This window comes from Oryzias latipes, chromosome 7 (genome assembly GCF_002234675.1).
Source record: "Oryzias latipes chromosome 7, ASM223467v1".
Lineage (NCBI taxonomy): Eukaryota > Metazoa > Chordata > Actinopteri > Beloniformes > Adrianichthyidae > Oryzias > Oryzias latipes.
The window spans coordinates 30832006-30953901 of record NC_019865.2 but is presented as its reverse complement, the minus strand read 5'-3'; the positions used below and the strand labels follow the sequence as shown (position 1 = coordinate 30953901).

The following is a 121896-nucleotide window of genomic DNA, read 5'->3' as shown; positions in this document are numbered from 1 at the left end:
CCATTCACCGGCGCACACAATCCATGATCAAAAAGAGTCCTCCTCTGGTCCAAAGTAAATCATACCAGCCAAACGAATACTCCATCGCCGGCACGAGATCAGAGGTCAGCTTCATCCTCCACATGAGAACACGAACCTGAACACTTTCCCAAGGATAAGGTGTTCAACCCAGATAGTAGAAATGTAGTCCCTGACATATTTATCGCGTCTCTGGAAACTCCTAGATTTTGCACAAAGAAGTCCTAGTTGCTGCTGCAACTACAAAGCACAAGTGAAGGTCACTGGAAAATAAGTCCTGATGAGTTCAAAATGAGTTCACTTCACACTAAAGATAAAGCTATAACATAATGAAGAATAAGATATTAAAACATACATTTTCTACATTTCCCTCTCTTGATCACACAAAGTGTGATCACCTAAAAGACTTAACACTACAACACTCAAAAACAACAAAACATTACAAACCTAACCTAACCTGACAGCTGTGGTCTAAAGCCCGCACAATCTGGAACACAAAATATTTCAAAGGAGTTAGGCGTCCATGCATGAACGTGCGAGCGAAACCTGTCTGGAGCATCAGTTAAACATTCAGTGTATAGTCTGACAGGAAAAGTCTCGCGACGGTTCCGTGCTCCTGCGACAACCACCCCTAAGGATGCCCATGCTCACAAGATCGACCTAACCCCTTGGCACAATGTCATTAATAAAAGTTACACAGTACAAAAACTAAAGTAGTAAATAAGGTAAATAAAACAAATTCAAAGTCTAATTCAGTGTAATTCAAATTCAAATAGTAAAAAAGCATAACCGTAAAAAAGTTAACAGTTCCTGTAAAGCAAAAGAACACCTGGAATTAAGGGGGAGGAATGCGAGACATGTTAAGGCAGAACAAAATCACACAAACTGAGTTGACAGCTGGGGTGGGGGAAAAGGATCACTGACAGGCAACATGGCATATTGCCCCTGCTCACGATCCTTGTCGCCCACCGCTTTCTCTATGAGGCGTGTCAGAAGTGACCTAATGCAGGGAATGCAGCAACAACCACACAGAGTGAGAATAGCTGTAAAGACGGCAACTGCAACAAGAATAGAGGAGATCAAATTTTTCCAGGGACCAAACACTTTCATCCAGTCATCCCACATGGATGTGTCAACACCTGAATGGTCCTTCATTTTCTTATTTAATGTGCGCATACCGTCAATAGCCACTGTCAACTTACCACCAGCTTGCGTATTATTGGGAATAAAAGTACAACACTGATCACCAAAAATACCACAAACACCAGATTTCTCCGCCAATAACATATCTAATGCAATTCTGTTTTGGAATGCCATGAGGGAGGTGGCCTTCAATTGTTCATGCACAGCTTCAAAACCTGCAACAGTGTAATTGCCTAACTTCTGAACATTGTAATGGATGTAGTTAATTCTGTCAACGTTTTTATTAGGGGTAATCCATAAGAGAATACTCTCAAACCCAGAAGCCACCTGATTCACTAATTTATACTCATCTGGAACGCCTCTAGGGACACCAAGAGAGTCAATGTATGTCGGATCATTCTGGCCCATCCAGCCCGTGTCACGCTTGGACCATCTCCAGGTAGGCTGGTGGGTCAGCGGGGGTGCGACACCTGTCAAAGCTGTGGGTTGAATAAAAACGGGTAAGATCAAAGTGACCAATGCACACCGTCCGGCGGCATTCAGGGGTAATCTGTCAAATATTTGATTTGTGCCACACCATATCCAAATATCCGCTCGTGAGAGTGGCTGGAAATGAGTCAGAACTTGTGTGTCATTACACCAATTGTCAGTAACATTACCTATAAATCGACTACCATTTCCATTACGTAACACGAAACATGAGAAATTTTGAGGGGCCACACGTCGGTCAAAAACAGGCTTACTTTTATCACTGGGGGCCAGAGGATAAAAGCGATCCAGTTTCCGACAGTCCGGGCTAAAAGGAATTGTGCTAGTCATTAAGTCAGCGACACATTCTGCTGGAACTGCTGCGGGAACCACACGTAACAAAGGACGGGGTCCCATACACACAACACAGTCTCCCTTTATTACATTTGCTGCTTGTTCGACCATCAGCAACCAGTTGTTGGCTTCCCCGCTGATACCTGTCACAATCTGGAACCAATTATCTGTGGAAGGAGTTCCTTCTATGATTTTTACCTGTTTGACTGGACTGAAGCCTAATCCTGTCCGTAAGAGAGTGGTGGTGGTAGCATTAAAGTCTGGACAAAACATAATCTGCCAACACGGATCTTTTCCATTTGCCCATGCACAAATGAGCAATCGTGAGCAAAAAGTGATGTAACCCTGTGTAGAAACAGGGAAAGGCTGACCAGTGGTGTTAACACGGAAAGTGAAAAACGAATCTGAAACAGTAAAATTAGAAATTATTCTGGACCACTCACGAGCTCGGGGTGTCCACCCATAGGAACCTTTCTTCCAAGATGATTCTGCTGTGGATCTAAATATTGATCCCCATCCTCCATCCCCCAACAATCCCCGAATGTACCAGTGATAGCCTCGCCACTTACTTGCTGTTCCCCAGTGGTTATGTCTGAAACTGTCCCTTGGTGCTATAATTAACACATCTAGTGTCTGATTGGGATTGTAGCAAAAATACGGGAACCCTAAAGGGGGCGGAAGAGGGCCACACATGAGTTGTTCAGCTTCCCTGGTATACGTCCAGGCATCATAAAATGTACTTCGCCTTGTTCTGTTACGTCCTGTAGCAGTCTGCCTATGGGATTGAGTCAGGTTATATTTAGTACGATTAGCTCGAATCTCAGGTAAATCAAGGAAGAAGATCCATAAAAGAAATAGGAAAAATATAACAAAACTGATAACTCCCCATGTCCATTTCCCTCTCTTGGCCTGAGGAAGGCCCAGGCCAGTAGTAGAAGGAAACATCGCAAAGGCAGACAGGGGCAAAACACAAAATACAAAACTAGACAAAATTATAGAAAAAATAAGTTGAATCCCAAAATCGAAATTGAATGTAAAAATCCTAATCTAAAGCAAAAATAGAAATTGAAGTAAAAACATAAATCGAAGTAAAAATATAAAATGAAGTAAAAATATAAAATGAAGTAAACACAAAAAACAACAAACAGTCCTGTGCACCGTCAAGGTCAATCAGACGTCCTGTCCACTGTCCTGTGAATAGCAAGGTCGCAACATCGAGTAATGATACCACTTATTGTCTCTGCCTTGCAGCTGCACAGCAGACGTCGTTCGAGCCGTGACACGATAAGGACCCGTCCACCTGGGTTCTGACCACTTCCTTTTGAACGCTTTCAGGTACACGTGAGTCCAGTCAGCCAGGTTATCACCTGGTGGTTCAGCTGGAGGCTCGTCCTTATCCTTAACCTGCGCAGAAAAAGTGGAGGCAAAAGCATGCAACAACTTCCAATAGGTAACCAAGGACCTATTGGGTGAGTGGGCGTCGTCTAAGGGTCTAATAGTCGACGAAGGACCTGGCATTAATCTACCGGTCAAAAGTTCGAACGGAGAGAAACCTGTTCTGCGATTTATGGATTGTCTGACGGCTAACAAAGCTAGAGGAAGAGCAGTAACCCAATCTATATTAGTTGAGGTGCATATTTTTGCCAATTTTTCTTTGAGCGTGCGATTCATGCGTTCCACAGAGCCCTGTGAAGAAGGATGCTAAACACAACCAAACTTATGTTGCAATCCAAGAGAGGCTTCAACTTGCTGGAGGTGCTTACCGTTAAAATGAGTCCCATTATCAGATCTGATTTTAGCAGGAAAACCATGTGTGGGTATGTAGTGATTTACCAGTGCTTTGATCACTGAGATGGAGTCCTCTCTTTTGCAAGGATAAGCTTCAGGCCACCCTGAAAAAGAATCAACAACAACAAGCAAATATCGCTTACCTTGCACGGGGTTGATCATGTCAGTGTAGTCAATCACAACCTCGGCTCCTGGCCAGGGGGCAGAGTCAAAACTCCCTGGCATAGGTTTGAGGGTGGGCCTAACATTATAGGACTGACACACTGTACAGTTGTGCACATAATCATGACAGACATCACGCAACCTGGGGTGCCACCACATGAGCAGCTTTGTCATCATGATAGATGGTCCCAGATGCGCTGGACCATGGCTTTCCTTGAGGATGCGTTGAAGAAGAGGTCCGTCTGGTACCACAGGCTGACCATATGGACCCACCCACAAGCCATCTGATGATCTCACGGCACCCTTTTGAAGCCAGTATGATTTCTGCTCTGGCGAGGTTGTGGATTGCAGGGTCACCAGGTCATCATGTGTGGGGCTGTCCAACAGCTCAGGTGGTGTGTAAACACTCACCATTTGATGTGTGGGGGTGTACCCTGCTGCTGCCTTAGCAGCCGCGTCAGCAGCGTTATTTCCTCGTGTTGTCAGGGTGTTACCTTTACTGTGACCTGGAACTTTGACCACAGCCACTCTGGAAGGCAGTTGCAGTGCAAGCTCCAGGCGCTGCATCAGGTCCTTATGAGCGATAGGCTCCCCTCTAGCTGTAAGAAAACAGTTCCTCTTCCATGCAGCAAGATCTAACAATGCAGCCGACACTGCATAAGCAGAGTCAGAGTAGACTGTTACCTGTTCTCCAGGTGCAGCTTCAAGGGCCAAGCACAGAGCCAAGACCTCTGCTGCTTGGGCCGATGGTTTAACTGTCAAAATTTGTGATGTTAGGGTGATGAACTCACCTTTAGAGCACTCCACCACAGCAGCCGCTGCCTGCAGAGTTCCAGATGTTGAGCGAAAACAGCAACCATCTGTAAAGAGAATTCTTCCTTCTGGAAGAGGCTTCATTTCCAGATCTGGCCTGGTTCGCAGTTCTTTCGCCACAGCTACAGAGCAAGAATGAGGATCCATAGAAATTCCCTCTGACATATTAATGCCAGTGTGTTGGTACTAGATGTTCGGAGCTGTCAGAGTTTTCAGCAGCCTCGTCTGTCTTAAAGACGATAGCGTGAAAGATGATGACGCAACATATGATGTGACTGAGTGCTCCGTCAAAATTATCAACGGATGTGACATCACGATGTGTGCTGTTTTGAGAATCACTTTCGCCAAACCTGCAGCATAACGAGTACATAGTGGCGAACGGGCTTCAACGGCATCCAGGGAGATGCTACAATACATTAGCACATCCCGTCTGCCCTGATTTTTCTGGAAAAGAACAGCATTAACAACTGTGGGCGTCATTGTAGCATCGAGAAAAAATGGCTGAGTATAATCTGGGGCTGCGAGAGCAGCAGCGCATGCCATGTCTTGCACTAATGTTACAAAAATCTCATCAGTCACTGGGGTCCAGTCCAGCACAGCCGCGAGGTTAGTTGCACCCTTTTCTTTAATCATTGACCTCAAGGGGGCAGTGCGCTCCACAAAACAAGGAAGAAAATGTCTGCTGTAACCACAAAGACCCAAAAATGCCAACATTTCTCTTACTGTCTCTGGACGTTTATGCTGCAAAATAGACATTCTATGTTCTGTGGACATCGATGATCCTGTGCTGGAAACAGTTCTGCCTAAAAATGTGACTTCCCTTCTGCAACATTGCAGTTTCTTCTGAGAGACTTTGAAACCCAAATCATACAGCTTCAGGAGAAGATCTTTTGTTGCCTGAAGACAGGTTTCCGCAGTTGGAGCTGCGAGCAGAAGATCATCAACATACATCAACAAAACACATCCCTCTGGAAGCACAGTATCCTGCAAAAGAGACTTCAAACATTGATTGAAAATGCCAGGAGAATTTTTAAATCCTTGTGGCAAGCGTGTGTACTGCAAGCGGACACCTTTATACTGAAATGCGAAGAGGTGTCTGCTGTTCTCATGTAATGGAATGCAAAAGAAGGCGTTTGCTAAATCAATAGCAGTGAACCACACACATTGTGGGGTTAAAGTTGAAAGCATGCGATGTGGATCAGGCACAGGAAGGACTGGAGTGATGGTTACATCATTAACAGCCCTTAAATCATGTGCCATTCGATAAGTTTTACCATCTGCTTTTAAAACCGGTCTCAAAGGAGTACACCACGAAGAATGCGAATGCTCAATGACACCTGAGTTCCACAACCCAGTCAGAGTTTCCTCCATCCCTGCATCTGCTTCCTGCACCCATCGGTACTGCGGTCTGAACACCTGTGCTCCTGCAGTTACTTGAATCTCCACCGGAGGGACGGCAGAGCATGAACCAACATCAAATGGACCTGTGGACCATAAAGAGGCAGGCAGTGTTTTTAACATCACCTCTGCATCTTCATGGTCTGTCATCTCTCTTCCATGATGTCTGGCGATGCACACATGCTCCAGGACTGCGGAGTTCGTCGTTAAAGGCAAAGTTATCCTGTACATTTTTGTAGAGGGAGAAAATTGGACACCTGGAAGAGCACAGTTTTGCCAATCTGTGTTGTTAACTCCCCTTTTTGTCATAGGCCCGAGTTGCCGAGCCTCATGACCAGGGGATAATGCTAATGAAATGTGCGGTACCGCTGTGTTTGACATCCGATACCATTGCATTTGTGAATGTGTTAATGCACAATGAGCTGCTACACCCTCAGGGCCGATATATATATCAGTGGAGTTCAAATGCCACGTGTGGCCTTCTACCTGATGAAATGCTTCCTGATATAGTTGATCATCCTCTCTGTCATAATATAGTGTGCAGTGCAGGTCATCCAGAGGCGGAAAATAGGGCTTCAAAGACAGAATCCATGGCTTCCATACCTGGAATTCGTGGAATACACCTGGCGTGTCAGAAGACTCGGGATCGAGCAGGGCCCAGTAGATGTCTGCCGTGGGGGTTGGCTGTGGTTGAGGCTGCAACAACCACTGTCCGTCATACTCTGTGGCATGGCACCCAGCCAGAACATGTCCATTTGGGAAGGCGATCTGTATCCCATCTGCAGAACATAGGATGCTGGCTCCTGTTTTGACAAGAATGTCCCGTCCCAACAGATTCACAGGCGTTTGTGGTGAATGCACAAATGAATGTTCCACCGTCTGACCAGCCAGTTGAAATGTCAGTGGAATAGTTCTTTGCAGGTTTTGGGGTTTCCCAGAGAAGCCAACAAGGTTCATATTTTCATTTGTCAGAGCAGATGGAGGCAACTGACAATTTATAGAGGAACAGGTGGCACCAGTGTCTATCAGTCCCATCATGGGAGTACCTCTGAGCTTGAAAGGGACCATGGCTCCTGCATCACCAAATGGTTCCTGGCCTCCTGGGCACCCCTAGTGGTATTGTCCAACTTGCCACCCCTGTGGTTCTTTCCACGGTGGAGGAGGGGCTTGGAGCGGTCGTGGGTGCTGTCCAGGTCGCCCTCGGCCCCTAGACTGTGCATGTTGCTGTTGGGTACCTCGTTGTGAGCAGTTCTGTACCCAATGATCTGGAGCGCTACAGATGAAGCATCCATCTCCAGCTGCTGCTGGGGGGGGTCTCCTGGGTGGTCCACGTCCTCCAAAATATGCAGCCCTTCTCCTGCCCCGGCCTCTGAATGCCTGAGCCTGCCACATCATTGCTGCTGGCTCTGAGGGGATTAAACTCATCATGTTATCCTCCTTTTTAACACCTTTTTTATCCTGAGTGGATTCTTTTCTGGCCTGTGCAAGTTGAAGTTTCAGTAATTGTGTCCTCAGTTGCTCAACCTCTCCCTCTGCTTTGCCCTTTTTCTCCAAGTATAATTTGCAATGATAATCCAAATGTCTTTTAAATCTAGGTTCATCACCAGACATCAAGTCTGGGTCTGCTTTTAATAAATCCTGCAGATCCTGCGGCAATCCTGCCAGGATCGCTGTTCTAAACATGACCGTTTCAGAAGGTGACAGGCTGGGATCTCTGCCTGTGCTGTCTGTCCATTTCTGGACACACTCAGAATAATGTGTGTTGGCTTCCTTACCAGTGTAGGGGAAGCTGGATGGTGCTGCAATCTGTGGATCTGGAAAAAGTTCTCTGATTGCAAAAAACTGGAACTTGAACGTCCACTAAAAGAGTGGAGTCCGGGTGGTCCTGCACACCTGCACGCTGTTCAATAGACTGGATCTCAGTGACTGTGGCCGTTACACCTAGTATCTGTCTTAAATCACCCATACAGGGAACATGGCCTTGCATAACTGTGCATAATTGCTGGAGGAAATTGCGACTTCCATTTGACACACGTGGTAAACGTTCAGCCAGTGTTGAAACATCCTTAAGTGGGAGTGGCTGATAAATAGGCACACCAGCTCCTGTTGCTATCATAGGAAACATATGTTTTGCGTCCCTGTGCTGTTTAGTTCCACTTCTTAAAGTCATACTGTGTTTCACTCGTCTTACCTTATCCAAATCCTGATTTGAGGTGAGGAGACGTGGTTGGTGTGGAGGTGATTCGTCGTCATCGTTCTCCTCCTTTTCCTCCTCATATTTGTCAACATCCTGTTCTGGAAAAATTAATCTGTGATATTTTTTGAACTCACCTGGTAATGTATACTGACCTGCCAAACTCTCCACAGCCTTCTCCTTACGTGTAGTCATGTCCTCATAGCAGCGGACGAATTGTTTGCCTTTGGGGTCAGTGACCCTTGAGGCAGCTCCTCTAAGTGCAGCTGGAGAGCCGTGAAGGGAAGGATAAACATCTGTGCTTTCATCTGCACTTACCCGGGGAGCAGAGGGGGGTTCTGCTTGTAGATTTATGAGGTCTTGGAATGGGTCTGCTCTTTCTTCACCCATCCTGGTTCGTCTTTCCCGCAACATGGAAACTATGTGGTGCTTTTCTTGGGGGGTCAATTCCTCCTCCAGGTCGCAAGCGATTTCTCCACATATTTTCAACATTGGATACATTTCCTGTGAATTGTAAGGGGGGGGGAAAGGTACAGGGGAGGAATCTGTCCCTACTGGAAGGGAGGGGTAAAGTCCTGGAAGAGGGAGCTTGGGGGAAGACGGTGTCACACTACGTTTATGGCTTTCTTGTTCTGTTTTTATTGTGGCCATCGCTGTTGCAGCCAGGGTCAGTTGATGCAATGTGCGCCTAGTCTCGTCAGCTTCCTTTTGCTTCTGCTTAGCTTCTCTTTTTTCTTTCCGTGATTGTTTTTGCACCTTCTCATCCAAGTCCTGAACCTGTTTTACTATAACATCCTCTTTCTGCCTTAATTGTTGACTAAATGCCATCCAACTTCGAGTCCGTTTCAAATCCATCTGAGCCCATACCTTACGCAATTTCTCTTTCTCCTTATCCTTCTGTTTCTTCTCTATTCCAGCCAACACCTGTCTTTCCAAAATCTCATACATTTCCATCCATTCATTAGCAGTTAAGTCTTTGTCGTCATAGTCAAGTCGTTTGTTTTTGTCTTTGTCATTGAAGTTGTCTGGATAAAATGCACCATTTTCCTTAATTCCTATATCAAATTCACCATTCATGATTATTTTGAATCCTTCTTTGGTTTCTCTCCGTTTATAAAAAATAATTTGTAGAGGCCGAAGCCTCCTTGGTGTTTCCGAAAATCCTAGACGCGCAAAATTAGTTCCTATAATAACTCTGTTTTTTGTAAGGGATTTTTTAACAGGTTGTACAGACGCAAACCTTAGTCAATTTACTGCTCTCCAAATATCACAAGCTCCCAATTTGCCAACGTTCAATGTGTGTACAGGCCGAACAGACGAAAAACCTGCATAATTTATAAATGTCCAATTTTTCAAAATTTTACTGCCGCCCAAAGTGTATAATTTGCCACCGGTCAATCCGCTGTTCTAGGGAGGGTGAACCCAAAACGTATTTATTCGGGTGCGCTATGCTGCCCACACACCCCACTTCCCCTTGATTTGAGTTATTCAATACGCAGAAATTCATAAAAGGCTTCTGCTTACCGTACTCTATGAGGCCTCAAGGGAAGTCAAGCCCGTGGGGGAGTGCGTCACCCGCTTTCGGCCGAAAGTCTCAGTATTCTTGTAATAAGCCACTATGTTGTGGTCCAACCGGTCTGGTCTGCGTTCATATCCACCCCCGACTTCACGTATCGAGGTCACCAAAATTGAAGGAAAGAAATCGTCCGTTTCTCAGTTCTTTCCATCCATGCGTGTTCGATAGTCGAGAGTGGTAAAACAAACAAGGATTCAACCGGTTCAAAAACACACTGAGTTTATTTCCCTGACAATAGTTCTAAAGCACAGATTAAAACATTAATGCAGATATCTGGATTCTAAAGTAAAGATCTACTGACGCACAAGTTACATGCGAATTATTCGTAGATTTACCCAAGAACAATGAAAAAGTTTGAAAACAGTCTTTTTAAGATGTGTTTGAATCTCCGCCTTCCGGAAAGATCATGGCCGCTGGTCCTCCGCCCCGGAACACTCTGATTCGTCAGCCGGTATCCCTCGTGCTTCCACCGGCCAATAGCTGAAGGTTGCAAAGTCCAGATCCGCTCCGCCTTTCCAGGGGTAGGGGCCATTCACCGGCGCACACAATCCATGATCAAAAGGAGTCCTCCTCTGGTCCAAAGTAAATCATACCAGCCAAACGAATACTCCATCGCCGGGTCCAGAGAAAGCCACCATGGAACAGTACTTCAGGAAGCCCTTTCTCTAGGACACATTCGCCCCTCATCTTCTCCTGCCAGTGCTGGGTTCTTTTTTGTGGAAAAAAAGACAAATTTCTCAGACCCTGCATTGATTATCGAGAACTTAACCAGATCACTGTTAAAGATAAATAGTCACTACCACTCATCAGTTCTGTTTTTGACTCCATTCAGGAAGCTCGCATTTTTTCAAAACTAGACCAGTGGAACGCCTACCACCTCGTGCATATGAAGGAAGGAGATGAGTGGAAAACCGCCTTTAACACCCCAGTGGGTCACTATGAATATCTAGTGATGCCTTTTGGCTAAACCAACGCCCCCGCGATTTTCCAACGTCTCGTTAATGACGTTCTTAGAGATTTCATCAATCGGTTTGTCTTCGTCTATCTAGATGATATCTTGATCTACTCCAAAGACCCTGCTCTGCACCAAAATCACGTACGATTAGTTCTCCAGAGACTATCGGAAAACCAACTGTTTGTTAAGGCGGAGAAATGCCAGTTACACACTTCCAGCATGCCTTTCCTTGGTTACATTTTCGAGGCTGGAAGCATACGCCCAGATCCAGCCAAGATCAAAGCAGTTTCCCAATAGGAACCTCTCACATCTAAAAAAAACAGTTTCTTCAATTTTTACCGTCGCTTTCTTAGAAATTACAGTTCCATCGCTTCTCCCCTCACTTAACTCACTTCCAGGCTTTCCAGTGGAACCCCTCAGCCCAGACAGCCTTCGATACGCTTAAAAGGTTAATTATTTCTGCTCCCATTCTTATCCAGCCTGATGTCTCCAGACAATTCGTCGTCGAAGTCGACGCTTCTGACTCAGGAGTTGGGGCAGTCCTGTCAGCGAGAAGAGTCTTCTGGCAAACTCAAGCCACATGCTTTTTCCCCCCAAGAAACTGTCACCAGCTGAACGCAACTATGATGTGGGAAACCGAGAACTATTCGCCATTAAGCTGGCTCTAGAAGAGTGGCGTCATTGGCTAGAGGGAGCTGCTCAACCTTTCATAGTCTGGACAGATCACAAAAACCTTTCATACCTTCGCTCCGCTAAGAAACTCAATTCTCGTCAAGCCTGTTGGTGCCTGTTTTTTGACCGGTTCAGATTCTCCATCACTTACAGACCTAGCAGCTGCAACGTCAAGCCGGACGCTCTTTCCCGGAAATACTGTGCTTCAGAGGATCCCGACTCCACCAACAACATACTCCCAAAAGCCTGCATATTCGGCAATCTCACATGGGACATTGAATCCAGAGTCATCCAAGCACAAGGTGAGGAGCCTGATCATCCCACTCCTCCTAACGGCACTCTCAATGTCCCCTCATCTCTACGGTCTGACGTCATCACCTGGGCCCACGCATCCCGTATCGCCTGTCACGGAGGGGTCTCCGAATTCTCAACCTTTAACGTAGACGCTTCTTCTGGCCCTCCATTAACAAGGACGTTAGAGAGTATGTAGCCGCCTGCTTCACCTGTTCCCGTTCTAAGTCCTCTAACTCTCCTCCCTCAGGACTTCTCCATCCTCTGTCTATGCCTAGCAGGCCTTGTTCCCACATTGCTGTGGACTTTGTTACCGGCCTTCCCATTTCTCAGGGCAACTCCGTTATATTCACCTTCATCGACCGGTTTTCCAAGTTTGCTCACTTCATCCCTCTCCCTCAGCTACCTACCGCCACTGAGACCGCTGACCTACTAGTTAAACACGTCTTCCGTCATCATGGCATTCCTGCAGACATTGTGACCGACCACAATTTATATCTCAGGTTTGGAAATCCTTCTGTTCGGCCCTAGGAGCCACTGTCAGCCTCACGTCTGGGTCTCACCCCCAATCCAACGGACAAGCGGAAAGGGCCAATCAAGAGCTGGAAGCCTCCCTCCATTGCCTTGCCGCCCAAAACACCACTGACTAGTCCAAGTACTTGGTTTGGATTGAATACGCACACAATTCACATCCCTCCTCTGCCACAGGTGTCTCCCCCTTTGAAGCCTCCCTCGGGTACCCACCACCTCTGTTTCCTCCCCATGAACTACATTTGGCAGTGCCCTCTGTGCAAGACCATCTTCAGCGCTATCAGCGCATTTGTCATCAGACCCAAGCTGCTCTCCTCCGCACCAAGGAGAGCAACTGCTGCACTGCCAATCGCCACAGGGTGGTGGGACCCACATACCAGCCGGGTCAGAGGGTTTGGCTGTCCTCCAAAAACAACCCCATCTAGGCCACGTCCCACAAGCTGGATCCCCGTTTCATTGGGCCCTACACCATTGACAAAATCATCAAGCCCATCTGTGTCCCGTTTTCACCTCCCGGCTGCCCTCAAGGTATACCCATCATTTCATATCTCTCAAATCAAGCCTGTTTTTGACAGCAGTTTGTGCCCGCCTTTCGCTTCCCCTCCACACGCCCGACTCATCGATGGCGCTCCGGCGTACACTGTCAGCCGCATCTTGGACATCCGGCGCTGGGGTCATGGCCATCAGTTAATGGTCAATTGGGAGGGTTATGGTACTGAGGAACGCTCCTGGGTCTCCCGTTCCCTCATTCTGGACCCCACCCTCATATCTGACTTCTACCGTGCTCACCCGGATCGTCGTCCTGGGGCACCTGGAGGTGGTCTTTAAGGGGGGGGGGGGGGTACTGTCATGGTGCCTCTGTCAGTCCTCCTCCCCCGCCCTCTCTGCTCTGCTCCTGACTCCACCAGCTTTGACCAATTCAACTCATCAACCCTGCTGTTCAAAAGGAGACCCAGCTCCAGTATTCAACGCCAGTTCGTCACCCCTTATGGTGACTATGCCTGGTCTAGCCTGTTTATGTCGCTTGTTCTCACCTTGCCTCGAACCTAATATTATATTCCCTGTCTCAGGATTCACAACCAAGAAGGTCACCAGTGTGGAAGTCGCCTACAACTCACCTGTTGTCCTGGAAGACGCAGGATCCCATCAGCCGCGTTACTACCTCCAGCCATGTCACGAGCCTCTCTCCTGTCCGGATCACCAACATGCCAAAAGTTCTGTTCTCCTTGTTAAGATTAGATACTACTTACCAAACCGCTTACCTGTTTGATCATTCTGGGTTTCAGCAACTGGGTCTGTCTCGCCCACTATGACAGATATAACCCTTGTGCTATCTTAGATGACCCCCACCTTACATTTATGTGTTCTCCCTACCATGACAAAGGTGGATAAGGGTGGAAAGATTTCATGTAATCCATGGACACCAGTGAGGATCACCCCGATAATTGTGGCAGAAAAAGCAGGAAGTTGCAGCTGTTTTTTTTTTCTAAAAGATGAAATAAAAGTTAAGTTAGAAAGTTTAAAAACTGTTTGATGTGTCTTCGTTGTGGTTTCAAGACGTTTAACAAGGACGACTGAGACGCTGTCCCTTTAAGCAAATGCATCATGGGAGATGTAGTGTGAAAACTGCCGCAAAAGGGCAGATAGACTAGCGTCTCTGAGCTTCATTGTTTTGTTCACTTGTTCCACGGTCTGATACCGTATTCTGTGGAAAGCTACACCACTAAAGACGAGCTTTGGCTGGTATTTTTGTTAGAACTGAGCGACTTTTTGAGCTAAATTGGAACAAGGAAGTTAAAACTTTAACCACTTCTGATTGGTCAGACTGATAACATGTGATCAAGCCTGCAAGAATGATTGGCGGAGACAGTTAAAGGGGCGGGACTTTGCCGCAAATGGCTTTAGTTGCAGCTAAATCGCGGTACCATCATTCTTATCAAAATGTCTTTAATAGAATCAAATAGAACTCGTGAGCGTTTGTACAAATTAAAAAAAATTACTCATGAAAAAAATTCTATTTTCTCTCAATATTTCAACATTTATTGATTAAAATAAAACAATAGTTCAGATACAAATCTTAAAAAGTGTTACTTCCTGCTGGACGGAGTCGGAGCTCGGACGTTTTTTTTCTGCTGCAGACATTTTAAACACGTTGGTCTCTACACTGACATACATAAATACAAAACCTGTTAGATTTTAGCTGCTTTGCTGCTCCTTCTTACTCTGAGAGAAACGGGCCAGAATGGTTGAAAATGACAGAGACCCGTTAGAACAGAACCGACTCAAAGTCCAAAGTCCATGTCTGTCTCCAAGCACCATCAATATCAGACAGAGACACCTGATTGGTTAGAATCTGGACCAATCAGCAGCTGTTTGATGGCAGCTCTGTCACGCTAAACTGAAACTTATGTCAGCAAAATCAAAGATAGGAAAAAAACGAGATGTGACACAACGCATGCGAAAACGTGTTTTGCAAACGCAAAAATGTTTTTTGAAAAAGAAAAATTGAAAGCAAAAAAAAATTATTGAAAAGGAAATATTTACTTCTTTTTATTTGCAACTTAGAAAGTTTTGTGTGCAACGTAGTGGCAGAAATATCACTCCATAGGCTAAAGGTAACAGTGGGGACATTTCACGTCTAACTGGAAGACTGGGAAGAAACCCCTCACTTTGTGACTTCTATTTGCGACTGTCTGCTGTGACTGCTTGGAGTCTAAGAGAACAGGAGAAAGATGCACACACTAAATTGGACATAGTGCATGCTCATATAATGCATTACAACTTCCTTGAAGGACCAAAGCGCTTTACAGTCGAAGTCCCATTCAGCCATTCACACACTGATGATGGCTCTGCTGACGCCAACCTATAACCGCCAAGAGCAACGTAGGGTTCAGTGTCTTGCCCAAGGACACTTAACACATGGGCAGACAAGGAGGAAGCTGAACCTGCAATCCTCCAATTTAGAGGTACACCTCTGCACCACAGCACAGGAACACCTATTATAGGAAGAACAAGGTAGATTAGGAACTGTGACAATGAATAAAGGAGGAAGCAGACAGAAGGGCACACATTTTTGGAACATCTGATTTAGGAAAGAAAAACTGAATTGAGGAATTCCGCAATGAACGCCACAAAGAGCACAAAATCACTAAAGCATTTGTAATAGGACCATGGAATCATGAAGCACAGAATCCTTCTAGGCAAGCAGGAAAAGTAGATGGTATTATTAGTTACAGTCCATACTTGGGACAGATCTTATTTTGAAGGCAGGGGTTGCAATATTTTATTGGTGATCAAAATCTTTAGTATTCTCTGGAGTTTTTGTTCAGCCTGGACATGTTTCCTGAGTCAGATCAAGAACACAATACAGTCATAAAACAAATATATGCAGACGACACTCAGCTTTATGTAGCTGTGTCACCAAACCTCCTCCATTCACCAGCCCTCTGCAGCTCAGAGCAGCTGAACTCCAGAATGCAGACGGATGTCCTTCAGTTTAACAATAACAAACACAAGACTGTGGTTATGCAGACAGAAAGGAAAGAGTGAAGGTCACGGACAAATGGATTTTAAGAGGAATAAAGAGCAACTAGAAGTTTCATTGAACCCATAGCATGTACCATCTCAATCAAATAATGAGATCTTGTGTCCAGACAAGACTTTGTTTACAAAAATCTTGCAGATTTGTTACTCATAGTTTGATGAATAAAATCAGTAAGAAAGATGGCAGTTCAAGTCTCTATCAGATCAAAATGACGAAGTGGGACACTGTTTCCATCAGTACAAATATTTAATGTATAACTCATTCCAATAACAACAACAGCAAATGTAACAGTCTGGACCATTATGTGAGTGTATAAAGTTCAGTACAATGACTAGCTAAAAACATTTCTGCAAACAAAAATACAAAAAACTGCAGTATAAAAATAACACCATATGACAACAGTAAATGTGTCCATCTCCAGACAGATAGAAGTGTTTCCCTCCACATTCTGTCCACACAGATGCATTATCTCTCCTCTGTTATTCATCATTTCAAATTCAGCTAATTTGCGAGTCCAGCTAGAATCAGATCCCACAAAAGTCAAAGGAGGGTCTTCACTGCTTCACATTCACGTGAGCTCCCCGTCAGCTCTGTGGCAGTGGCTCAAGCATGTCAGGGGACATGTGTAACACTTTCCATGTCAGGGGTGGTCATCCAGGCCCTCCACAGCTTGGCGTTGGTTTTCTTTCCCAGACGCTGTGACTCAGTCACAGAATCAAACGGTAGAAGATCCAACAAGCAAACACAATCCAATGACTGGCCCAGTTCAGCTCGGACCACCTTTGGATGGTGTGAATGGCTGCATACCCCTTCAACAGCAAAAACACATTTTGGCTTAGATCTAAAGGGTTACTTTAAGTAGACCTGATAAAATGGTAGACTATTCTTTGAAAAAGGGTGAGATGAGTGTCCCATAACAGCTGAGACAGGCTCTAAAAAGAAGCCAAAGTTGTCTTCATACTGACATGTCTAAGTTCTTTGTGTGCCACGTTGCAGCCTGCCCCTTGACTTGAACAATTTGACAGTTGCTTTGGTCTTCTGTGGCAACTGGTTGACAACTGAGTGAAAGCCGTTTTAAGCCACAGAATAACACTGTATAGAGGAAACCTCCATCTTTAAGAAAACTTAGATTATAAATTAACTAAAGAAATATACAAGACACTTCAGGTAAAACTGTAGTGATTTGCAATTAAATTGCTCATAGAATGTAATGGAATTACAGTTCAGATAAAAATAAAGGTTGGAGCAAAGCAAAATTAAGGTTCATTTCATGGTTATTTAGCAAATGAGCCTTGAATTTTTAAACAGCTCTTTCGTGGGAAAGAGAACCTCACCAGTGAATGGACCTCTCGTGAGCTGCGTTTTTGTCATAAATAAGTCGTAAGAAGGGTCTGAAATTGAACAAAAGTGTACGGTGACAGCTAGAGTTTACCTCTTCCACTTCCTGTTCATCAGTGCCAGGATCAAACATGGAACCCAAGTAGGTGAGATGGAAGATGGTTAGAAAGCTGAAGACCAGGTTCAACAACATCACCCAATAATTCTGTATGAAAGGAGAGAAGACAAATGCCTTCAAAAAAGACATAAGATAGTCAAGTAACTACAAAGTCTGCTTACAATCTCACAGTTCAGGCTCTAACAGGCTTAATCGTGTCAGATTTTCATCTGAGAATCCTGGTTTCATTATGAGGTTTTAAAAACCCAATGTAATCAAAATCCTGTCTTTGGTGTTTTTAAGATGTCCTGATTGCATTATTAAGCTTAAAAAAATGCTTGTGGTTGTTATGTAGAAACTACAAAGTCTCCCTGATCTGCTGCATTCTGCTGCATCCCCTGATGATCAGTGACTCATGATCGTCTGAGCTGGAATCCTGATTGAACTGTACGGCTGGATGGCACTGATATTGCTGAGCGTTTTTGTTGCACTGCTAGAGTTAGGTTGGGGGGCGGAGAGCTTATAACTTTCAGCAACGGAGAGGTGAAGGGGGGGCAGGGTTGCTCCGCACCAATGGTTCCGCCCACAAGTCAGACATGAATTTCGAGTAAACTCCTGCTGCTCTGCAGAAACTGTCGTAGAAAACGACTCCAATGTTTGGATTTGGGTTAAAACTGCATTATCATAATCAAAAGACCACTGAAAAAAACGCTTTGACAATAGATCAAAAGATGATCTGTCTTAACGCTCATGGTCCAGATTTCCTTGTTCCTTGTTTTGTCTATGCTTATATAAACGTATGTGGTATCAATTCCAGATGCAGGTGCGAATGTTTGCAGTTTCAAATAAACAGAACTTTTCTTGAGTGGTTGATTGCGTTGTTCAGCTGGGCACCTTCTTGTGTTGGTGGCTGCAGTCGGAGGGACAGGGTCTGGACAGGATGCATGCATTGAAGATGTACGCAAGCCTCTTCCTCAGGACTGAGAAAAAAACAAATATATACAAGTTTAATCTCATGAATACAGGAAAAATCTGGAAATGTAGGGAAAGGTTTAACTTTCACCCTTGGGTGGTGATTACCGTGCTCCACATAGGTGATGAATCCCAGTGAGAGCAGGACAGCTCCAAGGTGGAAGCTCAGGCCCTGAAGAAGAACAAAGGGGGTACACTCAGTGCTTGGATGTCTGCACCATATTCACCCTTCTACTGTTAGGAAAGTTATTTTTAACAGCAGGCACATGAGCTACATGTGCAAAGATGTGCATTCACAGGGGACCTTCAGCATCCTGACACGTGACGTTTTACCACATAGTAAGAAGAAGCTGGGAATCCATGTTCGACTCCATTTTGGAACTATCTGCATTCTTGTGTTCAGAGAAGAAAGAATTGATTACTGTCAGCTAGACCCTGGTGTGCTTTAACATGAGAAACCAGGCCCATTGCAACTGGGAAGGCGAGGAGGCTTCATCATGGTCTGGGCTGCTCTGTTGCATCTGAAACAAGGTGTTCAATATAATCTCATAACAATCGGGGCATTTTGGAGCCACATGCTGCTTGGTGTCAGAAAGCTTGATCTTCAAACAGTATAATGATCCAAAACTCAAAAAAAGACCCAATGAAGGATCAAAGCAAAGGACAGGATTATTCAGATGGAGCTGAAACGTGGAGAAGAAACCCTTCAAACCTGAGACAGGTGATGGAGGCTGTTCATGAGAGGTGGAGCAGAATCCCTGCTGACACCTACAGAAGTCTATCTGACAGGCACAGAAACCCACTGATTGCTTTGATGGACTCAAAAGGCCGTGCATCTGAGCTGTTCTCGGGGTTGATAACTGCAACTCACCCCCCTCCCTCCTCTGTGTGCTGCCCGGAGGAAGTGCCTGGCTCGCGGAGCTGCACCTGAAGGACAGATTCATGGAGGCCCCCCCCCTTCCCTTGATCCCTGAGCCTCGTGTTTGTGTTTTGTCTGCATATGTGCTACTTATGTTAAACGGTGTAGTTTTTTCTTGCATCTACACATTGTACGCAGTGTAGAGATACGACTTTTTTTGTCACCAATTCCCCCCCTGCCCCCATCGTGGACAATCTGCATGCTAAGAAAGGGAGGGGGGGGGGGGGGGTCAACTCTGAACTGTACACGTGTTTCTGTTGTCTGTCTGATCTTGTTCGGGTTGTACTGGAACTTAATTCCTATGCCAGTGTAAAAACTGTGCACATGACGAATAAAATGAATCTGAATCTGAATCAAAACACTAACTCAAATGTAGCATCATTTGTGTTCAGGCCTGTTTCAGTGATTTCTCCTTTGAAATAAGCAAAAAAATCAAAAGAAATGTCTGAATCTCCAAAGGTGATTACTGTAACATCTGTAAAGCTGTGTTTTCTCCAGACCCTTTAAGGTCCCCTGTGAGTAAATTATGACGCTCCTCACTGAACCATGTAAGCACAAACTGCAGGAAATCAAGTTCTTTGGCACGCGTTTTACTTTTAGTTAAGCCATGTGTTCCTGAAGGGGAAGGCTTTTATCCTGACACCAAATGTGCAGCGTGCAGGGAGGGTCACTGTAAATGATTTTAGCTCTAGACACCGCAGAGCATTGTGGTTAAAAATGTTCCTCACATGCAACAGAGCGCTGGCTGTGTAGGTCACCAGGATGGCAGGAAAAGTTCCCAGCTTCATGGCATTCTTGAAGACATCTGAGGAGCGAGGAGACAGCAAGAGTTACCACTAACATTCAGGTAGCGTTCAAACTAAAACCTTTACTGTTCTCACGTCTCATGTTAGAGACCATGGTGTTTGTGCCCTAAGCTCTGATGTTAAATACCTACAAAAACACAGTTCTCTTTGATGTTTTCTTTTTTAAGTCCTTGACAGGGATTCTGCATCTAAACCATCTGTTGAATTGATGAATATAGAAGGTGTAAGAGCTGAGCTTTGACATGTACAGTTGTTCTACTGCGAATTGTCATTTATCTGGCAAACTGACAAATTACTCGAAAATTTTCAATTTGATTAGAATATAAACTAACAGTTTCAAGCTAGTTTTTCAAACTAAGAGTTTGAAACCCCCATTTTATTCAAATCAAAGCATAGATAAAAATGTTTGACACCGGAGATGTCGCCGGCATTCCCTAAATAACACACGCTGGCTGTTGGACTGTTCACACATGCATTGGGGATCAGCTTATTCTGGTGCGGAGAAAAGGGGCTCTCCTCTGATGCATGCAAAGTGTTGCATAACAGCGCAAAGCTGCTTTTCTCTCCATCAGAATCAGCCGATTTACGTTGACTGCGTTAACACTTCACTACGGTAAAAAGGTGCATATCAGTGCAAGGCTGCTTTTCTCTGTAAGATCTGTACTGTAGGCAGGAGTTTGTCACTGTTGTAGGCTTCTGTCTGTGGCTTGCCATTGTTGTTGCTTTTGAACTTGTAGGCATTGCCAGTTCCCTTCAAAACATGGAAACTGTCCATGCCGTTTGTGACTTTGACCCTCTGACAGTCACTTACAACTTTTCAGCCATCGGGACATTGGGATGTTCCAAGACGTCACGACCAACACCATTGACCGGGGTATTTCCACTTGCAGGGGCTTCACCACGCTCATGTCCCTGCAAAGAGCAGTCTGGTCAAACAGCCCAGGGCTTTAACAAACATGACCACCCATCGTCAACTCCACTGTGCTTTACCAGCAGATGTGCTCCTTCTCTTCAGTGAAGCAAGCTCCAGCCAACATGCTGGTGCCCTCACTGAGGTGACCCACGTAGTAGTTACTGAAGTGGAAGGACACTGCGTTCTCATAAGCACGCAGCCACCTGCAAACACACAAACAAGAGCTTCCTGATGCATTCACTCCCAACCTTGAAGATTGGAAAGTCACGTCAGAGATGTTTTTCATCCATCCTCAGCTAGACAAAATTGTTTTGGAAAAACAAAGAACATACTCGGGTAAAAATAACCCTGCAAAAGTGATGGTTTAACATTTTTTGTTTTGCTGAGACCAATAGTTCACCAAAGCAGAGAATAGCCAGAACATGTGGGTTAGATTCCTGGACTATTTTGACATCTGTCACAATTGGCACTCAGTTGAGGATAAATTCTTGACAGTCTTGCTTTAGACAGGTGAGCCCTCTGTAGAACTGTATTATATTTACCTTGGCACAAGAGGTACTGTGGTTAACTCTCTGTCAGGCCCTGTTCCACACATTATCATCCAAACTCCACCCAAGCTCTTCCTCCCAACTCTCTTATTTTCAGAAGAGCTGCGCTGTCATGAAGTGATATACAGTCTTTGATTTTGGAAATAAGTCTCTTTGGATTAAATGGCAACTCAAGCACCTCATCTAACACAGAGACTGGCGGTATGTTAAGAAAGTTAGGGTCATACATGAAAGTACCGAAAAGTGGGAATGAAGCAGATTAAATGTGGATGCAAGATCAGTGAAGCTTGCAAATATACCGTCTAGGTACATGTCCTTAAAGTTGACGATACCTTTCTTTCCCAAATTGTGAATCCAAAGTCTGTCTGACCAGGGAGAAAAGGGGGATTTAGGACTAGTGGTAAGCACCTGAGTGAGTCCATATGTCTGAAACATCATTTTTTAAGTATTTGTAACTACTGGATTGTGTGTAATACGGTGGGAAATGACACAGCGGAGACTAGATCCAATCAATGCTGCCAAAGTTGTTGTTTTACAGGATGAGCCTTGAAAACGACACCAGTGGGTGTCAGAAGCCTGGAGCCAATGCCTCATTTTTTGAATATTAGAGGCCCAGTAGTAGTGGCACAGGTTTGGACTGATGGTGTAACTTTTTATAGTTAAAGTGTTCTAGGGTTAAGGTAGTCCGTCTAGATTGTTAAGAATAAACTTATATTCTTCTCATTATAACAAAAAAAAGTGTTAGGTGAGGCGACTCCAAACACAAAGCACTACTCATTTTCCTTTTTGGTTTAAAATCAAAATAGTAGAACTGTCAATGTTTCACTGCACAGCGGGCGCCACCAGAGGTCCCACAGCGTCACACAGTTCATCAAAAGTTGAGCGTGTCATGTGGAATTGTTGGATCCACAGCTCCTCTGGAAAATCACCAACCACCATTTCCCAAAGTGGCTTTATCCGTAACCGCTCCCACGTTTAAAGGAGCTTGCCACCCCACAGCCTGAAGAAGACGCCAACGTCTCCTTTTATAGATGATGATGAGCGCTAGAGCCGTGGCAGAAACCTGAATGTATCTGCTGTCGATCAAAGAATGGTTCACAGCCGTCGCTTTGATTCATGTGTATGATTTAATGGAAACGGTGTAATTGCAAAATTGTGTTTTTTCAACATTTCTAGAATTTTGATAAAGTTGTGTGAATTTTTGTGATGAAAACGCAGCTGCAAACTTTTTCCACCAGCTGGTCCTCAGTCCTTCACACTGTTTTCCACTACCCTTGTAGTCACACTAACACACACACAGTCACACAGTGGTGACACACACTGTCGTGTTCGGTCCTTTAGCTCCACACATGATGACACATTTTTGTGAAAAGCTCAAATCATTTCTTTTATAAATTATTTAAAATGTAGACTTCTCCTGCCCCTACATTCTGCTAACTTTCACTTGAAACAGTCCAATTCAAATCATTTAGTTAGTTTGGTTAACTGACAGATGGGCTCAGCTGTTCACCGACATACAGAACTTACCTTTCTCAATTGCATCTTCGAAGCAAAACCAGAGAGAAAAGAAATGCAATATCATTAAGGCAGTGACTATTAAAACGGTTTAACAAAGACCGACTTACCTTTGCGTGAGTGAGTTTCCATATATTGGGACAAACAGGGGGAACAGGTAGGGGGCGATGCAGGTGCACACTAGCAGACAAATGTGACTCTTCAGGAGGCTGAGGGATGAGCTGAGCAGCCATGACCAGCTCTGAAAAAAGAAATCGCTGCATCATCTCACAGACCCAGAGAACCTCACACCACAGAGGCTGACCAACACTCACCAGCTCAACACCATCAACCGCTCTCTTGTAGGCGGAGAAACTGATCCATGGGCCGAAGACAGCAGTGCCCACAAACAGGAGATAGCCTAGAAACTGGGCTGGGGAGGGAAGGCTGCACACCGCTCCTCTGTCCAAATCAAAGGCCAATGAGATGGCCTTCATGGCCACCACCATCTGAGAACCTGATACACCCAAAAAACAGAGAGGGCAACATGAAGGTGCTTCAAACCTACAGTAGGTGATCATGGTGTTACTGACTGTGTTCACAAGGGTCCATCTCAAAACAGAACCAGGAACATTTCAACTAACAGGCTTTTCTTGCAGGACGTAGCTCTAGTCCAGTGGGACAGAATCAAGCCAGTTCCAGATGTGGAGAACACCTGGACATATTTTAAGCCCCTGTTTGGTGCCATCTTGGATAAACACGACACCCTTAAAAAGTCTGGGTAAAAGAATCTCTTCAGTCCTTGGTTTAGCTCAGCATTATCAGAGCTCAATCAGCACAAACACAATTAGTGGTGTAGGACTGAATCTAACCCTAACCCAGAAAAGACAGACAGAAATGCTCACAGCGTTAAACATGAACCGTCTGTACCAATGGTTCTGATCCTAAAAAGTGATGAAACTCCGCCAAAACACAGGAAAATGAAATTAACTTTCTCATCCCCCCCACTGCTGTTAAAGTGCTGTTGTCACAGACTGAGCTGAAATAGTGCACCTCTTCAACAAACACTTTGTCAAGGCTGGCTATGTCCACGGCAACACATCACCACCTTCTAGAAACACTCCATCATCTGTTAGTCATTCATCTACACCAGGACACCCTCCCTTTTCCCTCCACCCAATCCTGGAGTCTGAGGTCTTGGCAATACTGCATAGTCTGGACACTCAAAGATCTGCTGGCTTAAATGTAGTAGATCTATTCTCTCATGGGTTGTAGCCCCCTTTTCCTGCCTGTTCAACCTCTCCCTACAGACCAGAGTGATCTGGAAAAAAGCAGCCGCTACCCTGCTCTTCAAGAGAGGAGACCATCTGGACTGAATTGCTGCAGACTCATCCACAAATCCATATTCAGAGACCCATATCAATATAACACAATCAATAATCAATAAGCAGCATGTACATCACCAGCAAACTCATATCTGCTTTAAATACAGTTTTAAATGTCATAATCTGTGATGTGGGTAATAAAAATACTGTGTAGAGGTTTTTTTGTGGACTTTTTTTTGGAATTTGCACAACACATGCCAATGCATATTTGAATATATGTGTATATGTATATATATATGCATATGTGCAGTATATCTGCTTATTTATGTTGTTTTTCCATGTAAACTTATCAACATTTCCCTGCCTCCGTGCGGTTTTTGCACATCTGACGTGGTTATATCTGTACATATCACTCTGCACATAATTACGGACATTTTTTTAATTGCACATTTCACATTTTGCACATTTGCAGACTTCGTTGGTACACTCTGTACATATTGTACATACTGGCATTTTTTCTTTTCTACTTTAGTAGATTTGTTTTGATGGTGTTGCTTCAGTGTCATTGTCCAAGTGGACAGTGACAATAAAGGCATATCTATCTATCTTTAGCATGCTGAGTTTTCCCAGCAGTTATGAGTAAAGAAGCAGCACTGATGAGCAGGGAAATGTCTCCTTCATGAAGTCCAATTCATCTGAAGAAGGTAAAGTCTGTGATAAAATGAGCAGGATGAAAAAAAATCTTCATAGTCATTTTGCTCTAAGCCAGTGTTTCCCAACCCTGAGCATCAGACAGCGTGCATACAGTCGTCATGAAAAAAAGCATCTATTTTAGGTGGAACAGACTTTGGACTCTACAGTTGTTTGTTGTCCCTTCGTCCCCTCTCATGTCGAAACACCGCAAAAGTGGATTCAAATGATCTCTCACCTCTAATCCTGTGCCAAGTCACTGCATCGATTAAGTGCAGCTCTCTGAAATGAAAGGTTCAAAAGGAAATTACTTTCTGATCACAGGAAGCAAAAGAAATACAATTATTGGTGTGCGCATAAACAGACTGAGATGCCTCAGAAATAATGTGAATGAATGCAGAAACCAGCTGTGGTGCAGATTTTAGACCAGGGATAGACATATGCAAGTCTGGAGTCAAGTCTGTCCTGTTTTCTTCTGATGCCAAAATTAACAGAACAGTGAGGAAGAATCACAGAACAACAAGTGGGACATTGGCTTTAGAAATACTTTCACTTGCCCACACCTAGGTGTGTGAAATTTATTTCTCTGCATTTGACCCCTCCCCTGGGGGGGGCGGTGAGCTGCAGACACAGCCATTTGGTGGCTTAACCCCTCCAATCCAACCCCTTAATGCTGAGTGTCCAGCAGGGAGGCACTGGGTCCCATGTTTCGAGTCTTTGGGATGACTTGGCATGGATTTGAACTCACGACAATCCAGTCACAGGGCGGACACTCTACCACAAGGCCACTGAGCTGGTTACTGCCCCCTTACTCCACTGTACCTGGCTACAAAACACATCTTGATCATCTGATGATCATCACATCTGATTATGAAGTTAAATCCTTTTCACTTTTTAACAATCTTTTCAGGAACAAAGCTTATTGCTTTCATTGTCATAGTTTATGTTGTTACTTTGCATTCCCTTTTATCCTTGTCCCATTCCTAAACACACCATATTATTTTCCCAGTGTTTTTTATTGTAATGTAGTGGTGAAAGTCTCATTCATGAGCAAAGCTTTCAGTTAAGTACCCCATAGGAATTCTTCATTATTAGCTAGGCTAATATTTGAGAGAGAATGGGGTGGCATGTAGTTGTTATGTTTGAAAGTTTTCTTTTTCTTTGTGAATCTTGTCTGCTGAAAGTTATTTTTGGACCTGGCACATGGTGACTGTACAGCAGAATTACAGTGAATGTTCAGAGGACAGAAGAATGAACTGAAAGCTCTGCTTTGTTTGGGTTTTATTTACATGAGCCAGGAGTTTTACGGTGGAGATCTGTGGGCCGCAATTCTCATGGATGATTTGATGCGACTCACTTTTATTGAAAAAAAGACCTTGCAGAAGCTCCCTGCAGCCTAATGCTGTTTCCGCCTTACCCAAACAGAAGGTAGATGAGGATGACAGCAGAGAGAAAGAGTCCTCTGCTGCTGGTGTGCCTGCAGAGCAGCAGGATGACATAACAGAGCCCGCTGAGCGACAGCACCCACAGCATCTGGAGCTCGAAGAACAGGAACAGCCCCATCATCCCCGTCAGTGCAGACACTGCATGCTTCACAGTCAGCACAAGTCCTGCAAGCGGCAGACACAAAACAGCACCAGATCAGCCTTTCCAACTCCATTTCTGTCATCAACACAGCTTATCTGCACAACAAATTCACACTAGCCCCAGCTCTTTCTAACCTTGTTCAATAGGAGTCTGTTATTTTATCTTTACTCTGACAGACTGCAAAAACTACAGATGTAATGTCTCAGCTCAAACATTTGTCAGATAATGGACGACCAATACTGGACCAAAACATCTCTATTACCCCTTGTGCTATCCTAGGCACTTTAACATTGGGAGTTGGGTCATCTAGACCCACTAGACAGAGCTCTGAACCTTTTTTCTTCAATGATTTGTGATCTTCACTGGTGTCCATGGATTACATGAAATCTTTCCACCTTTATCCACCTTTGTCATGGTAGGGAGAACACGTCAATGGTCATTGTCTTGACCCCATAGGATAGCACAAGGGTTAAGACCAACAGTTCTTATCCAAAGAGGCTTTTCACTGAAATTTCAAGAATCTTAAAACACAAAGTCTGAAGTTGATGTTTCAGATTTTTACTTTTTAACAATTTAACAGCCAAAATCTTTTTAATATCACGGTAAAAAAAAGGAAACAGCCGGCTGGGCTGACTATATCAAAATTTACAATTTCAGAGCTGTCTAAAAGCAAAAACAAAGAATGTTTACTTCGTCTTCAGAAAATGCATCTATCATATATCATGCAAATGTCACTAGTTATGTCAAGGTCTAACCCTTTTTCTTAAACAATTATTTGAAAAATAGATGAATATTATTAATCAATCTGTGTTAAATCCTAAATGTAATTAACGGAGGTAATTTCTGCTTTCAATGATCAGAAACAGCCAATCAGCAGTCGGTATTTTGTGGATTTTCATGGAATGATGCAGCCTGTTAAAAATGGCATTTGCAGGTTTTAAAGCCACCTTTGTAATTATACATCATATCTTAAACTAAATGAAAGACAACTGTCTTCTCCTTTGAATGCTGCTTTTTCCCGTGATACTCCTCCAGACCTGGCAACCCAAAGGTTTCCCTTTATATATTTCAAAGCTTTTCCATTTGCTCCAGGGCCGTTCACAGCATACCAACTATAATTACCCATCATATCAGTTAACTGAAATGTGCTCCATTTATTTTTTGGCACTTAACTCATTCTACAATTTTCAGCTATTTTAATCATTCAACTATTCAAATGTTCAGCTTTTCCAATTATGACCAATAACTCAAGTTATTCCAAGATTTTTGCCTTCATTAATATACCTGGGGAATCCTTGGTGCAGAAGCCGCTGGTTCGATACCCGGCGCTCGCATTTTTCACAAAAATATATTTTTTGTTATTGTGCTGTTTTCACTTTATTTATGGTCAACTTTGATCATTTCTTTCTTTCTTTTTATTTATTTATTTTTTCCAATTATTACCCTTTAAGTTTCATTTTCATTCAGCAATATAGCATTAAGCACTGAATTTTTTCTGGGAAATGCAGCTCCTTCTGGTTTTAATACTTTTTTTTATCTACTCATGAGTTAAAAGGAACTTTGATCTGTTGAATTTTTTTTAAAACACATCAAATTATATGGAGAATTCTTATCTACAAACAAAGAAAGAAGGAATGCTCCTCAGCTTTTTAGATGTGCTACCTAAAAGCAGTTAAAATGACACAGATGTAGATTATTGATCCAAAGTGAGTTGCTGATGCTGACCCAGTCTGAAGCAGACTCTGCACAGGAGGCAGAGGAGCAGCAGCATCCAAAGCTGCTGAAGGCTTTGTTCAATGCTGCTGAGGCCGCAGGTCTGGGCCAGCTGCTGCCATACCTGCAGCCTGCTGGACAGGTCCATCCTGAAAGACAAAGACCAAACCATCACGAAGCTCTGCTGCAGACTGCAGACCTTCACCTGTCCTGTCTGTCAGCAGAGAGCACCTAAAAACCTCTGAGCTGCCCTATGAGCATCAACAACTTCTGCTAGTTCCACCACAGGCGCACGTGCAACCCGCTCTGACGTCAGCATCTCACGTGAACAGACAGCAGTTTGTTTGGTTTTTCATGAATGAAGTTGAGAGGAGAGAAGAAACGTGCAAACCTGAGCCGGAGGAGCAGAATCAACAGAGGAGCCGCTGCTTTCTTTTCCCTCGATCCTTTCTTCTTCTTCTCTGCTGGATCATCGACAGGCAACGCTGCCCCCACAGATGAAGACTAGTTATTGTTGTTCCACATTCCTCGGAGAACCTTAGAACCAGTCCACCTTTAAAAAAACAGAACTGACTGAGTCAATCGTACAGAGAAAGAAAAGCGGATTCTTTGCTCGAAATTCTAACCTAAAGCAAGACTTTAAACGGGGAAAACAACCTTTCCACGGTTCCTCGGATTTCTTTCCACTAACAGCAAAGTCACGTGACGCTTTAGTGCCGCCTTGTGTCCCAGCTGCAGTCCTACCCCCCCACACACAAGCATTTCTGTCCCAGGTAGACACCCACCCCCAATGAAAATTGTGTTTTAACATGTTTTTCTGGCATTTTTCTCATGATGGGGGACATGCATAAAGAAAAACAAGACCAAAACTGCGTTTCTGAGTTTTTCTTTATTCAAATTGTGTGAATCAGGTGAAAAAGAGCTGTTGGAAAAAGCTTGTAGTTGTTCCGTGAACTACAATCAGCAGGCCGCAGCTCTCTGCTCTGCTCAATTCTGATCATTCACCCGCAAATAGACAAATAGATCCTTTGTTTTCCTCGTCTGAGCTGGTATCTGGATCAGAACAGGACAGTACAGACTGAGAGCAGATAACCAGAGAGCTTTCAGCAATGGAGAGGGGAAGTATCGCCCACAAATCAGAGGTGAATTTCTAATAAACTCCTGCTACTCTGCACCAACTATGTCCTAGAAAAAAACTCTGATTTTTTGATTTGGGTTAAAACATCATAATCATAATTAAAAGACAACTGGGAACACTTTGACAATAGATCAAAAGATGATCGGACTTTAAGCTGACTTTAAACCAAATTACAAATGAAAAACAAAACCAGTTTAAACAGAAGAGTGACTTTAGAGGGATCAAAGATATAGCAGCTACAGTAATGGAATTTTATACACTGAGAAATAAATCAGTAACACAAACAATTGTGGCAATTAAGAGCTGAAACGTGGTGTTACCTGGTAAAGCATGAAGAGAACGTGAAAAAAAAGCTTGATAATCGCACAAAAAATAATTCAAAACCTCAAAAACAACCAAAAGAAGGAAACAAAACTCAATGAAAGACATGTCTGTTTTATGTCACAGCATCACAAAACTAAAATGTCATGCAGACAAAAGTTTTGTCAATAAATTGGTCAACTGTATTTGCTGTTGAAATCCAAATGAGTGTCATGTAAATTTTACCTTCCTGACCCAAGCAGCTCAGTGGAACCAGATAGGAAAACAATAATGATAATTTAAACTTTAGTCGATAGAGCAGAGATCAACCTATGTCACTAGTTCGCAACATAGGCTTTACCATTAAATCCAGGACTCCACTTAATTTAGTATCACCTTGAATGGAAAACACACAGAAGAATCATTTTAATATTCCGGAAATTAGAAAGAAGGCAGGCATGAAGGGGTCAAAGACACAAGCGGGTGAGAGGAGTTTCCTCCACAGCGTGGCTGTGGTTCTTTTAGGGTAAGTAGCTCGGCCATCCAGGAGCAGCCACTGCTCCTCCACATCCAGAGTTCAGGAGGGTCATTCATCTCTTTCAGATCCCTCCTGGAAAACTGCCTGGGAGGGTATTCCAGGGATGTCCAGCTGGAAGGACCATGCCTCTTGGCTAGTGTTGCCATCTCGTTTGGCATTCGCAGGTTCGGATGGTTCAGGAAGTCCAAAAACGAAATGTGCAGTTGGGAAATGAAAAGACACACAAGAGTCTGCATGAATTTTTGAACCTTCTTCAAAAGGGGAGACGTGCAGAAACACTACCTGTTAGGTTCTGTGGCTGTCCGCTCTCTCTGTCTCTCTGGCTTTTTCTATTATTCAGTAACGGGAAGATGAAAACATACAAAATACGTCATTAGACTGCTGTGTTTTTGTCTAGTCTGCATTCTAGGTGTCGTGGCTCCATAAACATTCCAATACAGAAAGAAAACAGAGTCAGAAAGTCAAAAACATGCACATGTTATCTGCTATGAGGACAGGAATCAAACATATTTCTGCAATACAATATTCATGCATATATAGAAACCATTAAATGCATAATAAAAAGAAGATAAGAAATAGAATGTAACCCCGGTACACCCCCACACTGTCCTGGGAGTCTCTACAAGCTGCCCTCAGGACCTCTTTGGATAAGCAGAAGATGGAATAGTGCAGTTATAGTTCAGGTTTAGGTCAGTGAAGAGCTTTTATAGTTTATTGGCTGTCAGTGATCTGAGGTGCATGTTGAGTCTTTGGCTAATTTGCTTGTTCATGAGTGGGTGGAAGTTGTTTCACAGTGTCACGATGAGTGTAGAGTTCTTTAGGATCAAATAAAGTTCTGCTGGAGTAAGACTGCGTACCTAATGTACAAAGGGCACAAAGATCGTCATTTATATTACGGCGGGATCCATCGACGGCTGATTGGATTGGAGGGAGTGCATTTGTGTCTCGAAGGAGCCAATCACCACCCGTCTTGTCATCTGGCTGAAGAACCAATGAGAGAAAGGCAGCAAACGCTCGTCCAATCAGCAGCCGATACTGCCAGCCTGGCCAAAAACCCCGCCTGCGCAGAAGACTTGCTTCTATTTTGGCGGTATTGCAAAAAACATGGCGGACAATTCGACAGGTAGTAGAAGTTAATACTCTAGTTTTTGTTGTTGTCGCGTGTCTCAGTGATGTCGTAGTGTATTCGAACGACTTCACCAAAGTCTGCTCTTCCATACTCAGGTTACCGGATGTGTTACTTGTGTTTTTGTAGTTATGACGGTGTTCTTCTGTCCAGCTCTTGTCCGTGCGCGAGCTCTTTATGGGTAACAGTGACGAAGAACATGTAATAAGAAGTGCGATCTAACATGTAGTTAAAGTTAATTTAGCAGCCACACAGAATTGACAGTTGATGGGTGCAGCGGTGGGCTGTGTGGTTCGAGATTCGTGATGGGCGCCACTGGTGGCTGCATGATGATCCATCCATCCATCCAGGCTTGATAAATAGTTTGTGCTGCTGCTAGATTTCCTTTTGCTTCCGCTGTTCTGTGACGATCCCAGCTCCACCGTTCTGCCTGGAAAACTGAACAAACACGGGGATTCTGGTTTAGGTTTGACTGTTCTGACGGTATCAAGTTGGAGGCTTCATCCTTAAATGCAGATCTGATCAGTCATTGAACAGGAAGACAAAGTGATGAGATGAAAATGAGAGCAGCTTGTGTCATTATTCTCTACTATTTCATGAAAATCACGAGTCATACATGTCTGCCTAATTAAACAACATGATCATGCTTACTGTATTTAGGTAAGCATGATGGTAAGCAGGCGAGTGCAGGCAGGTTGGAGCGGTTGGAGGAAAGTGTCAGGAGTGTTGTGTGACAGAAGAGTGCCAGCAAGACTCAAAGGAAAGGCGTACAAGACAGTGGTGAGACCAGCTTTGCTCTATGGGTTAGAGACGGTAGCAGTGAGACAGAGACAAGAGGCTGAGATGGAGGTAGCGGAGATGAAGATGTTGAGGTTCTCCTTAGGAGTGACCAGGTTAGACAGGATAAGGAACGAGTACATCAGAGGGACGGCTCACGTTGCCTGTGTTAGGGACAAAGTCAGAGAAGCCAGACTGAGATGGTTTGGACATGTTCAGAGGAGGGATAGTGGATATATTGGTAGAAGGATGTTGGAGATGGAGCTGCCTGGCAGGAGGGCAAGAGGACGGCCAAAGAGGAGATATCTGGATGTCTTAACAGAGGACATGAAGTTGGCTAATGTTAGGGTAGAAGACGTCCATGATAGAGTGAGGTGGAGGACGATGATTCGCTGTGGCGACCCCTGATGGGAAAAGCCGAAAGAGAAAGAAGAAGATCATGCTTACTGTATTTACTGTTGGAATAAAGGTAATTCAGTATTCAGGACTTGTTTTTAAAAGTAAGTCTTAATATTACACTAAAAGGGTTTCAGATGTGTTTCCAGAATACAGAAGCTGAATTAGTCATAAACATGTTCAGCAGACTGTTTGATTTCCTGCAGAGATAGTGTCATTACTGTAGGCCATCCAGACAACTGACAGCACTTCATAGCTGCTAAAGTCAAGGTGAAAGAGAAAAGGAGGAAGGACGACAGCTTAGTCACTAAAGGCTGAAGTTATCAGGGAATATTTCCACATAATGGAGTCTACTCTCATTAGAAACAGCAGGACTGAATGGAAACTGTAAGGTTTTATGTCTGTGAAGCTTCACAGACTTAGAGATGCCACAATTCTTGATCAAAAACTGAACCTGGTGTTACACCATTAAACTGAAGGGAGCAGGAAGTGACAGCTTGCAGCCCTACTGCCTGTTTACAGTAAAAATGTGAAACACGTGTGAAATTTAAGAAGGTTTTATTAGATTACACCAGGCTTAGTATAAGCCACCTGAAAGGCTTTTTCTTGATACTTACTTGCATGTTAGCAATTAAAAATTTTTGTTGTTGTTTTGTAATCTACAAATCAAACTGGAACAAAACCGGTATCTAAAAATCACATTTTGAACTGATTTGTGGGTAAAGTAAATCGTTGCATCCCTACTTGGGACATGTCATGTTATTGCATGAAAATCTAAGCACCTTCAGAAGTCCAGTCCTTCCTGAATACAGTATTCTGTGATCAACTGTAAGGCTATGGCAAGATTCACAAATGACTCTGGATTTACCAAGAATGGCCCAGTGCAAAACAGTTGAGCACAAAGCAGGCATGGTGGCTGTAGATTATGCATCTTTCAGCTCAAGTCTTTGATGACACACTTTTACACAGATCTTCTGACATGTGGTTCAGGAAAACAACGAGATTCCACGTGGATTTCTTTATTGTCTTCCTCTTGGTTTATTGGACCTGATGGCGAAAGTGGTACCTCTTCATTTTTTGAATGCCTGCGCTTCTTATCAACTTCAATCGCGCAGACAGAAGTTTGCATTTGTGTGTCCTCATCTGTCACAGACCCACAGTGATGCTCATCATCTTTGCAGTACTGCTGATGTTTTCAGAACTTGCCACAGACAGGAAATGTCACTCAGTTGTGGGATCTCTGTTTTGGAAATGTTTTCATATTTTGTTGCGGTTTTCTGTTTATTGAAAAATGTTTAATAGGTGCTGGAAGGTAGACAACACTATAGGAGTAAAATGTCAATAAAATGGCTGAGTTTTAAGCTTTTAGATCCTGTTTGATGATACTAAGGGAGATATATATGCAGCGGTAAAGTGATTTTAGTTTAAGAAAACAATATGGTCATTTTTAGCCATATTTAGTAATTATATCCATGGGTTATGAGATTTTTAAAAGGCAATCTCTAAAGGACCCAAACATGTAATGTAACTAGAAAATCCGATGACCCGTTTTCTTAAAAGGTTCATAGATAATATTACTGAACAAAATCTGTTCTTTTATTGTAAACAGTTGTAGAGACTTTATACTGGCGTGTTCTGTGCATCATGTCAGATAGTTAATATGCTGTTTGACATCACATGTTAAGGAACGCTGTCCAGCATTTTTACACTGCTTTTAGAAGAAGAAAGGTTTTTGTTTTTGTTCATTTCTGCGGTCAGAAATGGTTTGACCGCAGCTAACGAAGAGAACTTTCTTTTAGGAGTGGATTTTTTCATACTGAAAACATGTGGTTTGATGTGACTGTGTGTCAGGATGCAGCGTGCCTTGTAAGATGACGTATGGCGAGCTGGAAGCCTTGTGTCGCACTGAGACCCTGCACTGCAAAGAGCTCGGAGTGAGCAGAGCGAATGTCAACGAGTATGAGGTGGAGTTTCTCTGCAACTACAAGAAGACTAAGGTATGTCATTACCACTTTAAGGTTGAAGAATTTGTTTGGGTCATGAAATAACTGAAGAAAAATGGGTCTGTCTTCTGATCCCGCTGCTATAGTCTGGCGACCTGTTTAGGGTTTACCCATCGACTGTATACGAGAACTGGACCGAGCGGCTGTGACGTCACTCATAGGAGATGCCTTACCTCTGGCTCCAGGAAAATGAAACCAATTCAGTCCCCATTTTTCCGTGATACAGACCCGCCATGTTGGAGCCAGACAACAGTGATGGGTCGGATTCGGTCTGAGTCAACGTTTCTATGGCAACTACTGTCACCAATCCAGACCACACCCCTTCCACTGAAAGCGGCTCTGGGGAATCTGTCAATCAAAAAAAAGCCATATGCGTTTAATGTGGCATCTGATTGATCAGTTCATAACTTGCATAAAAATGTGGAAAAAAGGAATTATCAAAAAGACAAAAAAAAGGGTATAAGATTAGGAATGGTTTTTATGACCAATAGAATGATTGAGTAACGGCTGTTTATTTCTCTATATAAGTCTATGGGATTTTGGCTTTTGAAGGCAGCAGGTATTTCCTGTTTGGAACACTCAAAAGCTGAACACTCAAAAACAGTGACCTCTTTGGCTCACTCAGTCCAGTTCTCATATACAGCCAATCGGTTTATCCCACCTTCACTTAACTGTAGCTGGGATAGGCTCCAGCAGCCCTGTGGCTATGAAAGGGATTCAGTGGGACCAGAAGATGGGCCTATTCATGGATTGTAACATTACTGCTAACCCTTAACCTGCATATTCGAAAAATAATTACCACCCTGTTGTAGGCTCAGTGTAATTTCTGCAGAAAACTTTGGGTTAGGCTTTAAATTATATTCATCAGTGCTTACCCTAAGGGTACTTTTAACAAGAAACTACTGGTTACTTATCCTTTTGTACTTTTTTAAACATTCTTTCAACTACCGGAACTATTCAACCGTTTATTCCTGAGATGTAGAAGAGCATCTTTGCGATGTTACGGACCACACTGGGGAGAAGCCGCTTTTCTCCATGTCAATATCGGCAGATTCATGCTGATTGCGTCGATGGTCAAAGGGTTATGGTAGTTCAAGGTGTGTGTGTGTTATTTAGGCTCTGGCGGCAACACCTCTGTTGTTGAATGGTTAAAAACAGAAATGGAAAACATGACAATTTGCTCGATTGTAAAATAAACGGCTTTAAAATGTAGTTCAACAGGGAAAAACTATAGAATTTTACTCTTATATAATAAGCATCAGAATTTAGAAATGCTGTGAGTCAAAGCTGCTGTCTTTTAGGAGGAAGAGGAGTTCTACTTGGTGAAGTGGAAGGGCTTCCCTGAGTCTGACAACACCTGGGAACCCAAGAGGAACCTCAAATGCTCAAAGCTGATAAAGCAGTTCCACCTGGACCTGGACCTGGTGCTCAAGAGTCAAAAGAGGCGTGCCATACCCAAAAAGTTAGATAAAGAGGTCGCCTTGTTCCTCATTCAGAAAGCCAAACTCCGTCAGAGTCTCCAGCGCTGGCAGGACCATCTGAATGACACTCGCAACCACCCCGGTCGCATTTTTGTCACAAATGATGTGGACCTAGAGGGCCCTCCAAAGAACTTCACCTACATTAACAACTACAAAGTCGGCCCTGGCATTGTGTTGAATGAGATGGCTGTAGGTTGTGACTGTAAAAACTGCCTGGAAGATCCAGTGAACGGCTGTTGTCCAGGAGCCTCCCTGCACCGCATGGCCTACAACGATCGCGGCCAGGTCCGGATCAGGCCAGGAAAGCCCATTTATGAATGTAACTCCCGGTGCAGCTGCGGACCTGACTGTCCCAACAGAGTGGTCCAGAAGGGCATTCAGTTTGACCTGTGCATCTTTAAGACCGAGGACGGCCGGGGATGGGGCGTGCGCACGCTGCAGGGCATCAAGAAGAACACCTTTGTTATGGAGTATGTTGGAGAGGTGAGACATGTTTTTTACTCATTTTTGTTTCTGCCTTCAAAACAAAAAAAAAGGCTTAAAACCTTCAGAAACACGGTCCTATTGGATCTGGATTTGATCATTTACCAGTTAGTTTAATTCTGAATTCAAATAGTAATCGGTTTTACAATCAACCGTTTTTTATTGCAGTTTATGCTAAATGGTGTAGACTTATATTGCGCTTTTCTACCGTCCTCGAGGGCCCAAAGTTCTTTACAGTCACAGTCCCGTTCACCCAGTCACACACACATTCACACACGGATGGCGGCTCTGCTGCCGAGCACTGGCGCCAGCCTTCCACCAAAGGGAAGGTGGGGTTCAGTGTCTTGATCAAGGACACTTGGAGTCGAACCTGCAATCTTCTGATTGGGGTTGACCGCCCCACCACTGCACCACTGCACCACGGCAGCCGGTTGCATAATTCAGCAATTTTGATAAAAAATACTTTTAAAATATAAAAACAGCACTTTCAGCCCAGATTCTTTTGAATCAAGTGTTGAATTTAAATGTAATCAGCTTATATTTACATGAAGTTCACTCCTTACTTTAACCATCCTGAAAAGGAAAAACAAACTTTGATATCTGGGATATTTAATGTTGACCGGCGGTTAATTTGTACCTTTATTTTGAAAGTCTCTGGGCTTGTCTGTGTCCCCCTAGGCTCTGACAAAGATGACAAAGGCCGTTAAATGTTTTTTCTGCAGAATGAATGATTCAGCTTTCTGGAAGCTTTGAAAAAACTGGACTAACTTCTAACTTGATCTCATGTGCTCAGAAACTGCTCATAGACAAAAATGGAGGTAAAACCTGAAGTCAGCACAACCTAGAGGAAATAAGACTCAGCTGTAAAGATAAAAAATATGCAATTTCATCACATGGTTAGCCGCATTTACCTGTGAATGAAAATACTTTGAATAAAAAAGGAAAGATACACTAGCACGACAGCTGTTTCACATTTCCTCTGTTGCTGTGAGCCTGTACAGAACTGAGAAGGAGCTTGGATGCAACAAATAGACTTTATTAATGACATTTTATTTACACTTTTGCAAAGACCCACTTCAATGAAAACCCTGTTGTTAGCATGTTCTTGTAGCATTTTTCTGATGAGGGAGGACATATAGAAAAAAAGTTCAGAACAAAACTGCATTTCTGATTATTTCTTTATTCAAATCGTGATGGATGAGGAGCAGAGGAAAAAACGCCGTTAGAAAAAGCTCTCAGTTCCAACCTAGAAGCTACAATGGATGAGCCAAAGTCTCCCAGCTCCAGTCCATTCTGATCATCCACTGTCAGACAAATAGATCCATGAACGTCTTTGTATTCCTCGTCTGAACTGGTAGCTTATGAAAACCGAACATTGGATAGAAACATTAAAAAATAATACCATAAATCCTTGAAAAACAAAGACGAGCAAACCGCTGCACAGTAAACTATCAATAGCAGAAAGTATCGTATACTGTGCAGTCAAGTCTGCGCAGTCGTCAAGTCTGCGCAGTCGTCAAGTCTGCGTCGTGAAGGGAGCAACTCCCTCTCAGGATGTAGAACATGACAGGGGGGCTGGAGGGTCCTGTGGGCTTCTTTTCTGCTGTTTGCTGTTAGCACAAAGTGACAACTGTTCTGATCAGCTGCGCAATGATTTGTGGGTAGATTTATGTATACAGTAATCTGAAAACATAGCTTCAGTTTTCGTTTTCCTAAAACCAAAATACTGGAAACAACTTTGCTCTGGAATGTTCATTATGGAGAAACTTCAACTGTGAGAGTCAGAATAAACGATTTGTGAATGGATTTGATTTCGAGTGTTCTATTTGCCCCCTACAGATAATTACAACAGATGAAGCAGAGAAGAGGGGCCATTTATACGACCGCCAGGGCTCCACCTACCTGTTTGACCTCGACTATGTAGAAGATGTGTACACAGTGGATGCTGCTCACCAAGGAAATATCTCCCACTTTGTCAACCACAGTGTGAGTGTCTGCAGTCACCTGATCCCCACAGGTTATCAAGACACAACCTTCAGAGTAGCTAAAGTAGTAATCGGTAGTAATCGATTGTGGGGCAGAAAATGAAGGTGGATCTAGAAGCAACTGAAAAGTTTTACCTAGTGTTTATCAAGTATATACATTCTTCTTTACTTGTTGGATGTTGGACTGTCAGTAGGAACAGCGATCAGCTCTGATTTGATAAATGTTGTCTTTTCAGTGTAACCCTAACCTGCAGGTCTTCAATGTGTTCATTGACAACATTGATGAGAGGCTCCCCAGAATCGCTCTGTTCTCAACGCGATCTATCCGGGCAGGGGAGGAGCTTACCTTCGACTACAAGATGCAAAGTGAGTTCATGATGACTGCTCTGCACTGTTAATGCTCCTTTATTATGCCTTATGCTATGTTCGAATTCCCTCCCTAACCCCTTTAAATATAGTGCACTATAAAGTGCGTTTGCCATTTTTTAGTGCTACATTAATCTATAATTCCCAGATCCAGTGCCCTAGAAATTTCCCAGAAGTCTCTGCAAAAAACCAGTGTGCATCAATGCTCACTAGATCGGCGAATATAGACCACAATGCATTGCGTTGGAAAGATTTTTGCCTCAAAAATGTATTTAAATGTATTTTTTTAACAAACCATCAAAGTTTTTATCTTCAGAAGACAGTGGATTCATAAATAATTGTCGATGACGTCATATATGCCGTTTAGAGAAAAAAAAAAGTAAAGTAGTTAGTTATAGGGGTTAGGGCGGGAATTCAGACACAAGCTTAGTCAGCCTCAAAACATCAATCTTTAAAGAGTGTAACCCACTTTACCCAGAGTTCACTGCAATGGGCTTCGGCAAAGCCTGCAAGCCTTATGGATGGATGGATGAACAGATGGATGGATGGATGGATGATGGAAGGATAGGTGGAGGACCAGATTGATGGATGGACGGATGGATGGATGAACAGATGGATGGATGGATGGAGGACCAGATTGATGGATGGACGGATGGACGGATGAACAGATGGATGGATGATGGAAGGATGGATGGATGAACAGATGGATGGACGGATGGATGGATGAACAGATTGATGGATGAACAGATGGACGGATGGATGAACAGATGGATGGACGGATGGATGGATGAACAGATGGATGGACGGATGAACAGATGGATGGACGGATGGACGGATGAACAGATGGATGGACGGATGGATGGATGGATGGAGGACCAGATTGATGGATGGACGGATGGATGGATGAACAGATGGACGGATGGATGAACAGATGGATGGACGGATGGACGGATGAACAGATGGATGGATGATGGATGGATGGAGGACCAGATTGATGGATGGATGATGGATGGTTGAACAGATGGATGGATGGATGGATGGATGGATGGATGAACAGATGGACGGATGGATGAACAGATGGATGGACGGATGGATGGATGAACAGATGGATGGATGATGGAAGGATGGATGGAGGACCAGATTGATGGATGGACGGATGGATGGATGAACAGATGGACGGATGGATGAACAGATGGATGGACGGATGAACAGATGGATGGATGATGGATGGATGGATGGAGGACCAGATGGATGGATGGATGGATGGATGGATGAACAGATGGATGGATGGATGAAAAGATGGATGGATGAACAGATTGATGAAGCTAACCTCGTCCAGACTAGGATTTTATCATGTCAAACTATACAAACCACATGAACTTGCCGAGAAGTATGTTTTCCTTTTTGCATTTATTGAGGATGGTCATCTGCAGTTTTTTAAATTGACCACGCTCCGCCTTTTATCCAAGAGACTTTCTTAACGAAACCTTTAAGAGAACTGGTATTCCTCCTGAGGGGGGGAGTTTTTCCCAAAAATATTTTCTGCTGTTTCCTTTTGGTCCAAAAACTACAGTTCTCTATCATTCAGTCCATGCAGCACACAGGGATATGATCAGCAGGGACTGACATGTCTAACACAACATGTGTTTCAGTGTTCTCTCACTCTACAGCAGGGGTGTCAAACTCCATCGCCCAGGGGGCCAAAATCTAAAACATGAACAAGATAAACCTTTGTAAAAAAGTGTGTAGTTTTTGTTTTGAAGTACATATCGATACTTTTTAATCATAAAAAACCTCGCTGTGCTCCATGCAGAGTTTAATAGAAGGCTGAGAGACTCCACGGGACAGCGGTAGGGCGGTCGACCCATGATCATAAGATTGCAGGTTCGATTCCCGCTTTGTACGCTCATGAGTCAAAGTGTCCATGGGCAAGACACTGAACCCCACCTTGCCTGTGGTGAAAGATTGGTGCCAGTGTTGGGCAGTGGAGCCCCCACCAGTGTGTGAATGTGTGTAAATGGGGGAATGGGACTGTGACTGTAAAGCACTTTGGGCCTTGAAGAAGGTAGAAAAGCGCTATATTAGTAGACGTCATTTACCATCCTTCTTCTGCACCTTTTAGTCATTTGTGTGTATGCACTTTTACAACAAAGCTCTCAAGTCCATCAAGAAATGACAGCCATTGGCTGTGAAACTAAAGAGATGCAGATGCTGTGTTTGACTGGGGCTGTCCTTTTCTGATACTTCCAGTTGATCCAGTGGACACAGAGAGCACCAAAATGGACTCCAGTTTCAGCCTGGCTGGGCTCCCCGGCTCGCCAAAGAAGAGGGTCCGGGTTGAGTGTCGGTGTGGCTCCGAACTCTGTCGGAAGTACCTCTTCTGACTGCAGGAATTCTGTGTTGATATGCTGGAAACTGTACAGATTCCTTTCATGAATTTTTATATGCGACCGTGAGAAAGTGTCAAGATTTTAAACATGTTTTTTTATAAGCAAGAAGAAAAAGAATCAGCATTTTCCATGACTCAGAGGTGCTGAGTCAGAGCCTCACTTCACTCATTCTGACATTTACACTGTGTGACGACACCCAGAGAACCTGCCAGATGGAACATTCGCCGGAATCAAACCTCAACTTCTCTATGAATTCTTGCTGTTGATCGAGGTCATGTCAGTTTTTCTCTCTCCATCATTGTGTGAATGTCACGCCTGATGTCCCGGGGTGTGTCCTCATGGGTCCTGAAGGCCAAATATTTCAACTTTGAATCCTAACTCTTTGTCAGCCGATTACCAAAGCAGCTGTCTGTGGTCCGCATGAGGCCTCTGGAGTCTGGATGATCAAGTGGCAAAACGATTCTTTCTAACTGCTGTTCTGCAGCCTCCTGGCTGTTCTTTAGTCCATGTTTCTGTTTCAACTGGGGGATTTGGGGATTTGATGGTAAAGTCACATTTGAATAAAACCTGAGTCTGAAAGCAACAGAAGCCAGACTGAAAGGAGCCTGTTCTTCTGATGCCTTGACAAACAAAGCAGTCTTCCTGTCAGGAATTTAGATTCAAACAGCACTTCAAACTGGAGAACGCCCTGTCTAGATCCCTATGGAGACCCAATCCATCTAATGCAGGGTGTCTCAGTTTCACTTTCTTTTTCTTCAGCTTTTCCCTGCTGTCTGTCTCCTGTCATTGAGTTGACCGTTGTGCTCTTATAAGGACAGACGGACGCAAACCTGTGAAAACAGTGTGGACGGGAGCTACCTTTTCACTTAGATTCATTTGGCTTCAGGTTAGTTCCCTTTAGAAGATCTGATATTTTTGGAACAAGAACAACTAAATTACAAGCTGTTTATAGTTTTGAAGTGTTTTATTTTGTAATGTTGATGGTTGAAAACAAACTAAACAGGGCTGTTGACTTCTCTGAGTATTACCTCATGAACTCGTCTTGCTTTTAGAATGTTAGTTTAAGTGTCGTAGTCGATGAGGTTCTACAGTGCACTGGCGAGAATGTGTTCAAAAGGCCGAAGTGGTCATTTGGATTTTGTCGTTATTGCGGTTCATTCCTCAAAAAACAGTTCTTCATGTGTGTAAATGATGAAAGTGAACCAAACCAAAAGTTTTTGTGTTCATTGCTTTAGTTTGCTCCGTTTGGATACTCAATAATGAGCTATTCTGTTATTTGTTGTTTACTGCCTCCCCTTTTATCTGTACTGAGTTCTGTGAGCGTAGTCCGCTCCACCATGTTAGACTTTTGGCACTCTTTCTGCCAATGGAACATAGACGCCATAAAACCCGTTGCTGTTTTTGTAGTTTCTATATACTCATGCACACACACTCACACACACACACACACACACACACACACACACACACACACACCCACACCTACGGGCACATCAAGGGGCAGTTTAGATTCTATGAAGCATGTTTCTGGACTGGAGTTCCTGGAGAACACCCCCACATGCACGAGGAGAACATGAACACTCCACAGGGAGAAAAAAACCCAGCTAGGGATTGAACCAGCACCTTTTCTATGTGAGGTGGCAGTGCTGACCGCTACACCTCTGCACCATTTGCTTCATAAAAACTGAAGGAGGCCACACAGAAGCAGAAAAGCAGCTTCTGCACCGTCCTGTTCCTGCAGTGAGAAGACAACCAGCTGACGCCTGTGCTGTTCAATCACAAGGAAAACGTCTACATGGATAGCATTTATCTGCTTCATTAAAGGGAAAATAATCCTTTTTTTCCTACAGAGTTCATATAGATGTCTGAAATGTTTAGTTGAACATCAGAGTTAGTAAGTGCCCAGAACAGAAACTCATAATTTTTAAGTATGTCCTTTTTTTTAAGGTTTGAAGAAATAAACAATAAATTCCTCATTACTCTCTCAGTCTGGTACATCCATAGTAAAGACTTTTGTGTTCTTCCAATGTGTGTAGGAGCAGAAGCTCTTTGAGGGTTTTGGAAACAACAGAGGAATAAAACACAAGAGACACAAGGAATTATGGGAAAGAGTAGAGGAAGCTAGACTGACGTCAAAAGGTGAAAATCTTTTGAGCAAAAGTTCGGTTTCGTGCAGAGACGGAGAGCCGCAGATGAAATATTTGCTTTGAGGGTGTTTCTGGAGAAGAACAGAGAAGGTCAGAAGGATCTGCATCAGGTCTTTGTAGATGTAGAGAAAGTCCAGGACAGGATCCAGAGAGAGGAGCTGTTTGGATGAGGAAGTGTGGAGCAGCAGAGAAGAACGTTGGAGTTTTTCAGGAACATCCCCAGAGGTGGACGTTTGTTCTGGAAAGGAGAAGAATGAAGGTCAGCTGCAGCAAGACAGAGTATCTGTGTGTAAATGAGAGGAACTGCAGAGGAACGGTGACGTCACAGGGAGCAGAGGTGGAGAAGGTGGAGGACTTTGAGGTTTTAGAGTCAGCAGTTCAGATCAACAATGTGTGGTAAAGAGGTGTCTGCAAGCAGGTTGGAATGAGTTGAGGAAGGTTTCAGGTTTTGATGTGTCACTAAAGAGCGTCATCCAGAATGAAAGGAAAGGTGAAGAAGACTGTGGTGAGAGCAGCCATGTTGTTGGTTTAGAAACTCTGATACAGAGACACGAGGAGCTGGAGGCAGCAGAGATGAAGATGCTGAGGGACGGATCAGGAATGAATCCATCAGAGGAACAGATCATGTAGATGTTCTGGATATAAATGCAGGAAGCAGATGGAGATGTTTGAGATGAGGGACAGTGATGAAGATGATAAAAGGATGCTGAGGCTCTCTTTGGGACCGGGATGGAAGCAACATTAGGAAGATTCACAAGATCCAAAAAAAGGAGAGAAGCAGCTAAACATCCAGTGAGGACTAAAAGGCTGCATGGACTGAGAGAACATTGAAGTGGGAACAGAGATGGGGGGGCATGCACACTGTGCCTCACTTACCAAGGGTCTGAGGAAGTCATTTGTTGGTCTTTCTGCTGGCCACGCCCACCACAAGCAGCTGATAGAGACATGTCAGGATGACATGAAACCTAAGGAAGACCATCGGCTGAAGCATGTCATGGTAAACTACATCTGCATTCTCACCTGAGATTACATCCTCTGGATTGACCGTCAAGGCACACGGCCTGGACCGCTGGAACCGGCTTGGTTGTTGTCCTTGTAGGTGGTGGGGCCACAAGAAGACAATCCCATGCAGTTTTTTCAGGCTTAGCTGGCGCGGTCACATGGAAAGAGGCTTGTGTAATCATACGGTTTTTAGGGTAGAAGGCGCTAAACAAGACAGTATACGCCATTTACCAAACCTCTCAATAAAGCCGGATTCTGCATGGAGTCTGGCTGCAGAGCAACACTTCATGCTCTCAGTTGCTTTGCTAACACAACAATCCATCTTTGAGAAATAATTGTTTCCTGCATGACTTTCTTTATACCCTTTACAGGGGTTGACATAGCCCAGAAATTTGCACTGGCCCACAGGGCCAGAAGTTTTTGAAACTTACTGGCCCCGCCTGAAAGTTACTGGCCCGACACCGCGCATAGCGGGACCCTCCGCTCCGCAGGTGCTTGCAACTTTAGGGGGGGTCTGTGGGCATGCCCCCCCGGAAAATTTTAATATGGTGCAATTTAGTGCATTCTGGTGACATCACTTATTTCTACACTTTTCAATGACTGAAAATAGACCATATCAAACTTAAATCTGCTCTAGTCTGTTTCAGATGTTTTGAAGAGAGCACTGCAGTGTAGTAGGTAACACTAGTTCAGAAGTTTTCATGGTGCTTCTAACGGCAAATATCGCAATAAATCATAAACCTTAAATGTGTTAAAACAATCTAATGGCAGCTTGAACCATTTAACGAATCAAATAAATCCCTTAATGCATTTGACCAATCGGATGGACGCCTTCACATTGTTGACCAATCAGATGGAGCCCTGTTATGTTAGATGTTTGTAACCTATGTCAACGTGGGTCATTTGGAGTATAATTTTTAAACTGGGAATGGTTATTTGGTTATTTTGCTGTTTGTTTATATACCGCAAATTATATCGTTATCGCAATTTTAATCTCTGATATCGCATATCACGAGTTTTCCTCATATTGTGCAGGTCTAACTGAGATCATTCAGCTAACTAGAAATACTTACTGCTTACAGTGTTGTAAAGAAAAACAAAATTAAGTAGTTTAACATTCTACTGCATTTGAGTCTGAGATTCAGGTATTTGGAGTTGCCTTTGATTCTTTGACATTCAGCTTAAAGCTTAGTGGATACAGTTTCATCTTCAATGCATTCATTAAATATCTTGCTGTCCATACTACTAATTATACCCAGTACTCCATCCAACATATTCCTATCTATTCCTGCCATGTCTTCCACATCTCTGACATGCTTCAGTCTCTCTTCAGTGACGGTGTCGGATTTATAATCAAATGTAATAATAACCCACTGGCTTGTGCCTTCGTTGTTGCTGTTTAACATTGTTTTGTATTGAATTGTTACATTCAATAAAGTTTGAAAAAAAAAAAGTAGTGAGCGCGTGCCGCGTGGTGCTCGGCAGTGAAAGCCGAGCGCGCGCAGGCGGGAGAGAAGGAGAAGTGATCAAAGGTTTCCCATAGAAACCCTTGAAGTCTGAACACAGGACTAGCAGAAAAACTAAATTATGAAGACGAGGTAAATCTACACGTTTTCGCAAAATTTACTTTATTGAAAATTGAAAAAGGTGAAGAATATATAAACCGTTAAATATTTTAGTGGCCCGAGCGGACAAGTGAAAAGTAAAGTCTTGTGGTCCGCACTGCTCGAAAAACAGGACCGGGCCAGCGGACAAATGGCTATGTCGAGCCCTGCTTTAGCGTCTTCTTTTTTTGTTGTTGTAATACAGAATTAAGGAAATGTAGGAATGTAGAAGGACAATCATGCATTAAAGCATAAATATATAAACGTAAAACAGCAAAAATTAATAAAATAATAAATACTTGTGAAAAATACAGAAAAGGTTTTATACATTTATTTATGTCTCTGTGTCTAAAAGGAAATGGGTAATTTATTGATGCATACGGTTCCATTTTAAGCATAATTTTAGTAGTTTAATGTTTCATCTTCCATAGGATCTTTATCTTTCCTCCCTAACCTTTTTTTAATTTTAAAAGTTCAAGAAAAATACCAAAATAGAAATCCCAGAGGAGCCTGATGTTTAGTGGGAGGCATGCTCCCTGCATGTGATGCATAGCCAATGCAGGGTGCTCAGGATGCTAAAATACTGCCAGCATTATGGAAACCTATTTAAAAGAAGATTCCACATAAATGTGAAAAAGAAGAGGAAGCTTCACAAAAAAAACAAACTTTACCACGAATGGGAAATATAATCAAACACATTTGCCTTTCAGCTGCAGCAGTGAGTACAAAGGAGGAGGGGTCTGTCTTAAAACACTAGCTTGTGACATTTTAAGCATCACAACCCTAGGGCACCACTTGGAGACAAAGACAATTCCGTGGACTTTTTTCAGACAAAAACTGTTGCTCTCTGCTTCGTCTTCTTTCCTAAAGCTGCATTCATGCTGAATGGCGGCGTGTCAAAATCTGCACAGACGACCTCCTGGCTGAGCAGAAGCATCAGTAGAAATACTGAAAGCCATAGACTCTTCCTAGAAAGCAGACAGTCTGAAATGAGAGGACCATGTGCGGATCTGCAAAGAAAATGCAACAAAAACAAGGGAAACAAGGAGGACTGCTGGTGCTCATCAAATGCATTTCCCCAAATGTGCAGTGAGTTCCATTGGAGACCTGAAGTTGACACATCTTTCTTAAGGCGAGCCTGCAGAAAGAGTTTGAGAACGACGGGTTTATATGGATGAATGTGTCAACATGAAGGTGGAATCTTTCTGAAGCCTCCGTTGCTCGCCTCTCCCATCTGGTTATATCTGTTCAGAAGAGGAGGAACTGCCTCGTTCAAGGTTTTTGCTGTATCTGCAGTCCTTCAATCGAAAAAAAAAAGGCAGTTGTGCAGAATTTGCATCCATTCATTCATTTGCTTCATTTATTTAATGTTTGATTTCATGTTACTTGTTGAAATAAATGGAACCCATTTTATCATCAAAAGGGAAAGAAGAGAAATCCCCTTCTATCATAGGAAAGGATTGTGACAGTAGATTTGAATAAATCCAGGAGTTATGTGTTTGGATGGCAATGGTAAAAAAAAAAACTCAAGTCAAAAAAGCCTGCTGAGTGTGATCGGAAACCTTTATTGTCCTTTATTCTTTGTTCCATCCCCAACAATAACCAGCTTTTAAAAACCTGCGACATATTTGACTAAAAGCTGCTTCGTTCTTAAACTGTTTCTTTTTTGCCAAGTCAATAAAAACTTTGGGGCTCAGGGCTCATCCAATTGGCATTGAAAGTGTTCCTTGAGCAGCTCTTTTTTGGTAGCGTTGCTCTGGCTTGATTTCCGTGTTGACACCATTATTAATTCAGTTAGGAAAAGTCAATGACTCAACCATGAGTGTTTGGCCTTAAGTACATTCTTAGCATTCCATTTTTCTGTTTTGTCCCCCCCCCCCACTACATTCACATCAAATTTAACATTAACAAAGTAGAACATCACAACGCCCGTCCCGTTGCCCTCTCAGCATTTGGATCGTTCTCTGGTCACATGACACAATAAGGCTCTCGTGGCAGATGAGGTTTAGTCCTGCAGCAGGCTGGTAGGTGAGAAAGAAGCCCTTTCTTCAAGTCTTTGTTAAGGAAGAAACAGACGATAGGATTGACCCCGGCTTGGGCAAAGCTCATCCACACCGTAGTGGACAGGTAACGGTGTGGTATTGTACAAGCCTTGACAAACACTCTCCAGTAACAGGCCACTATGTACGGAGACCAGAGCAAGAGGAAAAGCAATGTGATCACGTAGAACATCCTACCAAGCTGTTTCTCCACCTTGAACTCCTCCATGCCCAACAGGCGTCGGTTTTGGTTGTGCAAATTTTGCCGAATGCCTAACAAAGTGGGAGGCATCGGGCCCCTGCCAAAACCCGCAATCCAGTTGGCTGCTGCTTGGCCTGTGGCTCCTGGCCCGTGGAAGGTCCAATTCTGGCTGATTGCTGGAACCATTTGGACCGGTTTCATTTTTCGGTGCTTGTACTCAAACAGAAGTAACTTCATGTAGACAACATGCGTAGCCAGAATGAGCACAGCCAGCATCAGCATAAAGCCCAGTGTGTCATTAGCCTTAAAATAGCGATGCTCGAATATGCATTGGTCCTCCTCCCGGATGAATTTGTACGTTCCCACATCAAAAACCGGTGGGAATGCCATTGCCACAGATAGAGTCCACACCATGCACACCACCGCCACGCACGTCCAGAAGGTCATTCGCTTGGTATAGAAGCGGTAATGTGCAATGGCCATGTAGCGTGTTACACTGATACAAAAAAGCATGAAAGCAGCATGGAAGCAGAACAACACAGCCATAAAGGCCACCACTTTGCAGCTCAGCACGCTGTAGGTCCAGGCTGAACCATTCTTTATGGACACCAGCACAAAGGGGAAGCAAATGGCTGAACGAATAGTGTCTGCCAGGCACAAGTCCAGAAGAAAATAGTAGGGTGCCTTATGAAGCATTCGGTTCCTTAAAACGAGCAGTGACACCATCAGGTTGCCCATTAGACTGATGAAGATGATCAGCCCAAGGAGCACTAGTTTGATGTAGGTTGACACCGTTGAAGAAGAGCTCTCTGGCAACATCCCAGCTGCTGTCGCCACCACCGCTGCCATGGGCTCCACAAGAACCTCACTGCTCTCACTTCCATTGGCCATGGATGCTCCTCAACCCACGGCGACACCTGTGAAGCCAAAACCCCAAAAACCCTTTCAGCTAGTTGATGTAGCGTCGTCCTCGTGATTGCTTTCTTTTTGTAGAGCACAACGAGCAGAAGCACTTCAGTCCACATGGCCCCATTTCAAGGAAAGTCCATTTGTCTTGCAGGAACACTCTCCAGCAGCCTGAAACCACAAAATAACAATTTCAAAGTTAGACTCCTCCAGATCATGAAAATGCACACGGATCCCAGGCTCAGCTGTCCCCGCTCTACCTAATGAGGATTAGCTTGCTCGTGGGTTTCATTGGTTCATTAGTAATTCGCCTCTGAGTTGTGGGCAGGACTGTTGCTACAGGATAAAAAAACACCCCCTTTCCCATTGATGAGTGTTTACACGCTCTCCTACTAGCTTACAGCCCATCACACCCCGACCTAACATTACTGCTGCAACAAAAATGGTGAGCAATATTGTAGCTATCCATCCATACAGTTTAGATCCAGATTCCAGTTCAGACGAGGAAAACAAAGACGTTCATGGATTTATTTGTCTGACAGTGGATGATCAGAATCGAGCAGAGCTGGGAGACTTTAGCCCGCCCGAGTATTTTCTACGTCAAAAATGAGCTGTTTTTTATACAGCACTTTTTTCATCTGCTACTGATTCACAACAACTTGAATAAAGAACTACTCAGAAATGCAGTTTTAAGCTTCATTTTCTTTTTATATGTCCTGCATCATCAGAACAATGCCACAAGAACATGTTAAAAACACCAAAAACAACATTTTCATTGGAGTGTGTCTTTAAAGGAATGTTACTGCACAAGTAATCCTGCAGGTTACATGCAGAGAATGTGGAGTTAATGTAGTAAGGAGTGAATGTAAAGTAGCTGCTTCAAAACCCACAATCAAGGCTAACTGACTGTGGGTTGCGAAGGACTGCAGATACAGCAAAAACTGGTAGCTCAATGTTCCAACATCCACAAACGGAAATTCCAATCACAACACAATACAAATGCAACAACATGGGAGTGCCAGAACACCAGGTCTGAGAGGAGGCTGTACCACACTCAAAACCAGATAGATAGATAGATAGATAGATAGATAGATAGATAGATAGATAGATAGATAGATAGATAGATAGATAGATAGATAGATAGATAGATAGATAGATAGATAGATAGATAGATAGATAGATAGATAGATAGATAGATAGATAGATAGATAGATAGATAGATAGATAGATAAGCAAAGTAATGATTGTAAGGACCAAAGACGACAGAAATGTAAACTTTCCTGTTTTTAAGCTTTGTGGAACGCCTCTGGAACAAACATCATCTATCAAATATCTTGGACATTTCATTACTGACGATTGGAGGGATGATAGAGACATTCAGAGACAGTACTGTAAACTCTATGCTCAGGCAAATATGCTGATGAGAAAATTCAGTGCATGTTCTCTTCAAGTGAAGTGTTCGCTGTTCAGAGCTTACTGCACTCCTCTGTATACGGCCCCTCTTTGGTGGAACTATGGACGTGGGACATTCCACAAATTCTTAGTGGCCTATAATGATGCTTTTAGGCTTCTGCTACAGGTGCCCAGGTGGTACAGAGCCAGTCAGCTGTTTGTGGACGCTCACATCCCCACCTGTGAAGCTCTACTGCGTAAGCTAACTTACAGCCTCATGGAACGCCTGGACAAATCTAAGAACTCAATTATCATGTCTCTGACTGATCCCAAAAGAAGCTCATGCCGCTACACTTCTGCCCTAAGGAAACACTGGATACAGCGATTATACTCTTTTTAAGTTATATCTTTTTACTTTTTATTATAAATACTGTATTTGTATCTTATGTTTTATTTTATTCTCTTTTCTTCCTATGGACCACCTGAGTCTGAAATAAAAGTTTGATGATAGATAGATAGATAGATAGATAGATAGATAGATAGATAGATAGATAGATAGATAGATAGATAGATAGATAGATAGATAGATAGATAGATAGATAGATAGATAGATAGATAGATAGATAGATAGATAGATAGATAGATAGATAGATAGATAGATAGACTTTATTCCCTAAAATCATGTTTCTCAGAACATTTCAGTCTGGGATTTCAGTCTGATCAAAAAATACAGAAAAAGCTCTCTGGGGCTAAGACAGTGTGATGTGAAGTCTAATGGCTCGTGGAAGAGATTTTCTGAGTCTGTCTGTGGTGCAGCGTTGGGGCAAAAAGTCTGCTTCCTCTTCCTGAAGGCCTCATGCAGAGGGTGTCACATTGTCCATTATCGCCCAAAGTCTGGAAGAATGTCTGTTGTCCGGCCACCTTCAATCCCACAACAGAGCTAGCCCTCCTGACGATTTTGTTAAATCGATGGATTGGATTTATCTGTGCTTTTCCAGACGCTCAGAGTGCTTACATTGTGTCCATTATTCATTCACCCCACATTCATACTTGGTGATGGTAACTACTGTTGTAGCCACAGCTGCCCTGGGGCAGAATGACAGAGGCGTGGCTGCCAGTTCACGCCTGCGGCCCCTCTGACCATCACCGGGATCATTCATGCATATTCACAGGTAGGCAGTAGCGTTAAGGGTTTTGCACAAGGGCCCTCACTGGGTGATGTTAATTTCTAACCATTGATATGGTAATTGTGCCATTACCATTGTTTGCTTGTTCATTCGTCCCATGAATTGAATACTGGTTTCCTGTGTGCCAGTCCTTCACCTTACCAACCAAGCAACATACTAAGAAGCTTGGATGTCAAAAGATGCCAGCCTTCACAGGAAGTTTATTTTCCTGTTCAGAGAGTAAAGTAAGGGATGTGACGATAACCGCATCACCGCACAATTTTTTTTTGCAAGTTCTGCATATGGTGTGTTATTGGTACTATAAGAAACACATTAACAGATAATTTACTTTTTCTGCTAGTCCTGTGTTCAGACTTCAAGGGTTTCTGGGGGAAACCTTTTATCAATGTTCTCCTTCACTCCCTCTACGCTGCACGGGGCTCCCTCTTCTCACACACACACGTGTGCGGTTTTAGCAGCACACACACATCCTCATTCTACAACAGAAGTTTCCGTCTCGCGAGGAAATACAACAAATTTACTGGGTTCTAATTATTCATTTCCATTGTATTCATTTCTATTACAAGCTGTGTGCGTTCTTAAGTGTACGACACGGCCGCCCGGGGGGGGGGGGGGGTTATTATTGTTCTCCTTCACTCTATAACATCAAACATGAACGCGCGCTGTTAGATTTCCATGAATATCACTACATGTTTTGTTTGGGAACTATTTTGTTAGCAGCAACGTTACGTTTCTGCATAAAAAAAGGTGGAGCCTCCTGCCCCGCGTTCTTCATGGGTGTCAGGCTTCATGGCTTCCAGGTCCTCCTCCAAGGTGACATAGTGTCTGCAGTCTGTTTATTACTGGGCAATATATAATATTCTGAGAAGATGTCTGTACCAGAGAGCACAGGTGAAGCCTCACATGCAGCTAGAGAGCGGTCCACTGCAGAAGAATCAAAACGCACCCCAACACACGAGTGTGCTCCTTCCTTCTACACACACAGCGCACTGACACACACACATATAGTCATTCTACAACACCTATATAGTTCGTTTATTAGATAGGTAGTTGTCATGGTATTTGTTAATAAAGAATACTGCGTTGTAATTTTATTCATTTGCGACGCGGCCGCCGGGGACTCCGAGCCCCCTGCTGGTTCATAACTGCTGTGAAAAATCCCACACCGTCACAGCCCTAAGTAAAGTGTTAGTCCGGTACTCCTTAGAAATCCGTTCCGTGTTTCTGGACCATGGTTTCCTGTATCCAGTCCTTTGTGGAGGGAGTTAATGTTCTTCAAAATTAGTTTTATAGTTTTCTGTTCCTGAATAGTTGGTTTCCATCGTTTTACACAGAGATTGATACATGTAGACAAAATCCTGAATACTTACTTCTTCACCCTGTACTCTATTCCTGATCCTGCTAGTTCATCTTCATAATCTTCAGAGAGGAATGCTGTAAGAAACTGATTACTGAAGTCTTTCTATGTGTAGACCTTGTGACGAGCCACATCCCTACCAGTCTCAGACTGACCCATGCAGCACATTCCGAAGGGTAGCAACAAGTTCATCATCTGAGTAGATTTAGGGCTAGAAAATCTTCACATCTTTCAAGATACTGCAGTGGATGTGAAACATCATCAATCCTTCCAAAAGTTGTCTCTCTCAGGTCTCTGTCCTGACATATAAGATAAACCAAAAATCCACTGTCACAAAGGATGTTATCCACACCCTCTGCTCTTTACACACACAAAAGTGTCATGTGAGGGGGGCTCGAGAGCCGGTAGGACCCAGACGCAGAGACGGGAGGCAAAACGGTTTCGGGACTAGAGGGTTTAATAAACAAACAAAAGGCGCTGCAGAGCAGGATTACAAAACAAAACTCACTGTGGCGTGGCATGACAAGAGACAAGACTTATATACAGGCAGGGCAGACAAGAAACAGGTGAACACGATTAGGGCAGATGGGGACCAAAGGAAGTAAGACTCAAGACATGACAAGACAGGAACCCTTTCAAAATAAAACAGGAAACAGAACCAAACAAGACAGAACAAAAACTAAAACAAAAACCAAGACAAAACAAACTCAAACCATGACAAAAAGCCCAAAGTTTGTTTAAATTATTTTACTGTTTAGGAGGGGTATTGCTGAAATGAAGCTAGAAAGCAAGGCCACACAGTCTTGTTCTTGGGGGTACCTTTAGTTTTCTTGTTCAAAAAGAAAAGTGTCAGTCTGGTTCTCCTTAGAAATCTGTGTTGGGCTTCTGAAGTGAAGTGAAAAAGTGAAAGTTCTACTTTCTGTCACACACCTAGGTGTGCGAAATCTGTTCTCCACATTTAACCCATCCCCTGGGGGAGCGGTGAGGTGCAGACAAGCCGCGCCCGGGAGGCAGTAGCGTTAAGGGTTTTGCCCAAGAACCCCCACTGGGTGATGTGAATTGATCGATATGGTAATTGCCCCAAGTACCAATGCTTATTCCCCTCAGTGAATTGAACCCTGGTTTCCTGGATTCCTCGGTTGTAGCCCTTTACCTTACCAACTGAGCTACCCAGCCGTCTGGGCCGTGGTTTCCTGTATCCAGTCCTATGTGGAGGGAGTCTGGTCTAGGTTTTCCAACTGTCTTTCTCGTTTTACAGGAAAAGATCTGGTCTTTTCTTTGAAGAGTTGTTGTTTCTTGGTTTGTTGTTTTGCAAGTTTAATCCAGGATTTAAGGAGATTTTTGGTGGATAGTGCAAATTGGTAGTGCAGGATGAGGCCCTGGGCAGTCAACCGTCTGGGAAGGCTCGGCTGCATCTGATCTGATAAAATCAGAATCCATGCGCTTTTGTCCTGCTTACACGTTCACCGGTCATATACGATCTGTGCCACATGAGAGGAAAAAAATCGGAATTGGGTCACTTGAACCATGCAGTGTAAATGCGGCCTAGATGACCCAACTCCCAACGTTTAAGTGCCTAGGATAGCACAAGGAATAATCCAGTAGCGTTCTTCCTCAGAGCCAAAGGTTCAGATGTCAAAAAAACAGTCTCTGGGGGTAAATGTCCTTATTTACATACTTGCATTCATTACATTCATTTCAAACAGCAGCAGACTGGCTGCTGCATTGGTGCCATGTTCCAATATGAACAACGCATGTTCCAGGTATGAAGAACTGGACAGCACCGGGCCCTGGCATGGTACATGCCTAATGGCTTAAGAAACTCACCACACTCAACGAGCACCTGGCAGCACAAATGAACCAGCTGCTAAGAGATGGGACTCAGCCCGAATGGCTAACGGAAGGGCAAACTATTCTTTTCCAGAGGGATCCCTCAAAGGGATCATTCATTTACACTTGATTATCTTGAAGAAATCCAAGAATCCGGAAAACCTTCACCTGCTCTGTTCAGTACCAGGAATTTCTCTCTGAGTCACACTGGTGGAAGTTTTGGATAAAGATGTCCTGGATCCATTTTAGGTCAGTGAATTGGATCATTCAAAATGAACAAATATTAACTATGAATTGTATCAGCAACCACAAGTTATGATATGAATTAAATCCCTGTTAAAACGGATTGTTATACCCCTATGAAAGAGCAAGTCTGTGTCTAATGAAAAAAACAATGCCAGCAATCAAACTGTAAATTGATAACAAATAAGAAAAAGATTTTTCTTAATGAAAACCCAGCCATCCAACTGTCATCTAATTCAAACATGCTGAGAAAACAAAAACAGATTTACTTCTGCCTCCAGGAGATCACATTTTATACTGAATCATGGCAAAAACAGCCTTAGAAACAGTTCAATGTTATGGATTATCGTTATTTTATATCATTGACATTAAAGCTGTAGCTCTGACAAGAGAAACAACATCTGACAGGTCACCGTTGTTGCGTAACACTGGCCCTGTAATGCTACAAAGATCAGCCCTAGTTGTGTCATGTCTAATTATGCTACTAGTCAATTTTTGTTGTGGTTTTCTCCATTTCCTGCCAATTTCATGAAAAAATAACAATTTGCAGGTGCATTTTTTCTTGTTCAAAATGCACAGTGTCGGTTGCATTGTGAACAAGAAAAAGTTCAGTTTCATCTTGCTCTATTTGACCCACATCTCATCGAATCTTCCAGCTAGCTTGTCTCCTGTTCTTCTCCTCTTTCCCGCTCTCTCTCTGTCTGTCGGTCTCATGATAACTCAGGACTATACTACAGTGTCCAAGCAGCAAAGCAAATCAATAAAGCAGGAAACAAATATAGGTTTCCAGGGAAGACCAGGGAAACCAGTTACTTTGACAATTTTTGTCGCACACCTGTTTTAACCACAGGTGTATATTAAGCTTACAAAAGTGGTTTAGGAAGTTTTAGTGACATTTATTTGTTTTCATTTTCAATGTAATTGTGCTGTTTTGCTCGGTTTTTGGGGTAATTTTGTGTTTCTTTCTAGCCTCCACATTGAGACTACTCAGAATAAAGGTCTGTAAGAGCAGACTAACCTTTCTTTTTCTTTGTTTACTTACTTTGTCATTCATTTTGAAGTTCACATGCCAATAAATTTAACTCTAATTGTTGTCATTTGTATCCCTTGTGGTGTTGTTGTGTTGTGTTGGTTCAATTTATCACAGTGTAGCAAATGATAAGCTTTCATGCAATCTGCAGTCTTTGGAGGAGTGTTTTCTTTTACTTCAGGTAAAAAAAAAGCATGCGGGAAAACGTTGTGTGAGAGGCTTTTTGTTAAATCTAACAATCATTGGGATCTTCACTGTTGTGTTACTCTTGCCGATAGCTTTGTAAAACATGAAGATCTCTCTGAACTACTGGGTTTTACAACGACTGCTATCTGTCTGTCTGCCTATCTAAGTTCAATTCCTTCCACTCCCTTTCGAGCGATCTTTGATTTAATGTCTAATTATCCTAAGTGTGATACATCTTTGTATGCATGTATAACTGATTGCGATGTTTTGGGCATTATTCTTGTTTTGTTTGCTTGAAAATAAACCATTTTCAAATCAATTCAAATCAAATGTATCTATGAGGCTAAAATCTATTGACTGAGATTTTTATAAAGCTTTGACTATTGCAATCTGCATGCTAATTAGGGATGTCCATATAAAAACCCTCTCACCTGCATGAACAGATCCCATCAGCAGCAGGAAATGGCACTACATTGAGCAGAAGGTGCACAAAAGCACGTCTGCTGTGTAAAGATACTTTACAGTCCATGAAAGAACATTCCAACAGCTAACTGCATTATGCTTGACAAAATCCAACACTTGCAACAACACACAGAGTTTCCTAAATCGACAGTCCAGAATGACTCCGCCCACATTTCACCAAACATTGATGCGAACAGGAACAGGGTCTAATCCGACAAGTAAGAGATGTTGATTTTCATCAAGAAAAATGTACATTTTATTCTTAAAGCCAAAAAAGAAAAGTAAGAATTAAGAGTAAAGTTTTAAAAACCCGTCAATTTTGACCGTTGCACTTTTATTTACTCATATGTTTACACGCCATTTCTGTTTGCATTTGAACATTTTTACAAGTTAGTACTAGTTTAACTAATTAATAGTTTGCTACCTCAAAGAGAAGTGTTCTGTTTAAGCATTAAATGCCAGAATAAGGTTAAAAAAATAAAAATAGGGCACAACCTGGATCTGTTTATTTTGGATTTGTGACTGTGTTACAGTTTTTCTCAGTGGCTTTAGTACAATTCTCAGATCAGAATTGAAGTTTGCAAAAACGTGTGTGCATTTCTCAAAACAATTTGTACAAACAGCAAAACACTTTGGATTTATTGCAAAAGCCTGTTACTTGCTCAAAATCTTTAGTTCATCTCTCAAATCTAAGTCTTTATGTCATTGAACATGTCAGTGCCATCAGAATGTCAAGTCCTTGTGTCATTGTCTACGAACAAGACAGTCAAATGACTTAGTCATGTTGTCAATATAACTGTGTACTTTAGAGGGAGGTTCTGATGGAAACTATGGCTAAAGTTTGGATGACAATTATTGTAAAATGTAAGTTACACCTTTTTTGTTTGTTTGCAAGAGACTGGACAAGATTCACATTTACACTTTTATTGTTCATATTGTAATTTGTTGACAGACCATGTCATACCAACATAGAAAACCCCCACTGCAAACAGTAACACAAAGGGAAAAAAAGATGAGACAATATTCTGTCCAACAGTACAGGCAGTGCAGTAGGAATTGGTGTGGTCTTCCTACACCTCTTGTCGTTCCTGTATGTCAGGCCACACATTCTCATCCACATCACAGCGAATATCCTCTCTTGCAATGCAGCAAAATATATGTTTGTCACATTATGACAACTTGGTCAACCATTTTGCAGTTAATGACTTATACGATGAACTAATGACTAGGTGTTTTGAGGAGTAAGACTATTGCACAGTGAACTATATGATACATTTAGATCAACATGACATAAACAATTGATAATGTAGCAAAGAGCAGAGAATTGTACATAACCATTTGCATGGATGTACCAAAGCAATTGCAACTTGTTCAAAGAAGTGAGAAACTGCTTATATGATGTGCACAAGTGACATCATGATGTGAAGATTGAACAAATAGTTTTGGGAATTTCATTCTGATCTGAAAATTGTACTAAAGCAACTGAGAAAAACTGTAATCGTGCCAAAATAAACCTGATCGGGACGTTTCTAATGCTTGAAAAACAATTGTATTTTTGCCATTCCTGATGGAGGCGGTCTAAAAACAAAGGTTCACTATTTATTCTAAAGAAATGTATCCTTTAATGAAAGAAGAGTGACAGACCTCTGTGTTCTCCAGTTTTCTTTGTGTAGTTAGTATGGAAGTTTGAGGAAAACTTACGATGTGGAATATTAGTGATAAATATTGGGATGACGATGAGATTTGTGATGCATGAACAAATCTTCTTTTCCTTTGGGCTTCTCCCTTCAGGGGTCCCCACAGTGAATCATCTTCCTCCGTCTAACCCTGTCTCCTGCATCATCCTCTAACACCAGCTACCTTCATTTCTCCCTTCACTGCATCCAGAAACCTCCTCTTTGGTCTTCCTCTAGACCTCTGGCAGCTCTAGACTCAGCATCCTTCCACCGATAGAGTCACGTCTCTCCTCTGAACATGTTCCTGCCATCTCAGTCTGGCCTCTCTGACTTTATCTCCAACACCTCTACCATGATCTGTTCCTCTGATGCCTTCATTCCTGATCCCATCCATTCTACAGTATCTGAACAAAAAGTAAAACAAAAACAACCAAAACCTCATTTCTATTTCACTGCAACAGTTTTGTTTAAATAAAAGTCAGTTTAACTAATACCATGGTCTGGGTGAGTCCTTGGTTCTGATTGGCTGCTGGGTGTGCATTAAAAAGTGATAATGTACACCTAAAAAAGTAGTTCTGGTCACATAGCTTAAATGTTCTGTATCACTGCACTGGCATCTTTAAAAAACAAACTTTATCTGCATCCTTTGGACAAAAACAAACGGTAAGGTGAACTCTCTCTCTGAACTGATGCTTTATTTAAGGCATCGGGACGATCAGCTTAGATATCGCTTTCCTTTGCTGCTGCCTGGGGAACGCTCAACCTTTCGGAATGCTGGAATGCTGCGGAATGCTAACCCCGCCCACACAATGCTGCGGAATGCTAACCCCGCCCACAGAATGCTGTGGAATGCTAACTTTGCCCACGTTGAGCTCCTGTACGTGATTCTCCTTCGTCAGCGCAGTTGGCGGCGGTCTTCGTTTTCATGCGCAGCAAACCGACAGAGATCTTTTTAAAATGGAGGAATGCATCAACTAAAAAACGGTAAGTTACAGTTTTTCTCAGTCACTTTAGTACAATTCTCAGATCAGAATGAAATTCCTAAAACTATTTGTTCAATCTTCACATCATGATGTCACTTGTGCACATCATATAAGCAGTTTCTCACTTCTTTGAACAAGTTGCAATTGCTTTGGTACATCCATGCAAATGATTATGTACAATTCTCTGCTTATTCCTACATTATCAATTGTTTATGTCATGTTGATCAAAATGTATTATATAGTTCACTGTGCAATAGTCTTACTCCTCAAAACACCTAGTCATTAGTTCATCGTATAAGTCATTAACTGCAAAATGGTTGACCAAATTTTCATAATGTGACAAACATATTTCTATACATCTCCATTATATGTTTTTGTCTAAATCTGTCCTGAATTGGTAAATTGCTCTCAGGTGACGTCTGCATCACCTGCCAACGTATGTGATAGTTTGGGACAATGTGAGTTTTCATCACTCCAACATCATCAGGCAATGGTTTGCAGCCCACAACAGGATGCGGATGGAGTTCATTTCACCCTACTCTCCATTCCTTAACCCTATTGAGGAATTTTTCTCAGCATGGAGATGGAAAGTTTATGATCGCCAGCCACATACACAAATGACCCTCCTGGCTGCCATAGATGCAGCGTGTGATGACATCACAGCAGACGCCTGCAGAGGCTGGATAAGACACTCTAAAAGATTGTTTCCACGCTGCATTGCAAGAGAGGATATTCGCTGTGATGTGGATGAGAATTTGTAGCCCAACATACAGGAACGACAAGAGGTGTAGGAAGACCACACCAATTCCTACTGCACTGCCTGTACTGTTGTACAGAATATTGTCCTATCTTTTTCTTCCCTTTGTGTTACTGTTTGCAGTGGGGGTTTTCTATGTTGGTATGACATGGTCTGCCAACAAATTACAATATGAACAATAAAAGTGTAAATGGGAATCTTGTCCAGTCTCTCGCAATCAAACAAAAAAGGTGTAACTTACATTTTACAATAATTGTCATCAAAACTTTAGCCATAGTTTCCATCAGAACCTCCCTCTAAAGTACACAGTCATATTGACAACATGACTAAGTCATTTGACTGTCTTGTTCGTAGACAATGACACAAGGACTTGACATTCTGATGGCACTGACATGTTCAATGACATAAAGACTTAGATTTGAGAGATGAACTAAAGATTTTGAGCAAGTAACAGGCTTTTGCAATAAATCCAAAGTGTTTTGCTGTTTGTACAAATTGTTTTGAGAAATACACACACGTTTTTGCAAACTTCAATTCTGATGTGAGAATTGTACTAAAGCGACTGAGAAAAACTGTAATAAAAAGTAAGCTCCTGTTGTGAATATTGTTCGCTTTTCCACCACAATTATTCCGTTACACTGCAGCTGAGGGTGTTAATTTGTATTTTCAAATGGATTGTGCTTTTTTCCTGCCGTTCTTATTTACGTGGTTCATGTTTTACACCGAGCTAGTTTACTTAGCTTAAGCTTGCGGCTCTCCTGGTGCTTTCTGTCAAGCTATTTGTGTCTTCCACTGTCGGTAAAACTTTGTTTGTCTCACCTGTATTATTTCTGTCTTCGTATAGAGACACATTACAGTTTTAATGGACGATGAAAAAACAACGCCTGGGTGAAAACAAGAATTATTCTTTTTTAAGTGACCATGGTATATAAACATAACATTCAGAAATGTGAAAAGTATACTGCTATGTTCGTTTTTGAAATGATGAAGAGGCCCAGTTAGCTTCCAGTAACTTCTTTAATTAGCCACGTTGTGTTACATTCACCATGTCACTTTCTTCTACTATAGCAGGGGTGTCAAACTCATTTTCACTGAGGGCCACATCAGCATAGGGGTTGTCCTCAAAGGGCCAGATATAACTTATACATGTAACTAAATGTAATGAATGAGTAAATGTAACTACTCTTATATGTTAAATAACTCATTATTTACATCTTTTTAAAGTGACAGTTACAGTTGCATAGAAAACATGTTTGCTTGTTACTCTAGCATAAATCCTTTTAAACTTGATTCTGTCAGGTTAGGTTATATTGACAGTGTTTGAGTCCTAATGTATAGTTGCCCAACCAGATATTTCAAGTCCAATTCCCCCTAGATATGAATAAATACACACCAAATTGTGATCAGTTTGTGTCGAGTGAATTCAAGACACTTTTGGGTTGTGGCACAAACTAACCTACTGTGTATTTATTTCTGTAAAGGAAAACATGCAGCAAATTAGAAGATGGTGGAGTCTTCATTTAATAACTAACTTTGCAATGCCGTAAGTGCTCTTTATATGATCACACTTTCAAAATCTACATGATTTTTTTACTACATGTTTTACTGAAAACTCTATGGATTGACCTTCTATCAAAGTTTTGATAGTGAACATTCATTGTCATTGATTCACTAAGGTCTGAAGAAGACAGAAAGCAGGCCAGAAAAAGGAGGAGCAGACATTACAGGTGAGAGGAGACAACGCTGAAGTTGGCTTCCGATTCGCGAGGGCACATAAGGAACCTTCCACTGCATTTTTTGCACTAAGATCACCTAGACCAAGTCCTGTTCAAAACCCACATGACCTAGACTGCTCGAATCTGGATTAAAAATATGCATTAGACAGTAAAGAATACATTAAACACAGTTTCTGATTTGGGGAACATTTCTCTGATTTGTTAAAATGTGAAATAGGATGATTTGATCGCATTTATGCACTAAGATCACCTAGACCAGGTCCTGTTCAGAAACCGCAGGACCTGGACTGATCTAACCTGGATTAAATTATGCATTAGATACTAAATAACAAAGTAACCCTTGTGCTATCCTAGGCACTTTACCATTGGGAGTTGGGTCATCTAGACCCACTAGACAGAGCTCTGAACCTTTTTTTCTTCAATGATTTGTGAACCTCACTGGTGTCCATGGATAACATGAAATCTTTCCACCTTTATCCACCTTTGTCATGGTAGGGAGAACATGTCAACGTAAGGGGGGGTCATCTAAGATAGCACAAGGGTTAAACACAGTTTCTGATTTGTGGAACCTTCTGAGCAGGAAGTTGAAACCCTTATTTGATTTCTCAAAATAAGGAAGGGAGAGATACGATCGACGGAGTACAGAAGACATATGAACAACAGAGAAAGAGAAATGGGAAGAGATAACCATTAAAATATTAGGGTCTAAAAAGAGAAGGGTTACCTTACAAGTAAGTTTGGTCACATTTACTTTCCTGCTTGGAAGGTTTCACAAATCAGAAACTGTGTTTTATGTGTTCTTTAATATCTAAATCATAATTTAATCCAGGTTTGAACAGTCCAGGTCCTAGGTGGTGTTAGTGCGGAAAATGCAGTGGAATGTTCCTTTAGTGCCATCACGAATCAGAAGCTGTGAATCGGAAGCCAACTTCATCGTCGTTGAGAGGAGGTCATTGAACTCCTCTTCTTGCAGGCTATTGTTAATCCCTCTGCCACTTTCAGGATGAAGATGCTTCACTGAAAAAAATGCCTTCTGAATCCATCTCAGAAGGTACTATTGAAGCTAGAGCTGTTGTACTCATACATTCATTTTATTCTGTTAGATTATTTAGGTGACCTGAGATGCCCCTTCAAATATAAGAAAATATTGCATTTATTATAAACGTTTAGGAGATGGGATGTCAAGGATCTTTTTTAGTGTCATGTCTATCTTTTCATTTTCATTCGATTCTCTTTGTAGGGGAAGGTGACATGACAACCAGCAGTGGGACAGGAAGGAATGTATGGATCCTTCTGAACTCACCATTTGTTGCCATCTCCAGTATCTACTCTAAGAATGACCTTTTTCTCTATGCAGGAAGAAGATGCTTTACTGCATGACACCCTTCAGGCAGCCACATGGAGCAGAACTCAGTCCTTTCAATGAAGATGTTCCCAGCCTGATGTTCAGAAGGTGGATGAAGGAGAACAGAAGGAGATTCTGAAAGAGCTCCCAAACTGCTCCCTCATGAGTGAAGATGATGAGGGATTGATGGAACTGAGGGAGTTTTTCGTTTTTTCATTTCAGTTTTTCAGCGACTGTGAAGCATTTTGCACAGAATTGATGGATAATCAAACATTAAAGGCACATGCGCAGTAGGATTTGTAATACCGGAAAAGGATGACTTCCGCCGAGCGGCTACATACATTGACATGTCAGCTCGGTAATATACGAGACGATCTTCTAAACGTGCTTTTAATAATGTTACGGTTATTATGAAGCGCCTGTTCGCTCATCATTTTAATTTTAATCTGTGTGGTCAGTGCTTTTTCTGTTCAAGAACGGAGCCGGAAAGAACTCAGGATTAGCAGCATGCTAACACGGGCTGACAACATTAGCTTTAAGTGGACATAAAATCCATTCGCAAATGCTGCATCTTGGCTGCATGTAAACATGTGGGAATAACATCAGCCTTTATTTAGTCGGGACACGACTGAAAACACAAATCCAGGTGATTGTTTGAACAGTTTCTATGGACTGAGCGACATTTCTGCTTTAAGCTCAAACCGCCCCAAAGCGCGGTGTGTGTGCCCACGATCCGAGCTCTGCTCAGACACACACTTTTAGACCCGGTTCTGAGTTCGGTAGCTCGTTCCCCTAGAGCTGCGGGACGGATCACAGTCCTAAATCTCCCACACATACCTCATGTAACAAAGCACCCCCCCCCCCACCCCCCCATCAAACACAAAGCTGTAAGTCCGCGCTCCACCGGTCCACTTGACTAATTAAGTGCGGGAGCGGACCATTTCATTTCTATTTTGTTTGTTACTTTTTTTGTTAAAGTCACCTCCCTCAGTTTATACTGGATCATCGCGGATGAGTCATTAGTTGGGAAATAAAATAAATAAAGTAATAAAGTAAAATAACGAATAGCAATTATATAAGACCGAAAAATTAAAAATACCCCCCCCCCACGATCCATCCCGATGGTTGACAGCAAACATCGTAAACTGCCAATTTAAGGGACATCGCCCAACCCATAGGCGGGGCTAACATTCCACAGCGTTCAGGCATTCCGTGCGACGTTGAGCGTTCTTCCGGCCGCAGCCAGGGGTAGTTGGTCGAGGTCGGTGGTGACCATGGCAATGGGTCACACAACGTATTAAACAGTACACTTTTTGTGAAAAAGTTAATCAAACCGAAAAAATAGCAAGAATAACGTACTAAAAACTGGTAGAATATTGATTTATTTGGTAAGTAACCAAGGTATAAGCAGTATAATGGCCTTGGAAGTGTGATCATCAGAATGAACCCACTTCCTCAGAGGATGGTCCAGGCTTCCGCATCGTCGGTTAATTTCTAATAATAGAAGCCTCGAAGGCTATTATCACTAACTTAAATAATACATCAAATGACCCTCGTCTACATAGGAGGCGGGAAACTAACATAAAAGGGCTCCATTAGAGTCGTTAAATACTTCAAGCTGCCAAGAGATTGTTTTAGCCAATAGTAACCATTTCTTGCGGTTTATGTTGTCTTTCGTGATTCTCGTGTCTTTGTGATTAGTTCAATTTGAAAGTGTTTAGTTTTTAGGTGGATCACAAATGTGAACGAGTAGTTTCATCAAAGCAAATGAGACATTATGAAGAGTTCAAGCTTTAGAAGCCAATGGTTGACTTAAAATGAGAAGGTTTTGAGGACTTCTTGGAAGAGCGTTAAGGTGTAACTGCTCAGACCTTTTGGAATAGTTTATGGATGTTGCAGTGCTCCTAACACAGCATCAGCTCTACTCGGCCAGACAGCAGATCCCGGCCTTGAGATGAGGATCTTCTTTTGTGCTCAAGCCTGGCTGGAGCCTTTTATTCTACTGTTACATGTACGGACATTTTGCTTTAAAGTCACCTTTGGTGTCAAACTGATAGTTCACAAAAAAAAAAAAGGTTGATTTTTTTTCCTGTGATAGAAACCCTGAATCCAGATGAAAGCTAGAGGGTGAGGACGCTGGTGGGCTTTCATTGGTTCATTCTATTCCTCAGACTGAGGTAAGAAGAAGCCAAAGGTGTGGATTTGACAGAGAGGCGACAGCAGCTGAGTGTTTCTGGAGCAGGGATGGATCAGCTGGGATGTCCTTCTTGCTGCTGCTGCTCAGAGACAGCATCAGCTTCTGGAAGGAGGGGCTTCAAGGAGCTGCCAGATGGTTGGTGGTGGGGGGGCAGAGTCACCGTCAGGAGGAGCTGGGTAGCAACAGCAGCCCAGCGCCCCTGGCACCCTCAGCCTCCGAGTAGGAGGCGACAGAGCTCACGATCCGGCAGCGGGCCTCCGAGGTCCACCGAGCTGCTGCAGTCCGGTAACCTGGGGACGGGGACCCCCCCACCCCAACGCAATGAAGGGGCTGAGCGGAGCCTCCAGGTGACAAAAGCCCGACATGTCTGCGCACGAATCAAACATGACGTTCCGAACCGAGCCGAATGGAGCTGCAGCGCTCCGGCCTCTCTGCGCTGACGCGCTTACCTGCCGCAGTCTGCAGAGATCCGCTGTTTCCGTTACAGACCGGCGGAAACCTCCAAGTCTGCGTGCACGAGCGTGCACTCCCTCCAGAAAAGCACGGGCGCATCACGTCCACCGCAGCGCCGCCGGTCCGGTCCCCGGGCTCTGCTCCATCCGCTCATGTGAGCGCGCGGTCATGATGCGAGCCCGCATGCCAGGGCGCGCGTGCAGCCGCGTCCGCACTGCCGCTCCTGCTGCACTCCGCGCATCGCTCCAGCCGGCACGAGCCAAAGCTCCCGCCTCTCCGTCATCCAAGCCTTCAGGGGCCTGAGCCGATCCGGAAGTTCTCCTCAGAAAAATCCAACAGCAGCCTGTCCCAGCCCGAGCTGCAGGGCGGTACCGTGACCAGCGGCCCGGCAGCAGGAATGTCCCGTTCTGACCGGCAGGTGGGAGAGGCGCCGCCCGCCCGCCGCGTCACGGAGCTGGCGCAGTGGGACTGCCGGAGCCAAGGAAACTCCGGAGGAGTTCAATCCTGCTTCCTGGACAGGGGCGGCATGGGCCTCTGCAGGGTCGGGAGGACTCCAGCCCAAAACAAACAAAACACCGTACATCCCGGTCCCCAGGGCCGGCCCTGGTCTTCCGGGGGCCCTAAGCGAAATTTAATTTGATGCCGGTCCCTCTTTGTGGCACTAAACGCTAAACATTGGATTTCATTCCCAAGTCCAGGTCAGACACTGAATGGTGAATCAGGAACAACGTTCACCGTCAAACTAGGGGTGTAAGAAAAAAATCGATTCGGCAATATACCGCAATACTTATTTTGGCAATACTTGTATCGATTCAAAATGCTGCCAGGACGATATTTCTTTAATTATTTCTGAGCGTCCTTCAGCGTCTGACTCTTGTTTTCCACTTCACCCAACCGACTGCTAGTTGGCAGGAGAGAACACGGAGCCTCTTTGAGCAGCTCTACTCTGCACAAAACAACAAGGTCTCAGTGAGAAACAGCTTGTTCTGTTGTTATGAGACATGAACTACTTCGTTTTTACTTGGGGTGGATACCAAACAGAAACTCTGAGCCATGTTGCTGCCAGTAACATATAAAAACGTGGATTGCTGTTCTTTTTAGCGGCTCAGATAAATACGAGTGAAGCACGGAACCGGCTAATGCGCTTAGCATCTGCTAAAATGCTATCGGCAAAGCGGGCCAAAGTTCTGCAGAACCTCCCAGCAACAGATTCTAGTTTAGCGACCTGATGGATCAGAGGGATGTGAACAAAGCTCTGAAAAAAGGCCGACATCTTCAGATCATGGCGAGGAGCGTTACCAGTTACTTCCGTGTGTGAGAAGCGTGGCTGCAGGTGCAGCAGAGCAGACTGATATATAAACAAAGCCCCTTTTTTTGTCACATTAAAGCAACTTTCCTTCGTTCTGTCATGCTGCCTCATCATGACAGTTTATTGTTTCTGGAAAAAATCAGTATGTCCTCCCTACCCTTTATTTTTGAAGCACCATTCAGACTCCTGAACCGTTTAAAAGCACTAGAGAAGCTACATTAAGCAATGCTGAAAATAAACAGCATTTTATTTCCCCACAAGAACCTTATTGGTTAAGGCACATTCATTATTTGTTGTTTCTTACACTGAAAAATATTTTTTTTTGCAAATCAGACAATGTTGACTGTCCCCTTTCTATATTTTAACTTACCAAAATAAAAGCACTATGAATTTGCTTTGGTAAACGCAACTTATATATGAGATATAGTTGCAGTGCTTAACATTGTGATCATTAAATAAACTGAATTTGACCTTTTTATCACAGTGGAAGACATTAAAATTCAGGTTGAGTTTTTTCAAAGTCCTATTTAAAAAAAGACAGAAAGGAAATATGTTTCGGTAAAATATCGGGATATGTATCGTATCGCCAGACTCTTGCCAACACACACCCCCACGTCAAACTGAATTCACTAAAACCCCAAAGGCAGTAGCCGAAAGGAATGACTAAGTACTGGAAGACTGATGGGCGTGTCTATTTTAACATCTGTTTACAAATATTTTATACTAAAAATCAGAGTTTTTTACACTTTAATGATTGTTCTCCCCTGGTTAATTCAGATGTCAGGCTGTGTAGAAACTGATTGTACCAATTAAAACCTGTGCTAAGGAAGTTTACTCCTTGTGGGAAGAAGTCTGCTATTTCTCTAAAATGTAGTAAACAGGTAGTGTTTTTGTAGTAGGCAGTGTAGTAGGCAGTGTTTTTCAACCAGTGTTCCGTGAGATATGGTCAGGTGTACCGTGGGAAATAGCCCATTTTCACTGATCTAAAAACATTTTCCATCTCCAGGATTTCAGCTCTGAGTTCATCCAAACACGCCCTGATAAAACACTGAGTAGTTAGGAATATAAAAGACCGTAAAATACTTTTTTCTTTGTGTTTATTTGATTCTATTAAAGACATTTTGATAAGAATGACGGTACCGCGATTTAGCCATGGCTACAGCTGTTTTCTGAAAAGTCCCGCCCCTTTAACTGTCTCCACCAATCATTCTTGGAGGCTTAATCACACGTCATCAGTCTGACCAATCAGAAGTGGTTAAAGTCTTCACATCCTTGTTCTGATTCTGCTAATAAAGCCGCTCAGTTCCAAGAAAAGTACCAGATAAAGCTCGTCTTTAGCGGTGTAGCTTTCCACAGAATCCGGTGTCAGACCGTGGAACAAGTGAACAAAACAATGAAGCTCAGAGACGCGAGTCTTTCTGCCATCTGAGGCAGTTATAGCACTGCATCTCCCATTATGCATTGGGTTAAAGTGACAGCATCTCTGCGCTACAATGAGTCTCCCCTGTTAAATGTCTTGAAACCAAAACTAACACAGATCAATCAGTTTTTCAGTCTTCTTTATGAAATCAGAAATCAGCAGTTTAGTTCTCCTTCAAGGTTTGTGTTTATTAACAGCCAGACATCCCAGAGTTTGGTCCAAGTCATCTTTCTAAATGAAACACTTTTCTAACAAAGTCTGGATTGAAGAATGAATTCAGCTTCAGACTTCACTCACTTTTGAAAAATGAAAAGTTAAGCTTAAGAAGAAGTAATGACACATTTAAGAAACAGGATTAAGGTGAAATGGCCAACATACACAATGGAACTGTGCCTTGTCTCAAAAAAGGTTAAAAAACACAGCTACATGTTACCTGTTTTGGGGTCCAAAAGATGATGTGATGCACAGTCTTCTGTAAAACGTTTGTGACATAACAGGCTTTCAGAAATACACCCTTGAAGGTGAAGTTAGCCAGGAGGAGCAAATGTACACATCTTTAAGGCTCTTAGTTCAACACCTAATTTACAATTTTGCAAGAAGAGAATTCAATTTATTCCTAATCAGAGATAACATGGTAGTGCGGGGGCCAGTATTCAAGCTTCATAATAAGAGAATCAAAAGTTCAGTTCCTTATATAACTGTGTCTAAACTCAGTTTGCGTCTTGCTCAGTCTAAAAACCAGCTCCACAATTTTTCTAATTTTCAACCAACCTTCAATGATTGTCGTAAATGGAAATGGTTAACTTAAAGAGGAGAACTTTTAAATAGATATGCATTCAATTCAAACCAAGCATGACTAATGCTGACTGGCCCTGGAAACAGAAGCAGTTATTTAACTTGTTTAACACTTACAAAAAATGTTCCTACAGTCAAAAAGTCAAAGAAAAAGTGCGGTAAGCACTGAGTCCTGGAAACAAGCCTACCTTTGTGAGGTTAATATTAATGGCGCAGAGATAAAACGTGCAGCTTCCGATGTGTTTCAGTGGTATTCTTCTCACTGTGATGACCTTTGCCAGCAGCAAAAATAACCTCAGAAGGAGCTGTTGACACCTGTCAGAATGTCATGCTGCATGCTAGTGGACTTCCCCACCGCTTGCTGCTCTTAATGCTTCCTCTTCAAAACATGCTCATGTAACTGTTAAGTCTGTTTGTGCTCAACATTACACAGAACCATAGCTCTCACCTCAGGATTCTCTATCTCTGAGAGGTTTGACGCAAACGAAAACACTCGTCTGAAGTAAATGGTCAAGAAGGAACGGAAGTTTGACCTAAACGCCGAACCGCCAGGCACACAGAACGCCGTCTCAATATTTGCCTATTCAGCTGAGAGTGGACTGGGGAAGAATTCATGTCAAAAAGAGCTCACATACTCTCAGAAACATGCAGAAAATGAAAGCTGGGGTGGAAAGCACCTAAACTCAGTTGTTTCAGCACTCTATCTGCATGCTGGTGTTACTTACAAGCAGATGGGAGCATCTGACACTTTTAAAACGACAAAAACAGCCAAAACAAAACAAAGTGTTTCCTCAGGACCAGGATGTTTATGTAAGAATGTGTGATAATGCCCTTCAAACAAGTCCGTTGCCCTTTATTTAAATTTTAATATTCTCTGTTGACACGGGTTCAAATCCTAAAGCGAAGTCCTCATTAAAGCCAAAAGCAGTTTGTCTAACAGATTCAGCAGGTCTTACCATGAAACTCATCAAGAACTCAAAGAACTTTGAAGAACTATCTGAGGAACCATCAATTACTGAACGAAAGACGCCACACTCCGACTCACATTTACAAAATATATTTCACAACTTAAAAAGAACACATCAAAACGTACAAAGAAAAGACAGACTTTGAGTCAACTCAATACAAGACAGCAGGCGGGTCCAACATGAGGCCTGAGGTCAACACTGACAATGACATCATAACACAGTGACTCTGCTATAACAGCATCAGATCTTTTCTTTACAAGTTTCTTTGGCTTGCTCAAAATTGAACACCGTCTTATGAAAATAACAGAATAAAACTAAAATCTTTTAGCAAAAGCTCAGAAACCTGGGAAATATGGAGCAAATAGTAGTTTATCAGTTTAGTAAATCCTTCCGGTTAACTTGATATCTTTGTCTTTCAGCTGCAAATCATTTGTCCCCATGTAACCCTTTCCTCTGCATCCTCCTCACTTACACCAACCAGCCTCATGCCCTCCTTCTCTACATCCATGAACCTCCTCTTTGGTCTTCTTTCCTGGAAGCTCCAACCTCAGCATCCTTTTACCAGCAGCATCACTGTTCCTCCTCTCAATGTGTCCAAACATCTCCATCTCCTTCCCTGCATTTATCTTCAAAACGTCCACTGTGATCTGTTCCTTCTCTTTTCTTTGGCATCTGGGATCTGCGCTCTGAGTTGGGAGTTAGTTCGTGTTTGTTAATTTGGTCATTGTAGTCACATTTCAGTCGTCATTGACCACAGATTCTTTCTGTGAGTCAATCAACCAACTTTCAGTTTGTCTTTGCCAGACCCATTGGTCTCCAACCTTTTAACACTGTCATGCTTCAGTTTTGTGTTATGTCACATCATGTTTTGTTTTCTGTCAAGTATTTTTAAGTTGAAATGTCAAATACAATTTTCCTCCAATAGTCTGTCCTGTTTGATTTTTTTGGGATGAAGTGACATAATCTGGATACAATCAGGTAACCTTTTAACTCTTGGATGCCTGATTTTATTTCCCACTTTGACAAAAAATCCCTTCTGTTGTTGCTTTTAAGAAAATGACAAATTAACCTCTAAAGACCTGCGTCCACATGCATGGACAACACAGTTTAGGTTGCATTACCACTAGGGGTGTAACGATACGCTAAAATCTCAATTCAGTTCGGTTCAGAATTTCATTGGACTCAGTTTGGTTCATTTCAGTTTGGTACTGCTGTGTAACAAATCTGCCTGATATGAACTGCTATTTTATGAACTATTATTTTATTGTTATTTATTGTGTGTGTTTTGCTGCTGGACACTTGAATTTCTCCCTTGGGAGATTACAGTTTTTCTCCATTGGTTTGGCTCATTTCTTAAAACAGAATTTACATTCTGAAAATCCTAAGATCATTTGGCAAAACAGTCTTACAGTTCAGCACACTACAGCTCACTTGCAATATCTAATACTGTATATCAACCAAAACTGTTCACTCATGCTTCAAAACTAAATTCTTTTCCCATGTAAAGAGTCAGTGTCACCAAAATGGTAAAGATCCTTCTCAATTGCTTTGGCTCATATCTTGAAGCAGACCAGACGTTCTCAACACTCTTGGTGCTTTTGTCAAAATGTGGACGGTTCAGCACAACGCCATGGTTCACCTGCAAAAGCTCATATTTCTCCCAAAACAATTCAAATTTCCTTCTCATTTAAACAGTTAGTGCCCCCAAAATACTTCGTCCCTTTGGCATTGTGTAAGCACTGCAAGTCAGAATGATTAGATGTTTTGTCACTATAGCAGAGGACCATTGAAATATCCCTCCTGTCCACCTTTCAGTCTTAGCTCAGTACTTCATTGACAATGGTTACTGCACTGTTTTTGTATGGCTAACAGAATAAAATTTTGTATAAAACTGAGAATAAGAAAAAGGATTTTAGATTAAGAGTAGCCTCTTAGGTTTAGCAGCACACATTGCACTCAAACTGCCAAGGAAATTGTAACTGTTATCATTCACACATAGAGTAACTTTCATACATCAGAGTGAAAAGAAAATGTTTACAACATAATATACTTTATAATATAAACAAAAACAATGAAAATGAAATGCAGCCTACAGTGCTGTAAATAATGCTTGAGTTTCACAACTAACAGTTCTTCTCTGGTCGCTGTCCTCTCCCTCCCTCTCCTGGCCATTGTCCTCACCCTGCTGGTCATCCACACTCTGCTGTCTGTCTGGCCACAGATTCTCATCCACATCAGAGCGTATATTCTCCCTTGCGATGCAACGAGGGAAAAAACAGCGTGCATGTCGCCACCATCCCCTACACTGACCTCCCGTAATATCCTCACACGCAGCATCCATTGCATGGAGCAGGGACTTCTGATCTGGAGCCCGATGCTCAGACACTCTCCACCTCCAAGTGGAGAAAAACTCCTCAATAGGATTGAGGAAAGGAGAGTAAGGTGGAAGGAACACTAAACATCCTTGGATGAGTGGTGAACCAGGCCCCAATGAGCGGGCCATGGTGGAAATTCACATTGTCCCATACAATAACATATAGTGGTAGGTGAGGCCCTAAGACATCTCTCTCATTATCAGGGATCAGGGCTGGAGGGAGCTACTCACCCGTTCATTGTTTGGACTGATCATAAGAACTTGGCCTATTCACGCACTGCCAAAAGGCTTACAGTTTTTCTCAGTGGCTTTAGTACAATTCTCAGATCAGAATTGAAGTTTGCAAAAACGTGTGTGCATTTCTCAAAGCAATTTGTACAAACAGCAAAACACTATGGATTTCTTGCAAAAGCCTGTAACTTGCTCAAAATCTTTAGTTCATCTCTCAAAACTAAGTCTTTATGTCATTGAACATGTCAGTGCCATCAGAATGTCAAGTCCTTGTGTCATTGTCTACGAACAAGACAGTCAAATTACTTAGTCATGTTGTCAATATAACTGTGTACTTTAGAGGGAGGTTCTGATGTAAACTATGGCTAAAGTTTGGATGACAATTATTGTAAAATGTAAGTTACACCTTTTTTGTTTGATTGCAAAAGACTGGACAAGATTCCCATTTACACTTTTATTGTTCATATTGTAATTTGTTGACAGACCATGTCATACCAACATAGAAAAAAACCCACTGCAAACAGTAACACAAAGGGGAAAAAAAAAGATAGGACAATATTCTGTACAACAGTACAGGCAGTGCAGTAGGAATTGGTGTGGTCTTCCTACACTTCTTGCTGTTCCTGTATTTTAGTTAGGCCACAAATTCTCATCCACATCACAGCGACCCCGTCCAATTCCTTGTCCTTCTGTTGTCAAACATAGAACATTGTGTTGTGCTTCAGCCATATACAGTATATACTTGCCGGTTGATTGTCAATGAGATGCACCTTTGTTAGAGGAAGTCAAGTCACCTGAGAGCAATTTACCAATTCAGGACAGATTTAGACAAAAACATATAATGGAGATGTATAGAAATATGTTTGTCACATTATGAAAACTTGGTCAACCATTTAGCAGTTAATGACTTATACGATGAACTAATGACTAGGTGTTTTGAGGAGTAAGACTATTGCACAGTGAACTATATAACACATTTTGATCAACATGACATAAACAATTGATAATGTAGGAATAAGCAGAGAATTGTACGTAATCATTTGCATGGATGTACAAAAGCAATTGCAACTTGTTCAAAGAAGTGAGAAACTGCTTATATGATGTGCACAAGTGACATCATGATGTGAAGATTGAACAAATAGTTTTGGGAATTTCATTCTGATCTGAGAATTGTAATAAAGCGACTAAGAAAAACTGTAACTCTCGACAAGCTCGGAGGTGTCCTTTTTTGACCGGTTCAAATTCACAATAACTTACAGACCTGGAAGCCGCAATACCAAGCCTGATGCCCTCTCCAGAAAATATAGCCCTGACAACGCTTCTCCTCCAGCTACCATCATTTCTGCTACCTGCATCGTGGTCAACCTTATTTGGGACATCAAAACTCGTGTCAGGGATGCCCAAGGTGAGGAAACCAGCCATAAACCCTGTCCTGATGGAGTTCTCTTTGTTCCTACATCCCTCAGAACAGACGTCATTGCCTGGGGTCAAAGTTCCCAGATTGCCTGCCACGGAGGAGTTCACAGGACCCTTTCCCTTCTCCGTAAAAGATTCTTTTGGCCCCACATGGACATGGATGTTCGAGAATTTATCGCTGCCTTCTCTGTCTGTGCCCGTTCCAAGTCCAGCAATGCACCGCCGCTGGTTTACTCCATCCCTTGCCCACTCCTCACCGTCCCTGGTCCCACCTTGCAGTGGACTTCGTCACTGGACTGCCCCCCTCTCAAGGCAATACGGTAATCCTCACGGTCATCGACCGATTCTCTAAAACTGTGCAATTCATTCCCCTTCCCCAGCTTCCCTCTGCCACCGAGACCGCCAAGATTCTTGTCAACCAGGTGTTCCGTCACCATGGCATCCCCACCGACATTGTTTCCGACCGAGGGCCCCAATTCATATCCCAGGCTTTTTATTCTGTGCTGGGTGCCACTGTGAGCCTGTCCTCAGGTTACCACCCACGGTCGAACGGACAGGCCAAGCGGGCCAACCAAGAACTCGAAGCCGGCCTCCGTTGTCTCGCCGCTCAGAACAACTCAGACTGGGCTGAGTATATTATATGGATCAAGTACGCCCACAACTCACATCCCAACACGGCTACTGGCATTTCTCCTTTCGAAGCCTCTCTAGATTACTCTCCCCCTCTGTTCCCCTCTCAGGAGCTCGACCTTGCTGTGCCTTCCGTCCAGCATCACCTTCAGCGCTGCCAACGCATTTGGACCCAAACCTGCAAGGCCCTCCTTCATACCAAGGAGGCTAATTGCCGCATCGCCAACAGGCACAGGGTGGAGGGTCCCGCGTATCAAGCCGGGCAGAAGGTGTGGTTATCCTCCAAGAACATCCCCATCCAATCCACGTCCTGGAAACTGGCTCTCCATTTTATCGGTCCCTACGTCATTGAGAAGGTCATCAACCTGCTGATGAATACTTTGCTAATGTTGGAAATAAACTTGCAATGGAAATAAAAGAGCCAATAAAGAAGTTGAAAGAACTTAGTATCCAATCAAACAAGTTCTCAATGTTTCTGTCTGAGGTTAGTACAAATGAAATACTAGAAATTGTAAGAACATTTCAAAATAAAAGATCCAAAGATTGGAATGACATTGATATGTCATTAATTAAAAACACAATTGAGTTCATTGTTGAACCACTAACTCATATATTTAACTTGTCTTTTAGGGAGGGCAAATTTTCCAAAGAACATGAAAATAGCATTTTTTTCCCCCATTTTTAAAAATGGAGATCGCCATATATTTACAGACCAATTTCACTACTATCCCAATTCTCCAAGATATTAGAAAAACTTTTTGTTAAAAGAATGAATAATTTTATTGGAAAGTTTAATTTATTGCATGAGGATCAATATGGTTTTAGGGCTGGTAGATCTACTTCAATGACGATAATGCAGCTGGTGGATCATATTTCTTCCTCGATAGAGAGGAAGAAATTTACTGTAGGCGTTTTTGTTGATCTTCAGAAAGCATTTGATACATTAAATCACACTATGTTGCTTAGTATGTTACAGAAATATGGTTTTAGAGGAATAGCATATTCCTGGTTAGAAAGTTATGTCACTAACAGATGTCAGTATGTTTATTTCAATAACGAAAAATCTGATATGTGTCCTGTGACATGTGGAGTACCCCAGGGGTCCCTATTGGGTCCTATATTATTTATTTTATACATAAACGACCTTTGTAAAGTTTCTGATTTGTTAAATTGTGTTTTATATGCTGACGACACTACTTTGTATTTATCAGGAGATAATCTGGAAAAGCTTCTTTCAGACATAACAAAAGAATTATCCATAATCAAACAATGGTTCGATTTAAACAAACTGTCTTTAAATAAAAATAAAACCAAGTACATTATATTTGGCAATAGAAAACTGGAAAACATCTCTGAGTTGAAAATTGAGGATGTTGTTCTTGAAAGAGTAAATGAAATAAAATTTCTTGGAGTAATTTTGAATCATACATTATCATGGAAACCACACATAACTTATGTTCTCTCTAAATTGTCCAAATCATTAGCCATCCTACATAAAGTCAAATATTTTTTAAACACAGCTACATTGTATATTTTACATTGTTCCCTCATAATTCCTTATTTGACCTATTGTTTAGAAATCTGGGGTCATAGTTACAAGTCAAATACAAAACCTATTTTTATTCTGCAAAAAAAAGCAATTCGAATTGTAAATCACTCTTCATACAATCAATCCACAAAACAAATAATTCCTAAATTAAGGGCAATTAAATTTTTTGATTTAGTAGATCTTAGTACTGGAATTTTTATGTTTAAAGTTAAAGAACAATGTGTACCTGCCAAAATACTGAGTTTGTTTGAAATAAAAGTTAATAATTATGATTTTCGAGGTAAAGATATGTTTAAAAAGAAAGTGGTCAGAACTAATGGATTAAGGAATAGTATTTTTGTTCAGGGGGTCAACATGTGGAATTTATTATCAGACGAACCGAAAAATGCAAAATCCATACTTCACTTTAAGAAAATGTATAAAGTTAAAAAAGTTTCAAAAATACCTTCTGGACTGAGAGACTCTGGTGTTTGTGAGGTCATTTTGAGAAGTGTTTGTTTTTTTCCTGTTCTTTTTTCTTTTCTGATTTAAGGTTCTAACAATTTGTAGGTAGATGTGATGTTTGTATTCAGGGTTGGGGAAATAAGCCTTGGCTTCACCCAACACCTTTTTCAGTTATTTTGTTAAATTTTTATGTTATTTTTTTTTTTTCAATGTTTATGTTGACATTGATCAGTGTCAATGTTTATGTTGATGTTAAGTTTGTTTGTTTAACATAACTGAAATAAATGTTTCTCACAACCCCACCTGTGTTCGCCTCCGTTTGCCAGCAGCCCTCAAGATACAGTAAACCCTTGTTATTCGCGGGGGTTACGTTCAGAAAAAAGAACCCGTGATAGGCAAAATCCGTGAAGTAGAAACCTTTATTTTTTTTATAATTATTATCCAATTAAATACTCTATTATACATTGAAAAGAAAGAACAAACCATTTTACAGGCTCAAGCATTTGTTTCACAAATCAAAGTACTTTAGAAACGTTTTTTTCAACAAATAACTTCTGTACTGTACTGTCAAATAATAATTTTAATCATCAATGTGAACAGAAGGCTTCGAATCGCGGAGATTAGCCCCGCCCACCGCGACCCGAGTAATTGGATTAAACGTGAGGAAATTTAAAATGATTATGAATAAAATACAAAGTACAGTGGGACAAATAGTGACTCAGGTGTATTTCACTGCTCTTCAGACTGAGCCGCTGCATCCTGACTCCGCTCTGCAGTGTTTTCTTCTTCTGAAGCCCACGGTGCAGCTGTGTTTGTTCGGGGGAAGAACATAGTGATAGGCAGTTGTTGTCGCTCTTTTTCTATGGGTTTTAGAGAAACTCGAAATTGCAAGAGAATTTGCACGTACGTGTTGTAAATTTGGCAAGCTGTTTTACGTACGTGTACATTTTAAACCGCAACGTTATTGACGCACAGGTAGAGAAGAAGCGGAGTGACTCTTTAGCCAATCAGAATGCAGAACACAATACACGATGCAAATCCGTCAAGTAGCGAAACCGTGAAGAGTAATCCGCGTTATAGTGAGGGATCAATGTACACCCATCATTCCACATTTCCCACATCAAACTCTTTTTGGACATTCTTTCGTGCCCGCCTTCCGTCTCCCCTCCTGCGTTCACGGTCTCCCGGATTCTGGACATTCGGCGCCGTGCCGTGGCTTCCAGTACTTGGTGGATTGGGGAGGGTACGTGCCTGGGGAACGCTCATGGGTCTCCCGTTCTCTCATCCTCGACCCTACCCTCATCACTGACTTTTACCGTGCCCACCCGGATCGGCGTCCTGGACTGCCTGGAGGCGGTCGTTGGGGGGGGGGGGGGGGGGGGGGTACTGTCATGGTGGCATGTCAGACTCCTCCCCCTCCCAGCTCAGCTCCAGACTCACAGCTGTGACTACTCACCTCATCGCCTCACCTGCTACTTAAGGAGACTCACCTCCAGCATTCGTCGCCAGTTTGTTAACACTGATGGTGCTTAACCTCGCCTCAAGCCACGTCAGGCCTCCATGCCTAGTTTCCTATGCTTACCTTGTTCTAATGTGCCTCCGGTCTTGCCTTCCACGAGAGTCACCCGAGTCCTCCACCACCTCGAGCAGAAGCTGCTGTCCTCGACGCTCCTCAAGAACTCCAGCCACGCCACAGCCAAGAACTCCAGAACTTAAAGCCGGTCTGACAGTATTGTCAGACATCAAATTGCGTTGAAGTTTATAAGCAGAAGCACAAAAACTCAGCGGTTCAATTGTCAAGTGCAGGTGCCTGTATGGCTGTGAAGATTTGATAATAACATCTGGTAATAAATTGCTTGTATTTTGTTGTTTGGTGAGGTCTTTTTAAGCTGTATTTTTTTAAATAATTTTCAATCTCATTTATTTCACCCAAAAAAAAAGCCAACAGGTTTCTGGAGATTAGCAGAGTCGATTTTGGTTGATATTACAGGCAAAACAGGCATTTTGTGGTACAAGCACAACATTTGGCATGGATGTACCTGGGGCTGGGCGATGTAGAATGGTGTAATCATCAGCAGGTTGTTTAGATTTAAATATTTATTCCCACCATACTTTAAACATAACAGATCCACTGAAGGAACATGATTAAAGCAAAAAACATTTAAGTTTAAAAAGAGAACAGAAATAAAACACAACGCTAAACTGTTTGATCAATTCCATTTTAAAACTTTAATTCTACAAATAAATTCCAATGTTTTCAAGTTTTAAAGAACAAACATAAAATATTTCTGTCAACATCCTGTGAATAATCTAAAATCTAAAAGCACATTGTCTGAGTTTCTTGCGGTAGTTTAGACTGTTGCTGCTGTGCAGGTCTAACCGTTGTTGTTTTTGCAGGAGAGTCATAATTTATTTCCGTCATCTACCATATTTTTTACCGTCCAACACTATTTTACACAGAAATAATTTGGGCGTTTTACTTTTAGAACTTTTTTCAGATTTTTTTAAGGCAAATGAAATTACATTAAAGTAATTTATAAATGCTATGAACGTATCTTAATTGTAAACTCAAATTCGAACATGCTGAGAAAACAAGGACAGATTTACAATAGATTCCCTAATTCTGCTTCCAGGTGATCACATTTGATATTAAATCATAACAAAAAAAGCCTGAAAACAGTATAATATTTTGGATTACTGTTATTTTAATTATTGCCATTAAAGCTGCTGCTCTCATGAGGGTAACAATATGAAATACTGTTTTTATTAATGTCCTATGAATTGATTTTGTTGTCTCGTCTTAAAATCCATCACCAAAATACTGTCTGACTTTGTTTACACTTAGGTGACAGACGAAACAGCTCGTTAGCATAGCATCCTTAGCATCATAGCATTAGCGCTCTCTCCAAATCAACACTTTTATTCATCTGTCTGCTGCTGCTGTAAGTGAAGCAGCTTTATCCTCGAGTTCTGATTGGATGCTGTTGAAAATCGCCGCATGTTCCGCCGCTAAAAGCTACACAGGTGAAGTGACCGCGGGGGTGGAGCGTGTCATGTGTTTGTTTCACCCACGTGCAGATGGTAGAGTAGAGGACAAAGGAAATTCCCCTAAAGGAGAACAAATTAACATGACTATGTTTACGCAAAAATGTACTCGCCATGTGGCGACTGACCCTCTAACTCTTACTCGCCAAAGACAAGAAAATGCTCAAGACTGGGGAGTGTTAATTCCAGACCCTTCAAAATAAAAGGCTATATTGCAATAGACTAATTTTTCTATTGAGAAAAAGTTCTGGATTTTAATTATCTTTTTATTGCCCAGCCCCCTTAGGATCCTCTCTTTTAGAAAGCATCGTTAGTCACAAGGAAAATCAAAAATTGCAGCCATTCGTAAAGACCACACCCTCAGTTGCACAAAATGCAGTCTTTGAAAGTGTTTAGCCGATCACCGCTAGCTCCGTGGAGAAAGTGGGCGTGTGTCTTAGTCGGGCAGTGCAGACTCTTTTTGGAAGGGGTTGTTCTCACTTTGTGATGTCACAATGTGAGAGCCCGCTCGTTTTCATGGATTGGGAGGGGCTGGCGCTCAGAGAGCAGGTTTTTAAAGGAATACTCTAAAAGGATCAAAAATCATTTTGGAATTTACTTTCTTGAGGAATGAACATTATAACACGTTTAAAAGCTCAAAAAATTGATTTTGCACGATATAGGTCCTTTAAAATTTTGGATTTTCTCGTGGCTAACCTGCTTTTAAACACAAAAAGCACAATTATTTTTAATAACCGACTCCACTAATGTGACAACAGAAGTGTTTTATTTGTAGAAGATATTTAGCTGACACATTTATTGGAGAAAAGAGCTGAACATTTAACTGAACGGACAGAAAACAAGGAAGAGCTGACTGACTTAATTTTTTTTCAAAGAAGGTGACAAATAGAAATGTCCTGAAAAAGTGTTAATTCAGGACTTTCACTGCGAAATGCCAGTTTTGCTGCAACATTTTGAGCTAAAGCGAAAGAGGAGCTCACTCCCACTCCGGACCGAATCAGCTTAGTAAGCCCTTACATCCAACACCTCTGTCAGGAAGGAGTGAATCACACCGTCACACTGGTTCATACATCAAGAGAGGACAACAACTTCCGCCGTAAAAATCCGCCGTTCCCTGTCAGCAAGTATCACAATGCTTTTCAGACTTGTCCCTAAGGTTTATTGTGAAAGCAGAAAGTAGATTAAAGTAAGCTTTTCCTACACAGTTGATGTCACGAGGCCTCATCAAGAGAGCAGCAGAAAGTGAAAGCTGCAGCGTTTGCGCATTCCTTTTCTCAGTCATATCTGTCTTTGTTGACAAATTGGATCAAGACAACCACTGAGCCTAAAAGCCAATTCAGTAGCACAAATGGGATCCATGCAAACCGTCCTTTCACTTCTTGCTTTCACTGATTCCATTTATCAGGGCTTGGCTGAATTCGCTCTGGTTCTAGGCTCATGAACTAAACAACAACAGAGAAATCTGAAATGACACTCAAAAGCTTTCTTTTCTTCTTTACTCGTTTGACATAAAGCTGTGATGTCTGTCCCCAAAAGATTCCCCTGAAAGTTCTCGTTCCACCTGAGGAAGTTCAGCTTTTCAAAATATTAAAATAAAGAACTATATACTCCCTCTACGAATTTCTCTGTTATGGTAAGATAAAGCTGAGAAAACAGATGTGCAACAGCGCCGACACCCCCGTTCAAAACGGCAAAGGGTTTGTCTTCTAACCAACGGTTTCAAAATTCATTTTTTAACCATGAAACGTGTTTTTTATATTATATTTATTAATATATTCAGACTTCTAATTTGAAACCATTTCCTCACAGACACTGTAACATACCAAAAAACCTGCTAACTGCTGCACACATTAACAAAAAACCTCACGGTGTTCTGTTCGTGTTTTTGTGGCATAGAACGAGAACGTACCTCTGTTATTGTCTGATGATCAGCAGGAATCGCTCGGTTCCTTAAGGCGGAAAATCCTTTGACAGTCAAGATTTTCTGTAGTCTTTCCACAAATGTAGCTCAAACTTTAACACTCACTTTATTACTTTAGGTCTTTTTTGCCATATGAAATTATTTACCATCATCCCTTGAGTTGCAGGGGGAAACAGTCCAAGCAGAGCCGGCCCTCCTCTCCACTATACCCCAAGTTCTGCTGGAGGAACCCCAGCCGCCCCCACGCCAAACCTCCTTCACTAGGCCTGACCTTTACCCATAAATCGGTTTTTGACCACTGCATGAATTCAGCTAATTGACTCAGTTCAAACAGTTTCTATGTACATTAAGAAATTGAAACAAAGCCCCTGAAAACAGTTAAAATCTTCATGGCCTTACAGAGTTATCCTTGTTCTGCTGAGCAGCATCCACCCACTCTGAACAAAGAAAAAGGACTTCAAAACATGTTTTTTGTGAGAATCAGTGGAAACATCGTCTTTGTTTTGATTTGTAGAGCAGCAGAACCTCAGGGCTCCTCCATCTCCTGCTGCAGGTATAAATGTTCAGGGGCGAGGTGAAGGCGGCCTCTTCCTCTGAAACAGCAGCAGGTCTGTCTCTTTGCTCGTCTTCTTACCTCACTTATATCTGCATCTTACGTCTTTAAAATCAGGACAGAATCATGATGTTAGATTATTGTATTTTTGAATTTTATGACAAAGGAGTGAATTATCTGCAAACGTACACATTTTTAAAGATTCCTTTAGGGAAAAGTTTCTGTTCTGCTGCTTTTCTAGTCCATTTGATCAAAGTTCCCTGCCAAACCTGTCTGAGTTGAAGTTGCTGAAAACCGTATTTCCTGTGAAATGACTCCCCCTCAGACTCATCTCAGAGTTTCTCCCTCGAAGAATCTCAAAGAAGGAAGACTGAGGCAAGCAGGAGCTGTGCACGCCGCAACGGTAAGCTCGAGCGCTTGTTTCGCTCCCAGACTTCGAATCTTCTGTCTCTGTTTGTGCGACTTCATCGTGACAAAAACACCAGTGTGTGGAGAGTTTCACTCTGTGAGCCAGAAAGACACTTTTCAGGGACATTTCAGCAAAAGATAATTCATGTTCATGGATGTTCAGCAGCACGGGCCTCACTTTTTCAAAGAGTTTTATTACATTTCTATATTTGAAATTAAGGTTTTCTTCAGTTTTTTTTAAAGTGGGAACAAAGAAATTACTATTATTTGACATGTTTTATATTTTTTAAGAAGCACTTCTTCAAACTGGTTTTCTGATTTTCTTTACATCTGAAGTGATGTTGAAAATCCCTCACAGATACTGATGTTTAATTTTAGTGTAGATTCTTGAAAAGAGGATGCAACGTTCTCATCAATTAAGGTAATCTATCTTCAACAAAAAACAATCCTGTTTAAATCTTTTCAACGATCATGTTGCCTTAAAGATTTGGAGTTTGTGGAAAAATCCGTTTCTCGTTCACAGTCTGCTTATTTGATGTTCATCACTCAATCAGTCAAACAAACAAACGTCTCCTTTGCCAAAGACGTTAGCCTGCACCCATGTTGCGTGTTTGCACTGCTCTGTCACATCAGCTGGAGGTAGTGAGGAACACAAGGAAATGCTCTTTCCCTGCTGTCTGCTGACCTTTAATGGGCTTAAAAAATTACAAACTAGTTCATGAAAAACACAGGGCCCACAAACGGCTACTCTTCTTCTTGCAGTGTTGCATTGATGGTGCTTTCTGGAGACAGGAAACGTCTGCTGTCAAACTTCTACCGCATTTATAAAAGCATTTTCTTAATTTTCTCCCAAAAATGCTTGGGAGAAAATCATTCAAAAATGTGTCTGTCGTCTGATTTTATACGTTTACACATTAAGCTGGACGCTCCTTCTAATCTTTTTATGGGAATAAAAAATGATCAGGAGGATTCTGCTCTTTCAAAGAACATTTTCAAAGCAGTAAGAAGTTTCTGTTTCACCTGGAAAATTCTCCCTTTCAAACATCCTTTTCATGAGCACATGGACAACAAAAGCTGGAAAAATGTTTGTGCAGCAATTCATCTAAGTCTTGGAACCAGATCAAGCAAGTTCAGGGCTCTGTTAACATTCTTTTAACTAACTCTATTTACTTTCAAGATTTCTGCCTGCTTCATGAGCAAAATTAAAAAATGGGGGGGGGGGGAAACTTCAAACATTTTTTCCAAATCTTTTAACAATACTCAGTGTTTTCCAAAACAAGACTCCAACAGGGGGGACACACTGGGGTTACGACAGAAAACAGGAACTTGCAGAGAAAAAGAGTGAATGTGATCTTTTGAATGTAATTTCTCAGAAAGCCTCAACTTAAAGAAAAGGGGTGTCAGCATTTCACACCAGGACAGGCTGCCCTAATCTTTTGCTTCCACTTATGAAGAACTTTCACTCTAAAAACTCTGAGTCCCGGAGTTTCTGAAATCCACCAGTAAGATGACGTGAAGTCTGATGAAGTTTGACATGAGAGGTCTTTAAGGCAACACAACAGGTGGGATGTTTTTGGCTGAAAATGCACACAAAAGAAAATGATGCTTCATTGAAAGCGGAAAAAGCAACAGGGGGAGAGGAGCTAAAACACAGGAAGTCGCAAACATACACCATTTTTTTAGTAATTGTCATTCGGGCAACAACTATGATGATTTCTGCATTATTATGTAGAAATTAAACGTTTGACAGAGCTGTGGGTTCAAAAGGGATTTGACTGGAACACGTTTAATGGTTGTAAATATTAACTGAAGTGAGCTGAGCTGAAATGAACAGGTTGAAGTTTCAGTCTTTTTCTTTATTCTCTTCAGAAAGGGCAAAGCATGAAAAATACAAGCATACAGTGTTAAGTCATGGTGATGGAATTCCTTAACTGCAGCTCATCGAACAGCATGTTTAAAGCTGAACCGAGGGCTTTTAAAGTCATTGAAAACTGTTATTTTACGACAAATGCTGACATTTATTGGAGTGAGTGTTCCATGCAGCTTGTGTCATTAGAAGAAATGCAAACAAGTCTCCCACTCATTTGTGTCATTGCGCTGATATGATTTGGATTTGCAATTTAACAAATGAGAAAAGGAAACCCACACATTCATAGTAGTACCAGTATGAGGCATCTGCAACTTTCCAAACTAATTTGGCTGATTCAATATCAATACAATACCTACTTCCTCAAACGCTTGTATCACAGTGGTGTGAATCATATTTGAACCATGAGGCAAACCTGAGGGTGTACAGCTGTGACTAAAGTTCTCCTACAGTCAGGTCACAGACTGGGATGAGCTTTTTAAATCAACACAAAGAGACATGAGGTGAAGCCAGAATGAGCAATGAGACTGAAAAGCCACAAGTTTGCTCAGTTCTCTCACTTTCTACTGAATTCCTGTTTCTGTGGGTGTGTGTTTGCATAAGATATGTCTCTGCTGTTTGGTGTATTGTATAGATGCATGCTCTGTCTCTGATGTGTGTGTAAGATAACTTGGAGAAACAGCCCCACTCTGTCACTTTATATGCATACATATCATTTACATGTTGCTGAGGTTTACAGCAAGCTTTCAGAGCAGATACTGTATGTCATGCAGTTTCTGGAAATGGAAGTGCCAATATAATAAGTTGCTTCTATACAATAGAAGCTAAAATCTGATCAGTACTTCAGATCAGCTGAATCCCTTCACAGGTTACTAGTAGAGATGTCCAGATAAGGTCTCTTTGGTGCTGCTCTGATTCCGTGCCATTTGATTTCAAGTATCTGCCGATACTGACTCTGGAATCCTTTTGGTACACATGTACATTGGGACACACAAATGAACAAATGCAAAATAAACAGATCCAGGTTGTCCCTCTTCTTTTTCCCCATCTTTTTCTTTTCCTTTGGGCTTCTCCCTTCAGGGGTCCCCACAGTGAATCAGCTTCCTCCGTCTAGCCCTGTCTCCTGCATCATCCCCTAACACCAGCTGCCTTCATTTTTCCCTTTACTGCATCCAGAAACCTCCTCTTTGGTCTTCCTCTAGACCTCTGGCAGCTCTAGACTCAGAATCCTTCCACCGATAGAGTCACCGTCTCTCCTGAACATGTCAAACTTCATTCACACACACACTGATGGCAGCTCTGCTGACGAACACTGGTGCCAACCTTCCACCAGAGGCTCGGTGGGGTTCAGTGTCTTGCCCAAGGACACTTGGACACATGGTGGGAATTGGCCGCCCCTGTGCAATACCACAGTTCTTCTCTGGACACCTTGTCATAAACTTTCTCCACATCTACAGACAGTGTAGCTCTCTCTGACCTTCTCCGCACTTCTCTATCAACATCCACAAAGCAAATATTGCATCAGTAGTGCTCTTTCTTGGAATGAAACCACACCACTGCTCACAAATCTTCACTTCTGCTTTTAGTGTAGCTTCAACTACTCTTTCCAATAACTTCATTGTGGTGAACTTCATTCACTGTGTCTCTGTCCTTTCTTTCTTCATCTTCTTCCTCAACAGAGCTATCCTACACACCACCATCCTATGGTGTCTGGAAACACTCTCACCTACCATTATACTTTGCAGTCATCGATCTCTGTCAGATTACACCATCTATACAATATATAGTCTATACGTGTGGTTCTACCGCCACTCTTATAGGTCACCCTATGTTCTTGCCTCTTCTTAACAAATGTATTCACTATAGCCATTTCCATCGTTATTGCTAAATCAGCCACCATCTATCCTTCCATGTTCCTCTCCTGGATACCAAACCTGCCCATCACCAACATGTCCATTGAAATCTGCACCAATGACAACTCTCTCACTTTAGAGAGGCTCATCATCACTTCATCAAGGTCCAACCTGAATTTCTCCTTCTCCTCCAGCTCACATCCTACCTGTGGAGCTTACCCACTAACAACATTAACCATCATACCTTCTATTTCTGTCTTCAGACTCATCACTTTATCTGACACTTTTTTTAACCCCACTAAAAACTTTCAGCTGTACAAAACAACAGAACTCAAGAAGACTTTCAACCACAAAAACTGTTCTACTTTTCTACTACTCACCAGACTTGAACTTTTATATTTCTTTTTAAAAATTCCTCATGGTTTTTAGGATATCGCAGGTCAAAGTCGACATGTCATCTTTGAGTCAGTTTTCAGTTATGAAAGAATGAATAAACAATGAATGAATTAATAACCTCATTGTCATAGTACATTATACAAAGAAATTGAGTGCAGTGCAGTCCTCTTCCAGTGCCTTTGTAATAATATAATTATGTAATAATTATTCATCCATACTTGGTGATGGTAACTACTGTTGTAGCCACAGTCTGACAGAGGCGTGGCTGCCAGTGTATGAATGTCCCGGTGATGGTCAGAGTGATGATCATTGGACGACCCGCTCAACCCCCTGAGCCACTGCCGCCAAAAAAACCAAACAAACAAACAAATTAATTAATTAATTAATTAAATACCAAATACTCAATAAATCAGACACACACATCTATCCAGTTCACAGCTCCTATAAAGAAGTAAAAGAAATTGCATTAAAAAGCCAATCAATATCCACATTTAAAACTGCGATGACTCTTGGATGAAAACTTTTTTTTAAATCTATTTGTCCTTGATTTAATTGTTCAGTATCTTCTGCCCAAAGGCAGCAGTGTGAAGTGTCCGGGGTGGGATGAATGCCGTAACATGTTTTCAACTTTTCTGAGGAACTGTATAGTTCTTCCAGAGATGGGAGAGGGGGAAAAAGCGGCGGACAGGTTTTTGGGACGTGACAAAATAATCATATCTTGCAAATCTGCAATGTAAACACTTGAATTAAATGCACTTCTTGCCAGTAACTGGCAGCCTGGGCGCTGCACAGCGGGTGCCATAAGAGGTCCCACAGCGTCACACACCTCATCAAAAGTTGAGCGTGTCATGAAGAGTTGTTGGATCCACAGCTCCTCTTTAAAATCACCAACCACCATTTTCCAAAATGGTTTCATCTGTAGCCCCTCCCACGTGAAAGGAGCTCGCCACTCCATGGCCTGAGGGAGACGGCGACATCTCCTTTGGGAGATGATGATGAGCGCTAGAGCCGTGGCAGAAATCTTAATGTATCTTATTAGGAAAAAGTGTCCAACTATTTACTGGTTAGAACATTTCTTATTTAAAACTGCTGAACAGTCCTCTTGCATGTGTCTCTGTGTTTGGCTCAATGACATATCTTATAGAGACTGTCAATAGTCTAGCATTGACCCTGGCACTGCTGTGACATCATCCAAATGCTCCCTTGTCGTTGTTTTAATAGAATCACTTTAAAACAATACTTGTTCTCATCCGTCGCCATGTTTCTGAATGACTTATTGCCCGAGTTGGCTTGTGTTTAATCGCATTTATAAATGAATGGAAAGGGTGTAAATGCGAAATCGTGTTTTTTTGACCTTTCTAGAAATTTGATGAAGTTTTGTGCACATGTGTCATGGAAACGCAGCTGATGTTGCAGCCTCTAACTAAAGAAACTGGTCCTGAGTCACAGTGGAGATGAAACTTCCTAACACAGCCTCTATAGTGTATATATAAGTATAAATACGTCTTTTTATGATTAGGAGTAATTCAAATGGCATTATTTACATGTTTAATTGGAGGAAAATATTTGGTAGTGTCTCTTACTTTTTAATTTTTACAGTCAAGCCTTACTAATTATATTAAGTTTGATATATCTATAAATAGACATATTTATTTTGTTTGTCTTCTTTAGTAGTCTTTTGTGATTGCTTGAAATAAACAACTTTGAAAGCTGTATCCGAATTCTTCCCCAACCCTCTTCGGCTTCACCCTACTCCTACATTTTTCCCTTCAAGTTGAGAGTTATGGAAAAATTGTCTTTGAATTGGGAGGACACTACAATGATGTCATCAATAGTGGCCGGTGAGCTGCGTTAGCAAGTAGCTGCCAGCGCTCATAAAATGCATCAGTTTTACAACTTTAAAGAGTCATGCTAAAACAAAAAGACATTAATCTTCTACTTCAGAGCACACCCATGTGAAGAAATGTGTTTCTCCTCCACATCGATAACCCCACCAGTGGGGAATCCAGTCCTAAGTCATCATGGCTGCCCCCTAAAAAACAAGTTTGGACACCACTACTGTGACAGGGTGTGTCAGGGGAGAAAACCCAGTAGCAGGAAGGAAGACTCGGAACCAGTTTCCAAAAACAAGAAGGCTTTAATGCCAAATTCACAAACGTAAACTGGAGCATAGAAAGGAGATGCTCCGGCACGGAACCAAGAACATTCATAGTTTAAATAGACCCAAACATAATTAACACAAAATCAGAACACCTGTGACACACGCAGAGAGCCTCAGGAAGGAGGAGGGACTCCAGGAGAGACCACAGAGAGAGAAGGTCAGGCCATTTCATGACAACTACAGCTTCAAATGCCCCTACAGTTAGAAGGTTAGGGAGAAGCAGAAGGGTAGGGACCAAATCTAAATCCAAAGATAAAGCTAGTAGTTTGCAATATTGTCAATATAGTCATATGGCATTTCAGTCTGACCCAATATGTTGAAACTGTAACACATAGTTGACTGTCAAGGCTATAGATGCATTAATGTATAGATCACACAATTACCAGAAATTGAATTGAACAACTTAAAGCAAAGTCTTTGTGAACAGCTGACAGCTGATTTTATTTGGTAAATCTCCAGTCATGACATAATCAAACTTCTAGATTGAAATGTTTGCATTAAAAAATGTAAATCCTTTGGCCTTGTTAAATCCTAACATGTAAATTTACTATGAAATCAGGAGCATTTTGAGGCACATTCTTATACTGTGTCATTGTTTGTTAAACAATGACAAATGATTTGAAAACTTTTTTTTTGTTGGTTTCAGCTTTATAGCAACCATTTTATTTTCGGTCCTCTGGGGTTGACAAACCGGTTTATGTCATTTTTTTGAAGATTTGGCAAAGGTAAACCTTTATTTGTTTGTTTTTAAACCACGCCCACATTCCTAATACTCACATAGGTTGTGTCCTAATTCCTTCCTTACGCACTACATAGTGCACTTTATACTAGTGCATTCGCCATTTTGTAGTGCCGTCCGGATCAACAGTTCCAAAATCCAGTGCCCTAGAAATTTCCCAGAAGTCTCTGCGAAAAACCAGTGTGTATGGATGGTCACTAGATCGGCGAATATAGACCACAATGCATTGCGTAGGAACATTTTTTACCCAAAAATTTATTTAAATGTATTTGATTAATAAACCATCAACATTTTGAACTTCACAAGACAGTGGATTCGTAAATAAAATGCAAAACGCTCATATCAATTAGATTTTAACTTAGTGAAATCCATGACGTCATATCCGACGTTTAAAAACAAAATAGTAGCAAGCATGGTGTCCAAATTGCTTTTAAAATTCAGGAGTCTACATAGTGCCGCACCATATTTAGTTTTTTAGTAGTTAGGGGTTATGGTGGGAATTCAGACATAGCCATTGTAAATCATCTCTTTTCATTCAGTTTGAGCCGATAGTTAATGTATTACATTTTCACAATATTCCTGTAAAAAAACAATAGTAACGGGATTGCCATATTTGCGAGCTTGCCATGCTGTCGCTGTTCAAAATCTACAATTTTATTTCCAACGTAATTTACCAAATAGCTTCCCTGTGTGCTCAAGCAGTTAGGGGGTGATGGATAGAAATCCCCAGGAGAAATCTAAACTTGTAGATGGCCCTATGGTGATTTCTTTGTAAATTCAAGATGGTGGCCTCTCCCCAATGTCAAAGGTCAATGAAACTAAGCTGGAAGCATGTGTGTGAAATTTTGTGAAGATCGCTCAAACAAAAGTTTCTTTTTCCATATTGTAGGAAAATGTCAAAATTGCTCTGTTTCACACTTTGCCAAAAAATGGCAGTAGGTCTTTTGGCCATCCCATAATAATTTCAGAACTGTCTGTGGAAATCCCTGACACGTGTGTTTTGGTTTCGTTAGTTGATTTTCAATTTTTTTTTAACCCCATAAAATTCTCAAGTTGCATGGTTGTGTTCACATTATTTTCAGTATAAACTTACATCTTTACAGATTGTTTCACAGCAAAGTCACCAAGTTATTGATTAAGTAGGTACTTTTCTAACTAAATAATACCCGGAAATAAAAGTCATGGTTTGGTTTCAAAGAAACTTTGATGATGCAGATTTTTTTTTTTAATTTTTACACATGATCTTTAAAAACTATCATGAAAACATGCACACCTGCCTGTGTGTCTTGCTTTTAGATGAGCAGCACACCCACCAGCCTCCTCCTCAAACCAAGAACGCGGTGTCACCACATATCTCAGGAAGTCAGGTGTGCAACATGTAACATCTCACAAGGCTGGAGCAAACTTTACCACTTCCTAAACACAGGAGTATGAGCTTTGCTTGGCTGTAGTGGAAGAGGGCTTTAAGCTTTCAACACGCCACAGTCTTTCTAAGTGCTTTATTTGATTTTTAATTAACATAAAAGTTTAGAACAGTTGGGAACTGGGAGTAATCAATGGTTTATCTTTGGTTAAAAAGTGTTGTAGGGCGTGAGAGCGGTAAACAAATCTTTGTTTTCTGCGTCAGGGAAAAGGGTGACTATTTCCTGTGTTGTCAAGCACACTGAACTTGAGTGACACAATTCACTGAATGATTGAAGTATATATTTTACTCCCAAAATTTGGAACAAGTCTTGTAAAAGTCAGTGTAGAAACAGGGTTGTACTGTAAGTATCAATCACAACTGTTCTCTCATGTCATGTGTCTTCTTCCAAAGGATCCCTAAATCAAAACCATCTCACCCTCTATGTAGCAGGTAAAACTCATTTTAAACTGACACAGATTCATTCATGTGATAAGAATTTCAACAAACAAGACTTGATCCTGAACCATAACCGTGTCAGGACCAGTAGCAGGCAACAATTTTGAAATGAGGCTTTAAGTGTCAACATTTTTAATGAAACCACTGTTCTCTGTTAATGTTGTGTTGAGGAAGAAACACTGGCTTGTTTGATTTCAAAGTGTTTTGAATCACAGTCATTAAATTTTTGAAAAAATGTCACACTATCAACAAGATGGTTCTAATTTTGAATAAAGGATTGGAAGACAGTTTTTGTGCACTGTAATGCCAACAATCTAGTCTTTTGGGATGTTGTGCAGCAACAAACAGGACAAAAAGGACATCCCCAGAAATGCTGGTAGAGTTCCCAGTGCCAGAAATGCTGTTTTGGAGCAGCAAAAGACAGAAAAAACTATAACAGATGAAGAGCACGGCGACCCGTTGGCTTCCCCATTGGCTACTAAGGAATATTTTACAGCAAGCAAGGAAGGAATGTGGTAGTGTCACCACAATTTATGGGTTTCTTGAACAAGACAAGCATTTGCATTTTTCTATGTTTTATATTGGTTTGGATAAGTTGACAAATACAGTGGGGTTTAAAAGTTTGGGCAGCCCAGGTAAAATGTTATATTATTGTGCATAAAGAAGAAAAAAGAAAATCTTCAAAAGGCATCAGATTACAGATGACAAAAAAGAGGCTTTGTTTCCATAATTTAACCTTTCAAAACAACAACAACAACAACAACAACAGAAAACAACATAATGGCGTGTGCAAAGGTTTGGGCATCATGCAAAATTTATAGGATGCACCCAGGATAAGCTGAGACCTGACAGCGCCATGGATTGATCACAATCATCGTTTGCAAAAACCAGGTGATTTCAATCTCAAAGAATTGAAATAATCTGAGTCATTTGACCTTTGCCCCAACAATCAGCATCATGGGTTCTTCCAAACCGTTGTCTACTGAAACTGAAAATAGTTGATGCTCATAAAGCAGAAGAAGGCTAGAAGAAGATATCAAAGCCTTTTTAGATGCCAATATCCTCAGTTGGGAATGGAATTGAGAAAGAACAGTCAAAGGAAGTGTGGAAGTTAAAGCAAGATCTGGAAGACCAAGAAAAATCTAAGGCAGAGCAGGATTGTAAGATAAGCAAACCCACGTTTGACTGCACCATCGCTACAGAAAGACCTGCCAGACTCTGGAGTTGTGCTACACTGTTGTACTGTGAAGAGATACTTGTAGTAATATGGTCTAAATGGAAGAGTCATCAGAAGAAAACCACTTCTATGTCCTCATCACAAAATCAAACTTTTGAAGTCTGCAAATGAACATGGAAACAAGCCTGATGCATATTGGACAAAAGTCGGTAAACTGACGAGGTTAAGGTACCTTTTGAGCGAAGGTACATTTGAAGAAAAAGGGCTCAGAGTACCGTCATTTCAGGACTATAGAGTGCACCTGATTATAAGCCGCACCCATTACATTTTAAAAGGATAAACCATTTTGTACATAAGCCGCACCTGGCGATAAGGCGCACTTGAGCACATTGAAACATGTGTTGTAGAATGAGGATGTGTATGTGCTGAAACCGTGTGCCGCGTGTGTGTAAGAAAGAGGAGGGAGCGCTTGCAGCGGAGGGAGGGGAGAGTTCGTGCAGCGCAAGAGGGAGGCTCTCACTCACTCTTGCTCTGCTCGCTGCTCCTTCCTTCTACACACACAGCGCACTGACACACACACACATTCACATTGTCATTCTACTACACCAATATAGTTGGTTGTTAGTAGTCACTGTTATTTGTTAATAAAGAATACTGCGTTGTAATTATTACTTGAACCGATATTCATGCCGCTGGGGGACTTTGTGGTGGTGGGGGGGGGGGGGGGGGGGTAAACCGTGACACCACAACTCCTGCTGCTTCATCACCACAGTGATCAAAAATCCCACACCGTCACAGCTCTATTCCACAGTGCCTGTGACGCGGCAGTAACACGGCAGCAACATGGTAGTAACAGCACCAACAGGGCTGGTTAAAAAAAACATACCAGTTAAAGTTACTGAGAGAGAGAAAAAAAGTCACTGAGAGCTTTCTTCATCTTCCTCCTGTGCACTGAAACCATGGAAGTCTTCCTCCTCATTGTGGGATTGGAATAGTATCAGACATTCTTGGCCACACTCTCTCAGTCTCTCCTTTGTTGTAGTTGTCAGTGTCACTCTCATCCTGAGGCAAATTCTCTCCTGAACTTGCGCTGTCCTCTCCGTCACGCAGCAGACCGGCTTTTCCAAACCTGTTGGTGATGGTGGATTTTTTCACACTGCTTTTAACGATTGCTTTAACTTGAAAGCTGCATCATATGCATTTCTGCATTTCTTCTTGCATTTTCCATGATGAGGGTCTGTTCGTGCTATTCATTCACAAAGCAGGAATTTTTCCTCACATATTTACCGTATTCCCCCTGTCTCACTTACCCTTTCTGCTCGAGCGCCCCTAGCGGCCGTTAGAAAAAATGCATTAAAAAAGAAAATATGCATAAATTAGCAGCATCATTGAATAAACCACAGGGTTGAAAGCGTGTGACAAAAGTAGCGGTTTATAATCCAGAAATTACGGTATATGTGGGGATTGAGAACTTTGGTTTAGTTTTTGTCAGTTATGTTATGGTTTTTGGTCATCTTCTGGTTTGTTAATGTCCCTCTGTCACACCAGTTTCGGGTTTGTCATGATTCACAGCTGTCTTCATTCTAGTTAATTAACCTCAGTCTATTCAAGTGTCTGGTTTTCAGTTCTTCCGTTTCAGGTCATCTGCTCTGTTCTGTTGGGTTTTTTCTCCTTTTCAAGTTTATTTGCTAAATGTCTAAGTTACCGTCTCCTGCATTTTTGGGTCCTACACCACCAGTTCCTTTACAGTTTAATGAAAAGAAGCTCTGTCCAACTGTTGAGCATGGGGTTGGATCAATTATGCTTTGGGGTTGTATTACAGCCAACGGCACAGGGAACATTTTATGAGTAGAAGGAAGAATGGATTCGACAACATTTCTGCATATTTTGGACCCTAACTTGATGGTATCTGTGAAAGGCTGAATTTGAAGAGAGGATGGCTTCTACAAATGGGTAATGGTCCTAAACACACCTCCAAATCCATGCTGGCTCACATTCAGAGGCATAAACTAAAGGTTTGGCCATGGCTTTACCAATCACCTGACCTCAACATCATTGAAAGTCTATGGGTAGACCTGAACAGAGCAGTGTGTGACAGACATCCCAGAAGACTCAAAGAACTGGAAGACTTTTATAAAGAAGAAAGAATGAAGATACTTCAAACAGGACCAAGAGACTCTTTGCTGGCAACAAAAAGCTTTTAGAAGCTGTGATGCTTTACTTCTAAATTAACTCTAATCAACTTTTGCACATGCCAACATTCTGTTTTCTGTTATTTTGAAAGGCTAAATGATCGAAATAAAGCCCCCTTTTTTTGACATATTACAAAAAAGTCTCATCTGTTATCTGATGCCTTTTGAAGCTTTTTTCATCTTTCCTTGGCTTCTTTATGCAGAATAACTGAGCGTTTCACCTGAGGTGCCCAAACTTTCAACCCTCTCTGTAGCTCAGGTTCAAGAAAATACCCTTGAGGCCAAGGTTTGGTTTCATAAGATTGAGCATGCTGACCTTCCCACTATGGCTATAGTTTATTACACAACACACTGGTGCAAAAGTATGTTTGTGATCTTGTGTTCCACTCTCTAGCAGAATGGAAGAAATCATGTGGCAGAAGCAGAAAAGGCCGTCAGTGCTTCGTCAGGTTTCCCAAACAGCTCCCAGACTGCAGCGAGGTATGCACGTTTTTCAGTATACTCAGTATTACCTATGTCTTATGGGTTAGGGTTCTGCCACCTGAAATAATTCACATGACTATTACCTCTTAAATAGTCTCCTTGTCTCTACTGATGTGGTTGTACCACATAATTTTTAGATTCAAGTCTGCTTCTAACGTTAAGTTGTGAGCTTTCATCATTGTCTTCATCTCGTAGGAAATGCAGAGAGCAGGGCAGCCATCCCTGTGTGCAAAGAAGAAGCAGAGACTAATCTTTCTCCCTCGCCAGCTTCACCAAGATCAAACCTGCATCTCCTTCCTCTGACAGAAACCGATCCAAAACCTTCTTCAGTGGAGGCCAGGCTTCATGATGGGTGACTGTCTCACATCAGCACTGAACTACAGAGAGAACTTTTTTAAGACAGCTCAATTGTTCATTGACCAAGGCTTACTCACACATAAAAATCTGTGCCCAATGACATTTGCCCCAAAGTTTTTATCAAAAACAAAGTAATCACAGAAATAATAAAGCACCTTTGTTTATGAGTTTAAACTATCAGTAAAATATATACAAGAGTCAGCAGATCAAATTCAATTCAGTTTTATTTATATAGTCCAATACTACAACAAAAGTCGTCTCAATGGGCTTCATACCGGGCAGCAAGTTATTCTTGGTTTAATTTTATCACTTGCACATGTAGATGTTTTTCAGAAGGGTTGATCCTGTCCACAGACACACTTATCCACACACTCATATATTACAAACAAACCTGTTGGATGCTTAAACCTGTATGCACATACACACCAACAGGTGCACAATGAAGGTGCAGATCAACTCACGCACACATGTCTAACATATATTTTCCTGCACACATACAAATATCCTGTTTGTGTAAAGGTCAGCTGGTACCTGTGATCAGGTGAGTCTCTGTTTTACTGTGGATGATGATGTCACGGAAGGTAGAGAGTAAAACACAAGATGTTGAAGCTTCATCCCATCTCTAAGCTTTGATCTCTTTACTTCTGGTCTGTTGATCATGCCGGAGATCCAACTTTCTACTTTCCATCATGTCAAACAAATCTCTAGTTGTTCCTGTTTCTACATTTAAAGTTTCTTCTCTGAGTCCTTCACTCCCGTCTTTCCTTTTTTCTCACTGCTCAAAAGCACACCTTCCTCCTCTTCTTCTTCCACCACAACTCATCCAATTTCCACCAGAACCCTGTAGGTCAACAGCACTAGTGCAGGTTGCTGGTACCCTTGGCCACTACAGAGGAAAGTTTAAATCTGTGAGGCACATCAATCAGAGTATAAAAGCCAAATTTGTAGTTTTCAGGATTCATTTGGCTTAAATGTTACGTCAGACGCTCTTCCTCACACAAAGCTCTGCATAGATATAGGCACTGGGTTGGGTTTCCTTGTGGTCGCATTGTCAGATGTTTAGCAAACAATTAAAAAAAAAACACTTTCACATCTCCTTACTGGTACCATTTTTGAGAAACCAGATCTGATGAGGAATTTTGGTCAATTTCATTTAACATCAAGCATCACGGTGTGTAACTTTTCCTGTACCAAATTCTAAAAATTTGAAGGAACTTATGACAGTCTATCCAAAAAGTTAAGCAAAGAAAACTGGGTGTGACTTTAAAAATAAGTATCTGAATCTCAGCAACGGTCAACTCTCTCCCACTGTTCTGTGTTTCAGGCATCTCCATTCTGACCACAGACACGATGACAGAGGCATTGCCCAGTTTAGGGTCCAGCAGGATATTGTTCAGTACATGGAGCGTCAGGTCGGTCTTGTGACACACACCGTTAAAAAGATGTGAGAACTTTCAGCCTCAGAGTGCCTTCTGTCTGTCTTCTCGTTTTCGGTCAGTCTTCCTCAGATCGGCTGTTACACAGACACCTACAATGACTCTTTGAGGAATGTTTGAAAATTACTTACTACAATTTTCATTTTCCCATTTCAACGTAATGGTACTATTTCATTGAATTGATTTGGTTCAATGTTGAGTTACATTTAAAATTCCTTTAAAAAAACTAATGTGCTTTCAGTTAGACCAGACCAGTTTTCCACCAAAAAGGCAAATTGCTACACAAACAAAGAATCTTTCTTTAAGTCGGTTTTCATGGTTCTAAACCAGTTTTTTGAGGAATCCCTTTTTTGCTGGGCGATAGCCTGAATATACATTTGATCCCCAGGTCTAATACACTATAAAGCAGGGGTCAGCAACATTTATGACATGAAGTCTCAATTCAAAAGGTTTTACATAACAACTGTGTCATCGTCAACTAAAATGCAAACTGTAATACAAAGAACTAATGAAAACCTTTCCAATAGATCTGAAATGTTATTTATGTAACAAACTGCAGGTCAAATAACTTTGCTTTCATAACAATATTGCACAAGGAAAATATGTAAAAGTTGAAAAAGTATTGTAACTATATTTGTTTGAAACCAAAAGAACTGCATGTGTGGTTTGTCATGCCTTCAGCAATACGATTGGATACGTTAGAACAAAATATCATGTAAATGTCTAAGAACTTCAAAAATGACTACTGAGATACATAGTCAACAGTTTAATTGCATTCGTGCAAGAAATTGCTGCTCAAAGGAGCCAGAAAAAATGAATAGTTAATCCAGGGAGAAAGGGCAGAGTTGAATAGGTAAGACATAACTAAGACTGTACCTACATGGATGCATGAAAAATGCATTTAATATTTGGGGGATTTTTTTAAGCACCCTGATTGGGTTTTAGTATAGCTCAGCTTCCAATTGGCGTGTGGAGACATCCATGAATAAATTTGACAAAACTCCCTCTTATCTTTGCCCTGCCCAATCTCCCTTTTTGGAATGCTGTTAAGGTGGGCGGAGCAAACTCTGGTCAATGGCTGGTCAGGCTTCATTTTAGTCGTACAGATGACCTGTCAGTGAGGTCAGAGATGATCAGACTGATTTATTTATTTTTTAATCCAAAGCTGCTGTGGAGGCTTTCTTTCATTCCTGGAGTCCCTTCAAACAAACACTCCTCTAAGTTCATGAACAGAAGTCCACTTTTTGAAAACACTTTGATGTGATTGCACATAAACTGTTCTCTACTTTCAGCTTGCTCTGGAAAAGCAGAAACTTGTTGCAATGCAGCTTCATCTGTCTGAGCACAAATACTCAGAACTGGTAGGTTTGTTCCCTGTTGACTTGAGACTTGTCCTGTACAATGCTTGACTTATTCAAATATCTGCTTAGTGTAGCCTAAAAGAGATTTTTCTGTGTTCCTCTTTTTTCCTGTAAAAAAGGGGGGCAGCAGTTGACTTTTTTTAACCTTTATTTAACCAGGAAAGTCCCACTGAGATAAAAAAAAAACCTCTTTTCCAAGGGAGTCCTGGCCAAGAGGCAGCACATTTCAACAAAAAAAATACATCTTTTTTCTTCTCTGTTACTGTAGAGGGCAGCCTCAGGAGGGCCATACAGCCTTCCTCTTTTTCTACACCAGCCTAACGGAGCCAATGAAGGAAGGACTCATCATAGGGATGTCAAACAACTGGAAGAGTTAGCCCAACATGGCTTTGCCATTGCCAGTTCTTCTCATCTTCAGCCAGGTAACAGGTACACTCATACTACTGATGATTCGTAGGTCAATCTAGATCATTTTAACCCAAATTAATGCAGACCATTTTATTAAAGCAGGTCGCCTGTATTATGTACAGTCAGGGCAATGATCAACAAAAGTAACAACAGATGTCCTCAAAGGGATTCTAGTTTATCCCTGGACTGAACAAGCAATGATCCACTGTGGAAAGGAAAAGCCCCTTAAAAAAGAAGAACTGGAAAGAACCTACAACAGAAACAGATCCAGTAAGGACAGGCATCTGCTGTGACTGGGGCTGAGGTACTACTGAAAATGTACTATTGTGAATGGATGGAGAACTTATCCAAAAATCACTGTGGGGTGAAATGAATCCTCTGTAGATACCAACTAAACCTCTAGTGTTTATTGGAAGGCCCGATTTTAAAGAGTTGTGTCCTGTGGACAAAGAGTCACGCAAAACGTTCTCATCCCAACCCAGCCTTTTTATCCAGCACTTTCAAACAACACCAATTAACCTGAGCCCAACAAGGGTTTACAAAAACAGCACTAGAATATTGTCTGAAAGCACAATGATACTGACAGTAAGAAATAACAGAAAAAAGAACGTTTAGTAGACTTCACAACAGCACTAGGGATGATGTGAGATCAATCCCCCATGGAACCATCACTTCACATCACATCAGTATCTACTATTGCTCATGGAGAGAAGCGGTGGACTGGGGTGAGTTTACTTGTAAGACCCCAGCTTTGCTGCTAAGTGTTTGGAATTCTTACTTGAACATTTGAGGGTCATGTCCCGCCTCCCTGAGGATCTGGGCATGTCCCATCGCAACCCTGTGGAAGACCCAGGCCTGTGAACAGCTGGAGGACCTGAAAGAGGAACGTCAGTGCATCTTGGCTTAAACTGTTGCTCCAACGACCAAGATGAGTGTGAAAAAAATGGATGGATGGCTCACATGTTCATTGTAAACTTCAGTTTAGTGTCAATATCAACATTTACTACATTTTGTAAAAAGGTTTTTAATCCAGCCATATTGTTAGCCTTGACGTCTGAGTGTTTTAATGGTTTATCTTAAAAGAATAAGCTTCCACTAAATGACAAGGTGTAAAGTGGATCTTTTTCTTCTACTGTCTGGTGGAAGAAGCCATGTTTGATGTAAGTGGTAAGTACTGAAATAAGAACAACACAGATGTGGATAAAAACAGAATCACTTGAATTAAAGAGAACAAGTGTTGACATGAGACTGTTTTTGTGTTTTCCAGATTTGGTCCCAAGTCTTGATTTCTACAAGTACAACAACATCAGGCCTCCGTACACCTATGCATACTTGATAAGATGGGTAACAATCGATTTATCCTCAAACTTCTTCACACAAACAATCAAAAGACTTCTTATCTGTAACAACATGCTTAATATTATTCATCACTTACTGCCATTGCCTCACTTATATTGTGTTGTATGGACATTGATGCTTTACAGCATTCAACATTTATAATTATGTGTACAATGACGTTGAATTTCCATTTTTGAGGCACAGTTGTTAAGGAGAAAATTTCAAAGGGGCTTTTTGTCATAAACGTGACTGACCCCTGCTCTAAAGTTATGGTCGGCCTTCGGATTGAGCTAAACCTCTGGTTGTAACTAACGGGAACCTTCAGACTCTGATGGAATCAAAATGATTGATGTTTAGATTTGGAATAAAATGTGTAAAGGGAAAACTAACATAATTCTTGTAGGGAGTGTTTGTTGTGCTTAATTTGGCATGCTTTAAGATACTTTTGTTGTGTTTCTTCAGTCCATCCTTGAGGCTCCAGACAAACAGCGCACTCTGAATGACATCTACAACTGGTTCACCAGTATGTTCTTCTACTTCAGACATAACTCAGCCACTTGGAAGGTCTGAACTCAAATCCAACCCCCTCAGAATGCCTCACTCAGGCATATGCCCATGTGTTGACGTAAAATGACAGTGAAGCAGCTGTAGCTGGATGAAAAACAAAGCTCCGCTAAGAATGTGTTCTTGTTCCAGAATGCAGTGCGGCATAACCTGAGCCTTCATAAGTGCTTTGTGCGAGTGGAGGGAGGGAAGGGAGCGGTGTGGACGGTGGATGAACGAGAATACCAGAGGAGGAAAGGGCAGAAATATCACAGGTACTTCAACCACTTCCTACTTGTAGAGCCAGAGAAGGTCAAAGATCTGTAAAGTATCAGGACACCTTTTGACGAGACTGACCTGGGCTGTGTGTGTTCAGGGACTGTCCCAGCAGATGGCTCCCACCCTTCACTCATTACTATCCAGAGAGGCCATGAACGCCAGCAGTGTCTGCTTCACGTCACATCCACACCGGCGGGTTCCCTCGTTCCGAGGAAGGAAAGTTGTCAAAAAGACATTTATAGAATGAAAAACCTGCAGCCCAAAATACTGACTCTTGCCTTTCTCACACTTTTCTGTCTCTGCTCATACAACAACAGTAACTACTGCAGATTCATCATGGCTGTTTTTGATGGTATTTAAATCATTCTAAATAATGCTGGAGTTTTTCCTCTGTTAAAAGATTAATTCGTTTAAGACATTTCTGTTGGAATTTTTAAAAGAAGTAAAATAAAAACTGTTCAAATAGCCTTTTATATTTTGGTTTAAAAAAAATACTACCTGTAAAAAACAATTCAATGTATTTGAATATTTGAGTGCTGGACACATTCTAGTATTCATGTTGGGCAGTTCTGTAGTGAAGTTTCTTTTGCATAAGTTTGGTCTGAAATCACAATTTCAGGCCTCCTTTTTCCACAGTTCTGTGTTGTCTGTGGAGGAAAGTGGAGAGGAGAGGCCCAAAAACCTCCCACGGACACAGTCTGCCAGTGTAGCTTTGTTCTGTGCCCTCGTTTTTCTGTTGGCTGTGGCTTCTCACGGAGGTTACCGCCCACTCACCTGTGGTTCTCCATGGTGTGGCACACAGCTGCCTGCACGTAGCTCCATTTGTTTCAGCAGTGTTTCTTGTTGCGTCTGAACTCCCTCACTACTCGCTACTTAGTGCTCTAGATGGGGCGTTTACCGTTCTGTTGGGGTTTCCAAATCTGCAATTCCAATATCCAGTGCCCCAGAAATTATTTTGTGAAAAACCCAGTGTGCACTGAAGCTTGCTGAATATAGACCATAATGCATTGCTTTTGAACACGTTGTCATTGTAAAAAAATGTATGTGAATTTATTTTTTATAAATCACCTAAGTTTTCACCATCAGAACACAGTGGATTCAGAAATAGTCTTTGTAAAATGTTCAGATTTATGAGGTTTTTACTTTGGCAAATGGGTGATTTCATATTTGCTGTTAAAAAAAAAGTGAGCATGTTTACGAACTGTATAAAAGTGCAGGACACTGAATAGTCCTACACTGGTAGGAGTTAGTGAATCATGAGGGAATTCAGGCACAGCCTTAGTGTCCCTGTTTGAGTCCTAATTGTCATTGAGTTCTGATCTATTCAGTTTACTTTTGACCATTGCTACACTACACTGAGTACAGTGGTGTTTTCTTTGCTTGGTTTCAAGTTTTTGTTTGTGGATTTCTCCCACCTCAAATGAAGTGTTTTGTTATTAAATGACTAGAACTCCATGAAGCCGTGCTTGTCCTGTTCTGCATCCAGGTCGTCCTGAAAGGTTCTGACATCTATGGGCTTTTTTGTGTTTACATGTATTGTGTCTTGCACAGTCAAGGACAAAATTCAACCATGTTACCAAAACATGTGGAGTCAGTTATGCTACATTTTTAGAAGTGCCAGCATCTTTCTATGGTGTTTGTCATCAGTCTAAAAACTCCTCAAAATTAAAGTTAAATGTGCATTTTAATAATAAACACTTGATTGTTTAGTAGTAAGTACTTTGCCCTGCATTGTGTACTAATACACCTCTTGTATCAGGACATTAGTTGAATCTAGAGTGCTATAGAAGAAACAAAATATGCAGGAAAGACTATCATTAGAAAACACGAACTATACATTTATAGATATAATGAATGGAAATGTTCCATTTATCAAGGCTTGGAAGTATGTAAAGTTTATTCAGTTTTGATAGCAAAGAATGATGTGAACAACAGAAGCTATGATCATTTCCAGCAGAGCTAAAAAAGGAAGAAGAAGAAAAACCGCTTATTGCCTTTTATAATACCAGGTAAGAAGAAAGACAGGCCACTAACAGTAATGTGTAGGAGAAACTCAGCACATGTTCTATGTGGTCCAAGCAGACCTTTATTGAATTCAAAATCAATTACACTGTTAGATAAATGTGTTTCAAGCCTTTAGTCGGAATTTTTGTGCCTCCTTTGACGACTGAATATTTTGTTTTTGACATGGGACATCAGAGATAATGAAAACTCTGAGTGTGGTGCAGTGACCGTTGCAGTGCACATTAAAAGTCCAAGAACAGTTTTTTTCTATTCCACATTTTTTCTTTTTAATCTTTGACCTAATGCCTTCCTGTCAGCACAGTATACTTTAGTAGCATCAGTTTGTATGGTCTGGAAATGTGTCTAGAGACAAAAGCAAACATATCTCTACAGTGACTGAGACGTCCCCCATGGAAAATGGTCAATGGCGCCAATGCAGCAGCATGGCAGCCGGTCTGCTGCTGTTTGAAATGAATGTAATAAATGGAACTGTGCAAATAAGGATATTTACCCCCAGAGACTGGTTTATTTGAGATCTTGGGAAACTTGATTTTAGGTAATTGTTTTTATTTGCATTTTATTGTTTTATCTTTTTATCTATTTATTGTGTTTTAATTTGTTTTAGGAATGATTGTATTATTGAGGTCAGGGCAGCTGGCCTCTTGAAATTTCCTGTCTGTCTGTCTGTCTGTCTGTCTGTCTGTCTGTCTGGCTGCCTGCCTGCCTGTCTGTCTGCCTGCCTGCCTGTCTGTCTGCCTGCCTGCCCGTCCGTCCGTCCGTCTGGCTGCCTGCCTGCCTGCCTGTCTGTCTGCCTGCCTGCCTGGCTGCCTGCCTGCCTGCCTGTCCGTTTGTCTGTCTGTCTGAGCTCCAACCAAATCCATTCAGGCACCAATTGTTCGCGATATGGAGGACACCATGTTGGAAAAAGAAATCATCAAAAGGCTGTAATTGGAGTCGGTCTGAGTGAATGTTTCTGTGGCAACCACTTTCACCAATCAGGAGTGAGTTTGTTGGAAGGCCACACTCCAGCCACTTGAAAGTGGGCTTAGGAGGATCTGTCATTCAAACCTTTTGGACATTAGATGTGTGACCACCTACTTTTAATGAAGCATCTGATTATTCAGTTTATAGGAGGAATAACCTGAACTACCGAAAAATATCATGAACAAATAAGAGGATAATCAAGAACATGTTAGAAAAAAAGGGTATCAGATCCAGAATGTTTCCTCTAACCAATAGAATGACTGAGTAACAGCTGTTTATTTTGGCTTCTTGGAGCCACCCTCTGTTTGAAACGTGAAAGGGGAGGAATCACTCAGTCCAGCGCTGTTAAGCAGTCAATGAGTAGAACTGGACCGGCTCTAGCTCTAGCTGTTCCACTCCACGCCAGCAGGCGGCAGTGACGTGACAGGAATAACGCAGACGTGCTGCTCGGGCTCCAGTCGGTTCCTGGAAGAAGCTGCAGAGTCCGCCAGCAGCCGACCCGCAAGAATCCCGAAAGATGGCACACGAAGCCCCGTTCCAGCTGTTACACAGCGAGCTCATCCACTACATCTGCAAGACCGCCGACGGCGCAGACTCGGTAAGGCTGTCGCGCTCAGCTGCTTCCGGGTCACACGGCCGGAGAGCAGAAACACCGAGAAAAGACGTCAGACAGCCATTCGTCATTTTAGTGAACGGCTTCGCTGTGCTTTCACGTTGGGGTGTTTTGATCAGCAGTTTTCCGGCGTTTCCGCCTGTTAGGTCAGACAAGAAACCAGAAGGAACCGTAGAGCAGGAATCATCATGTGAAGTTCTGTAGAACCCGTCCTGAAGTTGGGTGTGTTTGTGTAGGTCAGGTGATCAGCAGCAGCAGCTTTGCTGTGAGTCAGAAACACTGTCCATTGTTGGTCAGGGAAAGAGCTTCGGCTGTCTTTGCACAATTTTAATTTAAAAGTCAGAATTTAGATTTTTTTAGGGGCTTTAGGCAGCTACTTTAGCATTTCTGCATCAGAAGTCTTTCACCCATTCCTCCAGCCAAACAGACAGACATCATTGACTGTATAACAGAGGTGGACTGAGTGATCCCTCCCCCTCATGTTCCAAACAGGAAGTACCTGCTGGCTCCAAGAAGCCAAAATCCTAAAGGCTCCTGTAGAGAATTAACAGCTGTTACTCAGTCATTCTATTGGTCTGAAGAACCATTCTGGCTCTGATATCTTTTTTAACGTGTTCTTGATAACCCTCATTTTTTCAGAATATTTTTTTCTGCAGTTCAAGTTATGAACTGACCAATCAGATGCCTCAGTAAAAGTAGATGATCCCGTGTCGAACATGCAAAACATTTGACAGATTTTGTGTAGCCCACTTTCACTGCTTACCGAGGACGCCTGGTTCTGACATGCCGGCGCTGCGTATCAAGACAAAACTGGCGAGCGAATTGACTTGATTTCATTTCATTTTCTTTGGGTGATGCCACGCTCACTTGGTCCAGTTCTCTTATACAGTCAGGGATCCCAACCGACAATCAGACAGAATCCCTAAGGATAGACCCCACCTTTACTCCGACCAGAACTCTTGTCTGATTCTTAACTGTTCCTCTACTTCAGTATTTTCAACCTTTTTTGAGTCAAGGCACACTTTGTCCTTGACATAAGTCCGGCGGCACACCAGCATCCAAAAATTCAAAAAGGAGAAACTCTACAGTCTGTATTGATGTACAGTCCCTCTGAAATCTCGCATGCATTTCCGTAGTATTAGGTTATCCCTTCAGTTTATTAACATGCAATTTTATGTAACCTCACAAAAAAACTAAATATATTCTTACTAGTGATTTATTTTTTTCATATTTTTTTCAATGTTTGTGCAAAGACGACTGTAATTTTTTTAACAATATATCACAATATGTTTGATAAATTTACACAAAAAAACTAACACTATATTTCTGTTTTCGGAAGCTACACAAAAAGTGAACATGTTGAAGTTTTATTGGTTTTTCTTTTGTCTTAATCAAAGATCAAGTCTTTGAACACTTTAACAAAAATGTTTTATTTCTTTTAGATGATTAAATTGTTTAAATCTAGTTTAATTGTGTCTGTTGGCCACTTCATCTTAATCCTGTTTCTTAAATGTTGTTATTACTTCTTCTTAAGTTTAACATATAAAATAATCCAGACGTTATTAGAAAAGTGTTTCAGTTGTAAAGATGACTTGGACCAAACTCTGGGATGTTTGGCTGTTAAGAAACACAAACCTTGAAGGAGAACTAAACTGTTGATTTCTGATTTCATCAAGAACATTGGAAAACTGTTTCATGTGTGTTCGTTGAGGTTTCAAGACGTTTAATGGGGAAGACTCATTGTAGCACAGAGATGCTGTCACTTTAACAAAATGCATCATGGGAGATATAGTTGACTCTCTTCTCTGATCTTCATTGTTTTGTTCACTTGTTCCACGGTCTGACACCGGATTCTGTGGAAAGCTACACCAGCTAAAGACGAGCTTTGGCTGGTATTTTTGTTAGAACTGAGAGACTTTATGAGCAGAATCGGAACAAGGAAGTGAAGACTTTAACCACTTCTGATTGGTCAGACTGATGACATGTGATTTAGCCTCCAAGAATGATTGGTGGAGACAGTTAAAGGGGCGGGACTTTTCCTAAAACAGTTATAGCTGCAGCTAAATCGCGGTACCGTTACTCTTGTCAAAATGTCTTTAATAGAATCAAATAAACACAAAGAAAATAGTATTTTATGATCTTTCATATTCCTAACTACTCAGTGTTTTATCAGGGCGTGTTTGGATGAACTCAGAGTTGATATCCTGGAGATGGAAAATGTTTTTAGATCAGTTGATGAGGGAAGTTTCCCACGGCACACTGGTTGAAAAACACTGATCTATGTAACAGGACCAAGGAGAGCTGTTAAAAACCATGTCACTCATTGAAGGTCCTTGAACAATTAATAAAACAACCAATCATTCTTAGAAATGAATCATGAAGGCAGCTCCCATGAAGCCTGTGCAAAGGTTCCTGGGTTGACGATGTAGTCCTGTGTTTTCTGAGTCCATGTGTCTGTCACAAAGACCCTGAGAGGAGGCATTTCCACGTGTCTACAAACCTTTGGTCTGTTTTCAGCTGCTGCGGTTGCAAACCAACAGACCCTCAGTCGACCACGGCAGTTTTGTTGAAAAAGCTAACGTGGTTAGGGTTAGGGTTAGATAGAGAGATAAAAGCCTGTCGTCTGTGTTTAACGGCGTGTTCTCAGTGTCTGTCGCTTCTTCTTCTGCATTCAGGAAAATGGACGAAGTGTCACCAAACTGGAAAATATGGGCTTCAGAGTCGGCCAAGGGCTGATAGAGAGGTAAGAGGTTCCACTCTGGTTTGTTTGTTTTTGTTTCATGTCCTGGTTTGACCTGTAAGCTGAAGAGATGTAAAATAACGAGGATTTACCGTCAAAAAGAAGGCTTTGTGTAGTTATAGTTTATGCAGATCCAGTAGATGCTACTTGAATTCCATTTATTTGACTTTAAAACCTGAAAGCCCAAAGCCAAGGCTTTTATTCACAACAGACTATAATGTTTAAATGGGAACATGTTCATAAAAGACAGAGCAGAGGTACGGGACAGAACCTCCTCTTCTTTTCAAAGCACTTTGAAGATCTCAGGGCCTTCAGTGATGTCATTGCGTATTCCTTAAAATATACCTGTGGGACGGAATTCACTATAAAGGAGTTTATAAGCAAAACAACAGAACATTCTGAAGATATTTTAAAAAGCACAGTTTTTGAGTTGAAGAGGTTTCATTTCTTATCCAAGAGGCTTTTTCAATGAAAAAAAGGTAAGAAAACTGCTTCTATTGGCTGCTTGGAGGGAGGAGTAAGTGTGGATTATAATGACAACCAACTGACCCAAACAAAGACCTGAGGTGTTTTAGGGCTCATAGACCCGAGAGTTCATTGGACTCTATGTAAAGGATGACTCTCATTGGTTGGTTTCAGAATTTAGAGGTGAAGGATCTTCACCATAAAAGTCCACACATAAGGCGGTTCTGGATCTTCGGACACACACGGTGTATATAAGAATAAACCCCTTTTGCAATTTAGGCTAAACTTTATTTATATTGACTTTTTGTCAAGACGAAAAAGAAAAGGAGGGAAGAAAAGAGAGAGAGAGAGAGAGATGTTGGGGGAGGGGGTGGTAAAATCATAAAGCATTATAAAGCAGCGAGTTGCTAGAAATGTACAATCTTTTTAAAACTTTTTCCACAATGGAAACATTCTGGATGAATGAAAATAATCTTATAACGCAAGTACCAGTGTTGGGAATGTAGTTAAAGCCGCGGTTACATGGGCAGAATATCTTGATCGGATCAATGGTCGGGTTAAAATTCACCCGTGCACATGGGATCAGAAAACCTTTTTCCGATTAGAACAAACGTTCCCATGGCTCACACTTTCGGTCGGAATGAATCATTTGGGCATGTGCAGTAGTGTAAAAACTCCCAGATGAGGAACCAGGTCCCGTTCTAAACAAACAGCAGCCACAGACATTTATTTTATGCAGCAGCTCGGTAATATACGAGGCGATCTTCCAAACGTGCTTTATTAATGTCATGAATAGTATGAAGCACCTGTTCACTCATCGTTTTATTTAATCTGTGTGATCAGTGCTGGAAGAAGGGTTAGGACAGGCTATAAACACAGGCTAACAACATTAGCCTGATGGACACAAAATCCAGGACCATGTGAGAAACGCAGCAATCTGCATCTTGGCTGCACGTAAATGTCTGGGAATAACATCAGTCTTAATATTGTCGGGACACAACTGGAAACACAAATCCACGTGATTGTTTGAACAGTTTCTAAGGACTGAGCGACATTTATTTCTGCTTCCCCAAACTCGCTGCGTGGGCTGGCGGCTCTCCTGAGTCCTGCAGCCGCTAACCCAGAGCGGCGGGACGGCTCGCAGTCTGAATTCTCCCACACATAGCAAAAACGCACATGTAACAAAGCATCCTCCTCCCATTAGTTATTAATCCAGCTCCTCTGCTCACTCGGGTGCCAGTGGACCGAGTGAGCGTGGGGGGGCACGAAGCGCTCCTGCCCCCCATCTCCTTCGTGAGGGGTGAAAGAGAGGGGAGAGCCAGCGGGGCGAGAGCGGAGCGGCGCTTTTCACAGGGTATCCGCAGAGCAGCTAATCGGTCCCGTATGAGCTCTACAAGTCCTGAGTAAAAGACCAAACTAGCAGCAAAAGTTCCTGGAGGATGCAGCTCATCTCACATCACACCTAAGACCATTTACTGGGGACAAAAAAAGTGTCTTCATAAACTTCTTCTTAACTCCAAATCTAGTAAACTGTTCCTTCTTACTCCTATTAGGAACAGCCTTATCAACATCATCAAAGCTGTACATCAAAGCTGTATATATATATATATATATATATATATATATATATTATATTATATTATATAGTAGATGGCTACAATCTCCATCCATTTATAATTACAGGCAGGGCTCTAAGGTAACACCCGCCAAATGTGGGTAAGACTTCATTTTAGTGGAAAGAAAAACAATTTTACTAGCCACTTAGTGGCAAAATGACTTTTTCAGAGAAATGTTTGGCTGGTAGAAATCTAATTTGGCTAGTGGACTTTGGAATTTACCGACCACCCCGGCTAGTAATCAGAAAAGGGACTGTAGAACGGTGGTTCCAGGGGTCTGAAACCGAACTGTTCTCTTTCAGGTTCAACAGGATTCTGTCGCTCACCCTTTTCCCCTGAGTTTTTCTATCAGGTCAGGTTAAAGTTAACAAAAGATGAACTGGAAAATTCAACCGCTTGAGTCAAACCACAGTCGTCTTTATGTGGATGCATGTAGCAGTGCCATCTATCTGGAATGAATTTTTATTTAAGTTTATGTTTTGATTTACAATGTTTTTTAAAACCATATATTTTTATTGTTATTTTTACTGTCTCTGCTTTTAATACTTCCATGATTTTAAGAGTATTTAAAGATTCTTCTGTGTTTCCTCTTTTCTATGGATGCTGCTGAAGTGTTGGATGTAAAGGTCCCATCATAAAGAAGGAACACATGAAAATAGATGGAGGGAAAGAACTTTAATTGATCGCACAACGGGGAAACTGCTTTGTTACCATAGCTGATGATGAGAAAACAACAACAACAATAACACTAGAAATACAACAAATATCACAATAAAATGCTCAGTGTCACTAAAACAATCTACTTTCATAGCACCTTAGATGAAAATGTTGTCTTTGTCTGATGTCCAGGTTAACTAAAGACACGGCGCGCTTCAAAGATGAGCTGGACGTCATGAAGTTCATCTGCAAAGATTTCTGGACCTGTGTCTTCAAGAAGCAAATAGACAACCTGCGAACGAACCACCAGGTATTGCCGGGCTCCACCTCCGTCCCAAACACCCTGAACTTATTATCAGGAGGCTGTTTTCTTAAAAAACAAGCTCCTGATTAGAGGGCCACGTGTTTGTCCCACTCAATCACCCATTAAACTTTTTGTTTATTCAAATTCAATGATTTCTGCCAGAAGTGATCAGTCCAGCATGGAGCGCATATCAGTCAATAACAATCCAGCTCGCTGTTGTTGATGCTGTCTCCAGATTAAACAAGATTTGGCCAACATCTACTTCAGTATTTGGTTTATATTTCCACTGCATCTTCCTTTGTTAGGACAGAGAGGTTTGACGTTTCTGCTCAACTTGAATTGTTCATGAATTTTGCAGTTTCTGTGCTTAGAAAATATGGATTTTATCATTTGTCATTGCATCTTATAACTTAACAATCTTTCAGATTCATAAATTGATACATTAAGCCTTTATATTTATCCACAAATGCATCCATCTGACTCAATTCATGTCCAATTAGGTCAATATAGACGCGTGGAAATATAATTGTTAGCATTTATCTAAAATTGATGACAGGTACATTCAAAAATGTGACTTTGTTTAAGAGTTAACACTGTTGTGTTGTGTGTCAGGGCATATATGTTCTCCAGGACAACAAGTTCCTGTTATTGTGCCACATGTCAGCTGGAAAACAGTATCTGGAACATGCTCCAAAGGTGCGTGACCACTTTCTCTATTCACTTATTTTGTTTCTGTTCCAACAATTGGTCCAGTAGAGTAATGGCTATAACACACACACCCACACACACACACGTGTGTCATGCTTACTCTGTATTTTTCCTCGTCTGAACGAAATGCATTCAGTTCCATAAATCTATAATTCGGGCTGGGCGATAAAACGATATCTATCGATATCGCGATAGAACTTTTTCTCGATAGAAAAATGAGTCTATCGTGAAGATAGAGGGTTAGTAAATGGCGGGCATTTACTCGCACATAGCGAGGAAATGTTTGCGTAAACGCAGTCATGTTTATCAGTAGTCATTTCCTCTTCCACCATCTTCAAACGAGCCTGCGGTCACGCTGCAGTGAAGTTAGTTTTAGGTTGGATGTTGGACAGACATTCAGCCCAGATCCCCAGCAGTGACTCTTTGGGACCGTCAACAAATTAACGAGTGCGTGAAATAGTAAAGAGATAAGTTCAAATCTGATTTAATCTAAATGCTTTGTAAAATGAAATAAAATAGGATGTTCTCATGTTTTGCTTAAACAATGAGGAATGTTTTTATAAAAAAAATGGTTTGGATGAAGTGGATGATCAGATTCTTTTCTTTTTTTTTTCAAAAGCTTCCAAGCCATATAAGGAGTCTAAAGATTTACCAAACCATGGCATTGATTTATCCACATTAGACACATGACTTAGTTTTGCAATCCTTGATGCTGAATATTTAATGTGAATTTTTATATTAAATTCTCAAAGGCTCGCATATAAAAAATTTCCAGCCTTTGAGACTCATTTTTTTATTTTTATTTCATAGAACCTAACTGGAAGTTTGTAGTTCTCAGTTCTGAACATAAATCCATAGTCTTTTTTTTTTTTTTTTTTTTATACTGGTGGAAAACATTCTATGGACACTGAGGTGGCAAAAGGCCTATAAAATGTATCACTGGGAACAGCAGATGCCACCCTTTTAACAACTATTAAACCTTTTTATTGGTACTGAATATCTTCATTGACAGCCTCAGGAATGAAGTCCTACTTCACAAAGATGACCTGGATGTATGTGGTGCTTTTAAAAGCTGAAATGTGTCGGTGATGAAGATGTTTGTCTGCGCAGTATCTGGCCTTCACCTGCGGCCTGGTCAGAGGAGCTCTGTCCAACATGGGGGTGAAGAGCATCGTGACAGCGGAAGTGTCCGTCATGCCAGCATGTAAGACTCTTAATGTGGAATCTGAATTATTTATTTGAGATTTGATCTGGGTTTGACATTTTTACTGAGATTATGAATCTCTTTTTCTGAAGCCGAGGCAGGACAGCCACACAAAAAGCTTCAATTACACAAAAACTGCAGTGTGTTCTCAATTAGTATGCATCGTATTTAAGTGTCAAAAAGATCAAATTCTTTGTTTTTCACTTAAACTCATGGATGATATTGTGTCTCTGGGCTGTTGGGATCACTGACAGTAGGGACGGCCCGTTTGACACGGACGCTCCGGCGCTCAGTTCACCTTCATGAAGCAGAGTGGTTTTCTGCACAATGTTTTGGGGCGTGTGTCAACGAGCGCAGATCACGTGGTTGATGACGTACAAAGCGCCAAATGCATCAGTCAAACCACGGTTCAGATGTCACTAGTTGTGTTTGAACAGTGGGGTGTTATTCTCTGTAAATACAAATGAATCCTGAACGTTTCCTGACCAGTTCTGTTGTTTCCCCTGAATTGGAATCAGTGTCAGTTCACTGCACTTTACCATGACTCCTGGTAAAAAACGAACTGTAGCTCAGGATCGTTTCAACTCGCTTTCTCCTAATAAGACAATTCACTATGAACGTTATTTATAAGGAAAATACTTTTATGAATTTATGATGGCGAGATGCCACTGTCACATTAGAGACAGCTCAGTGGAAAAGTCACGGCGTCTGCACTCAGAGGTCCAGGGTCAAGACCAGTGTTTTAGTTATTTTTTATTTTAGTTGCTTGGCCTTTATTTTCTTCATGTATGTGTGTTTTGCTGTGTCAAGCACTTCTAATAGAAAACATAACTCGTTGGTTGTTTTACGTTGTTTTTTAATCATCATTAACAACATTGTTTTGTTTACGTTTTTTCATCATTTCCACAGTGAAGTGTTACAAGGAGCTTTGCATATGTGTTAGCAGATGATATACGCCCAGTCCGCCACCAGATGCCGCTGTTCTGTGTGGTTTCAAAGCCCTGAATGGTTGGTTCATTTTTCCGGCACAATTACATGAACCCCTTGGAAAGCTTCATGAGGCTTCTATTCCCATCCCTAACTGACATCAATCCCAGACACCTGTGATAATTAGTTTACCCTGCGAGCTCATTTAAAAGAAAAAATACTAAAGAAGGACGTTCAACATTATTAAGCAGACCAACCATTTTCAAGCATTATGGGGATAAAAAGGATCTCTCTGTATGAAAACCTTTAGATATTTCAGGAAAACCTAAACATGATCATCGTACTATGAAGGTATTTGTGGTTGATTCAGAGCACACACAGGTTGGTGCAGATGAAGGCAGAATAAGGAAGGTTTCTGACAGACAAACACGTTGGATTAAGAGAGCAGCTGCTAAACTACCATTACAAAGCAGCACAGAGCAACACATTTGAAGCTGCTGGTGTCTCTGGAGTCCCACCAACATCAAGGTGTAGGATCCTCCAGAGGCTTGCAGTTCTATGTAAACCTTGTATTCAGGCCCCCCCATAAACAACACTCACATGCAGGAACAGCTGCAGTGACAGACAGACATTTTCAAACAGTCTTGTTCACTGATGAGCGCCGTGCAACCATGCATGGTCCAGATGGAGGGAGTAGTGGGTGGATGGCCACCATGGAATAGGAAATGGTGCATACAGTACCTTGTGCTTTTCTACCTTGCCTTTAGGCTCAAAGTGTTTTACAGTCACTGCTCCAGGCAGGTGTGCTGCCATCCCGTAACCGCCAATGTGGGCCTCAGTGTCCTGTTGTCCATGTAATGCACATGCTTCATTCAGACTCTAAAATAAATGACGGTGTTGTCACAAACATTCTCTTCTGTCTTTCGCAGGTAAATTCCAAGTCATGATCCAAAAACTGTAGAAGTTGTCATGATTGACCAAGATGACCATCATCAGGAGAACATCTGCATCCAGTTGGTTTATAGACTACTTTCAAAAGTGGACAAATAACTTCTGCCAATAAGAATTAATAGATGGCGGTGATTAAAAAAGGTCTTTCATATTTTTGCTTTGCTGCCCTCTGGTGGTTCCTAGTCAGAGGGGATGTCACTGGAACCAGTTTTTAAGCACTTAAAGATTCTCATGTGATTCAGAAAATAGTAAGATGTAATGATTTATAAACAAGGGATGAGATGGAGAAGCAAATTAAAAGCTGCAATGAAGCTCAAAAGTCCTGAATGCCTTGGGGGACTCTTGAATGTTGATTAAAAATTGGAGGAAGTTATTGTCAGTAAAGAAGCTGGCATTGTAATTATGTAGATAAAAGTTCATTTTTTCCGTTGGTTTGGAAAAAACAACCTAAATGAGCTAATGTGTGTCTCAGTGTGTCCCACTGTCAACGTTTATTTCTTTTTTGGGTGTTGCTTGTCAGGCTGTCAGGCCTCGCTGACCTGCAGCAGTGTGTATCAGCCAGACAGAATACTGCTTATTATCTCTATCCTTCAGTTCAATCTTTGGGTTGATGAGGTTTCATTGCAGATTGAGTTTTCTTTTTGTAGAAATTTCTCTTTGAACCTGCAAATGGGATCCACACATTCCTCATAAAGCAAAAAAGCGTGACACAATATGGACCATGTCGTCCACATGCTCAGTGTTGCTTTTGTGTGACTATATTATTGACGTTGGTAAATGAGGAATAAAAACCTTTTTAAAGAAACTGCTTTCGTTAGTGTTGTTCTGTCATTCTTTACATGAGTCTGGACCTCGAAGCCTTCAGGGATCACAGGTAGAACCAAAGAAGTGGGCTGTTTTTGAGTCGATATTACTTCAACACAACATAAACACTTGCAAAAAATGACCCTGAGATCTCCAAAGGATTGTCAAACGTTCTTTCAGAAGTGGCCTTACCAGCTCTGTGTGTCATCTGTTTCTATTTGTCTTCTTCCACTATGAAGTCCATTCTTATTGGACAGAGGTGGAACAGGTTTTGTTGTAGTTTACTTCATTAGAGTTAGGTTAAGATCACACATTTTCCAAATGCCAAACAAGAAACGTAGAAGCTGCTGCTGTGGATTTCACATGGACTGGTCTCAGTGATGAGTGTTTTGTAACTGCAAACGCTCCTGGAATTTTAACATTTGTCGCAGCATCTTCTTTGGGGGCTGATTAAAAGGTTTGTGGTCTTTTCCAATCAAGGCTCACAAAGTTCCTCTGAAGAAAGTCATTTTTCTTTTTTTAGCCTCAAGGCTGCTCAAGTGACCTTAGACTTTCTGCCTTGGTGGTTGACAGTAATGTTGGATGCATTTGAAAGTAATTATTAATGTGAATTTTGATAATATTAATATAATTTTTTTTACATAGCACCTTTCAAGATAAAAAAGAAAGTGCTTCACAGTAAAACACAGAATTTAATAAAGAATTATGAAAAAGCAATTTAAAAAAGATTTGGTTTTTAGCTGTTTTTTTTTTTTAAAGAAAACACTGAGTCTACGGTTCTGAGGCTGAGAGGAAGGGAGTTCCAGAGCGATGGAGCCACTGCTGCAAAGGCTCTGTTCCCGTTAGTCTGTAACCCTTTTGCTATCCTAGGCACTTTAACATTGGGAGTTGGGTCATCTAGACCCACTAGACAGTGCTCTGAACCTTTTTTCTTCAATGATTTATGATCTTCACTGGTGTCCATGGATTACATGAAATCTTTCCACCTTTATCCACCTTTGTCATGAACCTTTGTCGTGTTCTCCCTACCATGACAAATGTGGATAAAGGTGGAAAGATTTCATGTAATCCATGGACACAGTCTTGTGGGGTCTAGATGACCCAACTCCCAATGTCAAAGTGCCTAGGATAGCAAAAGGGTTAATCAGTTTAGTGCTGAGGAAACCAAACAGAGGACAAATAACTGACTGGCAAAAATAAGTTCTTTTATTACAGGACAAAACAGATGCGACCTCATGGTTTTGACAGCTTTAATAAGGCTGTGTGGGACAGCCTGAACGTTTGTCAGTCATATTTGTAAAAGGGCTCCCATGTCCTGCACTGTTTGCTGGGCGTAGATTGGAAACACTTGTTTGTGGACATAAAATCAACACTCATTAGATGCCTATATAAAACAAAGAAAAGGTTTCAAAGTGATAGAGTGGTAGTTTATTAAAGGATCCCAGACATAAAGAGATTCTTTTTCTTTTAATTTAATAGAAATGTCTCATTACCATCAGAAGATCCTGCCTGAAGAAAGTTGTAATGTTTGTGGAGTTTGATTTTGTTCATGTCAGTCACATTTGAATCCACAGAGCCTACTCTGAAAAGGATAGCTGAAAGGTTGTCGGAATTGAAACAAAAATTAACAATTCTTTTGGTCATGAATCCCATTTTCTGCCTCTTGTACCTTCTTGGGGTTTTTTTGGGTTGAGCTGGTCGTTCAATGATCAAAGGGTTCATTTTTATCCCCGCTCCCCCAGGCAACTGTCGTTGCGTCCTTGGGTAAGACACCTCAGTGTGGCTCCACTGGTGCGAATTGACAGCATGCCTCTGTTATCACCAAGTATGAATGAGAAGTGAATATAATAATGGACACATTGTAAGCACTTTGAGTGTCTGAAAAAAGCATAAATCTAATCCATTATTTATTGAGTCCCAGGTGAAGACGCTAACTCAATACTGATGTCGTTTCCTCTTGGTCTTCTGTTATCATGGAGCTGTGAACTGGCCCCGCCTCAGCTCGTCTTTTTCTTTGATAGAACATGTCAACACTCCGTATGTCTGTTGCTGGTCCTTAGTTAAAGCCAGAGACAAAAACAAGTAAAGTAGATCAGCTTTCAGCCACTCATCTCACTTTGATAATACAATTTAGCCCGAGGACTTTTTAAACCTTAAATAAACATTTTGCTAACTAATAAAGGAGAATTCCAAATATGTGTTTTTAGCCCATCAATATTGTAACTTTATCATGTACAACTACAGACATTTAGAAAGACGTGGCAAATCAACTAAGAAAGTTGAGTTGACTTTGACATTTAATTCCGCATTACACAGCTGTCTGCCCACCTGGAAGTCGCTGGTTCAAATCCCAGCATCCCACAACTGCCACCAGACTGTTAGTCCCTTTGGAAGATGAGCCAGCTAAATCACTCAACGTAAATGCAAAGACCTTGATGGCTGAAAACTGCACAGGCTTCAAGATGTCTGCTGACAAACAGCAAAACCCTTTGCAGATTTGTCTCCTTGGCTCTTTGTCTGTTCCCTTTAGGGGGCGCCACAACCCATCATCTGCCTTCGTCTGCAACCTCTTCATTCACCACCTTCACTACATCCACAGTTCTCCTCTGCTCTTCCATAAGGCCTCCTTTCTGCTCCAACCTCAGCATTTTTTCCCAACAGATGTCCTCCTGTACCTTTGTAGGTCTTCTCACTTTTTTTGGTCTTAATTTAAAGCTAAAACTCATTACATTAAGTGAAGTATGGTCTCCCAGCTATTCTGGTCACCCTGTAAGTGTTAAGACCAGGAGAGTCAAATCCTGGAGACACACCTTGCTTGTTGAAACGGTAGAAGTTAAGAAGCTGTCTGTCTTGAGCCTCCATGGAAGCTGAGGCATTGTTGGTCTTCATGTTGCAGGGGTATGGGCTCTCTAGCACTACCCTGAACACCCTGTGTTGAAGGTAATCAAGCTTGGTAGTTTTGTAGGAGCGAAATCCAATTTTTTCTTTCAATGGTTTAAGCTGTTTCATGAGCAGAACCCCAGCTGAATCTGTCTGGATCTCAAAGAAAGTCATGTTCCTGTAAGTATAAAAGCCTGTATAAGGGGCTGGGTCGGGTGGAGATCTGAATGTTTGTTGAGCCTCCCTGAAAGCCCTCTCCAACGCAGGAATGAGATGCCCATTTGCAAGAGGTACTATGACCTCGTCTGCTGGCCTTACTCCAGCCATTAGGACCACCAGTCCCAGCTTGAGTCGTGGAACCAAAGAGAGGGTGGCAGCAAATCCATCCATGTCGCCATCCTTCCTCACCACATCATAGCCCAGCTGCTCGTTGATCTCCCACGGTGTGCCGGTGGATTTGGCAAAATAACTACTCTGGCACTTGAAAACTGGATTCAGCATTATGTTCAGAGTGTCCTGGGCGAGGAAGCTTTTAGTATTTGCACCCAGAAGAGCCATCATTAACTTGGCCATGTCAGCCGCTGTGGAAAACATCTGACCTGCTGGCCGGTACCATCCAAGGTTGTAAAGGGGAGCTGGCTGGCCGTTACTATAAACACCCACAGCCATCTGCTTCTGAATGTCAGAGGTCACATTAAAGCCGGTGTCGTACATTCTGAGAGGCTTTAAAATGTTGTCGGAAACCCATCTCTCGTAGTCTGAGCCAGCCACGGCTTGGGCCAGGATGTCCGCGAGTAAGGAAAAGGCAACGTTGCTGTAGTGGCATCTAAGGAGAGAAAAAGAACTACTTTACTGCATGTTCAACTTTACAACCTCAAAAGGGCTCAGGTGGTTGGGAATGATGTGGAAGATTATAAACTCTGAATGCTTGGACCTTAATGTTTGATAGTTATTGAAATATGCAAGTATTTATTTTGTTTAAAAATTACTGTTCATTTTTTTTTTTACTATTGGTCGGATTCTTTAAGGGCTAGAACTACCTAATGTTTCTGCAAAGAAAAGTTTTTGATGGTCCAAAACTGTTGCATGTATGATTTTATTCAAGTCTGTCACCCCCACGTTCCTGCTGCTAATCTAGTTTCTTGCCTTGATTCTAGTTCTTTTTTTTCTTTGTAAAACCTCAGTATTGAATTTGTCCAGTTTAAAATCTTCTGTGTTCCAAACCTAACCTCTTTTTGTCTGTTCAGTTGGATTTTGTTAGTTACTCAGGCTGTAGTCACATGAACCGGTACGGAGCTTGATTCAAACAGGTGCTGTGAGTTTTTGGCTTGTCTGAGTCCGTGGAGGGTCATTGAACGTACCATTGTTGCGCGTACAGTTAGTGTATCACTCAATTAGGATGTATTGATGATGGTGTTGTCCTGTGCCCTAAAACCTGATTTCACTTAGTGGTAAGGCGGGTAAACTGGCTTCTTATTGACTGTGTACAGTATGGGGTGTGCAGGTGGTACATAAGTGCCCGTAGGATGTCGACACAAAACGCATGCGTCTCCCCTGCCTTACCCTTACCCTAATGTCTTGTGTGAGTGTTCACTATGACCTGTTGCTCCCAGCATGCCCTTTGGAAATATGTACATGAACGTTTTCACTCTGTGGAATCACTGAGTTGTCTACGACTTTAATATATCCCTCGGTCACCTGCATGCCCCGTACAGGTTTTTCCGTTTTTTGCCTGCAGACAGCCTGTATCCACCCGTCAGGGCAATTGTGACTAAGGCCTGAACCGGAGTCTTGCTGTCAATCAATCTGTCAGAATATCATCTCCAAAGTGTCTTAAAATCCAGCAGTTTTCTACTGTCAGCCTATTGTGTCAATCCTTGTCTTTGTCAGTATACTAGTTTTTCCAGTTCTAGATTATTTACATTTTCAAAGTAAAAGTTTTGCACTTGGATTCGTCTCAGAATTATATTTTCTTTGTGCCATGCTGCAAATGTGCAAGACCAACAGAGATCTGAACTGCAAATTAAGGATGGATTCTTGATATTCAGATGAGATGTACAAGGCTCACTTGGTGCCTGGATCGACCACAAGGACATCATCCCGTAACAAATTCAGAGCTGCTTTTGTATCTCCATTCCAAAGAAGATCAGTTGAACGTAATCTTCTGGGTAAACCTGTAAAAACAAATTGAAGTTTTACCATGACAGTTCAGATTCGGACTGTTAAGTTCATGGTTCTCAACATTACTGTTAGAAAGCATAGTTGCTTGTGTTTTGGTTATCTTAAGTCCTTAAGTCTGTTAGTGTTCAAAAATCCATTGTCATAGAAACATGCTGCTTAGGTTACAGCATCGATAAGTATTGTGTTGACAAATATGACAGAAATGTCATAACTTGGCTCATATATTGGTCACAAGTGAGAGAACGAGACACGGCTACTCAAACCATAAACATACATGACACAAGAACTGATTGGCACACACTGTAGGAAGTAAGTATTTCATCCCTTACTGATTTTGTAGGTTTGCCCACTTAAAAGACATTGACAGTCTGTCATCCTTCAGTCAACATTCATATGAACATATGGTTCATAAACAGTGAGAGAGAAATTCATTAAGAAAATCAAGAAATCGAATTGAAAGAATTGATATAAATTTGTTTGCATTTCTTTGAGGGAAAAAGTATTTGATCCCCTAGTAACCATTAAGAGATTCACACAGAGCAGCTGGACTCTCATAATCAACCTGTCATCTGAATTGAAGACTTGAACCAATCACCTGACAACTGTTGGTGCAATGGTGCCAAAATACAAGAATGACAACATGGCCGTCAATGCACCTTTAGGTCTGGGGCTCCAAACCAGATCTGACCTGGTGGGGTTTACATTCTTATGAGAACAGTGTGTACTCAGCCTAAAACAACATGGCAGGAGTAGATCTCAAAGCTGCTGGAATCACAGTCACCAAAACTATGGGTAGGACTTTACACCACAATAGTTTAACATCCTGCAGTGCTCACATTGTCCCCCTGCTTAAGAAGATACATGTGCAGGCCCACCTGAAGTTTGTCAGTGAACACCTTCATGATTTAGAGAGGAACTGGGAGAAGGTGATGACCAGATCAGACCAACACTGAGCTCTTTGTCATCCCACAACCCATCATGTTTGGAAGAAGACAAATGCAGCCTATGACCTCAAAAATACCATCCCCACTGTCAAGCACGGAGGTGGAAGCTTTATGCTGTGGGGTGGGGGGGAGAGTACACAGGGTTACTCCACCATGTGAATAGGAGGATGAGCGGAGCCATGTACACTCAAATCCTGAGTGAGAGCCTCCTTCCTTCTTAAGACAGGAGGCTTAAAATGGATGGGGATGGGTCTTCCAACAGGATAATGAGCCAAAATATACAACCAAGACTACCTAGGATGGCTGAAGAAGAAGCAGATCAAGGTCATGGAGTGGCCCAGCCAGTTTCTTGACCTCCATCCTACAGAAAACCT

The 121896-nt window shown here is 41.9% G+C and overlaps 7 protein-coding genes across 10 annotated transcripts in view; 3 read left to right on the top strand and 4 right to left on the bottom strand.

Moving 5' to 3' along the window:
* Nucleotides 1-357: 357 nt before the first annotated feature.
* On the bottom strand, nt 358-3038 carry LOC110014810. Its single transcript, XM_023957044.1, has 2 exons — nt 1513-3038; nt 358-1473 (listed from the first exon to the last, which is right to left on the bottom strand). The coding sequence occupies exons 1-2, from the start codon at nt 2926-2928 to the stop codon at nt 895-897; spliced, it is 1995 nt and encodes a 664-aa protein (XP_023812812.1). The 5' UTR covers nt 2929-3038; the 3' UTR covers nt 358-894.
* A 13094-nt stretch (nt 3039-16132) lies between these two features.
* Nucleotides 16133-29044, bottom strand: LOC101155172 (protein-serine O-palmitoleoyltransferase porcupine). Of its 2 annotated transcripts, none has more exons than XM_011472994.3 (14): nt 28967-29044; nt 28701-28862; nt 28322-28458; nt 26427-26619; nt 25248-25291; nt 23330-23511; nt 23126-23256; nt 21030-21155; nt 20851-20951; nt 19962-20038; nt 18423-18486; nt 18237-18322; nt 17340-17450; nt 16133-16716 (listed from the first exon to the last, which is right to left on the bottom strand). In XM_011472994.3, exons 3-14 carry the CDS (start codon nt 28455-28457, stop codon nt 16615-16617), a joined length of 1353 nt encoding a protein of 450 aa, XP_011471296.1. In that variant the 5' UTR covers nt 28458; nt 28701-28862; nt 28967-29044; the 3' UTR covers nt 16133-16614. The 2 variants fall into 2 exon arrangements, with proteins under 2 accessions (XP_011471296.1, XP_004086399.1); XM_004086351.4 differs by having other exon boundaries at nt 28936-29034.
* A 2262-nt stretch (nt 29045-31306) lies between these two features.
* suv39h1 (suppressor of variegation 3-9 homolog 1) lies at nt 31307-42567 on the top strand. Of its 2 annotated transcripts, none has more exons than XM_004086352.4 (6): nt 31307-31408; nt 34436-34581; nt 35889-36551; nt 38391-38537; nt 38773-38902; nt 41153-42567. In XM_004086352.4, exons 1-6 carry the CDS (start codon nt 31390-31392, stop codon nt 41284-41286), a joined length of 1239 nt encoding a protein of 412 aa, XP_004086400.1. In that variant the 5' UTR covers nt 31307-31389; the 3' UTR covers nt 41287-42567. The 2 variants fall into 2 exon arrangements, with proteins under 2 accessions (XP_004086400.1, XP_011471297.1); XM_011472995.3 differs by lacking the exon at nt 31307-31408 and adding an exon at nt 31452-31509.
* Nucleotides 42568-47391: 4824 nt separating this feature from the next.
* Nucleotides 47392-66517, bottom strand: gpr173 (G protein-coupled receptor 173). Its single transcript, XM_004086353.4, has 2 exons — nt 66023-66517; nt 47392-49363 (listed from the first exon to the last, which is right to left on the bottom strand). The coding sequence occupies exon 2, from the start codon at nt 49175-49177 to the stop codon at nt 48014-48016; it is 1164 nt and encodes a 387-aa protein (XP_004086401.1). The 5' UTR covers nt 49178-49363; nt 66023-66517; the 3' UTR covers nt 47392-48013.
* Nucleotides 66518-82165: 15648 nt separating this feature from the next.
* LOC101163234 (forkhead box protein P3) lies at nt 82166-102632 on the top strand. Of its 2 annotated transcripts, none has more exons than XM_011472999.3 (11): nt 82166-82736; nt 83007-83084; nt 95733-95815; nt 96014-96170; nt 97500-97587; nt 98904-98972; nt 99241-99394; nt 100648-100724; nt 101181-101282; nt 101415-101536; nt 101638-102632. In XM_011472999.3, exons 3-11 carry the CDS (start codon nt 95734-95736, stop codon nt 101693-101695), a joined length of 909 nt encoding a protein of 302 aa, XP_011471301.1. In that variant the 5' UTR covers nt 82166-82736; nt 83007-83084; nt 95733; the 3' UTR covers nt 101696-102632. The 2 variants fall into 2 exon arrangements, with proteins under 2 accessions (XP_011471301.1, XP_011471300.1); XM_011472998.3 differs by having other exon boundaries at nt 95730-95815.
* A 2314-nt stretch (nt 102633-104946) lies between these two features.
* trappc6b (trafficking protein particle complex 6B) lies at nt 104947-115518 on the top strand. The gene is made up of 6 exons (XM_004086354.4): nt 104947-105126; nt 107817-107884; nt 110812-110929; nt 111536-111619; nt 112742-112835; nt 114692-115518. The coding sequence occupies exons 1-6, from the start codon at nt 105046-105048 to the stop codon at nt 114721-114723; spliced, it is 477 nt and encodes a 158-aa protein (XP_004086402.1). The 5' UTR covers nt 104947-105045; the 3' UTR covers nt 114724-115518.
* A 1183-nt stretch (nt 115519-116701) lies between these two features.
* Nucleotides 116702-121896, bottom strand: part of LOC101163472 (putative beta-lactamase-like 1) — a 12034-nt gene continuing 6839 nt past the window's right edge. The window contains exons 6-7 of the mRNA XM_020701637.2: nt 120466-120571; nt 116702-119223 (exon numbers count right to left, since the gene is read on the bottom strand). Coding sequence (XP_020557296.1) covers nt 118248-119223; nt 120466-120571 — 1082 coding nt within the window. The 3' untranslated portion in view covers nt 116702-118247. The remainder of the gene's footprint in view (nt 119224-120465; nt 120572-121896) is intronic.

Coding starts and splice junctions, on each gene's coding strand:
- LOC110014810 (XM_023957044.1), bottom strand. CDS start 2,928: ATGTTTCCTTCTACTACTGGCCTGGGCCTTCCTCAGGCCAAGAGAGGG. Junction 1,474..1,512: donor GTGTCCCTAGAGGCGTTCCA/GATGAGTATAAA, acceptor GCTTCTGGGTTT/GAGAGTATTCTCTTATGGAT.
- LOC101163234 (XM_011472999.3), top strand. CDS start 95,734: ATGGAAGAAATCATGTGGCAGAAGCAGAAAAGGCCGTCAGTGCTTCGT. Junction 95,816..96,013: donor AGCTCCCAGACTGCAGCGAG/GTATGCACGTTT, acceptor TTCATCTCGTAG/GAAATGCAGAGAGCAGGGCA. Junction 96,171..97,499: donor GAGGCCAGGCTTCATGATGG/GTGACTGTCTCA, acceptor TCTGTGTTTCAG/GCATCTCCATTCTGACCACA.
- trappc6b (XM_004086354.4), top strand. CDS start 105,046: ATGGCACACGAAGCCCCGTTCCAGCTGTTACACAGCGAGCTCATCCAC. Junction 105,127..107,816: donor CCGCCGACGGCGCAGACTCG/GTAAGGCTGTCG, acceptor TTCTGCATTCAG/GAAAATGGACGAAGTGTCAC. Junction 112,836..114,691: donor AGTGTCCGTCATGCCAGCAT/GTAAGACTCTTA, acceptor TGTCTTTCGCAG/GTAAATTCCAAGTCATGATC.
- gpr173 (XM_004086353.4), bottom strand. CDS start 49,177: ATGGCCAATGGAAGTGAGAGCAGTGAGGTTCTTGTGGAGCCCATGGCA.
- LOC101155172 (XM_011472994.3), bottom strand. CDS start 28,457: ATGGACCTGTCCAGCAGGCTGCAGGTATGGCAGCAGCTGGCCCAGACC. Junction 25,292..26,426: donor CTCATCTACCTTCTGTTTGG/GTAAGGCGGAAA, acceptor CTTTCATTTCAG/AGAGCTGCACTTAATCGATG. Junction 18,487..19,961: donor CAGCCAGCGCTCTGTTGCAT/GTGAGGAACATT, acceptor GTTCTTCTTCAG/GGCCTGAGCTTCCACCTTGG.
- suv39h1 (XM_004086352.4), top strand. Junction 36,552..38,390: donor TTATGGAGTATGTTGGAGAG/GTGAGACATGTT, acceptor TGCCCCCTACAG/ATAATTACAACAGATGAAGC. Junction 38,538..38,772: donor CCCACTTTGTCAACCACAGT/GTGAGTGTCTGC, acceptor TTGTCTTTTCAG/TGTAACCCTAACCTGCAGGT.